A 133,130-nucleotide genomic window follows, 5' to 3' on the forward strand; every position below is an offset into this window, starting at 1 on the left:
CCACTTCCTGCTTTCTCTCCTTCTTCCTCTGAACAGGCTGGTTTAACAGAATCGCACTGACATCCTTAGTAAGCAGTGCTCCTTCCTCAGGGCTCAAACCGTTTGACACCATTCTCTTGACATAGCGCCTAAGTGGTGGTGAAAGCTTCACTGCATCAATCAAATGCATCTCAATCATCACCTTGTCCATCATTGCCTTGCATCTAGCTTCCTCCATCTCCTGCTTGGACTTTCTCGGCTTAGGAAAAGGCACCTTTGGTTTGTAAACCCTTTCAGCAGCTGGAATCGAAGATTTTGCAGTTTCTGGTTCCGACTGGGATGAGTGTCGATCGATGCCTAGGTGGTGTCGATCGACACCATCATCTGAAACCGAGAGATTTGTCGATTTCTCTTCTTCTTCTGCAGAAGCAATATCACCATCATCTTCATCTCTCACTGATATGGCATTGCAAGCATGTCTGGGGTTTGACTCAGTTCTTGCTGGAAGATAATTCTCTTGCCTTTTTACAGACCCAGCAGTCTGTGCAACTTGAACCTCGAGCTTTTTAACATGAACATTCAATGCCTCTATCTTCCCATTCAGCTCAGTGTAGACATTGTCAATCTTTCCATTGAATGTAACTGTCAAATTCTCTTGTCCTTGCAAAAGCTGCTCAAGCATGGCCTCCATTCTACTCTCAGAAGAAGTCTTAGGAAGGGGAGACTGATAAGATGAGTTCCCATAGGTCCTTGTATAGCCATTGTTCTGTTGCTGCTTCTGGTCACCATTGTTAGCTCTGTTGCCCGGCTGATTACCGAATCTCTGTCCTTGATACCCAGCTCCATACACATAGTTGACATTCTCTTCTGTATTCTCTGGCTCTGGCTCAAATGTCTCAACTTCAGCAGCAAATTGGACTGACTTCTTACCCATAAGAAGATTGTGCACTGAATCCAGCTTAGCGTTAACAGAAGCTAACTGGTTTGAATCAAATCCTCCATGCAATCTCTTCCTTTCAGCATCTGCTCCCTTAGTGCTATTGCTAGAAGCCAAGTTCTCAATCAACAATTCAGCATCTTCTGGCATTCTTGTCTTGAAATTCCCCTGACTTGCAGCATCTAAAGCCAACTGATACTTCCAGTCACACCCTCTAAAGAAGATACTCAACAGTTGTACCTTTGAAAAACCATGGTGTGGACAGTCCCTCTGGTAAGCTTTGAATCTCACCCAAGCTGCCTTGAAAGCTTCATCTGGTCTTTGCTTGAAAGTGGATAGCTTGACTCTCAATTCATCTGACATTGCATCATCATAGAAATGGTTGAGGAAAGCCACTTTGACTTGTTGCCAAGATGTCAAAGATCCAGCTGGCAGCTGTTTCAACCACTGAGATGCCTCTCCTGCAAGTGAGTAAGGAAAGAGTTTGCAGAAGATGTAGTCCTCAGTCGCCCCATTAGCCTTGATGCTAGTCACCAGATACTCGAAATGCTCAATGTGATCCAAGGGCTTCTCATTGGGCAAAGCAGAGAAAGGTCTCTACCCAACTAGTTGAAAGTACGCAGGTTTCAACTCAAAATCATTCCTCTGAAAAGGGGGAGGAACAATAGCAGACCGGTTCTCATACATCAGATCAGCCCGATTGTAGTCATCAATAGTCCTGATCAGATCCCGGTTGTTCTCCTGTCGTCGAACGGGGTTCTGTACGTGGTTGGCAGCTCCACGCACGTCTGCAGGTGGGTGTCGATCGATGCCACCTGGTTGGTGTCGATCGACACCAAGATCCAGATCATCAACGACACCAGCTTGCTGGTTCATGACAGCCTGCTCATTGACAACAGGTTCGGCAATCACGTTTCCTTCTGCATCCAGCTTTTGGCCGTGCTCATTGCGCAAGTGGCCCTCTTGATCCCTCAAAACACCAGCCTCATCACGCATCAGAATGATCGTATTAACCATCTTCAAAGATTTGGCTGCTTTTCTGTTCTCACGCTCAAGTTTTCCCAACTCTTGGTTTGATAACTTCAGAACTGGACCAGTCTTGTTGCTCCTTGTGTTAGGCTTATTAGGCATACACCTGAAACACACAAGAGAAAAGAAAACAAAAGCGTGTTAGTTTGAAAATAAAAAGAAAAATTTAGACAAAATCTAAAACTCAAATCTAATGGTAGAATCAGAGAGTCCCCGGCAACGACGCCAAAATTTGATAAGCTTAAATTTTAATACCCTAATGGTACTAACAGCCTTGCAGTTGTAATACTCTAGGGGTCGAATCCACAGAGACTCAAGTTCACACAATAGACTTATATTCTTTTAATTATGCTAAATCAAAAATATTAAATTAAAAACAATGCAGAAAGCAGAATTAAAAAGTGTTATAAATTCAAAAGATCAAAAAGCTAAGCCTAGGGAAATTCTCAGGAATTTATGGGATATTAAATCAATCAAATAATTAGGATTCAAGCAATTCAAATTCAGATCTAGAACTCTAAACACAATTGTAAAATAATTCAGTTCTCACTGCAATTATATTCTAAATTTAAAACCAGAAAATCCAAATCTCTTTGCTAAAATTCTAGGTAATAAATCAGCTTTTTAAAAACAAGTTTAGATTGTTCACAAAATTATTAATTCAAATCTCTTTGCAAGAAATAATTTTGTTCATCAAAAGGTTTAATCAGGAAAATCAATTATATTCTCATATCAATTTATTTTCCTAAGTATTAATTCTAGGTGATCAATCAAAAATTAATATGAAGATCATAAAAGATAATGAATCCTAAAATTATCAGATCTAATAAACCATAAAAACCCTATGAAAAACCCTAAGCCTAACAAGCAAACTACTCAGACATGTTTAATGAAGAACAAGACATCTTTTCTGAATAATAAGCAATTAAAATTAAAAAAGTAAGAAGGAGTTTAAGAATTCTTCTCTACAAAGCAGATATGAGCTCTCTCTCTCCAAAGCTCTCAAAATCTCACAGGGTTGCAGAAAAATAAAACTCTCTAGAAAAAGACTTAAGGGTTTGCAAATCCTAAAAATATTATATATATGTCCTAAAACAAGTCAGGGACTTGTGTTGCAAATATGGAAAACTTTGGGGCAGATTTGTAAAACTTCCAAATTTGAAGATTCTTCATCGACTGAATAGGGTGTCGATCGATGCTCAATTTCTTGGTGTCGATCGATGCTCATACTTTGATCCAATTCCAACTTCTCTTCCTTGATGAATTACTCCAAAATCATCCAAATTACTCCATTTTGCTCCTTTCATGCTAAAAACCTGTAAAGACTCAAAAACAATCTAGAAACAAATGAATAGACACTAAAAGACTCCTTATATCATGGTTAAAAACTATAAAAACCATGATATATCAGCTATGCGCCTAAGAAACCATACCAAGGCTCCTACAACCAACCACCAGGATTCCAACAACAACAAGGTCCACAGAACCAGTCACAAAAAGCCGAGTTACGAGGTCTTATTCAGCAAATGATTCAGAAACAGGCTACAGCTTCTATGGACATCGCAAAACGATTCACGGAAATGAGCAACAAAATTGACTCAGGATACAATGACCTCAACGCCAAGTACGAATCACTCAACCCAAAGGTTCGATACCTGGAAGGCCACCACAACAACCAACCCGCGCCAAAGATCAATCAACTGCCGGGTAAAGCTGTTCAAAACCCCAAGGATTATGCGACTGCTCAAGCCATTTTCCTAGATGATGATTATGAGGACTACCTCACTGGGGACAATGATCATCAAGATGGGGAGGATGTGGATGACTCAATGAAGAATGAGGCTGAATATTATATTTCCGAGTATGAACCCGAGCCTTCACCCGATGAGACTAATCGAGTTGATGATCGAGCACTGGTTCGAGATTCACAAACTGACAAACAACCCAAAGTGAAACCCGATGACCTACACTATGATGTTGATCGGATGATGCATCGAGTAGATGTTGAGAAAGAAGATCAGCCTCAACCACCTGCACTGGTAGGAGGGGAGTTGGAGGAAAGGTTCAATACTGCACTCTACATCCAGTTGGAAGCGCTTGCAGAGCGAATGGCTAAGCGCAAAGCTCCACCACCTAAGCTGCATCGAGTAGATGGTCAAGCATTTTCCACTAGGACCAAACAGAGAAAAAGGATACATCTTGAAGAGGTTAACACCACATTTTCCATGGAACCTGGACAAAATCTGGGAGATCTTTTGAACCAACCTACTGTAGTGGAGAGGATTCCAGAACCTTTTCCACATGGATCCCATGCTTAAGGAGCATGAAGAGTCAAGCTTAGTGACTCTAAACAAGCTCACTTGGGAGGAAGTCCCAAAGGTATCTTTTAGTTTGAGTCTATTTGCTTTATTTTGTTTTATTTAATTTTTCTATTTTTGCAATTTTATAAAAAAAAAGAATGGAAAATTGGGAAGAGGGAATTGATAAACCCGAGGGTCAACCCGACACCGTACTCGACGCGCCTGATCGTGTCCCTGCTTGGGTAGCGAGTGGAGTCCGAATTCCACAAGCCAAGCCCACTCTCGGCGAAGCCCACCAACTGAAACCCTAGCCTATTTAAGGAGGTCGAACCCTTCTCCCTCCTCATCACCGATAAGTCTCCCTCATTCTCTTAAGCTTTTCAATTTCCATAAGTTTCTATTCTTCTCTCTCGATTCCAAGCTCATACGATTTTCTTTGGAGACTAACCCTATTAATCCCAAGAACTAGCTTTTCTTTTTCTTCTCAAGGAATCGACATGGAGCCAACCGCTAGAACCTACCAAAGGATGGGAAGAAGATCCACCTCCGCCGCTGCTACAACCGGAGGAAACGTTCCACATTCCCGACCGTTAGGTAGACGTTTAGCCTCCCCAACCCGATGCACAACTCGATCCACCACCCGACCTGATGCTCGAGTAACCGATCGAGTAAGCCCCCGAGTTCGCTCACCGAGTTCAATGGCGAGTGCTGTCCGCCGTTCTCCTCGACGTAGGGACCTGTCTACGTCCGAAAAGACGCTTACCGACCCTATGGAGGTCGATTCTGATGCTGGAGGAGAAGAACAAGGTGAGATCCAAACCTCTCGATCAAGGAGTAGAGCCGCAATTTCAAGGAGGAAGAGACCGGCTTCGGAGAAGGCTGAGAAGGTGGTTGAGAGAGCAGTGGTTGAAGAGGATCAACACGCTGAGGAGGAGGAAAGAGAAAGAGAAGAGGAGCATAGAGAGAGGACCCGCCAAGCCTCGCGGAGGCTTAAGCAAAAGGAAGTCGACACTCCGGCGAGATTGTTCAAAGTCTTCTGGAAGATGAGCTTCATTGGTACCCGATACCCTCACCGTGAGACAATGAAGCAATTGGGCATCGCTAGAGATGTTGAGTTTTTTTTGATATGTGCCACCTGGGCAATATGATGCGATCCCATCTAGAAGCTTATGAAGAGGAGACGGTCCACTTCCTTTCAACCCTGAAGCTGCACTATTTCGAGGACCACCCGACCCTACTACCCAATGGGGGGATCAGGTTCATCACCTTCTCCGTTCGGAACACGGAATACCGGCTGACTTTCAAGGAGATGGAGACGCTGTATGGCTTCAAGGCTGGTAGTGGGGAAGGTATGGAGGTCAGCAAGGAAGAGATGAGGTCCCTATGGCTGACAATAGGAGACAAGCACCCCTACAAGTCCACGAGCTCCAAATCTGCTCAAATAAGGAGCTCTGTTTTGAGGTATTTTCACAAGTCCCTCGCATGCACTCTCTTTGCTAGAAAAGAGACTGGGAACGTGAACGACCATGAGCTTCAGTTATTGGATGTTGCATTGTGTGGAGTTTTGGATAGTGCTAGGGATAGAACACCGCTAGCAGGAGACATAGCTGATACTAGAATGTTGTTCGTGCTACTCGATCAATTCCTGTACTTGAAATCTTGGGCTGTGAAAAGGAGAGAAGGAGGCGGAGAGATCTCTATTGGGGGACTAGTAACACCAATCTTAGTGGCATGCGATGTGCCCTTAAAGGGAATTGTCCACGAACCAAGGTGGCTGGATACGGACTACCTCGTGCTGGCGAGATTCTTGGCTTATGAACGGCCTAATGACATGACATTTTTCAAGTTTGTCCATCCAACCGCCGGAGCTGCTCAAATGGTTTTACCCAATGTCGCATACACCAAGGTTCGGTTAGGGCACAACCTTGACTTCGCACCGCCGTTGGAAGAGCTGTACAACCCGGAGGAGGAGTCCGAGGCTGAGAAGAGAGAAGAGACCGGGCAGAGACATGGAGATAGCTCGGAGGAGTTTGATTTTGAGGAGTACGCATGCTCTCAAAAGCAACCAGTAAGAGTGAGGGAAGCTCACAAGAGAATTGGCTGGCTGAAGAAGATGAACAAGTTCCTGGTGAAAAAGGTGAAGGATCTTGCCGGTTCAGTGAAGGTAATGGGAGGTCAGATCAAGGAGTTGCCAGACAAGGCAAGCTGTGCCTCAGCTCCTACCTCGGCAAAAGCACCTACATGGATGGGGAGAAGCGGACCACTAGGAGGAACTCGAGGACTGCCACCTCCGGAGCCTCATAGAGCATCATCATACGAGCCCCAAGCTGAGGAGGATATCACCCGACCAGAAGCATCGAGGAAAAGCCACTCTGACGCTTACCCGTCACCCAATCCGATGGGGTACACGATGCACTATCCGATGCACCCATCGAGCACCCAATCGGGTGATTATGCTAGAATTTTTCCTCCACCGTACCAGATGCCATACACGATGCCTTACACGATGCACCCTGCGAGTGGATGCACCGGTGATCATTCTGGGCCTCTTCCGCCATTTCCATCCTACCACCCGATGCCCTACCCGATGAGCTACGCGATCCCACCCTCGATCAACACCTCGGATGCTGGTCCGAGCAAGTCGTCTGTACGCATATCTGAGCTCTCTGACGAGCAAACACCGGCACCTGCTGAAGACGGAGATGACCCTGGCTATACGTTGGCAAGCATGGAGGCTTCTGCAACCTCCTTCTTCACCAACCCATGAGGTACCTACTTCATCCAACACTTGTATATAACATTGCATTTAGTTTCATCTTATTTTGTGTGCTTCTTGGATTCTTTTCCAACTTTTATTTACACAGGGACTGTGTCATTTAAGTTTGGGGGAGGGTCCTAGAATGTATTTAACATTGTATTTTATTTTCTTATTTTTATTATTTCAAATTTTTGCATGCTAGTTTTATTCATTTGAGTTTGCATCTATGTGCATTAAAAAAACACAAAAAATTTGAAAAATTTCGAAAATAAAAATAAAAAAATAAAAGAGTGTTCATGTAGTTGCATTTACATATTAGGATTGAGTCTAGTATGTTTCATATAGGATTGTTGCATATGCATCTTAGGGGACAATGATTAAAACCACCTTGTTTAAAATCAAACCTTAGGATTGAAGCTATAGCCCTTAGTCACAGTTCATTGTTGCTAGATCAATCTTTGGAAAAAAATGAAAAATTTTTGCTTAGACCCTTTGTGCCGATTGAATGCTTCCTCCACTTGCTTGAACATTAGAACATCTCTATATTATTGGATTTAATTTGAACTTTAATTGTCTTGCTTATGGAACTTGAATACTTGCTCATGGTAACTCTAAAATTCGGGTAAGCACTCCATATTTTTACCAATCTTTTCGTTTAACCCGATTCATTTGTCCTACCCATGAACCCAAACTTTTCTTTCAAACCTCGTTGTGAATTGTTGAGTGAGGCCTTTTTCATTGTGCTATAGGTTGTGAAACCTTGAGAGCATTGAGAACGACAAAGAACTGCCTCTTGATTTAGCTAAGTTAGATTTGAACTAGCTAATAGATTCAGTTTTGAAAGATAGGTGGTTAGAATGTTTATTTGGGGTTGGGTTGTGGAATTAAAAAAAAAAAGAGAAGAAAAGAAAAGAAAGTCCCTAAGGTTAGAATTAATTAGCTCTAAGTCTCTAAGTAAAAAAAAAAAAAAAAAGAAAGAAAAAGTTCTTGCTATAGTCTCCTAGAAAGAAAGAAAAAGAATATATGTATATTAGGAGTTTAGCAAAGAAACAAAAAAAAATTTAAAAAAAAAAAGAGAGATTAAGAGCTAGAATTTCAAAGTCTAAAGTCTAAACCTTAGGGAGTAAAAAAAAGAGTTAAAATCAAGGTTGTGAATAGTTAAGTTCTAGGAGGTTTAAATAAAAATATATATATATATATATAATGAATGTATGAGAAAATGGTAGATCATCAAGAGTTAAGCTTTGTATGCCCAAATTGTTCTCAATCTTAGATAGTTTTCACGACTGTCTAGCATTCCACTTTTTGAGAGAAAACCATCTAAAGAATTTGCTTGAAACCACCTTATCAAAAAGCCTTACCCTTGAAACCGATTGAGCTTGATTCACCTTCTATTTGCAAGAATTCGCCAAACACTTAATTAAATGTGAAAGAGATGTTCCTTATCTTTAGTTGGAGGTTGAGCTAGATCGATGCATGGTAATAAGCATAGAAAAATATTTGTAAGTATGTTGATTGATCTTAGCACCATTAAACTATCATTAAGGACTATAGCTTGCATCCTTCGGTTAGCATCTTAAGGTTATGAGTCCCCACTTTCAAACCGTACCTTCTTACTTACTTGCTAGAGGACTAGCAAGATTTAAGTTTGAGGGTCTGATAACACTCTAATTTACATGTTTTTAGCATCCCTTTTTGTCCATATTTTGCATTGTTCATACCTCTAACTTAGCATTTTTAGATCATTTACTGTAGGAATCAAGTTTTAGAGCATTTAGGGTGTTGCATTTCTGCATTTGCATGTATTGGATGAAAACAGGTGCTAAAGAGCCAAAAATGGGGAAAAACAAGGACAACTCGAGCATGTACCCGAAGGAGCCATCGAGCTACAAGAACAAGTCCGAACCCCAACACGATCGAAGAGGATCCAAGAGCGCGAAGAGCAACCCGAAGATCCACCAAAGGAGTTACCCGACTCAAGCCTCGTGTACCCCATCGAGTAGACCATCGGGCAGGTCTGGGAAGCTAGGTCAAATGGGTTTCCATATATAAACCCCCTCTTCCCCTAGCTCACAAACGAGCACGCCGCAGACCCTCAAACCAGAGAGCGAGAGCTTCTGTGAGAGAACTGAGCGACTCAACATTTTCTTCTTGTTTTTTTACTTTTAATTTGTAGTTTTTCTTAGATCTTTTATCCCTACTCTTTTCTACTTTACTCTATCTTTTTAATAATGTCATTTTTGTTTATTTCTATGGTTTTATCATTCGTTTCTATGTCCGAGTAGTGTAGCAAAGTTTCTAGGGATAGGATAGATGATTAGGTGTTCTTGATCGGTTAGGATGATTTAGTTGATTGATATGATAGATAAATTTCCTTCTAGGTTGATGTTCTTAATGCGGTCAACAGACCGACAGGTTGAGACTAGATCTAGGGCGTTTACAATGCTACAGGCCGAAAGGAGTAGATAAAATGCTTGATTAGGTCAATGCTAGAGGTATACTTAACTTTGAGTGACAAAATCAGATAAGTCTAAGTGTACTGACAAAAATGAATTGTTCTTAATGCCTGCTTGTTCATATTGCTAGTGCGACAGTGTGGTAGTATGTTCAAGGTTGATTGTTACTAGTGCGACATTGTGGTGACAAGGTTTTAGAGGTTCATTGTCTAGGAAATAATTGCTTGAGGCATGTAAGGCATCCGTATTGGTCTAGAACACTTAGGATTCGATTACCCCCATCCTTAGGAAGTTTCGTATTTCATTCTTTGCATTTTCCTTACTTACTCGACCACTTACCCGATCAGGTACACGATAACCAGCATCGAGTAATACCTCGAGCTGTTCATAGTTCATTTGCATAGTCGATCACCCCACTCGATCCTGTACTCGATTGCTTGCATCGAGTGATTAGGTCGTGTGGTTCACTTGTTTATATTCTTTTACTCTGTTTATCTTAGGACTGTTACCAAACCCCCTATTGCTTGGCCTGACTTGCTTGATTCTGATTGCATCCTATCTGCTAGCATAACAACCATTTGGATTGATAACCCTTTGTACTACAACTGCATAGGGAATTGATACCCTAGGTGAAAACTAGTCTATCAGGAGCGTCGGTGTTCATCAAGAAGAAAGACGAGGTATGGGTTTATGAGTTTGTGGCGATGTCGTTCGGGTTGACTAACGCGCCAGCAGCATTTATGAGGTTGATGAACTGCGTGTTTCAGGAGTTTTTGGACGTGTCTGTCATCATTTTCATCGACGCTATCCTGGTATTTTTTAAGAGTCCTGAAAAGCATGCAGTGCATTTGAGAGCAGTTCTAGAGAAGCTGCGGGAGCAGAAGTTGTTTGCTAAGTTGAGCAAGTGCAGTTTTTGGCAGCATGAGATGGGTTTTTGGGTCATATTGTTTCTGCAGAGGGAATTTCTGTAGATCCGGAGAAGATTCAGGCTATCAGAGATTGGCCTAGACCGCAGAATGCCACAGAGATCAGGAGTTTCCTTGGGTTGGCAGGTTACTACAGGAGAGTTGTGAAGGGTTTTGTAAGCAAGGCACGTCCAATGACTAAGTTGATAGGGAAGGATGTTCCTTTTGTTTGGTCACAGGAGTGAGTGGAGGGTTTTGCAAGCCTGAAGGCGATGTTGACTACTACGCCAGTGTTGGATTTGCCTGAGCAGGAGATGGAGTCTCTGGCAGGAGAGATCAGTGCGTTGGGGTTGTGTGCTGTTTCACAGGAACCGTTGGGTTTGGAAGCAGTTGATAGAGCAGATCTTCTGAGTAGGGTGCGGTTGGCTCAGGAGAAGGATTTGGGGCTGGTGAATGCCTCTAAGGATGTGGATTCAAAGTATCAGGTCTCAGATAATGGTACTATCTTGGTGTACGGTCGGGTTTATGTGCCCAAGGATGAGGAGCTGAGACAGGAGATCCTGAGAGAGGCTCATACGAGCAGGTTTTCTATTCATCCAGGAGCGACTAAGATGTACCGTGATCTCAAGAGATACTATCAATGGGTCAGGATGAAGAAGGATGTGGCTAGTTGGGTTTCGAGGTGCGATGTGTGTCAGCTAGTGAAGGCTGAGCATCAGGTTCCTGGCGGGTTACTGAAGAGTCTACCCATTCCTGAGTGGAAGTGGGATATGATCACTATGGATTATGTGGGAGGATTGCCAGTGTCACGGACCTTTGATGCTATTTGGGTCATTGTGGACCGGTTGACTAAGTCAGCACATTTTCTCGCCATTAAGAAGACTGATGGAGCAGCGGTCTTGGCTAAGAAGTATGTGAGAGAGATAGTCAGATTGCATGGGGTTCCAGCGAGAATTGTGTCTAACAGAGATTCTAAGTTCACTTCGGTGTTCTGGAAGGCATTTCAAACAGAGATGGGCACTAAGGTGCATATCAGTACAGCTTATCATCCCAAGACTGATGGACAGTTAGAGAGGACGATCCAGACGCTGGAGGATTTGTTGAGGATGTGTGTGTTGGACTGAGGTGGCCATTGGGCAGATCACCTGAACCTGGTAGTGTTTGCTAACAACAACAGCTATCAGGCGAGTATTAATATGGCTCTTTATGAGGCTCATGGGAGACCATGTCGTGCACCATTATGCTGGACTCAGGTGGGGGAGAGGAGCATGTTTGGCGCTAGTTTTGTTCAGGAGACCTCAGAGAAGATTCGGGTTCTCAAGCTGAACATGAAGGAGGCTCAGGATAGGCAGAGGAGTTATGCTAATAGGAGGAGGAGAGATCTTGAGTTTCAAGTAGGAGACAGAGTGTACCTCAAGATGGCCATGTTGCAGGGTCCGAACAGGTCATTGTCTGAGACTAAGTTGAGTCCGAGGTATATGGGTCCGTTCAGAGTGATTGAGTGTGTTGGACAAGTGGCTTATAGACTGGAGTTACCTAAGGTTATGCGTGCATTCCATAAGGTTTTCCATGTTTCTATGTTGAGGAAGTGTCTCCGTGAGGATGATTAGCTAAGATTCCTGAGGATCTTCAGCTTAACATGACTTTGGAAGCGAGACCACTGAGGGTTCTCCAGAGGAGGATTAAGGAACTTTGGAAGAAGAAGAGTCCTTTTATGAGCGTCCATTGGGACTATGATGGTGTTGAGGAGCAGACTTGGGAGCCTGAGGTGAGGACGAAGGCAAGGGTTAAGAAGTGGTATGAGAAGCAAGCCGCGACTTGAGCTTGTCTAGCCTGGTCCCATCTGTAATCTGTGGCTAGAGCGAGAATGGAGTATTCCAGCCCATCTCTCTTGTTTACTTGGTCGCTTGGGGTGGTTGGTTGTGCGACTCAGTAACAAGATGAGGTGGTGCTCGGGGTACAAAGTTTCCGTGAGGCGGGGTTTCGGGAGGAAAGTTTCCTGAAATAGAAATTTCCAAAAGTGGAAAGTTTCCAAAAATGGAAAGTGTTAAATATGGAAAGTGTTATGGGAGTTGGAATTTGTCCATTTTAGCGGTGGAGAGCCTTGGAGGGGATTGTATGGGCTTAGTGGCGGACTTTTGAGTCAGTGTGCCCGTGTGTGGCGGTATTCTTTTGTTATTGTGTGGCCTTTGTGGCAGGCTGTTTAGCCAGAGTGCCTGTTTAGGCGGTCCTTCGGGACAGACGGTCCTTCGGGACTGATGGTCCTTCGGGACAGACGGTCTTTCGTGACTGATGGTCCTTCGGAACAGACGGTCCTTCGGGACTGATGATCCTTCGGGACAGACGGTCCTTCGGGACTGATGGTCCTTTGGGACAGACGGTCCTTCGGGACAGATGGCCTTTGTGGCGGGCAGTTTAGCCAGTGTGCCTGTTTAGCCAGTCCTCTTTAGGACATTTGTGTGGCCCTGGTGGCGGTCCTCTTTAGGAAATTTGTTTGGCCTTGGTGGCGGTCCTCTTTAGGACATTTGTTTGGCCTTGGTGGCGGTCCTCTTTAGGACATTTTGTTTGGCCTTTGTGGCAGCCCTTGTGGCTAATATATGATCCTTGTGTGGTCATGAGGTATTCCAGTGAGGGGATATGTGGTTGGTAGGACATCTAGAATGTTTTACGCGAGCCACGGGAAGGAAACCTGGATAGGGATAGGACTTAGATGTGCTCAGAATCGTTTGCTCGCAACTCTTGGAGGACTTTGGTTCTCCTAGTACTGCCATATTCGGAGACTTTGTGACTCAGGATTATGGTTGGTATATCGACTTCGGATGACGATCTGGAGGCGCGCTGTAGGGTGACGACCCGAGAGACAAACTTGGATTTTTCCTTATATATTATGGCATGCGGGTTTCGGCCCGATGAGGAGCCAACATTTGGCATGCAAACTTAGGTCTGATGAGGAGCCAATAAGAACTCAAGGTCTAGGCCTATGAGTAAAAGAAAGTCCAAAAGTCGAGAGCAAATGACGCCTGGAGCGTGAGTCAATTGCCTAGAGGTGACCTTCTATAGATCGGTCGCAGGAGTGGGGGCCGTGGAGACGGTTGCACGGGAGTCCTTGACTGATGGTTGTTCGAGATTCGAGGACGAATCTATGTTGGTGGGGGAGAATTGTAACATCCGTGTTCCAGGAATAGAGTTTGGATTATGTTGAGTAAACCAAAAAAGTGGATTTTAATTAATTTTGGTTTAATTAAATCCTGGTTTAATCTAATTAAACCAAAAAGCCCTAAACTCTTTCTCAACTCACGCCTCCTCTCATGCTTTTGTGCTTTGGTCGACATTTTCATCTGAGAGAGGGAGAGAAAGACTGTTAAGTGTTGGTTATTTGGTGCAAAGGAGAAAGAGAAGGAAATCAAGCTTTTTCCTTAGTGTTAAAAGAGAAACAGAACTGTCAGGGATTTGGGAGAAGGAAGATTCGACTTGTCAAATCGTTTTGAAAGGTACTGATATTTGGTATGGTTGTAGCGAAGAGATTTTTGTACACTCGCCTTTTTACAGAAGTGAATTTGGGTTAATATTCTAGGAGATATTGGCAGTTTCGTGGGGCGTTTCATCTCATTCACGGATTGAGACCAGCGGGTGTTACGGAGACGATTTCGGTTTCATCTATAATCTGATCGTGCTGAAATTTTGTGGGACGCTTCTGGACGTATATACTTTGCTTTTCACTGGAGGGATTAGAAAGTTAACGGTTAGTTTTGATTTCGTGGTTTCACTTGTGAGGTTGTTCTTTTCTGTTTTTCTCACAGTTTGTTTTCAATATTTGTTTGTTGTTGTGATTGGTTGTAGGAACAAGTTTGGTTGTTCTTGTTTATTGGAAAGCCTCTCATTTGGTTGTATTTAGTTTTGTGAATCACTTGTTAAGGTAAGTGCAGGACCATGGCTTAACTAAGCTGGAGATTTCTCTAATCTGCTTGTTTATGTGTTGTTTGGCTTGTTGATTGTTGATTGTTGATTGATGATTGTTGGTTGATGGTTAGAGATGTCTCTATTGCTTGTGTGTATAGCCCAGTAGATGGGAGGATTGCCTTACTGAGTGTTTATTAAATACTCATGCATTGCAATATGTGTTTGTGGTGCAGGTAAAGGCAAAGTGTGACTGTGGAATCAGGGCGATGAAGAGGAGGATGTTCTAGTGGTTCGCTTGGTTTTCTGGCTTATGTTAGGTTGCTAGAGTTGAGTCCTAGAATGTTTCTTAGGATTGCTGGTTCATTGGTTTATGTTGTTTGGATTATTAGTTATGATTGGAATTAATACTATATATTGTTGATGTTATGGTTATTGGTTATTATTGGAGTATTATTGGATATTTAATTGGTGATGTTATTTCCGCTGACGATTGTGATTGTGGTTAGGTGGCTAGTGGGTATGGGACCACTAGTTGTAGTTATTTATTATATTATATTTATTATTTATTATTAAAAAAAAAGGTCGATCGTTTCATTTTCAATTGGTGGCAACTTGTCTGTGGGAAGTTTGTTAAAGGGTGAGGGTCCAGGGTTCGAGGAACGCCTGATGCACCAATAACCTACTGGTGGATTTGGATATCCACAGTGATGGGTTAGGATCGATGCCCTGCAGGGCCAGCCTATGGGGGCAATTGGCAGTGAGGCTAGTGGGGTCCACAGACGGGTTGTCTCATTTTTTCTTGCAATCACAAGTTCCATTTCCATTACTTAACTCCATGGTTAAACTATAATATATGTTGTCCTATTTGTAGGAATAATAACATACTTATTTAATATATTTAAAAGAGCAAATGATTAATCGAAATAAACATTTCTCCAAATTTTATAATTCAATCAATGTGAGTGTACTTATTACTTTGAAAAACCTTTACATTGAAGTTCATAAAATCATATAAGAAAACTAAAAAACTATGTCACTTCAAATTTGGAAGGAAACACTTGGTATTCCTTTTAAAAAAAAGTCAAGGCATATATGAAAATTTAATAATATTAAACTCACTTTAAAGGCATAAAAGGTCATTTAACTCAAAAATAACTTCTATCCAATAATTCCATACATTCCTCCCATAAATTAAAAAAGATATATATATATATATATATATATATATATATATATATGTTCAATATTATATTTAAATATTACAAAATTTTTTAGTTAGCTAAACTTATAGTCACATATATACAATATATATACATAAGAATCTATATTACTTATTAACACCATAATTCAACCCATTATTTGCTTAACTCAAAATTGGTTTCAAAGCCAACTAAAGAAAAACAGAAACGATCTTATTGATATTAGACCAAAATATGGGCATACAAACATAATCACTTACACGGAAGATAATTACTTTTAAAAAATAACTTATTATTGCAACATCAACGTATGAAGGGTTTACATAAGCAGTTAATTAGAAATCTAAAATACAATAAATGTATTTGGAACAATATCAGTCAATGATAAAATTGGATCCTCAAAAGCAAGAAACAACATCCTCATAATTCATAAAAAAATAAACGCCACAATTGTACACATCTAAACGAAATGGTATAAACATATAGTGTATTAATACAAGTGACTGCGAAACCCATATATGTCTAATTAAAACGAAATAATACAAAAGAGAAAACGTAAAAGATCAAAAAAACAAAAAAGTGCCAACTACACCACAACACATGCGTTGCGTGGGGAAGCACCTAGTAAATAAAGTAAAGTAAAGAGAGTTAGGGAGTATGTTGTAATTTTACAAGTAAAAATTATAGGAGTAGCTAGAAGTGGGCGTAAGTATGAATAAAGTTGGGAAAAATGGGTGTAAGTGCTATTTTCTCTATAAATAATACACACTCGCTTAGGTTTTCCTTTATCAAAAAGATTGGGCTCCAAACTCCCGCTAGCGAGAGTTTGGAGGGTGGCGTGTCCACCAAAGATACAACACTTCATGTGGCAAGTATTATGAGGATGTATCTTGGTTTCGGCGAATTTGAGGAGACGGGGTATTGCATGTGATTCAGGATGTGCCCGCTGTGGGGCAGATAAGGAAACGGTAAACCATGCTATTTTTTGGTGTCCGCCAGCTCGACAAGCTTGGGCTTTAGCTCATGTCCCGGTCGGTCAGGTTTCGTTCCCCACAGACTCTTTGTATGCCAATGTGGATCATTTTTTGGGAACGGACAATCCGGGTGCTCAGATTGCGGCGTTCCCATGGCTTATGTGGTATATTTGGAAGGCCCAAAATGCTCGAGTCTTTGAGAATATTATAGACAAGCCCGAGGAGGTTGTTAGGATAGCCGTGGTGGAGTCTTCCACATGGTTGCAGGCTCAAACAGAGGAGGAAGAGGAGGGTCTATCTATGATGCCTTGTGCCACTGTTGATAGAGGGACAGGACGAGTAGGGTCGCTGCCTACCGTCTTCTCGGGTTACCAGTGTTGTGTTGATGAATCATGGAGGATGGGAGACAAATTTGCGGGTGCGGGTTGGGTGTGTTCAACCGCTACAGATGGCTCGACGATAAAAGGAGCCACCAATTTCCGTCAGAGTCTTTCCCCTTTGCATGCAGAAGTAGAGGCTTTTGTTTGGGCTTTGCGCTGCATGATTGGACATGATTTTCGAGACGTAGCTTTTTATTCAGATTGTTCAGACTTGGTGAAGATGGTGTCTTCCCCTCAAGACTTGCCGGCGTTCAAGACCTACCTCGATGACATAGAGTTGGACAGGGAGGAGTTCTCGTCTTTCTCTTTATCTTTTATTTCCAGAAGTGCTAATGTTAGTGCGGATTCTTTGGCACGCCAAGCGCGTACATCACCGCAGCATGTTTTGTTTGTAAATTATTTTCCTTCACATTGGCTCATATGAGCTGATCAATTGTTGTCAAAAAAAAACAAAAAAAAAAAGATTGGGCTTTTAATGGGTCCAAACGGTCTCACATCTTTTTTTTTTGTCGGCAATATATTTTTATTAGAAAAAGTAATTTATATTACATAACTTGGCTTACTAGTTCTTGCTTCCTTAGCTAACTTATCAGCAGCAGTTACGTTTACATTACGGAGAATCTTAGTAAAAGAAATCTAAACAAAAGATCGACTAAAATTCATAATATCATGCAGATAAGTGGCAAGGTTGGAGTGTTCATTCTGATAGTTCCGTTCTTTTTCCAAATTATGAAGGAGTTTTTGGAATAAGATAGATGGATCTCCACAAAACATCACATTGTTGTACCCGAGCCTTTTGACGTGGGAAACTGCTGACCTTAATGCTTCAGCTTCGACTTTAAGAGGTGTGTTCATTGGATTGATGGATGCCCTCCCTTTAAGAACAAGCTGATGATCTTTGTTATAAAGAACCCAACCAATTCCTGCACATTCAGAAGGAGAGACCCATGATCCATCAACAAAGCAGCAGTACTCATTGGCCTTCAGATTAATATCTCGTTTGCTTTCTGTTTTTGTCAAAACCTGTTTTTCTCTCTCTTGAGATTTTCCAACCTCTATCTTTTCTTGATTATAAGTTAAGCTATCTTTCCATTGTTATAAGTCCATAAACGCTCTATTGATAATGAGTGGGATTGACAGCGTTTTATTTCTTGAATAGAAGATCATTTCTTGCTTTCCAGATATGCCAACCAATGAAAGGGGAAACGCTTACATCATTCCTTTGGTTGTTATTTAAATTCAGCAAGAAGTCCACATTCTGATAAACAGAATTTTAAAAAGGAGATGTACCTGATGTGGTTCCAGATCTCCTTACTTACTCTACAATGAAAAAGAAGGTGGTTAATACTCTCTATAGCTTCACCACACCTGTGACAATTATCATCTTGTAGTATTTTTCTCTTCTTAAGATTTTCTGCAGTTGGTAAAGCATCATGAAGACACCACCACCAGAAATGCTTAACTTTTTGTGGAATATTTTGGCTCCATATATTTGAAAAAGTCTTAGAAGATGTATTATTTGAAACAAAATTTACCATGAGGGAAGCTTCATTGGAGAGCTTACGTTGAAGATGATAGCCAGATTTTACTGTGTATACACCATCGTTAGTGTGCATCCAATTTATTACATCAGCTGACCTTGTAATAGAAGGACAAATGATTTATGTGAGGAACATCTTCCTGATCCCTGATGCAATAAAGAAGCTCTTCATTCCAACCACCCTGTTCCAGCAAGTCGCTAACTTTCAAGTTAGGATACATACGTACTCCAGGACCAGACGATGGCCTAGGTGGATATACTTGGAGCCAATTGTCATTCCATACTTCAATATGTTCTCCATTTCCAACTATATATTTTAATCCATGAGAAATCAGCTTTGTACCTTGGATAATGCTTTTCCATGCATAGTTTGTATTTAATTTAACTGGTGCTTTGAAGAGGCTTGTCTTTGGAAAATATTTTGCTTTAAAGACTCTTGCCATAAGTGAAGATAGTTTCTGTAGGATCCTCCAGCTTTGCTTAGCCAATAGAGCGATATTAAATTCTTTCAAATCTCTTATCATTCAACCTCTAACATTCTTTGAATCAACAATTTTTTGCCATGCCACCCATGGGATCTTATGCTTTTCCTGGCTGCTTGACCACCAAAACTGTCTCATAGCTTTTGTAATCTAAATGATTATTCTTGAGGGTAAAAGGAAGCAAGACATGCTAGAGGTAGGGATGGCTGTAACAATTGATTTGAGAAGCACTTCCTTACTTGCAGGTGACAGGAGCTTAGTATACCAGTTATCCATTTTGACATATTCTTTGTGCTAAATAAGAAAAAGTTTGTTTTGTTTCTTCCAATAAACTCAGATAGTACAAGATATCTACCAAAACCTTGCGTTTTATAAATCTTCAGTAGTTGGCAGAGATGATGTTTTTTTATCCGAATCCAACCCTTTGCTAAATGTAATAGCTGATTTCTGAAAATTAATGGCCTGAAGCTTGTTCAAACGGTCTCACATCTATCCTTGTTGGTCATATAAACTTGTAATAACTTCTAAGTTGGTTAGGCGGCTATGAATTCTTTTTGCATTCAATTTGCCAAACTCAATAATGATTGTGTCAGACTCACGTGAACATTATTCGGACAATCCATATTCCATACTATATAAATCAATCAATAAATTACTTTAGTACGAGGTCAGTTAGCAGTTAGCCCATATTGGTGAAGGAACAAAATAGTGGGGTCGGAACTGAACTGCTTATTTTCTAGTAAAATACAAATAGTAATTCTAATAATTCCACGACACAGTATCGATTCGTGGGTCCATTATCTATATGCTATGTTACATACAAATATACAATTATTGCTACTCACCATCTCCCTTTCCACACAAGGATAGTGTCTTAACAAGAAAAAAATAATATGTAAAATAATTATTTTGGTCAATGTGAAACACTATAACTAAAATATTAAATATTTCTATCAAAATACTTTTCTTGAAATTTTCATTGTTTTTACGACATCTATAATATAATATTAGTATTTTATAATTAATTTTGTTGTTTAATAAAGCATTCCAAACAAAAAATACATATGCACAAAAATCTAAATATGGAGAAGAATAAACGAATTAAGATATCTTGCACTAACGAGTTGTGTAGTATTATTCTTTAAAAAAATCTCACCACAAGCTTTAACTCAAACCAAAGAAGAAACCATGCTTGAAGAAAGAGATGCTTGAAATGAGTGAGGCCAAGAATTGTGTAACAATGAAGAATAATATATATATTTAAAAGTCTTTTTTAAGTCTTTTAAAAGTCTTTCAATGCAAGTTCAAAAGTTTGCCTAGACTATATATATTACTACTGCACAAATGCACGAATTATTGTATAATAGAGTATATTAATTCATTTAAACGTCATTAACATATGTTTGCACTTTTATTTCTTCAAATCATATAATATATATATATAGTATAATTTAAATATAATTATACATATATACCTCTTGAATTTATTTGTTTTTTTATTGTTCAGCTTTGATAATAATTTTCATTAGTATTATTGAGCATTTGAGGTTAAAAATATTATTAATTATTTTAAATAAAATTTTGTTTTCTTTCTTATTTTATTCTTAATTAAAAATGCTAAATAAAATTGGATGTTGGGATTTGGGTAGTTAAATGGATAATTAGTCAAAATTTTGGGTGTTAAAAGGGTTATTGTCGAAATCCATTTCAGTGAAAAATGAAGAAAAATATAAGCACAAGTTTTCGGAGGATAGTGGAAAAACTATGGTAAATATATGGTTTTGTTTGGTTATCAAAATAAAATGAATTAAGTCTCTATTTATATGAAATGATGAATTTTTGTGTAATAATAAATGCAAAATGACCAAAATATTCTTGTTCTTCTTCCTCGGTGTTGGTCTATAAACCCTAATTTTTTTTTTTTGTCAACTAAACATTAAATTAAAAGATAACTCCAAGATTAGTTGTCCAAACAGGAGGGTAAGAGTTTATAAAAGAAATTTCAGAAACTAAAGTTCTCGAACAACGAGCAAGACAATCTGTCCTCACATTTGATGCACGCGTGATCTTGGTTAGAGTGAAGGAGGGAACGATTATACAACTAAACCCTAAACCCTAATTTGAAGCTGCCTATTTATTTCTTTTGCAACTATTAGTCGTTATACCTTGTTATTCTTATAGTTTCAACCCTAATATGACAGCTCTATGAAAGGAAATCATAGTTAGAAATTAAAAAGTTCTCAATTTTTTTTTTGCCGATTTATTGGCCGACTATAGTAAAATCGCGGCGGTAAGGAGCCGCCGAGCATGTAACCGGTGATTATACGGCCGCATAAGCCGATTTTTAAAATAGGGCATAAAATAAAGGAAAAATAAATGTAAGATATATAGTAAACAACAAATATAATCATCCATGTATAATTTATCGTCCATGTGGACTTAATTTTATGGATATGAAAGATTAAAATTGTTTGATAGTTGACCATGACTACTTTATCAAACCATAATTTTTTTAATTAATTAGGTATTCATATGTTTTTTTCTCTGATCATCCAAAAATAAGTATCCATCTATGCATGTTAACCATCCACATAATAGTGAACAACATCAATGAATTTGAAATTTATAAAGAATGTAAGGCAAGAATTCAAAAATTTGGCCTAATTTAAGGTTTAGGATTTACTGGTTGGGGTAGGTCAATTTCATGTTTTCTAGTAAAAGATCTTCAAATTTGGTTACATTTGTTAAAATTGATATAAAATTAAATTTGTGATCATGGTTTATGATCTAAGGTTGAGGTCTAAAGTTTAGGGTTTAGACTCTAGGGTTTATGATTTAAGATTTAGGGTTTAGGGTTTAAAGTTTAGGGTTTAGGGCTTAGGGTTTAGGGTTTAGGGTTTAGAGGTTTAGGGTTTAGGGTTTGAGGTTTAGTATAGGTTAAAATTGCTATGAAATTAAATTTATGATTATTATTATGATCTAAGGTTAAGGATTATAGTTTGGGATTTAGGCTTTAAGTTTTAGAGTTTAGGGGTTTAGAGTTTAGGGTTTAGGGTTTAGGGACGTGTATAACTCATCGTCCATGTGGACTTGATTTTAGAATAAGTATAGTATCCACATAATTAGACATTATTAGTGGACGTGTATAACTTTAGTTTATGGACATAAAATAAGTATCCACATAAATAACAAATAAGTATCTACATAAATAGTTTTTGGTGGACGTGTATAACTCATTGTCCATGTAGATTTGATTTTAGAATAAGTATAGTATCCACAAATAAGTATCCACATAATTAGATATTTTTAGCATCCACATACCAATCAACAAATATTTCATTATAATTGGATAATATATATTGTTTGATAGTTAACAATGATTATTTTACCAAAACACAAGTATAACTCATCTTCCATGTGAAATTTATTTTATGGACATAATATAATTTATAGATTTGTCACAAATAATAAAAACCATTCCATTGAAACTATTAGTATCCACATAATAAGACAGTTTTTACATCCACATAATTGTAGTATATGTATTATAATTAAGGGAAAAAACAAAGTATATGTATTATAATTATTCACTTTAAATATAGTAAAATGGATCTTAAAATGTAGAAAAAATAAAATTATAATGAATCATAAAAACAAAATCAAAAATATATGTCATAACAATTAGATAAAATGATTACAAAGAGAAAGAGGAAAAAAAAGTGAAGAAGGAAGAAGGAAGAATAAGAAGAAGAGAGAGATGCAATTTTTTTTGTTTTTTTTTTGCAACCATTCTAAGCCATTAGATCCAAATTAGTAATTGAAATCCAATAGTCTAGGATGCCACCAATTATACACTCATCTCTAGCCGTCGGATCAAATTCTTAGTTAGAATCGGACGGACCTTAATACAACTGCTTTTTTTATTATCTAGTTACACATATGTTTACATGATCAGGGCTAAAATAGTCTAAAAATCACGTGAACAGTATAAATGTTGGCCAAAAAGTGCCTCTTGGTCAGAAAGTGTGTCAAATGAACATACTTTTAGTAAAAGTGTGTCTCAGTGCAAATCTCCCTTTTTAATATATAAAATGACTAAATTCTAAATCCTAAACCCCAAATAATAAACCCTACCTCCTAAAAATTATACCCTAGATATAAAATAGAGAACCCAAACCTAAAAAAAAATTCTAAAAAGTAATTTAACATATTGCTATTGTGTAAAAGAGGATAAAAATGAAAATGTTCAAAAAAAAAAAAGATATTTTTGAAAAGGATTAACTCAAAAAGACATTTTTAACAAATTCTCTTTTTAATTATTATTATCTATTATTTATTTTAATATAATGATATACATAAATTTAGTTCAAATGGGTACTAGGTAATATCCCACGTAAATGTGTGGGTTGTTATATAATAAGGCATATTAATTAATTTAAATTTAATTAATAATCACAAAAATATAACAAATTAATTTAAATGTCATTAACATTTCTTCACACTTTTATTTATTCAAATCATACAATATCAAAATATATAATTTATTTAAATATAATCATACATACATATCTTTTGAATGTAACTAGGATTTCACCCGCGGTACACCGCGGGACTAAATTATAAATTATTATATTTTAAATAATATTTTTAATTTATTTAGTTTTCAAATTTTCAATTAATTAACTTTTTGTCTAATTAATTTAAAATTTTGTTTAGATTTTTTTCTTCTTCTTCTTCTTACGTTTTATAAAATTTATAACTTAATTACATTAAATTTGTTATTAGATAGAATATAAAATTCTAGATTTGTTTTGTTCTCTAGAACTAAACAGAGATATATGACTATATAGTATGTTTGTGTATATTTTTATGTTTATTTTTTTTGGAATATTAAGAATGTGTTATCGTATGTGTAATATTTTGTAGTTCTTTTACTAAATAATTTATAAGTTAATTTTCAAAAATATGATTACAAATCTATAGTATATATGAGATAAACTAATAGTTTTAGTGTTGGTTCTATATTCCAAACCCGCTATGCTAGGCGGATCAGGCAACATATTCAAAGATTTTTAATCCGCAAAAACTCATCATATGAAATCCGTGAAAGTAAAAGTTATTTTTAAATATGTAATACAAAATAAAAATAAATCTGTGAGCAAGCAATATCTTTTATATTTTATTATTATTCTTTGAATAAGATATCAAATTGAATGGTAAATATGTTTGCTACCTTTTAAAATCATACCGTTAATTTTTTTGAATTATATATTTTATATTTGATTTTGAACATATATTTTAGGGGGAAATCAATACGTTGAGATCAAAAATCTCGGCCACAAATCCTCCTCCAAAATCGAAAATCAATTCGTTTTTTGGTTAGACCGATTGTTTAAGAAATTTGTGTATGGAGAAAATATTGTTTTGTAAAATTGGAAAATTAATATTAATTACATCAATTATAAACTTAATACTTAATGTTAAAGCCAATTGTTTTGGAAATTTATTTAGAATATGAAATCTTGTTTTCAAAAATAGAAATTTAATATTAATTAATTAAATAAAAATTAAATTAATAATTAATACTAATGGCAGTCTTGTAAATAGGTGGCAACTTGAGGATTTATTTGCTAAATGTACTTGAAAAATATATATAGATTTGTTTTTTTTTATTGAACCAAGTATTAAAATTGACGTGTCAAATTGAAACTAATGAAAACGACATGATAAGTTTCGAAAAAAGGAGTAATGTAAGGATATCAAAACAAAATTGACGTGTTAAATTAAAATTAATAAAAACATAAAAATGCCAGTGTGAATAAGAATGATATTATGTTTTATTATATCATCGGCCCCTATACTGTAAGGAAAGTGATTTTTTTTTGGTTCACGAAAAACATAATTTTTTTTTTCTTTGACAACTCAATTTTGACCTAATCCTATTGAGAGACAGAGAGAGACAAGGAGGCCCTGTCCTGTATTTAAAGTGAGGACCGTATCCATTCCCATATCAATCGTTCCTTTTTCTCTCATTGTGCTGCCAAAAAAAAAAAAAAAAAAAAAAAACTTGTAAACAATGGAGGCTGATGCTGCATTGCCGTTGCCTCAAAACAACAATTTAAAGGTTGAGGTGAAAAAGCAGTTACGGCTCTCTGCGCCACTAATCGGCGTGAGCATACTGCAATATTCCCTCCAAGTCATCTCAGTCATGTTTGTCGGGCATCTTGGCTCACTCCGTCTCTCTGCGGCATCCATCGCTACCTCCTTCGCTTCTGTCACTGGTTTTACGTTTCTGGTCAGTAACCTAATCTCTCTTTAATTAGAAAAATCCTGAGAGAAGAAATTATGAAGGACTAGTGTTGTTGTTAGGTAGGAATAAGTGGCAAAACTCATATTAAATTCAATCTCTAAACAGCAGAGGGGCTCATAGGGTTGATATTTGCTATACCAAAATCATATTAAAAATAGTCTCATTCTCTGGCATATTTTACAGATGGGAACGGCAGGTGCGCTGGAAACACTTTGTGGGCAGTCATATGGGGCAAGGCGGTTCGGGAATCTAGGCATCCTCATGCAGAGAGCCATGTGTGTTCTATTGGTGCTCTCTGTTCCTCTGTCAATAATCTGGGCTAACACAGAGCACATTCTTGTAATAGCCCACCAAGACAAGTCCATCGCTAGGCTTGCAGGAACGTATGCACAGTACATGATCCCGAGCATCTTTGCGTACGGACTTCTTCAATGTCTTAACAGGTTTTTGCAAGCACAAAACAATGTGTTCCCTGTGTTTGTGAGCTCTGGAATTACAACTGCACTTCACGTGCTTCTATGTTGGGTCTTGGTATTGAAGTCTGGTCTAGGATACAAGGGAGCTGCTCTAGCGATTTCCATCTCCTATTGGACTAATGTTGTTCTCCTCTCCTGTTATGTCAAGTTCTCACCTTCTTGCTCTCACACCTGGACTGGCTTCTCTAAGGAAGCTCTGACCGATATTTATACTTTTGTCAAGCTTGGTTTTCCTTCTGCAGTTATGGTCTGGTGAGTGGCTTTTCTAATGTACATTTGCTTCAGTTTCATAAAATTTACTTCACATAGTATCATGATTATTAATTCATATATGCATATGACAGTTTTGAGATGTGGTCTTTCGAGCTATTGGTTCTACTGTCAGGCCTGCTCCCTAATCCAGTTTTGGAGACTTCAGTCCTTTCAATTTGGTAAGATGGATTACGTCTTAACCATTTGTCATTTTTACCTTGTTTTACTTAGTATAAAGGTCATCCAATCTCTGTCTATTTCCAGCCTAAATACTTCATTAACTGTCTGGATGATCCCGGTTGGCCTCGGTGGTACTGCAAGGTAGTAAGCACACAAACATAAACGAGCTAATGTTATATGTTTATAACTGCACAAAGTAATTTACCTCTGTTATCTACCTTGCAGCACAAGGGTCTCAAATGAGCTCGGAGCAGGGAATCCGGAGGTGGCAAAGCTGGCTGTACGCGTGGTTGTAACCATTGTCATCGTTGAGGGTCTGCTTATCGGATCTGTTTTGTTGCTTGTGCGGCATAAATTGGGATATGCTTTCAGCAGCGACCCAAAAGTCATCAAATATGTAGCATCAATGATACCAATTGTTGTTGCAGGCAACTTCCTCGATGGCTTTCAATGCGTTCTATCAGGTTCTTAACACATCTGTTTCAAAAAAAAAAAAAAAAAAAAAAAAAAAAAAAAAAAAACTTAAGTTACTTTCCTTGCAAGTGAAGCAAAAATTATTTCTGGTTAATGTTCACTTTGGTTTGGTACGTTGTCTCATTTTGGTTGTAGGGGTTGCTAGAGGATGTGGATGGCAAAAGATTGGAGCATGCGTGAATCTCGGTTCATATTATCTTGTTGGAGTGCCCTTGGGTTTGCTTCTTGGTTTCCATTTACATCTCGGTGGTCGGGTAAACACAGTGCTTGAATTCTCTTATTGCTTCTAGTCTATGTATGAGTTCAAGTGCAACAAGATAGTTTATCAATTACAGACCTGTATGATATAACCAACACACGTTCTTCAACATAGTAATATTGAGTACTGCTATATCGTTTCTTCAGGGGCTTTGGCTGGGAATTGTAACTGCCCTTGTTGTTCAAGTGATCTCTCTTTCCCTCATCACCATACTTACAAATTGGGATAAAGAGGTAAAACAGAAAACCTGTTATGATTTACTTTGGATTTCAAATTGCTGTGCCTGTATGCATGCATATTCATTGTTTACCCCCATACTAATACTCCCTCCGTTTCACAAAGAGTGTCATTTGAGAGAATTTTTTTTGTTTCACAAAGAGTGTCATTTTACATTCTAAGGAGTGTTTTAATGCTAATTTTTTTTTTACCCCTAAACCCAAAGCTATTTTCATTGAATTTAAATCATTAACTACTTATTAAATAGCGGTAAATATGTATAATTCTAACTTTTCTTAATTGTGTGAAATGTGTCAGAATGACACTCTTTATGAAACAGATGGAGTATTTTCTTACTAATTATTATTATTTGTTTTTAACTTGGTAGGCCAAGAAAGCATTAGCCAGGGTTAGGTCTTCAGATCAGGCAGATGGAGAAGCAGAGTGATCGTGCGTGTTTCTTCCATTACACTAGTTCCCGTTGGTAGACTTAACCTGTGCTTTTATAGTTTTATTAGCAAGCCCTAGTATAAACAAGAGATTCAAAATTGAGACTCCCAAGTGTCTTTTGAGAACGAAACCTGTTTTTTCTCTAAAATTATATAATATTTATTTGATCGGATCAAATTGATCCAGTAAGCAAATATGCTCAAGCCTAGCCCAACTAAAATTTCCCCACCAAGCTCAAATATCCCTCTTTATTAATTACATGTGTTATTATTTATTTATTATACCCAAAGGCTTCACAATATCCAATCAAACAAACAAACACAACAAAACCCAAAACGAAACAAATTCAAAGGATTCCTCCCCATACACTCACGAAAACATGAAAATGGGAATTGGTTTAGTTTCTCTTATAGTTTTTATGGCTGTGATGTCTTCGACAAGGGTCCCTGCTTAGTCAGGTAGCACAAACGTGTTGATTAGCTTGTCGCCATGTCTCAACTACCTTTAGCCGGAAACAGGAAACTCTACCTCTCCTCCGCAGCAATGATGTCGTCAGTTTGACTGTTTGGTAGCGTAGTCCAATCGTCTCCTGACTGTTTGTGTGAAGTCCTTAACGGTGGTGGCTCTCAGCTAGGTATCAGTGTTAACCAAACACAAGCTCTTGGTCCGCCAAAGGCTTTTGTAATGTCCCAAATCTAACGATATGTATTATGTTTTATTCCAGGTGGTGGTGGAGGTGGTTCAACTCTCCTGCAGAATCACCAAATTCTTCAGGTAACCGAATTAAAACAGATGTAAGGAAGAAACACCAGTCTCGAAAATGGTCTTTATGTTATCTAATGCATCCATATGGCAAATTTATGTTAGGACCAGGAAATGGATAGAAAACTGTGCCAACAGGGGAAGGAGGCGGACCATCGTCTGATGGGAGCTTTATCATGTTCTCATTTCCTCTTCTTACCTTCTTTTTTTTCCGCAGCTTCCTACATGGCTACATCGCAATATTTTGAGTAACTGATTTTTCATTTTTCCCATCCATGGTTTCTACTCAAACCGATGAAGCTACTCAGATTGTTTTCTTTATTTTTCCCTAGTTTCTAAAAATAAAACTTATTTTTGTGCTTGTGAGAAATTATTAACCTTTATATTTTTGGACCGAGTTATTCCGGTTTGGTACAGTTGATCATTTCCAGATTCATAAGAAAAAAACCGGCCTTTACTTACGTCTTCTACTCAAATCCCACAGACACACTTTTGATTGCTAGAGAGAAACCAAGATTCATGTTCAAACGACGATAATGGAATGAGACAATCATTTCTCAAGCTCGCTGGTGATCTCTCTTCTCTCACGGATTCTTCACCATTCGCAAAGCTTCTTGATTCATGCATCCGAGCCAAGTTATCAGCAACTGATGTCCGTTGTGTCCATGCTTCTATCTTCAAATCCGGTTTCTCAAACGAGGTCTTTATACAGAACCGTCTCATTGACGCGTATGCGAAATGTGGGTCACTTAACAATAGTCGCCAACTGTTCGACGAAATGCCTGAACGAAATGTTTACACTTGGAACTCTGTTGTGACGGGTTTGACCAAGTTAGGTTTTTTAGATGAAGCTGATTCTTTGTTCCGGTCAATGCCTGAACGCGACCAGTGTACTTGGAATTCCATGGTTTCGGGTTTTGCTCAGCATGATAGGTGTGAAGGTGCTTTGTTTTATTTCGGTATGATGCATAAGGAAGGGTTTGTGCTAAATGAATATACTTTTGCTAGTGGTCTTAGCGCTTGTTCAGGTCTGAATGATATGAATAAGGGTGTACAAATACATTCTTTGATTGCAAAGTCGCCTTGTTTGTCAGATGTGTATATAGGTTCTGCTCTTGTTGATATGTATTCCAAATGTGGTAACGTCAATGATGCTCAGCGGGTTTTTGATGAGATGGGTGATAGAAACGTTGTCTCTTGGAATAGTTTGATTACATGCTACGAACAAAATGGTCCTGCCCTGGAAGCTCTCAAGGTTTTCCAAGTGATGTTGGAGTCTAGGGTTGAGCCAGATGAGGTTACATTAGCAAGTGTGATTAGTGCCTGTGCAAGCTTGTCGGCGATTAAGGTTGGTCAGGAAATTCATGGCCGTGTTGTTAAAAACGATAAGTTAAGGAATGACATCATTCTAACCAATGCTTTTGTGGATATGTATGCAAAGTGCAGCAAATTAAGTGAAGCTAGGTTCATATTTGATAGCATGCCTATCAGGAATGTAATTGCAGAAACTTCCATGATCAGTGGGTACGCAATGGCTGCAAGCACTAAGGCAGCTAGACTCATGTTCACCAAAATGGCGGAGAGGAATATTGTTTCATGGAATGCGCTAATTGCTGGCTATACTCAAAATGGGGAAAACGAAGAAGCACTGAGTCTCTTTTGTCTCTTAAAGAGGGAATCAGTATCCCCGACCCACTATACTTTTGCAAATATCCTCAAGGCATGTGCAGATCTTGCAGAGTTACATGTCGGCATGCAGGCTCATGTCCATGTCTTGAAGCATGGGTTTAAGTTTCAATCTGGTGAAGAAGCTGATATATTTGTTGGCAATTCCTTGATAGATATGTATGTAAAATGTGGTTGTGTAGAAGATGGTTATCTTGTATTTAGGAAGATGATGGAAAGAGATCGTGTTTCCTGGAATGCGATGATTATTGGGTTTGCACAAAATGGTTATGGAAATGAGGCTCTTGAGTTGTTCAGAGAAATGCTTGATTCTGGAGAAAAACCAGATCACATTACCATGATTGGTGTCCTCTCTGCATGCGGACATGCTGGATTTGTTGAAGAAGGACGACATTACTTCTCTTCCATGACCAGAGATTTTGGTGTGGCTCCGCTTAGGGATCACTATACGTGCATGGTTGATTTGCTTGGTCGAGCTGGATTTCTCGAAGAAGCAAAGAGCATGGTCGAGGAGATGCCCATGCAACCAGATTCTGTTATATGGGGTTCACTGCTTGCTGCTTGTAAAGTACATAGGAACATCATGATAGGTAAATACGTTGCAGAGAAGCTTCTAGAAGTAGAAGCGTCAAATTCAGGACCATATGTTCTTCTGTCTAACATGTACGCTGAGGTTGGAAAATGGGAGGATGTGATAAGTGTACGGAAGTTGATGAGGAAAGAGGGAGTCACGAAGCAGCCAGGCTGTAGTTGGATAAAGATACTAGGACATCTTCATGTTTTCATGGTTAAAGACAAAAGGCATCCTCGAAAAAGGCAGATACACTCACTTCTTGATATTCTAATAGCAGAGATGAGACAGGAACCAGATCATGCCGAAACAGAATCACTTTCGTCTGAGGAAATGGATTGTCTTTGGGACAATGCCATGTAAGTGCTTTTTGCTGGATTTGTTTTCTTTTTGTTGTAAATCTATTCTCTTTACTTGAAAAAAACTTTAGGAAATAGAAACAGGTAGTAAGTGAGAGACGATAGAATCAATGGAAATTTCACTTTGCATAAACAACACCTTTCTTTAACATCTTTGGCTGCTGTACGAAGTAAATAATTAAACACATAAACAAACCTGTAACCCAATGTATTTCAGAGAATATATTATTGTTACCACATTTATTAAACAAGAGTGGTTTTGAAACTTCTTTGTGAACATCTACACCTCAGAATCGCATAAGAAATGAACCTGTAGAACAAGACAAAACATAGCATGATCACAACGTTTTTCCATCTATTTTCCTCTCCATACCTTTCTTCTTTTAGTAGATCCTCCTCTGTCATCAAGCATTTTCCAAATCCATACTCTAAACACTTGCTTGATTTGGAGAACTCATTAATCAGAAATCCTTCAAACGGGTACTTGAACAAGGAGATGTAGTGCATGAAAATCCAGTAATTAGGGATCTCATGGTTTGATATAAAGTAGCCAGAAAACAGAAAGAAGGAACCCATCACACCAGAAATCACTGAGTTTCCAACAATGAAATTAGGAACCAGTGCACTAAAGCACACAACCACTGAGTTTGCTGTGTAGAGGATCAACCAAATTAGGAGCAAAAAGTGCAGAAATGCCATGAAATTTGGGTTCAGTCCCACCAGCCAGTACACTGGGACTGAGAATAGAATAGCTAGGATGAGCAGAAATGGCAAGTAAACAAGTCCATTGGCGACGGCATATGAGGACACTCTGTAGCTTCCACTAGATGTTTCCTTCATCAGAATCTCTCTTTCTTGCAGAAATATAGGGAGTGCCTCTATTGTTGAAGTTAGCAGGAAGGTCAGTATGAATGCAAAGAGCCCAACTCTTTCTCGTGCACCTTTTAAATCTTCTTTGAGATTATGAAAAATTAGACCGAGGACAATCCCTGAACCTAACATCTGAACTGTCCTGCACGCGAAAAGCTCCTTGGTTCTGAGAATGTTCTTGGAGAACCTATGAGTGAGTATCATAGTTTCTTCAAGTCTTGAATTTGCAAAATCTCTGGTGAACTCCGTTGCTATGTTCATCGTTCCTACATCAGCAACCCTTGTTTGTTGAAACAGCTGTTGTAGTGTGAATTTTCCACTTCTGCTCTCCCCTTGATTATCTTCTGATCTCTTCTCTTGTAATGTTTTTTGTGATGTTAGGATATGAGCTTCTCTTCTGCTTTCCTGTAGCCGTTGCTGTTTTGTGATGGGTTCGATTGATTCAATGGCAAATTCGACGATGTTTTCATGGATAGGAGGGTGCAAACCGTTTGACCTTAAATACACTCCAAGCTGATCCACCGAGCCCTGCTTTAAGGTCGAGCCATTGGCCAACAAAAGAACAGAATTGAACTGTTTGACTATCCGAAACCCTGGTTGGTGGATACTCAAAATAATGGTCCGGCCTCGTGTTTCAGCCATGTGCTTGAGCATGTCTATGATCTGTAGAGCCGAAGTACTATCAAGACCAGAGGTCGGCTCATCAAGGATCAAAACTTTGGGGTCGTGAATAACTTCAACTCCTATGGAGACACGGCGTCTCTCTCCACCCGATATCCCTCTGACGGTATCATCGCCAACACGAGCTGTTGCAACAGCTTCAAGCCCAAGCTCATGGACCAACAACTTAACCCGTGATCTCAGCTCGTCAGCAGGGAGCTTTAAACGCAGCTTAGCACTGAACAGAAGGGTTTCCTCAACCGTAAGCAAAGGAAACAGAGTGTCCTTTTGGGTGACATAACCAGAAATTTTCTTGAAGTTGGCTCTATCCACCGGTCTCTTGTTGACCAAAACCGACCCGGTTTGAGGGATGAGTCTAGCAGCTAGAATTTCAAGCAAAGAAGACTTCCCTGCACCACTTGGGCCAACAATGGCAAGAATCTCCCATGGTTTGGCTCTGCAGGTCACTCCTTTTAGTACATGCTTGACTTTGTTGCCGGATTTATGCTCTAGCTTCCACGACTCTTCCTCTGTCTTAACAGTCTGGTCAGCTTCCGGCCGCGGTTTTTGAGTAAAGAAACCGAAAGGATTAACATTAATCTTCCGTTCAAAGATGTTATAATCAATATCTAAAGCTTCGATCTCACATCCTTCCTTCTCCATTGATGAAGAAGCTTTGCTCTCTCTCTCTTTCTCTCTTTCTCTCTTTCTTCAATGCTATAGTAGCTTAAGGAAAAGGACAAGTAATAGAACAATACCAATTATATATGATCTCTTTTGTGGTTTTTTCTACTGATGTGTATCATGATTATAATAAACTTTGATTAGTATTGGATTGGTCATAATGGTTCAAAAGACAGCTAGACTCCTGTAACTTGTAGTATTGGATTTAAGTGAAGAGAGTTGAAAATTTTAAGTCTGGTCACGGGCCATTGTTTTCTTATACCATATAAATAGAGAGAGTGGTTCACATGCCATTGTTCTTCTCTGTAACTTTTCCAAGAAATGAAGAGTCACGTGTTCCTTTGTGCCCATTATTTACTTCCATATCTGTAATCTATATACTACTTGTCAATTTGTCATGTCTTCACCAAATTTCAATTAAAAAATAAAAAAAATAACATTGTTAAAAAGTTGCCGACGTCTTCAAGAAAAGTGATTTTCAGAAATTTGTTTTGTTAATGGAATTATTACTTTCTTCCATGATTACATGTATTGACATTTGACACTAATCTAACTTTCCCCTAAGAAATGTTTCTGTAACTACAAATGAGGCGTTACGTCTTTACTGCAAGTTTCTCGGTTCAAGTTAATGGCGAGCTGGCAGGGTTTTTTGTCAGTGCACGAGGACTGAGACAGGGATGCTCCCTCTCTCCATACTTATTCGTCATTTGTATGAATGTTTTCTCCCATTTAATCAATCAAGCAGCTGTTGAGAATGGATATGGCTGTCACCCCCGCTGTCATAATCTCCTCCTTACCCACTTATGTTTTGCTGATGATCTTATGGTATTTGCTGACAGTACTCAACCATCCATTGAGGGTGTAATCCAAGTTTTTGACGAGTTTTCTAAATACTCAGTATTAAGGATTAGTCTTGAGAAGTCAACCCTCTACATGGCAGGAATTTCCCATGCAGTTCAAGAGGCACTTCAAACAAAATTTCCTTTTGAGGTTGGTACGCCTCCGGTCAGTTATCTTGGCTTGCCACTCCTCACTAAGACAATGACAAGTCAAGACTATGCTTCTTTGTTGGCAAAGATTCGACACCGAATAAATACATGGACAGGTCGGTTTTTTCCTATGGGGGACGGTTACAACTTATCAAGTCGGTTCTCATGAGTATCACACATTTTTGGTCCTCTGTTTTCAATCTACCAGGTAAATGCATGAAGGAGATCGAGAAACTATGCTCCGCTTTCTTATGGAGTGGACCTGAGCTAAAGACTCATTCTACAAAGGTAGCTTGGGTGGATATTTGCTTACCTCACTGTGAAGGGGGATTAGGATTAAGGCCATTGAAAGAGATAAACAATGTTTGTAGTCTCAAACTCATCTAGCATTTATTTTCAGCAAATTCACTATGGGGACAGTGGGTTCACACCTACCTCATCCGCAAAAGTTCTTTTTAGGAAGTGGTGAACTCGTCTTCGCAAGGTTCTTGGATGTGGAGAAAACTACTTAAGCTCAGAGACCTAACAAAAGACTTTCACCGCAAAGAAATAAACAACGGTCAATCCACTTCTTTTTGGTATGATCGCTGGTCTCCCATGGATCACTCTACGATTTGTTAGGCAGCAGAGGTTGTATTGATCTTGGTATTCTTAAGCATGCGACAGTCGAATCAGTAATGCTTACTCATAGAGCTCGAAGGCGTCGCGTGGATGTCCTAAATCAGGTGGAAGTAGTTATTGAAACGGTCAAAGCAAAGCAAAGCAAAAACCGAAGTTCTAGACTCGTGATACGTGGACTCAGCTGCGTATAGCGAAACCAGTGTGTCCATGGAGAAAGGGTGTATGGTTTTCACAGGCCACACCAACGTTTGCTTTCATAACATGGCTGGGTATGCTTAATCGCCTCTCTACCGAGGATCATATGCTGCGGTGGAATGGAAATGTTGACTCCTCCTACTCCTTCTGCAATAGAAACAAAAAATCACATCTTCTTCCAGTGTTCATATTCATTTCAGATTTAGAGTCAGCTAACCTATTGGTTCCTTGGCACCCACTCGACCGCAGACTGGGACACTCTCAAGACACTCATCTCTGACACAACTCTCGATAAGACTTCTCTGCTGTTTCTGCGTTACTCCTTCCAGGTAATGGTTCACTCCATCTGGCAGGAGCGTAACAACTGCAGACACGACGAAAATCCCCTTTCTGCCCAGCATCTTGGCAAACGGAACCATTCGCAACAAGCTTCTCCACCTTCTGAACTCAGGCCACAAAGACTACATAGATATCCTTGTAAGCTGGTTTTCTACCAGAAATTAAGTTTACTCTTTATGCATTAAACTAAAAGACTTGGCATTGTTGCACTTGTTGTAAAAAAACGGTTTTTTTGATGAATAAAATTTTACATTCATTTATAAAAAAAAAAAATTACGACAAATATCAAAAGAAAACTACTTGGTATAGCCACGAATTATTAAACGCCAAAGACGGAGCCACGTTAGAAATATTTTTGGCTAAATTGGAAAACACTAGAGCTATGACTATTCCATATCCAATATTTTTGCCACCAAGTATTCATGGCTATACTACTATATGTCGATGCCGAACCTATGATTACTTTTGCACTAGCTCATTTAGCCAGAGTGTTTATGTGGCTATAATTGGCCACATAAATATTGTTATCCTTCCTCTTATTTATAAATTTACATTTTCAGTTATTACTAATTTTTAATTTTATTTTAACATAAGTAAATAAATTAGAAGGTCATACTTGATTTCTTTTTATAAGTTTCTAATTTTATTTGGTATATGATTGGTGACTTAAGTATTCTGAGAATCACCTTTTCATTCACTTTTAGACAATAGGGTGGCGAGAATTTGTTTTTTTCTCTCTATTAATAGCTATAAAATTCTTTTTTTTACAACATAGTATAAGATTGGCTCAAACAAGTCAATACGAAAGAACATCGTTTATATAGGTAACTAAGTGCGGAACTGTGCGAACTCATCGCGCTAAATTATCCGCTTTACCATTCTGAGAGCGAGGAACGTAGACTAAGGAAAAAGAAGCAAACTCCTCTTTATCCGCCTGAATGTTCTCCAAATAAGGCGTAAAAGCTGGCCACTCGGAAGGCGAAGACACCATTTTCACTAAGTCGGAGCAGTCGGTTAGGAAGACAACAGATTGGTTATCCGCTCCAATCATACAGCGCATAGTCCAGACAAGGGCTTCAATCTCGGCATGAAGAGAGGAGAGACTACGACAAAGGTTGGCAGCTCCCATAGTAGGGGCGTCACCCTAGGGCGACGTGCAAAACCATCCTTTACCCGCATAGCGATCTGCTGCTTTCCAAGAACCATCTACAAAACAAGTATAACTCGACAAAGACCTAGGAACCCCTAATCCCCCACTTCCACCAGGAACAACCGCAATGTTAATATCTGATGGTAATACCATATCCTCTGTCTCAGCCAGAGCCCATGCTTTTGCCTCATCTTCCGCTAACCGCAAAATTGCAAGGGGGTTTGAATCAGATTACTGAAAAGTTTATCATTGCGCGCTTTCCAGATATACCACAGATTCCAGAAAAATAATTCATGTGTTGGAACATTCGTAAACCGCCAAAAGAGAAAATCCATGTTCGTGAAAACAGACTCCGAAGGGAAAACACCTAGGGCCGTCGGGAACTGCAACAAAGCCCAAACCTGTCTAGCTGGCGGACATTCGAAGAGGGGATGATTAATCGTCTCCTCCCAAAAACCACAAAGGCCACATGTGGCATCACAACTCATACCACGTTTCTGTAGATTAGATGTAACTGCCACACAACCAGAAAGCACTTGCCACATGAAATGACAAAGTTTCAGTGGACACCTAATTTTCCACACAAAGGCCTGAAGAGGTACAATGTCCGGTCCAAATACTTTTGGCTCAGCGGGAGCCGTCATATTTGAACGAATAATATGTTACCCTGATTTTACCGAATATTTACCAAACTTAGTAAAATGCCATCCCAGCAAATCCGGTTTATCCGGTTGTCGCAAAGGCAAGGCAGAAATTAAAGCAACATCTTCCGGTACAAACGTTGCTGTACGCTGAGCCATATCCCAGGAGTTAGAACTCCTGTCAATAAGATTTGTAACTCGGAGCAGAGAGTCAGAAGGCGACCCTGTGCTCAGTGCTGGTCTCGGGGTTGAGCAGGGATCCATGGGTCAGTCCATACAGAAATGGAATCACCAGATCCTACCCGTTTAATAAGTCCTTTGTTAACCAGAGAGCGAGCAGAAACTATACTCCGCCACCCATAAGACGGCGAGTAAGATTTAATTGGATCCAAAGGATCAGAATGTCGATAGTATCGGTCTTTAAAAACCCGTGCAAAAAGTGAATCCGGTACAGTGATCAAACGCAAGAGCTGCTTCGCTAGCAGAGCGGTATTATAATCATTCAAGCACTAGAATCCCAAACCCCCTGCATCTTTACTACTACACAGTTTATCCCACGCTACCCAGTGTAACCCTTGTGATTATCCAGACGAGCTCCACCAAAAATTAGAAATTGCACTAGTCAACTTCCTCGTAACCGTCTTAAGTATTCAAAAACATGACATCACAAAAGTAGGAACAGTCGTAGCAACGGACTTGATCATTATCTGGCCGGTCACCCACTTGCCCATGATTGCAACCTGTCCTGAACGAACGAAAAGATTTTCGTCTTAGCCCCACCCAGGCTTTCCGGAATACCTAAGTAAGATCCCATACCACCCAAATTTGTGATCCCTAGAACCTCTTTTAACTCTTCCCTGAAATCATTATCCACCGTATGTCCAAACTGGACCGAAGATTTTTGAAAATTGATTTGTTGGCCAGAAACTTGTTCATACTTCCTAAGGATCCTTAATACCACCTCGCATTGCTCCTTTGTGGCCCGACAGAAAAAAAGACTGTCATCCGCAAATAAGAGATGAGAGATGGCAGGAATGGCAGTCGAAACTTTGATACCAGTAAGAAGTTTCATCCATTCTGCTTTCCAAAAATGTGCAATAAGCACCTCCGTACAAAGGATAAAGAGATAAGACGACAAAGGATCTCCCTGACACAACTCCGACAAAGGATAATGGAACCATATGGTTGACCATTAATCAAGACCTTATATGTTTTATTAATGGCTATAAATGTGTTTTGTGAAAGAAAAAAAACTGCAAAACACATTTTCTTTAAAGATATCATAATTAATCATTCATGTAATATTTACTTTATTATGGGGAATTTTTTTAAAAAATCGGTTAGCAAAACACCTGAAATTTTTTTTTTTAAAGTTCTAATAAAAGAAAAGAAGACCAAAAATAGAGATTATCAATGATGATGCTTGACTCGTTGAGTAGAGAGGACGATACGGAACACCACCAACTTTGAATCCATTCCCTTTCCCTCATATGGCTTAACGTGTCCTGCAAAATTAACACACAACAAATCTTTTCAATCAAATTAGTTTTTTCTTAGGATCAAAATGGCGACAAGTGAAGAAAATAGTACGGAGGCTTCCATAATATGTTACGCACCAAGCATGATCACCACCAATGGAGTTTGGCAAGGCGATAACCCTCTTGATTTCTCGCTACCTCTCTTTGTTCTTCAGCTAACCTTGGTTGTTGTCGTCACTCGTTTCTTCGTCTTTATCCTCAAACCCTTTCGCCAACCTCGTGTTATCTCTGAGATCCTTGTGAGTAACCAACCACAAATTCTCTTCTTCTGACTTTTTTTTTTTTTTTTGACCCGTGGTTAAGAAGTTTCCAACTCATGAAGATTAAGTGAACTGACACATTCTTGATTTATTTCTCTAAGTTTTTAACATTTTAAAACATATTGTTTGATCTTAATCTTCAGGGTGGAATCGTGCTAGGGCCATCAGTGCTTGGGCGCTCCGAAAAATTCGCACACACCATCTTCCCTCAAAGAAGTGTGATGGTACTTGAAACAATGGCTAATGTGGGTTTACTTTACTTCCTTTTCCTGGTGGGTGTAGAGATGGACATCATGGTGGTTCGCAAGACAGGGAAGCGAGCTCTAACCATAGCTATTGGTGGTATGGTCTTACCATTCCTCATTGGTGCCGCCTTCTCTTTCTCTATGCACCGATCAGAAGATCACTTGGGGCAAGGCACCTACATACTCTTCCTCGGTGTTGCACTCTCCGTTACTGCATTCCCGGTACTTGCGAGGATTCTTGCTGAGCTCAAGCTCATCAATACCGAGATTGGACGGATATCAATGTCAGCAGCCTTGGTTAATGACATGTTTGCTTGGATTCTTCTTGCCTTGGCCATCGCCCTGGCCGAGAGTGACAAAACTTCATTTGCCTCCCTTTGGGTCATGATCTCTAGTGCAGTTTTCATCGCCGTTTGTGTCTTTATTGTCAGGCCAGGCATCACTTGGATCATACGTAAAACCCCTGAAGGAGAGAACTACAGTGAGTTCTATATATGCCTCATCTTGACAGGAGTTATGATATCTGGCTTTATTACCGATGCAATTGGAACACATTCAGTCTTTGGGGCCTTTGTCTTTGGTCTTGTTATTCCCAATGGGCCTCTTGGTCTCACACTCATTGAGAAGCTTGAAGATTTTGTCTCTGGCCTTCTTCTACCTCTTTTCTTTGCTATAAGTGGTCTCAAGACTAACGTAGCTGCCATCCAAGGTCCTGCCACTTGGGCCACTCTTTTCTTTGTTATATTCCTCGCTTGTGCTGGAAAAGTCATCGGTACCGTTATTGTCGCATTTTTCCATGGCATGCCAGTTCGTGAAGGAATCACTCTTGGCCTGCTCTTGAACACCAAAGGTCTTGTCGAAATGATTGTGCTCAATGTTGGAAAAGACCAAAAGGTTTTAGATGATGAGACCTTTGCTACCATGGTTCTTGTGGCCTTGGTTATGACTGGAGTCATCACCCCTATTGTTACGGTCCTTTATAGGCCAGTGAAGAAATCTGTTTCGTACAAGAGACGAACAATACAACAGACGAAGCCAGACAGCGAGCTTCGAGTCTTGGTTTGCGTTCACACGCCGCGTAATGTTCCTACTATTATCAACCTTCTTGAAGCTTCACATCCTACAAAGAGATCTCCCATATGCATTTACGTTCTCCACCTTGTTGAGCTCACGGGACGAGCATCCGCAATGCTAATTGTCCACAACACTCGTAAGTCAGGACGACCAGCGCTTAACAGAACTCAAGCTCAATCAGATCACATCATCAACGCCTTTGAGAACTATGAACAACATGCTGCCTTTGTAGCTGTTCAACCCTTGACAGCTATTTCCCCTTACTCAACAATGCACGAAGATGTTTGTAGCTTAGCAGAGGACAAACGTGTCTCCTTCATAATCATACCATTTCACAAACAACAAACAGTTGATGGAGGAATGGAAGCAACCAACCCGGCCTACCGTTTGGTCAACCAAAACCTACTAGAAAACTCGCCTTGTTCAGTTGGAATACTCGTAGACAGAGGACTCAATGGAGCCACAAGACTAAACTCAAACACTGTGTCTCTCCAAGTTGCTGTTCTGTTTTTCGGTGGTCCGGACGACAGAGAAGCCTTGGCCTATGCCTGGAGAATGGCTCAACATCCTGGCATCTCTTTAACCGTTTTGCGGTTCATTCATGACGAAGATGAAATTGACACAGCTTCAACACGAGCGACCAATGAGACAGACCTAAAGGCACCCAAGATGAACATGGACCATAAAAAGCAAAGACAGCTTGATGATGAGTACATCAATGCATTCAGGACGTCAAATGCAGATTTTGAGTCAATTGTGTATATAGAAAAACTAGTGAGCAATGGGGAAGATACGGTTGCAGCAGTGAGATCAATGGACAGTTCTCATGATCTGTTTATTGTTGGAAGAGGAGAAGGAATGTTGTCTCCTCTCACCGCAGGTTTAACGGATTGGAGCGAGTGTCCTGAGCTGGGTGCCATCGGAGATTTGCTTGCCTCATCAGACTTTGCAGCTACTGTGTCGGTTCTTGTGGTTCAACAGTACTGTGGATCATGGACACAAGAAGATGATATGGATTTGCCTGAGAGTCCAGTAATTTCACATGAAACAAAGTCCACATATGTTTTAGAGAACCCACGTTAGCCAAAATATTCAGATTTTGTGTATCTATACAAACACCCTTCATTTTCTTTTTTTATGTCGTTTCTTACAAAATGTATTTTAGAAAACTATAAGTTGGTTTGGTTGACACCCCCAAATTTGGGTGTTTACCAAAAGTGATTAATTTTCACATTAATTTTGTTTTAGATCTTTCCATGTATTGTATGTCCAAGTGACATTCAAACCACATTGTTATATGAAAATAGTTTAAGAATGCATGGGTAATTAACTCACACCCTTGACTTGAATTGTGTCATGAGTGGAATATTTTGTAAAGTACGTATTTTATTGAAAAACACAAGAAACTCATCTAAACTTCTAACAAGTCAAGGGTGTGAGTTAATTACCCATGCATTCTTAAACTATTTTCATATAACAACAACCAGATGAACTCGAGATTTGATTTCTTATATGAGAATATATTATCTGTTGTGACCATCTTCATAAATAATATAAGGACGTTAGTGTTACAAAATTCGTTTTTGGTGATAGAAGTAATATGGTTTCTTAGGGTATGTGCAGCGGTGTGGGACAAATTTTGGTTCTTCAAATATATTAATCTTATTTTCAGAGTTTCTTAAGTTTGGTATGAGCATTGGTGTCCTTCACAGGTGGTCTCGTAGAAAAAATAATAGTATTTTAAATTAAAAAAATAATTATAAACACTAAACACAAACAAATTAATAGGGAAATCAATACACTCTAACAATAAATACAGAACAAAACGAATCAAGATTGCTCCACAAGCAGAAGCATAAACACTAAACACAAACAAATCAATAGGGAAATGATCACTAATTAATCATCAATGAGAGTTTTGAACCTTTATGAGTTTACTTAGCCCAAAGTCTCCAACTTTCAAGTGGTCTGCAATGGAATTAACCAGAAGAACGTTCCTGAAATACAAAATACAAGAAGCAGTTTTTACAAACAGCAAATTTGAAGTAAGAAACTGAGGAGCTATGACGCAATTTTGATTACCTTGGTTTAAGATCTCGGTGAATGATAACATTTGGCTCATTGTGAAGATACGTCATTCCTCTGTAACAACAATTTTTAGAAACCACAACTATGTTGAACAAACTTTCACATGATATCTCGAATGTTAAAACTTCAAGTACCTCGCGATATCCAACGCAAAGTTGACAGCAGTTGCTGGAGTAAGACCGCCCTTTTCCTTGAGGTATTGATGAAGATTTCCCTGTGAAAATTAGATGGATCATTTAGTTAGCCAAGAAAAGAATTTGCAGAGATAAAAGACAGTTGATACTTGATAGCGAGAACCTACCCCGCGCAAGTATTCAGTGATTAACATAAGAGGCTTTCTCTCGGTTACAGCTCCTAAGAATTGCACTATGTTAGGATGACTGTTAGGGGTGGATCCAACCCCAACAAAAGGGCCCGGCCCAGGAAAAAGCTCAAAATATCCCTTTCAAGAGAAGAGGGTATTATGGTATTTTTCCTAGACGAACCGACACGATTCCCTATAAATACGGGCGTACGGCCTGTAGAAAGGGGGATCGGAGAAAAAGCAGGAGAATTCGTGCAGCAAGTACAAAAAGCTTAGCTCGTCCAAGCAAAAGTCAACGGTTCCAAACTCATAGCTTGGAGAATCGACGAGATATCAGCTCGTCTATTATCCTCGTCTACTTTTGTAACCCGTTCAAGTCGCGTTGTAGCCCGTCTTTTGTGTTCCGACACCAATATAATAAAAGAGAACTTCGACCCTCTTTGACCGAACTAAACATATTAATTGTGACCAAAAGGGACATCAACAATTTGGCGCGCCAGGTAGGGGGAGCCAAGTCAAAGTTTTCTGAAAAATTGAAGAACGGACCTACACCGACTGGATAGGATGACAATAATTGACAAGGAAAGAAGCAAAGAAGCAAGCTCGTCGGGGGGAACAATCACCCCGGCGACGGATCAAGCGGAGCAGATAGTCCTTCCCACGCCAGACGCTCCAAGAAAAGTTGTGACGGTAGAAAGCCCAGAAACGTTCATCATAGCTACAAATTTGACGACCCCAGCGACCGCAGAGGCACCACAGGCGCCGACACAACTCTCTCTGCTCAACAACCAGCCCGTCTCTAGCATAGACGAGCTGTTCCGAGGAATCTTAACGCGCCTCGACCAGCAGGAAGAGCGAACAAACAACCGTTTGGATGCGCTCACTGCGGCGCAGTTCAATTCGCAAGATGAAATCAATCATCTCCACAACGCTCGGCTCAACTCAATGAACTTCACCTCAGCAAGGACAACGCCAGGGCCGTATGTGCAGACCGGCGGATTAGAGCGTAATCCCGTCCAGCGCCTTGCCGAGCAGGATACCGAAGTGGCAGATCGAACGAAGGATGCCGAGCTAATAGCAATGAAACAACAAATGAAAGAAATGGCCGCAATGATCCGGAAAGCGACGGATAAGGCACCCGAAGTCGGACTCATGCTCGAGGCAACACAGCGAACTCCATTCTCTCGACGACTCGCTACAACAGCGGTCAAACGAGCGGTCAAGCCAAGGTTGGGCCATTACGACGGAACGGTCGACCCACGAGACTTCTTGCTCACCTTCGGCGTGGCCCTCGGCCCATTGCAGTTCAGCCCGGCAGAATACGACGCAGGAGCTTGTCAAGTTTTCGCCGAACATTTGACGGGAACCGCCTTGAGTTGGTTCTCGAGGCTACCACCAGGATCAATCGACAGCATCAGGGAGCTGATAACTGAGTTTCTGAAGCAGTTCTCTGTTTTAATTGAGGACAAGAATTCCCACGCCGACTTATATGCCTTAACTCAGCACAAGGGGGAATCGCTTCGGTCCTTTATTGGACGATTCAAGGAGATTTATGTCAACATCTCAATCCCCGATGCGGCCGCAATCGTTGCGCTATGAAACGCACTATGGTATGAATCTCGATTCAAGGAGGAATTATCTTTGACACATGTCGAGACCGTAGCCGAGGCATTACTCCGAGCTGCAAAACACATTGGGCTCGAAGAAGAGAAAGCTATCAACGCCAAGAAGCATTCCTCGGAGGCAAGTGCAATAACCAGACAGCCTATAGCCGCAGCTCCAAAAGTCAATTATGTCGAGCCACGGCAGCACTTCACCAAGAACCAAGATCGAACTCGCCGAACCTTTGCGATCGGCGAAAACAAGTATATCCGGAAAGAAGGAGCTGAAAATAGCGCAACCTCGTATTGCGACTACCATCAGAGTAATACCCACTCGACAGACGAATGTCATTACCTCCAGAGGATTCTGATGGAACGATACAAGAAAGGCGCAATAGTCGTCGAGCCGGACAGAAGCAAGACAGCCCGACCTGGACGAAATGATGCCAAGCGCGCTGAAAATATCGCTCGAAAGTTTGTCAAAGATTCAAAGATATTAGCCGACCAAAGTGAAGACGAGATGAAAATTCCAAACCTACTAGCTGAACGACGTGAAGACAGCGGTCACGAAAAACGACCGCATACAGACCGCAAGCCTGATCATCGTCCCCCGACTATAAGACGAATCAACATGATAATGGGTGGACTAGCCGGATGTAACGATTCGGTCAGAGCAATCAGAGATTATACTAAGAAAGCCGAAATGACGAAGTCTTGGCCGTCGCGGTTCGAGGCTGAAAGTATGCCAATCACCTTTGACGGAAAAGACCTGGAAGGTTTGGATTTACCGCACAACGACCCGTTGGTCGTCGAGCTCTTGATCGGTGAAAGCGAGGTGACGAGAATATTGATCGACACTGGAAGCTCGGTCAACGTCATCTTCAGAGACGTCTTGGCGAAAATGGAAATCGGCGAGCGGGACATTATGCCAGAGTGTCACTCTTTGACGGGTTTCGACGGGGATCACCTTATGTCCGTCGGCACAATTACTTTGCCGATCTTCGTTGGGGGATAGCCAGGTATTTCCGTTTCGCGGTTATCGACAAGCCGACAATCTACAACGTCATCCTCGGCACCCCGTGGATCCACAAGATGAAAGCCGTCCCATCAACGTACCATCAGTGCGTTAAATTCCCAACTTCAAAAGGGGTGTACACGTTGCGCGGCAACCAGCAAACCGCACGAGCCTGTTTCCTGATCGAGCATAAGCTTCGCACCGGAAAGAAATTATAGCAATCAAAGCCGCGAGTCGGCGACAACAGCACGTCACCGACAGACGGAAAGCCGACTGCCGTCCAACAAGGCGTTGCCGCGGTCGAGGAGGTGAGCTTAGACGAGAACGACAAGAAACGATGCGTGAATATCGGCACAGAAATAACGTCCGCCATGCGAGACGAGTTAATACTTTTCCTCAAAACCAACATCTCAACGTTCGCATGGAGCGTGACTGATATGAAAGGAATCGACCCAAGCGTCACGACCCACGAGCTCAATGCCGACCCAACGCATAAGCCGGTCAAACAGAAACGGCGCAAGTTAGGCCTTGAACGGTCGCAAGCAGTAAACGATGAAGTTGACAAACTCCTCGGTGCCGGGTCAATCGTGGAAGTAAAATATCCAGAGTGGCTAGCCAATCCGGTAGTCGTCAAAAAGAAGAATGGAAAGTGGCGGATTTGCGTTGATTCTACCGATCTTAACAAGGCTTGCCCAAAGGATAGCTTCCCATTGCCAAGAATCGATCAGCTCGTCGAAGCAACTGCGGGCAACGAGCTGTTAACCTTTATGGACGCATTCTCCGGTTACAACCAGATTCTGATGCACAAGGACGACCAGGAAAAAACATCATTTATCACGGATAGAGGGACATACTGCTACAAGGTCATGCCTTTTGGTCTGAAAAACGCGGTAGCGACGTATCAACGGCTAGTCAACAAGATGTTTGCCGAGCAGCTCGGCCGGACTATGGAGGTCTATATTGACGATATGCTCGTCAAATCACAGCACGCCAAGGATCATATTACTCACCTGCGACAATGCTTCGACACCCTCAACAAGTATGGGATGAAGCTAAACCCGGCCAAATGCACATTTGCAGTGAAATCCGGCGAATTCCTTGGGTACCTGGTAACCAGACGAGGCATCGAGGCGAACCCGAAGCAAATTAAGGCGATCATCGATCTACCACAACCAAAGAACGCCAGAGAAGTACAACGATTAACTGGACGAATCGCTGCTCTAAACCGTTTTATATCCAGATCGACCGACAAGTGCCTACCATTTTACCAGCTTCTCAAAACAAAGGGCAAGTTCGAGTGGACCGACGCCTGTCACAGCGCGTTCAACGAGCTAAAAAATTATTTATCGACCCCACCAATCTTAGCAAAGCCGGAGCTCGGCGAAATCTTATTTCTCTATATCGCGGTCTCGGAGTCGGCCGTCAGTGGTGTACTCGTTAAAGACGACCGAGGAGAGCAACGACCCATCTTTTATATAAGCAAATCACTTGACGACGCGGAAACTCGCTACCCAACAGTTGAAAAGGTCGCCCTGGCAGTAGTCACGTCGGCAAGAAAGCTCCAGTCACATACTGTCGCTGTCCTGTCCAACTAACATTTACGATCTATATTGCACAGCCCGAACCAATCGGGTCGACTAACAAAGTGGGCAATTGAACTTAGTGAGTACGACATCGAGTATCGAACTCGGCCGGCTGCAAAGTCCCAAGTACTCGCCGATTTCTTGATTGAGCTGCCGTTTGGGGAGGCCGAATCAACACCTGTCGACCCGTCAGATGACCGATGGACCTTGCATCTGGACGGAGCGTCCTCTCATCTTGGATCGGGCATAGGGATTCGACTAACTTCGCCGACCGGGGAAATTCTGGAGCAGTCCTTCCGCCTTCGATTCCAAGCAACCAACAACGTCGCCGAGTACGAAGCACTCATCGCCGGTCTTAAGCTCGCTAACGGAATGCAGATTAAGCGGATACGGGCTTTTTTGCGATTCCCAGCTTGTCGCCAACCAGTTCAGCGGCGAGTACGACACCAAGAGCGAACCTATGGCCGCCTACCTTAGTGTCGTTAAGATTTTGTCAAAGCGCTTTGACGAATTCGAACTCGTCAAAATTCCCAGAGGAGACAATGCTCCGGCCGACGCTTTGGCAGCACTCGCCTCAACATCGGATCCCGATCTTCGGCGAATCATCCCGGTAGAAAGCATAGATACGCCGAGCATAAGTGAAAATTACGCCGAGACGTGCCTCACACTCCACCAACCCAATGAAATAAGGACGACTTATCGAACGATGAGGTCAGGCCGAGGGTGCGAACCCGCATCTGGCAGCGACGCGACGGATTGGCGGGTCGAAATCCGAGCATACCTAGCCGACGGTGACGTGCCAACAGATAAATGGGCTAGACGAAGATTAAAAGCCAAGGCCGCCCACTACACTTTGATGAAAGACCATTTGCTCCGGTGGACGGCGGCAGGAGCCTTGTTGCTTTGCATACACGGCGACGACACCGAGCGTGTCATGATGGAAATGCACGAGGGAGCTGGAGGAAATCACTCAGGTGGCCGAGCCCTAGCACTACGAATCAGGAAGCATGGCCATTACTGGCCTACGATGATATCTGATTGTGAAAAGTTCGTCGCCAAGTGTGAAAAATGCCAGCGACACGCCCCCATTATTCATCAGCCGACCGAACTGCTACGAGCTGGAGTAGCCCCTTACCCTTTCATGCGCTGGGCGATGGACATCATCGGCCCATTACCAACTTCCAGACAAAAGCGATATATACTCGTCCTAACCGATTATTTCACTAAATGGGTCGAGGCCAAATCCTACGCAAATATCAAAGCGAGGGACGTCTAACTCTTCATCTGGAAATAAGTAATCTGTCGCCACGGCCTCCCATACGAGATAATCACCGACAACGGCTCACAGTTCATCTCCCTGCAGTTCGAAAATTTTTGTGCAAGATGGCGAATCAAACTAAGCAAGTCGACGCCGAGGTATCCACAAGGGAACGGCCAGGCAGAAGCTACCAACAAAACCATACTCGATGGTCTTAAGAAAAGACTAGACGCCAAGAAGGGTGCTTGGGCCGACGAGCTTGATGGAGTACTTTGGTCCTACCGGACGACCCCAAGGACGTCCACTAACCAAACCCCATTCTCCCTAGCTTACGGAATGGAAGCAATGGCACCAGCAGAGGTCGGCAGTTCGAGCCTCCGGCAGACAATGCTCGTTCAGAACACCGCGCTCAACAGTCAGATGCTCTTGGATAGGCTCGACGAGTTGGAAGAAGAACGAGACAAAGCACTCCTACGAATCCAGAACAATCAGCTCGCCGCAGCCAAGTACTATAACAAAAAGGTCCATAATCGGCATTTTGACGAAGGTGATCTCGTCCTTCGCAAGGTCTTTGAGAATACCGCCGAACCGGATGCCGGGAAAATGGGGGCTAATTGGGAAGGTCCATATATAGTGTCTAAGGTCGTCCATCCCGGCGTGTACGAACTCTTAACAATGGGCGGCAAACCAGTGCCGAGGTCTTGGAATTCAATGCATCTCAAGCATTACTACTACTGAAAATCACCAAGCGAGCTCGGCTATGTGTAGCTCGTCCTTTCTATAAGTATGAATAAGCATGTAAATGTGAACTACGATCGGCTTGATCCCCCCTGATCGGGGGGTACGTAGGCAGTCCCATTCTACGGGACCCAGCCGCCAGTAATATAAAATTTCTTTTTCAAAAAATATATCTCGTCATTTGCGAATCATTTTAGTTATTACCCTGGCCCGGTAATGACCCGACGTTCCGACGTATTATTCTAAGCCGAGTCGCACTCGCACAAAAAGGGTAAGCCGACTATTAACGGTCGCCCCCGGTTATTTTAAGCCGAGTCCTAACTCGCACTAAAAGGGTAAGCCGACCATCACGAGTCGCACTTTTTCAAAAAAAAAAAAAAAAAAAAAAGAGTGAAAGTAGAATTCTCGAAAGTAACATGAAATTTTAACTTGTTAAAAAAAAAAAAAAAGAGAGGCGAAACAGTCTGATACGGGTGCCGACCCCATTACGGCACAACCCAAAAAAAAAAAAAAAAAAAAAAAAAAAAAAAAAAAAAAAAACAAAAGCAACAACAAACCAAAGACAAGTCATTCAATTCCTAGATCGGCGTTGGAAGGCACGTTAAATCCCAACCCGCCAATTGTCGTCTGCCAATAGCGGCACGACTCTTTCACATCCTTCAGCAGGTCCATCGGAATAGCCACACCTCGTCCAACCATGTCCTCGAGGTACGTACAGACCCCATCGACGCGACTACTTTCGCTAAAGTAGTGACTTGTGCTCTCCAACTGCCTCACATAACGGCGAAGCACGTCGATACGATCGCGACAAGCTTCGATCTCCTCCCGCTCCTCGAACGGCCTCCGACCAAGGGTGTCAAGGTCGCCCTGTTCAAGTGTGGGAACTACCACTTCCGCACATAGATCTTCGCGCCGGGTACGCTCTTCCACCAACCGATCCCATCGCCACTTTGGGAAGAAGAGCCCTTCGTCGATCAGCGGTTCAAGACATTCCACAACCCCGTCAATACGACATAAGTCGTAGTAACGCTCGAACGAACGACGGGTGGCAATGATGTAAGCCCTTAGCCGTTGAATGCGAGCGTTGTAATAGGCGAGTTCCGATTGAATCACCTCGTCAGACCTAACGCCGAGCTGTTCCCGCGCCCTGCGTAACCACGCTGACCTAGTTGTCACCGGCATCAGAGCAACTTTCTTCTTCCTACAAAAAAAAAAAAAACAACAAACACAACAAACTCACCAAGACAGGAGTGAAGGAAAACACAGACTATTTATAGAACGGGGGCACAAGTCCCAACAGCCACAAGTCTCCAAACGGAAAAAGCATTAAATGAGACCAATAAATCCAATAAACAACGCTTCGAAAATAAAGCATTAAATGAGACCCTCAATTAATGCCCCCAAAAGGACGAATAAAGTTTTCAAGGGAGCCGACCCCTATACACGGCGCATAAAGTACGAGGGAGCCGACCCCAAAACACGGCAAAAGAAAGATAGTACGAGGGAGCCAACCCCTCAACACGGCGACAACACTGATCACGAGACTAGACCAGCAACCGGAGACTCGCGCCCAGGAGTGGAAGGACGAGGTAACCCGTCGGCAGAACAGTCCGGAACCTGCTCCTCGACTCCATGAGAAGGTTGGTCGGTGACTTGCGCCTCAACCCCGTCTGAAGGACGGTCGTCAACCTGCTCCTGCTCGTCCAGTTCTTCGCCCCCGATCTCCCCACTCTCCGACCTTTCATCCCCGCCCTCATCAGTATGACCCTCCGTATTCCCGCTGATTGGGGAAGCGATCCAAGTCGGAATTGGGGGGAGAGGCCCGGCGAAAATCTGAGACAAGTCAAAATCAGCCTCGGAGATGTCTGGCAGATCAAACTCTTCAACCTCGTCCTTCAGCTGATTCATCACGGCCACGACCTGGCCCTTAAGCTCCTCATCAAGCAAGGAAATTCGACCCTCGGCGGCGAGCGTTTCCAGCATTTGAACGTTCCCAACAACTTGGTTGTATTCGAGGAATTTCTCCCGCGACGCTTCAACCGCTTCGGCGTGGCTTTTATGCTTCGCTAGGAGCCTCTGCACATGACCGGCCACCTCGTGAAAGGCATTGATTCGCTCATGGTGCCCATATTCATCACGCCGATCCCTGAGCCTTCTCGTCTCCGAGCTAAGGGTTAGCTTCAGACCATTGCAGGAAGCTTCGGACTCCTTAAGCTTCGTCGAAAGAGAATCCCGTTCTTTGATAAGCCCACTCCGGTGATGTTCGAGCTTGGCCACAAGGTCGCTAAGCCTCTGGTTGGACCGAACTGCCTCCCCCAATTGAGCCTCGAGGAGCTCAATCCTCTCATTCGACGCCCCTGAACGTTCCAGGTCTCGAACACGACGTTCGTAGCGGGTAGCCATGCGGTTAATACGCGCAATAAACTGTTTAAAAAAAAAAAAAGGGGAGAGGTTTTAAAATACACTCAAGGAAGATCTGCGAAGCGAATTGATTTAACCGACGAACCTCAAAAGATGCTTGAGCAACTTCGGTGACAGCATCGGACTCTTTCATCCTTTCAACAGAAGAGAGACGAGCTCCAGATGAATGAGCAAAGTCCCAGCTGAAGTCGACCGACTTCGACTTCTTCAGCGGGACAGATGGCTCTTGTTCAGGGCCATCTTTCCTTTTCTGTGACCTTTGTGGAGGGTCGGCAATGCGACCAGGAGTCCCGTCCACCTTCCTCCTTGGGAGCGTCTCTTCAGGGCCGGTATGGCGGTTAGGCGGGGGAGACCTTTGACGCGTCCGCGAAGGATCATCCACAGCTCGACGAGGGGAAGCGGGGACCTTTTTGGACGATCCTGCAGCTGGGGGATCGGAACCTCGACGAACATCCTGACGGGGAGCCGACCGAGACGACGGCTCTGGAGCTTGGCGATAGCGAGCGGATGCATTAGGGACGTTCAAATTCAGTTTCTCCATAGTCTCAGCTAAAATAAAAAAATATATATAATGGGGACAATATCAAAACAAAGCTCGCAACGTATATATGTACTACCAAAAAAAAAAAAAAAAAAAAAAGGAAATAGTACCCCTTGGTCTTCGGCTAGATGCTGACTTCCGCGGAAGATCCTTTCTACCCTCGGTTCCCGGCCAAACAAAGGGGCAACGGAGATTAATCGCGTCTATTTCAGCTCGGAAAGAAGAAGGGTATGGAAGCAAACACCTCGGAATAACAACTGAAAAAAAAGAAAAAAGGGGAGAGGTTTTTAAAAAAAAAAAAACAAAGAAAACAAGTGAAGATAACTAATCAAGAAGGATCGGCTACCGGGTGAAGGGTTCCACCCAGAAAACCAAGGGATCGACGGATCCTCCATAACCCCCGCGGCAACTTCCAAAAAGAAATATGAGCCTTTCCAGTTATACGTTTTACCCTTGGCACCCTCGACGAGCGTCGTCTTCTTTCCCGAGGCTACGTAATAAAGCCCGGGAGTCTTCTCCCGACTCGACGGATTCAGACACGTCAACTCTTCAAAGTGATCACAAGTGAGCTTGACCCTTGCAGCCTCGGCCATGATCGAAAGACCGACAGCATTTCGAAAGGTCGCCGGGGCAAATTGGGAAATAGCCGCCTTTCGACGAGCAAAATACGTCATCAAAAAAGATGGAAGAGGAAAGGTGAGTCCGCACTCGGTGAAGTATTTCTCTGAAAGACAAATAAAACCGGAAGGTGCATCCCAGGGACGTTGAAAGGCGTTCGGAATCAAGATCTTCGGTTTCGTGTTCAGTTTCCTGGGACGATCCGCAACAACTGTCACATCAACTTTTAATTTCCCGATACGAACTGCGTCAACTGCCGCATCAATTTTTATCGACGTCGCCGGCATATGATTGAAGAGATTCACGGTTGGCAAAGGGACATCGTCCAAATTAGGAGAAGACAAGCCATCGTTCAAAGGCTCGTCTATCAAGGAGGGAATCTTGAAAGTAAGCCCTGAGGAGCTAGGGACTGCAGATCCGGGAGCAAGACGACGCTTTATCTCTTCGAATCGAGCCGCATCCGAATCCGTCGAAGACGAGTCAGAGGGTCTTAGAGAACGAGTTCGACGACGAACAGATCTGGTAGAGCCGCTAGATTCAGAAGTCGTCGCTCGTCGAAGGTGACTTCCGGCAGAGGGATTGGACGACGCGGATCGAGGGGAATTCATAATAAAGAAAAAACGACGACACACTAAAAGCAATATAACGACGAGATAGAAGAATGGAAAAATACCTGAACGACGGAAGCACCAAAAACACGAGAAGAAGATAACAAGATTAGAGAGGAAGCGATATTTATAGGGGGGGAAAGAAGAATCCAGAAACGCCATCATTGCAGCACGCGCTCCATGACGATCCAACTTCCGGATTTCACGCGCTCCAAGCACCGAACGCGACGATTCGACCCTAAACGTTGGAAACTGCACCTTCACGCGCTATTCTATATCTTCCCACGCGCAGTCCTTCGCCTAAAGACTACGAACTAGAGGCGAGGGGGGGGACTATTGTTAGGGGTGGATCCAACCCCAACAAAAGGGCCCGGCCCAGGAAAAAGCCCAAAATATCCCTTTTAAGAGAAGAGGGTATTATGGTATTTTTCCTAGACGAACCGACACGATTCCCTATAAATACGGGCGTACGGCCTGTAGAAAGGGGGATCGGAGAAAAAGCAGGAGAATTCGTGCAGCAAGTACAAAAAGCTTAGCTCGTCCAAGCAAAAGTCAACGGTTCCAAACTCATAGCTTGGAGAATCGACGAGATATCAGCTCGTCTATTATCCTCGTCTACTTTTGTAACCCGTTCAAGTCGCGTTGTAGCCCGTCTTTTGTGTTCCGACACCAATATAATAAAAGAGAACTTCGACCCTCTTTGACCGAACTAAACATATTAATTGTGACCAAAAGGGACATCAACAATGACGAAGCTTAACTAGCAAATCAACCTCATGCCTGAAGGCCTGACTGCATCAATATGGAACGTATGAAACACAAGAAACTTAGGAAAAAGCAATTGAAATATAAAAGAGAGAGAAATAAGAACTTACATAACAAGTCTATCATCTGAAAGAGATGGAAGAATACGTTTCACAGCTACTGGTGTTCCTCTCCAATAGGCTTTCACAATCTCACCAAAGGAACCCTAAAACATGCGATCAGCCTCCAATCAGCCAAAAGAAGCTCACTACACAAACTCCATCGTACTGAACTAAACACAGAGAATGCTTAAAATACAAACCTTTCCAATCATTGCGGCATTTGAGAAATCCAGCTCAGCAGGTTCAATTTCCCAGTCACATTTCTTTGGAATCGGTGGGTGGCATAGACTTTGGTTCAAAGTGACTTCCATTTTGACCCTGCATCAAGAATTTACTCAGCAAGATACAAAAAGGGACGAGTAATTGAAATACTTAAACGTCTCTTTGAATCTCTGAAAACAAGTATAACGAACAACACTATAGTAAGCAGCTACTTCAGAGAGAAGATGAAAGTTCCTAAAATTTTTGAGCTTTTTCATCTTCAATAGCAATCACACTACCTACCCTAAAGAATGAAACAAAACGGACAATGTCTAATCTAAAGCAATACACATTAGTACATTACAAAGATCAGAAGGAAATTCAAAAAAACTCACATAAGATAAACCGCCATGAGATTTCAGCAGCTCAATCATCTTTTGTTTCCTAGCTCCTTCTGCATCAGCCAAAGGCTTCATACCCAAAAAAACAATTTTCAGATTCAGAATCATAACAAAGTTGAGAGATTTGAAGGGAGGAACACAAAATCAGATTTGAAGATATTCTCCTTTTGTTTGTCGTATGATTTGACGGTGAAGGCACGCTCGTTCCCGCAGCATCGGCTTGTTCGCCACCGTCACCAGCCGCCGGTGGATCAGAGTTCATCTCAACCCGATTCAGGTAAATTGAGAGAACAGAAAAGAAAAAAAAAAAATGAGATTTTTTAAACGCCGCCACGTGTTGTGAAGGACAGACGAAAATACGTCCCGTTTGTAAATACGTCCCATTCATAATTCATTCATTTCAATTTAAATTTAACATTTTAATTATGTGGGATGGAAGTAAAATACGCTGATGCACATGGTCTTAGAACGTTAGTGTTAACTATAAATTCGTTTTTGGTGATAAAACTTTTAATAGTCTCTCAATTTATCAAGCTTTAGAAAACTCTTTTGCTATTTTCTCTTATTGGTTACTTCAAGCTTATTCATCAAAAACTGAGAGAAGAAGAGGCAAAATTTGGATATAAATATACATTAATTTGCTAAAAAATGATGATGGGTCTGTTAAGCTTTGTTATTCAATGGGATTTAATACTATTAATCTAATCTTGATTTGGTAGTTTCAATTCTTCAACTATTTTGTGTTGCCCACGTCTTTAAAGATTTGTATTAGAGTATGGAAGTTTGAGTGGACAATAATGGTGGTGGTACACTCAACATTTCAACATTTATTTGATATATGGTTTGCAACAATTGACTCCAATGTGCTCATCAGAGACAACCCTGAACCAAGATTTTCATTCGCGATGAGAGAGAAAACGCTCTCGAGCTCGTCCTCCAAGAATTCAAATTCTCACCTCTTTCGATCCTCTTAGATCTTCCTCTCCTTCAGTGGATCATGTTGATTGATATGCTCTGCTTTCCCAATTTCAATCTCTTCGTGTATTCTCCTTCTTTGGATGGTTCTCTTCATACTCTAGGAGCTCCTCCTATTGCTTTTCTCGACTTGGTCACATACCAATCGAAGCTCTTTCTCACGTTTGTGAAGATTTGGTTATGTGTAAAGTTAAATAAACATAATTCATTCTCGGTTCTTGTACCGACGTCGGCAGTGCGACGGTGGTCCGCTCTAATTCATACGACGCTGGTCTCTTACTCACCGATGGCCATTTCTTCCAGTCCTCCTTCTCAATCTGAGGTGCTTAACCTTGCCTGGATCTCAACTGAAGTATTGGATACCGCCCTAGAAGTAGATCTGGGTTCTACTTTGGTTTACTTCTCTCTCTTTATCGTTGGAAGTCCAGTCTCCGATGTCGGAACCTCTGACGAACTTTTTCGTTTTTCTAACTGTACTCTCACAGACGGTGATGGTGTGCCTTTTGAATCTGATGACCTACCTCCCATCCATCCTGTCACCAGTGAAGGCTCACCCACATGTGTCGCTGCCCCTGGAGACGGCTCCCTTGGATCTACTCCAGCTTTGGCCGAGGATACTATTGTTGATTTTGATGGCTCCTATGCTAGAGCAGTTTCTCCCTTTGTTCTAGTCGAGACAGATCTACTAATCCCAGTGACGCCCCGGCGAAATTCCAATGAAATTCTCTCCATTGCAGCCGCCACATCCCTTTCACAACGGAGAGGATCCATGGCTCTGCTTGATCTTTCTTAATTAAAGATGAAGCAACGGGTTTCTCTCTCTCTCTCCGACGACAATCCAGAACTACCCGACAAGCTCTCCAAACCTTTCTCACAAGTATGATGAATTCTAGATCTTGTTCCACCCTTCCTGACAAAATGATCGCCGGCGCAGAGATAGCTCCAGTTGACCTAGCCGCCGACATAACATCATCGTACCTCTTCGTCTCTTGTGGTCGATTCTTATGGCATATATGGGCTTTGTTCATGTTTCTTTTTAGGGAATCTGGTCCATTAACAATTTCAAATATCAGCCCAATTTATGAGTTTTAGAAGATGAACCAATTTCTGTTAAAAATGAAGGTTGAACTGGTGTGTTCTTGGTTGATGGGCCAATGTGTTGTCCCCTTGATAATGGGCGTGTTAAAATTAAAAGGATCATCTTATTGCTGTTTATTTGAAAATACAAATAAATGTGATTACTATCATCAGTTCCTTCTTAGTGAAGTGTTTACATCTAAGGACAAATTTACTAAAGACATTGTTAGTACGGTGGGGTATCAATCTCCCTCCAGAACTAAATTATGAGGACATTAGCATGGAATTGTCAAGGGGCGAGAGCTAAAGAGACTTTTTGTCGACTGCGAGAGATGTGTCGCATGTACTTTCCAGGTTTTCTGTTTCTATCTGAGACCAAGAATGATAAGACGTATCTGCAAACTTTGCAAGGTTAATTAGGATTTGACTATCTCCAAACTGTTGAGCCTGATGGCACTAGTGGAGGTCTAGCTCTTTTCTATTTAAAGGACTATCCGGTTAAGTTTTTGTTGGTAGATGACCGATTAATCGACATTGAAACCATCATTAATGGAAACCGAGTTTTTATGAATTTTATCTACGGTGATCCTGTCTCTGCAAACCGTGAATACGTGTGGGAAAGATTAATGCGTATCGGAGTTGCAAGATCAGAACTCTGGTTTATTATTGGAGACTTCAATAAAATAATAGGGAACCATGAAAAGAGAGGAGGAAAAAAAAGATCGGAAGCCTCCTTTCTACCTTTTTGGGCTATGATTGATTCATGTGGTGTCATTGATTTCCCTTACCAAGGAAACCAATTTTCATGGATTGGTTAGCGGTCAAATGGTAAGATTCGGTGTCGCTTAGATAGAGCCATGGGAAATGAAGAGTGGCACAATTTATTTTCCCACACTAATGTGGAGTATATGAAGATGTGGGGTTCGGACCATCGTCCCCTCCTTGCATCTATTCTTACACGTCCAAAAAAGTTTTTGAGCAGGTTTATGTTTGACAAGCGTTGGATAGACAAGCCAGGCCTCAAAGAGGCGGTGATAGATTGATATGATCGTGGCTAGCAAGGAGTCAGAAGCTGCAGAGGAACCGGAGATTGTGTGAAGGATCACTCGCTCAAGAGCTAAGGAGATGGCTAAGGAAGCTCATTCACTCATAGCTGACGGGTCATTCAACCTACCGAGGATCCAGGTCTTCAACATCTCCACCTTGAAGACTTCACCCGGTAATGATAACTAGATAACTTAGGTGTGAAGTTTGTACTCTTTTTCCCATAGCTGAGTTTTGTCCCACTGGGTTTTCTTGACATGGTTTTTAATGAGGCAAATGGATCACTACGTTGAGTTATCTAAAAGTCATTGCCAATGGGAAATAATGTACTAAGACACCCGACTTCAGTATTAAGTCACCAGACTTCAGAATTAAGTCACCAGACTTCTACTACAAGTACCTGACGTTTTGCTGTTTTCTTTTTTTTCTTAAAAACGTCTTGTTGTTTTATTTTGAACTTCCTGTTGTTTGGAGTGTCGAGCCTAGAGTTAATTATAAAACCCCATAGCTACGCCTCTTTGTTCTTTAGCGAAGAAGTATGTTGAACAAGTATTGTTAAACTTTTTCTCTCCATTCGAAATTCTTGAATGCGTTCTTGATTTCTGGGTTTCTATACACTTTGTAATTCAGAAACTCTTCACTTTATTTCATTCCATACAACCACCTAAATATCTTTCTCCATCGTATCATTGTTCCATCACTCGATTATCTCCAAATCCACCTGCAATCTCGTTCACGCGACTTCACCATCGAGTCTCATCACTAATCACTTATCAGCAGCCTTTCAACGGAGTTCCATCCTAGGGAGATCGTATCATGTGGTATCAGAGCCAACTCTGTGCCGAAGGCTGAGCGATTCTAAAACCCTAATCTCGATTTGTGTTGTTTAATTTCTGTTTGTTTGTTTATTTCCTTGTTTTGTTGTCTCTGCGTTTTCGTTGTGAGTCTTGTTTAGTTTTAGGCTTTGATTTTTGTTATTGATTGGAGTCTAGATCGAGTTTTGTGAGTTTAGGATTTAGTTTTGTGTTGTTTCGAAACTAGACTGCAACTAGGGTTTAGTCATTTCGAAGTTTGTTCATTATAGGGTTGGTATTGATAGATTCTCTTGTAGTGTTGCTCAATATTAGGTCTAAATTCGTGAGTCTATTGTTTAAAATTCCGAGTCTCAGAGTTTATTTTCGTTTCTCTCATTAAAGGAACATTTTACTGCGAGTTTCTTCTTTAATTTGCAGGCACAATGGAGCTTTCTACAGAAGCTATGGAAGCCTTGAACCAAGCCATGTCCAAGCAAATTGCAGAAGCAAATAAGACAATGTCTACTCAGTTTCAACAACAGATGGAGCAGCTCAGTAACAAGTTTGAGAAACAGATAAAAGACATCGCTCAAGCAACCAATGCTTCAGATCTAAGTTCGTCAGAACCACCTAGTCCTAATGAGGCGATCCGCCTAGCTAAAGGAAAAGCACATGTGGGAGCTTCTTCAAAGCATCCACGGATCAAATCAGCTAAGTCACCTACTGGGGGGAGAGAGACTTGTTTCAATCAGAGAAGAAACACCCAAAGTATAGAAAGAGAGCATCGCAGAACTGGCAGGGATCATACACGTCCACATCGAACTGAACAAGTAGCTGGGCATCGGATATACTTTGATACAGATAGAAAGTATTCAGAAGAAGATGAAGCTTCAGATCATAGCCAAGAGACAATGAGGAGAAACAAAAACAGAGATCATGGCAGGGATTATGATCCTTTGAGGCAGCAGTTGAGTCATCTCAAGATTCAGTATCCTTCTTTCCATGGTACCAATGATCCAGAGACTTATCTAGACTAGGAAAGGAAGATGGAGTCGAATTTTCAGGTTCAAGGAACCTATGAGTTGAACAAGGTGAAGATAGCCATATCCGAATTCAATGGTTATGCTTTGTTGTGGTAATATCTGTTGGGGCTCACTAGACATCGACAGAGAGAGCCTGCTATCACTACATGGGAACAGTTAGTCACGCAGATGAGAAAGAAGTTTGTTCCTACACACTACCAGAGAGAGATCCTTAACAAGCTTAGGCGTCTCATTCAAGGTACCAAGTCTGTTAGAGACTACTATCAAGAGCTGGAAACGCTTATGATCATGGCTGATCTAAGAGAAAGTGAAGACATGGTTATGTCTAGATTTCTTGGGGGTTTAAACAGAGAGATTCAAGACAAGATAGAGCTGCAGAATTATGAAAATGTGCTAGAAATGGTACATAAGGCAGAGTTAATTGAATCGCAGATCAAGAGAAAGGGAGTGAGGTCAGCTTTTGCGCCTAACATTTCCAAGCCAAGAGAGTTCAGTAAACCCGCCTTCACCAAGGACAGCAAACCCACGACAGCTACAGTCAAAGAGGAGGTTAAGATTGATTTCAAGCCCAAGAGTAGCGCTTCTACAAGTCATATCAGGTGTTTCAAATGCCAAGGAATGGGGCATTATTCTAGAGACTGTCCTAACAAGAAGATGTTTCTTCTGCAAGAAGGAGGAGAGATTGTGCCTGTAGACAGTTCAGAGAGTGAACCAGAGTCAGATTTCGGTGAAGAAGGTGAACCAGTAGTAATGGGAGAGATGTTGGTAGCACGCAGGGCTTTAAGTGTTCAGATTCATCCAGATGATAGAGGACAGCGTGAGAACCTATGTCACACACGGTGTATGGTTCAAGACAAGGTCTGCACCTTGATCGTTGATGGTGGAAGCTGTACTAATGCAGCTAGTGAAGAGATGGTACAGAAGCTTAATCTCAAGACCACTTCACATCCAAGACCTTACCAGCTGCAGTGGTTCAACAACAAGGGAGCTTTGACAGTTTCGCAGCAAGTGATGGTGAAACTAACAATTGGGAAGTATGAGGATGAGCTGCTATGTGATGTGATTCCAATGAAATCAAGTCATATTCTGTTGGGAAGACCATGGCAGTTCGACAGAAAAGTGTTTCATGATGGCTACACCAACAAGCAATCGTTTGAGTTCAAGGGACGTAAGGTTACTCTTCTACCACTTCCACCCAGCGAAATCTACAAGGACCAGCTTCACATGAACCGCAAAGATACAAAGAAAGTGTATCACAGCCTGAATATCAATCACAGCGAGTTCAACAAGCTATTTGATCCAGAGATGACCACATTTATGTTTGTGTATAAGGAGACACTCACCAGTACTAAGTCAGCAGAAGAGCTTCCACGCGAGATGATAGAGATTATAGAGGAGTACAAGGATGTGTTCCCAGAAGAGATACCTCCAGGCTTGCCTCTAATACGTGGGATAGAGCATCAGATCGATTTGGTACCAGGTTCGGCTCTACCGAACAGACCAGCTTACAAAACCAATCCAGTAGAAACTAAAGAGCTTCAGAAGCAAGTAGAAGAGCTGATGAGCAAGGGACACATCAGAGAGAGTCTCAGTCCATGTGCAGTACCAGTTTTGCTTGTACCCAAGAGAGATGGTTCATGGAGGATGTGTGTTGATTGTAGAGCTATTAACAATATCACAGTGAAGTACAGACACCCGATTCCGAGATTGGATGATATGCTGGATGAGTTATGTGGGTCAACCATCTTTTCAAAGATCGATTTAAAGAGTGGGTATCATCAGATCAGAATGAAGGAAGTAATGAATGGAAAACAGCTTTCAAAACCAAGCAAGGGCTCTACGAATGGCTAGTCATGCCGTTTGGTCTCACTGATGCTCCTAGCACCTTCATGCGTTTAATGAATTATGCTCTCAAACCTTTCATAGGCATCTTCGTGGTTGTGTACTTCGATGACATTCTCATCTACAGCAAAGGTCTAGAAGAACACTTAGAACACATCCGCCAAGTTCTAAATGTTCTTCGTTCTCAATCCCTCTTTGCTAATTTTTTTAAATGTTCATTCTGTACTACTGAGGTTGTCTTTCTAGGCTTTGTTGTCATTGCAGAAGGAGTTAGAGTGGATGATGAGAAGATCAAAGCTATTAAGGAGTGGCCAACACCCAAAAACATGGCAGAAGTCAGGAGCTTTCATGGATTAGCCGGATTCTACAGGCGATTTGTCCAAGACTTCAGTACTATTGCAGCGCCACTTACAGAAGTTATCAAGAAGGATGTAGGATTCAGATGGGAGGAAGCACAAGAGAGGGCATTTTCAACCTTAAAAGAGAAGCTTATCACTGCCCCTATTCTTTTACTTCCTGATTTTATGAAAACTTTTGAGATTGAATGTGATGCTTCCGGAGTGGGTATAGGTGCTGTTTTGATGAAAACCAGTAGCTTACTTCAGTGAGAAGCTAGGAGGATCGATGCTAAACTATCCTACATATGACAAGGAGCTGTACGCCTTGGTTCGAGCTCTTCAAACATGGCAGCATTACCTGTGGCCCAAGGAGTTCGTTATTCATACTGATCATGAGTCCTTGAAGCATCATAAAGGACAACAAAAGCTCAACAAGAGACATGCCAGATGGATGGAGTTCATAGAGACTTTTTCCTACACGGTTAAGTACAAGAAAGGTAAAGATAATGTAGTCGCAGATGCATTATCCAGGAGGTACACTCTCGTTTCTACAATGTCTTCTAAGCTTGAAGGTTTTGATAACATTGTAGAACTTTATGAGACTGATATCGATTTTGCTGAGAGCTATGGCAAATGCCATAAGTTTGCTTTTGAAAACTATTATAGGCAGGATGGATATTTGTTTTATAAGGACCGATTGTGTATACCAAGAGGATCCATAAGAGAATTGCTGACTAGAGAAGCTCACGGAGGTGGACTAGCTAGACATTTTGGAGTGTCAAAGACTCTACTTGGACTGCAAGAACACTTCTATTGGCCTCAAATGAAGAAAGACGTTGAGAAGGTTTGTTCTAGGTGCCATATCTGCAAAATGGCGAAGGGTAAGGTACAGCCCCACGGCTTGTACACTCCTCTCCCTATTCCTTCTCAACCCTAGACTCATATTTCTATGGATTTTGTTCTTGGCTTACCTCGAACCAGAAATGGTAGAGATTCGATTTTTGTTGTGGTTGACAGGTTTAGCAAGATGGCTCATTTTATTGCTAGTCACAAGACGGACGATGCTGTTATTGTAGCTAACTTGTTTTTCAGGGAAGTAGTACGCCTGCATGGAATGCCTCAAGTAATCGTTTCAGACCGAGATACAAAGTTTCTAGGACACTTCTCGAGGACACTATGGGCTAAGCTAGGAACCAAGCTATCATTTTCAACCACATGTCACCCGCAAACAGATGGGCAAACCGAAGTGGTGAACAGAATGCTATCTACACTCCTAAGGACCTTAGTGAAAAGCAATCTCAAGTCATGGGAAGAATGTCTACCACACGTTGAGTTTGCATATAATCACGCTAAGCATTCTGCTACCTTATTTTCTCCTTTTGAAATTGTTTATGGTTTTAATCCACAATCACCTCTAGACTTGATTCCTTTACCTTTAAGCGTGAAGTGTAGCTTTGATGGCAAAGAAAAGGCTGAACAGGTGAGGAGGATACATGCTAACGCTAAGGAGAACATAGAGAAAAGGACCAAGCAATACGAGAAGCATGCAAACAAGGGCAGGAAGGAGCTCGTTTTCGAAGAAGGAGACTTAGTGTGGATTCACTTACGCAAGGATAAGTTCCCAGAAGAGAGGAAGAGCAAGCTTCTACCACGAGCTGATGGCCCATTTAAAGTCATACAATCTACAACGAGATTGATCTTCAAGGTAAGTATAAGATATCTTCAACATTCAATGTTTCTGACTTGCTTCCTTATTATGCAGATTCCGATTTGAGGACAAATCCTTTTGAAGAGGGGGAGGATGATATGATCGTGGCTAGCAAGGAGTCAGAAGCTGCAGAGGAACCGGAGATTGTGGGAAGGATCACTCGCTCAAGAGCTAAGGAGATGGCTAAGGAAGCTCATTCACTCATAGCTGACGGGTCGTTCAACCTACCGAGGATCCAGGTCTTCAACATCTCCACCTTGAAGACTTCATCCGGTAATGATAACTAGACAACTTAGGTGTGAATTTTGTACTCTTTTTCCCATAGCTGAGTTTTGTCCCACTGGGTTTTCTTGGCATGGTTTTTAATGAGGCAAATGGATCACTACGTCGAGTTATCTAGAAGTCATTGCCAATGGGAAATAATGTACTAAGTCACCAGACTTCAGTATTAAGTCACCAGACTTCAGAATTAAGTCACCATATGTCTGTACTAAGTCACCAGACTTCTACTACAAGTACCTGACGTTTTGCTGTTTTCTTTTTTTTCTTCAAAACGTCTTGTTGTTTTATTTTGAACTTCCTGTTGTTTGGAGTGTCGAGCCTAGGGTTAATTATAAAACCCCATAGCTACGCCTCTTTGTTCTTTAGCGAAGAAGTATGTTGAACAAGTATTGTTAAACTTTTTCTCTCCATTCAAAATTCTTGAATGTGTTCTTGATTTCTGGGTTTCTATACACTTTGTGATTCAGAAACTCTTCACTTTATTTCATTCCATACAACCACCTAAATATCTTTCTCCATCGTATCATTGTTCCATCACTCGATTATCTCCATCCACCTGCAATCTCGTTTGCGCGACTGCACCAGAGAGTCTCATCACTAATCACTTATCAGCAGCCTTTCAACGGAGTTCCATCCTAGGGAGATCGTATCATAGATGGATGGGGAGGGGACGACAATTCTGTCGAACGATCCATCTTGAAAAAAATGCAAAACAGTAAAAGAGCAATCTCCATTTGGAAGAAAAATAATCAAACAAACTCCGAAAAGCTTATTAAGGAACTTCAAGAAAAAATTGATGAGACCTATGGAGATGATCAAGCATCGTCGGAAACTCTCCTCAATCTAAAATGGCGGCTCTGCGAAGCTTATAGGGAAGAAGAGGCATATTGGTACCAAAAAAGAAGAGAACTTTGGCTTGCAGACAGAGATAAAAATACAATTCTTCCACGCTTCCACTAAACAAAGGAAGGCAAGGAACAAGATCACTGGCATCCTTAATCAACTTGGGGTCTGGGTTGATACACAAGAAGGGATAGAAAAAGTAGCGGTGGAGTATTTTGACAATCTCTTTCAATCCTCGAATGCGAGCGACCCTACTTTGGCCATTAAGGACGTACCAACTCTGGTCACACCTGCTATGAACGAGCATCTTATGAAAGATATCTCAGAAGAGGAGGTCAAACGAGCTTTGTTCTCCCTGAATCCGGGAAAGGCTCCAGGACCATATGGGATGACTGCTTTATTTTTCCAAAAGTTTTGGGAAACCATAAAAGGCGATCTCACTAAGATGGTGAAGAACTTTTTTAGTTCTGGAATTTTTTATGGCAAGTTAAATGAAACAAATATATGTTTGATCCCGAAAGGAGAACGACCTCGTGAAATGTCAAAATTTCGCCCTATTAGCTTGTGTAACGTGAGCTATAAGGTGATCTCAAAAATTCTGAGCTTACGTCTCAAGAAGTTTTTACCGGAACTTATATCCGAGACTCAATCTGCCTTTGTGTCAGGAAGATTAATCACAGATAATATCCTCATTGCTCAAGAAAACTTCCATGCCCTCCGTTCTAATCAGGCCAACCGGAAAAAATTTATGGCAATAAAAATGGACATGAGTAAAGCTTATGATAGGGTGGATTTGATCAAAAATGGGTGGGTTGGATAATGCAATGCATTACTTCCGTCTCCTACCGTATTTTGATCAATGGAGATCCCAAGGGACGAATTAGGCCAACACGTGGGATTCGTCAGGGGGACCCAATTTCTCCATACCTATTTATACTTTGCACTGAGGCCTTAATTGCTCAGATTAGGAACTCAGAAAGAGATGGAAAGATCCAGGGTTTACGTATTTCGAACGCAAGCCCACGTGTTTCCTACTTACTTTTTGCAGACGACAGTTTATTCTTCTACAGAGCTGATCCTCAGCAATTCAAGGAAATTATCGATATAATATGCTTTTATGGTGAAGCGTCTGGACAAGAAATTAACTTCTCCAAATCTTCCATTTGGAACCGAGGTTCCGTCCCATATACGTCAAGAGATCAAATCTATTGTTGGGATATCACAAGAAGGAGGCATGGGGGTACATACTTGGGTCTCCCTGAGAAGATTCATGGGTCAAAGGCACAAGTCTTTGCATTCGTGAGGGATAGACTCCATAAGAAGGTAAACTTATGGACTTCGAAATCTCTATCCAAGGGAGGGAATGAAGTCTTGATCAAATCAGTGGCGCAAGCAATTCCGACATATGTAATGTCGTGTTTTCTCTTACTAAAAGCTATATGCTCAAAATTAACTAGTGCGATAGCCAATTTCTGGTGGAGCAATAAAGCAGACAGTAAAGGATTGCATTGGATATCATGGGAACAAATGTGTATTCAACTTTCGGAAGGTGGGCTAGGCTTTAGAACACTAGAAGAATTTAATCTTGCCCTTTTGGCAAAGCAACTATGGAGATTGCTGAGATATTCAGATTCTCTTCTTAGCCGAGTTCTAAAAGGGAGATACTTTCGATATTGTAGTCCATTAGAGATACAAGTATCAAATCGACCTTCATATGGCTGGAGGAGCATGTTGGCAGCAAAGTGTGTTCTTTCGTACGGAATTCATAAGACCATAAGCTTGGGTTTTAATATGTGCATCTGGACTGAACCATGGATCCCAAATACGCCAGCACGACCACCCCAAAGTTTAACTAATGAGAGAAATCCCTTGATTTGTGTTAACACCTTGATAGATTTTAACACAAAAAAATGGAAAATTGAACGTCTTCGGGAACTATTCCCCCCCAAAAGAAATTACCCTTATTTTGGGGATTAAACCAAGCTTGAATGCCTCGAGGGACGGCTATTCTTGGACTCTAACAAAGTCTGGAACTTATACCGTTAAATCAGGATACGAAGCCGCGAGAGCTATCTCTCGCCTTTCTTGCGACCTCCCTTCTTAGGGACCTAGTGTTACGACACTTAAGGCGCAAACATGGAAGTTAAAAACATCACGGAAGCTTAAGCATTTTGTTTGGCAATGTGTGACTGGGTGCTTGGCAACATGCCAACGCCTGCATTATCGCCATATTGGTAGAGATAAAGATTGTCCTAGATGTGGAGCGGAGGAGGAAACTATAAACCATATGCTATTTGAATGCCCCCAGCACGTCAAGTATGGGCTTTATCGACAATCCCTTCCTATCCTATGGTGTTCCCTTCATCTTCCCTACATAGCAACCTCGATTTTCTATATTGGCGTGGTAGAGACTCTGGTGCAACTGATCAAAACTTGAGAATGTTCCCCTGAATGAGGTGGTACATTTGGAAGGTAAGAAATAAGAAAGTGTTTGAAAATATCTCTGAATCTCCGCAAGATACACTGGAGAAAGCTATCCAAGAAGAAGAAGTCTGGAGAAGAGCAAATAACAGAGACTTAGCACCGGCGGTAGTAGACGCATGCATACCTTCGATCCCAATTCCTCAAGAATCTCTTGTATGCTTTATAGATGGATCTTGGCATACAGAGGTGGATAGGAGTGGGCATGGCTGGATTGCTTCTATCGGTGAAATAATCCTGCACATGGGGCTAAAAGGATCGCGCAGAAGCTTATCCCCATTACATGCGGAGTTAGATACCCTTATTTGGGCTATGGAGTGCTTATTAGCATTGGACTTGGATAAAACTCTTTTTGCTATGGATTGTTCAGACCTCCTAAGGATGACGTCTAATATCGAGGATTGGCCGACCTTTTCATCAGAATTGAAGGATTTTATTCATTTCAGAGATAGATTTGCTAATTTTAGTATTAGATATATTCCCCGAGAGGAAAATATTCGTGCCGATAAACTTGCGAAAAATGTGCAAGAGCACGAGGTTTCTGTTTTTCTCATGTAAGCTCGTCGGCACCTAATTGGCTCTCTCTCGGAGAAAGTCATCTCCGATAACTTAATAGATGGGGTTTGATTGAAAAAAAAAAAAATGGTTTGCAACAATTTTAAATATGGCTCTACTTTAGTATTTCATATCCTAAACAATTTATGGTACTACCAAAAAAAAAAAAAAAACAAAAATTTTGAAACGGATCTAGTAGTAAAGTCGCTTTGCAAAGTAAGAATTTATCGTGTGTGCTAATAGTTCCAAATGCATTTGGCAAACAAATCACCAAATAATTCCAAATTTGCAATGCATTCAAAAAAAAAAAGTTGTTCAAATCTGTTTTAGAATTTTATTTATTTATTTGAAAGCATGAAATAATTGGAGACACTTGTTGCAAATCTTTTACAAACTTAACACTTGTTTTAATTTTTGCAATGAGTCATTACAAGTTTACTTTGTTATAATGCATGTATTCAAATAATTTTCATTTTGTTTCAATTGTTCGTGATATGAGAAAAGTCAAAAGAAAACAAAACCAGTGTTGGGTATAAGTCAGTAAATGAAAAATCGGATAAGATCAGTTTACAATTTGTTCACTTTAGTTTTGTTAGTTAAACCCCTTCTGAATTGGCTTAACTTGTTCTCTGAATTGGCTTAACTTGATCTTTCTTGATTGTTAGTGAAGTTCCCATTTGGTTTGACACCCTTTGTATTACGATTGTACAAGGTTAATTGAATCTGCTGAAATAAAATTCTAGATGCTCTCACAACACAACAACAACAACAACAAAAACAAAAACGAAACCCACTCTCTGAGCAAGATTAACTAGAAGCATGATAACAAATCTTCAAGTGTTGCTAATACGTCTACATCAGATAAATATCAAAAGAAGAAGAAGAATTAGAGAAAAAGTCAAGGAATTGGTGATGTGGAGGCCTAGCTTCCACAGTGAATAAAGATTAGGAATGAACTAAAGGGTTTGTTGTTCGAGCTCATTGTCCTTAAAAGCAGCTGAGAATCGGTTTTTACTCTTTACCCGACACAATCACTTCTTGGTAGGTCCTCACACATACTAAAATTGTTCGAGCTCAAAGATAAACATAGGTGGTGGTGATATCAAATAATTTTTTAAAAAAGAATTTCTGCATGCACCACCAAAAATTGGGGTGTTACATATCAATTATTTAACGGTTGCAAACTTGGAAAAGCAAAACAGCCCTTCATTAAATAGAGATTAAACTCTGAAAATAGCAAACACGATATCCAATGTAATATTCGTCGTTGAAAGCAACATGATCTGATTCGGTTTCGAGATCATGTGTCCACAATGTTCTACTTCGCGTAGGATCATGAAACAACAAATTCTTCTTCTTCTTCTTATTATTATTATTCTTCCCACTCCCAGCCAAAAGTGCTAGTGGATGGAATGCGGCTTGTGTTGGGCAACCATACAGTGCCCGAGTTAGGCGGAGATCTATGGAACAAATTTTTTCCCATGTTTTGTTGACTGAATCGAACGACCATATCACTTGGTTGGACCAATAAATCTTCTCCGATACGCACAAGCGGTTGTCGAGGTTGCACAAGACTATCTAGTAATGATCAAAATGCACATAGGCCAAGGGAGCTTTAGAGATGATTTGAAAAGTTTCAGTGTGAAGATCGAAAGATACAACTTTGGTTTCTTGCCAGCAGTCTGTGAACCAATGAAGCGAGCCATTTGCAAACACAGGATGGGCGGCACCAACAATCCTATAAGGAGCTGAGGGAGTGACATACCTCCAAGCGTTGGTGCTAAAGTCGAAAACTTCGCATGTAGTAACGCCTATTTCTTTTGAAGAGTTGTTGTTGTTGTTGTATAGCCAAACGGCCTTGTATTTGCCAGTGAATATGTCTTTACCGAATCCAAGATTATAGGTTTGGTTTACAAGCTTGAAGTGACGGTCTCCTAAATCGATCATGCGTCGTTGGAATTGGCAGAGAGGAAGATGTCGATACCATCTAGTGGCGGGGTTGAGCACAATACCAGATTTGAGGGGATGGTAGAGACAAACGAGACCGTCACAGCTATGATAGCTGACAAAGTAGTGCTTGTACTCCTTGTCCTTGTCCTTGTCCTTGTCCCAATGAATAGGGAATTTAACCGATGAGGATGAACCCAATACCAGTGTTCTAAGACTCTCTCTGTCCGGCAGGTAAACCATGAGAACATCTGGATCTCGTAATTGTTGACGCTGCTTCAAGTGTTTTGCTTGGAACAATGGTGATTCGATCGTTGATTTCCATTGCTTCGACACAGCCTTGAATCTCACCAGAGATTTCACCTCAAGTGTCTCCAAGATGATCTCTACCACATCGTGGGGAACCCATTCCATTTCCAAGCCACGTTTTTTCGACATTCGAAATCAGATCAACAAAATACTATATTCTCTCTCTCTTTCTCTCTCCCAACAGACCTATTCTCCTAACCTACCAAAAACTCCGGAACAACTTCAACATGGTTTGAGATTTTGGCTTCTCATTTAAATCAATTCCAGTCAAAAAGTATAACAGATATCAAAAAAAACTAGATTAGGATCCGTGCTAGAGTATGGGTTGAATTTTTTTTATTTATATTGTAATTTTTATATACAATCTAATTTATGTGATTTATTTTAAAAATTGTTGTGAATAAAATATTATGCAATAAAATCATCTACTAAAACTGATGGATCCGTACTGTAGCACAAATTTTTGTAATTTTTACTTAAAGCACTACAAATGTGATTGTTTTATTTGTTTTAAAAGTTATTTTTTTTAGAAAACACTATGCCATTAAATCATATGTTGAATATGACTTATGGAAATAATGTATATTTTGTATAGATTTTGATCTGTGGTACACCGCGAATTAAGTTATTTGATAAAAAATAATAATTTGTTTGTTAATTTTTGTTACAGTATTAATTTAATCAACTTAATTAGATATGTCTATTAATTTAATATTCATATTATTAACAAAATAATGAAATGATATTTTACCCGTGTAGCACCGAATTAACAAAAATTTAAATTTATATTAGTATCTACTCAAACACTTCGTGTCATATAACCCCGTCGTGTAATATTTTAACTTGCAGTCCACCATGAATTGTAATGTACTAATGTGTATAAACATAATAAGCATCGTTATAAGTATGATAAAATTGAAAGACATGAACCGAAAGATGATACCTTATCAAAAGGTAACGATAGATTATTGATCGGTTTATTTTATAATATAATCGGAAATCACTCTCAATCCGTGGAAGAGTGAATTTTTTTTAGATTTGTTTGCCAATATATATGGTTAACTAAATATTTTTTGGAGATTTTATTTTATTCTTTCGATAACTTGTTTTAGAAGATCTTAAATCAAGATTAAATATTTGAAGGATATATTTTGGTGTAAAAGAGAATTAAGATTATTCTCCTAAAATCTTGCGAAAATGAAGAGTTACATATTAAGACTTTCAATGTGATGTAACATATATCTAATACAAATTAATATTAACTTTTTTTATAACCCATTTGTAACCTACTATTAAAATTATATAGTCTACAAATTTGAAGTTGTGTACTTCCGTTTTATTAAATAGGGGATTCCAATAAATCATATTTTACATTTTCACAAAAATTAAAATCTATAATAATATAGAAATTGTGGAGATATTCCAACTACCTACACTGGTGAAATTTATGAAGTCGCAATATTGAAAAATACAAACCAACTAGGTTCGGATGCGACGTACGTGCGGAGTTATGTTTGCGTAAACTTTTTAAAATTAGAAATACCAAGACCATCATGAGTGATATAAGAAAAAAATTAAGATATAATTTAGTAAGTGATATTACATGTATATTATTCTAAACTAATCCAAACATTTCCAACAGTTTGTTAAGGAGTGTTAAATCAATTTTGGATTCGGTTGTATATTCATTTATTTCACGTATTTAACCTAGATATATATATTTGGGACAGGATACTCGTCTTGTCTTGTATGCGTCACAAAATTTCATCCCATAACCGTTTTCTTAAAAAATAATTATATTTTTGACTATATTATTAGGGTGAATTACTCAAATGTTACTCATTTTAGGTAATATTACCAGAATCTACAAAAAACTTTTTTATTACTAGAATATTTCGGGTATTTTCAAAATACCCAGCGTGCTCCTGTTTTATGTTACCGGAAAAAACGTAATTACAAAAATGTCATTGCCACGTCAGACGCCACGTCAGAAATTGCTGAGGTGTAATCATAACTCAGCCGTAACGTGTTACAGAGATATGTTGCGGCTGAGTTATAGGTATGTTGCGGCTGAGTTATTGAAAAAACATTTGAGTAAGAGCGGACGGCTGAGTTATAGCATAACTCAGCCAAGCGTTACGGCTGACTTATTAAAATCTGGCTGAATTATGCTCTAACTCAGCCGTCCTTACGGCTGAGTTTTCACCCGATGGTTGAGTTGTCAAAATTTTGGCTGATTTATCACTACGACACGACTGAGTTACCATTTTCCGACTGGCTGAGTTATGAAAAATGGCTCACTTATAAGATGTTGTTATGGCTGAGTTATGGTAAAAAACTATAACTCAGCCGTGATAGGCTGACTTATCGTACAACTCAGCCATTTGACGGCTGACTTAGTAGCAAAAGATTAATTACTAGAATGTTATTCAGTTACGGCTGACTTATTAAACGATACGGCTGAGTTATATATTTTCAGTTGATGAAGCGGCTGAACTTGGGAGCAATTTTTTGCTTTTTAATTACTGTAATGTTTTTCATGTTGTGACTGAGTTATAATTTGTTTGATGGCTGAGTTTTATTTAGGCTGAGTTATTAATTGTTTGATGGCTGACTTGCCACGTCGGATGCAACATCCATGTCAGAATTCCTTGTCATCATTTTTTTTCTCCGGAAATACGAAACATCGTTCGATTCTTGTTCTTCAACTGGTTAATAAGTGAACTATTTACCTTCTTATTCTACTTGTTCTTCTACTTCTTCTTCACTTTATTCTTCACATTGTTCTTCTACTTCTTCTTCACCTTGTTCTTCATTATCTTTCATGGATCCAGTTGCGGTACTAGTTGTGTCCTATAATTGGATAAAGACACAGAGATATGTATTTAACACCAACGATAGAGGGTGTACAGTTGTGCAGATAGATGGAGGCACAACACACGACAAGCTTGTGGAGCTTGTTCTTGAAGACTACAGATTGGACGCGTTTAGCCATGAGCTAAAGCTGAGCTACATGTTCTCGAACAAGGCACTGAAACATATGGCGCATGATACTCCACCAGTTTTTGTCTCCAATGATCGACAGTTGCAATATTTTTTGGGGCTATGGAAAACCAATCAGCTACGTCTCTATGTAGAATTTTCGGCGAAAGAGTCTACAGAAACTAGTGGAGCTAGAGGAAGTATGATTCGGCCAAGCAGTGACTCGAAAATAGAATCTACATATGAAGTGTACGGTGGGAGATTTGAAGGCACTTGTTTCTATTATGGTAAGATCGTTGACAAAGAAAACCAAGAAGAAGAAGAAGCTGTCGAAGTAGCATCTGACGAAGAAGAAGACGATAAATTTTCAACCCGATTTAATGTTTTCGATGACTCTGATATATCAGCCGTTAAAGATTTATAAATCACTATAACTCAGACGTCACATGAATCGACGAGACCTTTCGTTTTCCCTTAAATGTTATAACTGAGCCGTAAAGTAATATATTTCAGCCATTTACTTTCATATTGTTTCTTGTGATAACTCAGCCATAAAACACTATAACTCAGCCGTAACATGAATCGACAAGACCTTTCATTTTCCTGTAAATATTATAACTCAGCCGTCAAGTCATATATATCATTCATTTACTTTCAAATTTTTTCTTGTGATAACTCAGCCATAACTCACTATAACTCAACCGTCACATGACATTTTATTTTCCCGTAAATATTATAACTCAGCCGTAAAGTCATATATATCATCCATTTACTTTCAGATTGTTTCTTGTGATAACTTAGTCATAACTCACTACAACTCAGCCGTCACATGACCTTTCGTTTTCCCGTAATGATTATAACTCAACCGTAAAGCAATATTTTGGCGTGAAACCATCAGTAAACCTAATAATAGACATATTTCCATTCTAAATTTAAATTTTGAGTTATAATAATTTTAATATTCAATTGTTGGAGAAATACTTTTAGAAAAATAAAATTCTAAATTCGAATAATAATTATTTAATTATTTGCAATAATATCTTGTGATAAAAGAGGCGTACCACGATGAGGAAATCTATTGGCAACAAAAAAGCATGAAATTCTGGCTTAGGGTGGGAGATAAAAATACTAAATATTTTCACGCTTCCACTAAGCAACGGCGGGCGAGAAACAAGATTGTGGGTTTGTTCGACATTGATAATGTCTGGACAGATTCGCCCTCGGGTATGGAGCATATTGCTACCAAGTACTTTGAAGATCTCTTTAAGAAGTCGGCTGGCAATTGGATTTCGGAGATGGTACAAGAGATTAATCCACTAATCACAGAGAGTATGAATAGGGATCTTACTCGGGATATTTCTGAAGCGGAAGTCTGCAAAGCTCTCTTTGCGATGCACCCGGAGAAAACACCAGGTCCTGATGGCATGAATGCTTTATTCTTTCAACGATTTTGGTCCTCTTTAAAAGGGGATTTGGTGGCTTTAGTTCGGAATTTTTTCAGGACGGATCGGTTTGATCCTCGTTTAAACGAGACAAATATTTGTCTTATTCCTAAGGTTGACAGACCGCAGCGGATGGCGGAGTTCAGACCCATTAGTCTTTGTAATGTCAGTTATAGAATTATTTCTAAAGTATAATGTTTCCGGTTAAAAAGGTTATTACCTCTAAAGTCGGCCTTTGTCTCTGGACGCTTAATAACAGATAATATTCTTGTCGCTCAGGAGATGTTCCATGGTCTAAATACCAATCAACTGTGTCAGACGGGGTTTCTGGCTTTCAAAACGGATCTGTTCATTCTTTGTACGGAGGTCTTGATAGCAAACATTAAGAAAGCCGAACGGGAAGAGAAAATAACGGGTATCACGATTGCCCGTGATAGTCCTACCATTTCACATTTGTTGTTTGCTGATGATAGTCTGTTTTTCTGTAAAGCAGAGGCAACTGATTGTAGGAAAGTAATAGATATAATAGGAGATTATGGGAAAGCCTCAGGACAAGAGGTTAACTTGGATAAATCTTCCATTATGTTTGGTAAAAAAGTCCCATCTGACTTACGTCCTCAGTTAAAATCGGTTATTGGTATTTCTAAAGAAGGCGGTATGGGTTCGTATTTGGGTATCCCGGAAAGTCTCCAGGGTTCGAAAACCAATGTTTTTAGTTATGTTAAGGATCGGCTGGATGACCGAGTTAACGGTTGGTCTGCAAAGCTTTTGTCGAAGGGGGGTAAGGAGGTTATGATTAAATCGGTGGCAACTGCACTTCCTACCCATGTTATGTCGTGTTACAAATTACCGCAGGAGTTGACTTCCAAATTAACAAGTGCTATTTCTACTTTCTGGTGGAAGTTGAATGATAAAGCTCGGGGTATGCATTGGGTTGCATGGGATAAAATGTGTCAAGATAAGTGTGAAGGGGGCCTCGGATTCCGGGCTTTACAACATTTTAATGATGCTATGTTAGCAAAACAGTATTGGCATCTTATCCATTATCCGAATTCCTTAATGACTCGGGTAATGCGCAGATGTTACTTTAGGAATAAACACCCTCTTTTGGCAATGAAACCATATTCTCCTTCCTTTGCATGGAGAAGCATTTACTCAACTAAGGCACTAGTAGAGCAAGGTGCGAGATGGGCAGTAGGTTCGGGCTGCTCTATCTCGGTGTGGCGTGATCCGTGGCTAATGGATATTCGTCCAAGACCAGCTAATGGTCGAGGTCGATTATTGCTTCCAAGTTTGATGGTTAATCACTTAATTAATCCATCTACGAAGGATTGGCACTTACCAATTCTAGAGGAATTTTTTGATCCGGAGGATATACCGATTATTCGGAGCATTGCGGTCAGTAAATTTAACAAACCAGACTCCTTAGTTTGGCATCATACCAAGTCCGGCAAGTATTCGGTGAAGTCCGGTTATCGGTTAGCAAGGGAGTTGATAAGGGAAGTGGAAATCGGACCTACGTGTACGGCTCTTCGAGCCCAGGCGTGGAAGCTTGAGGTTCCTTCCAAAGTCCAACATTTCTTTTGGCAGGTTGCTTCTGGAACTCTTCATGTATTGGAACGGCTAGCATATCGCGGTGTCCGATGTGATATTCTGTGTAAGCGGTGTGGTCTGGAACCGGAAACCATCAATCACGCTCTTTTTGAGTGTCCGCGGTCACAGAGGGTTTGGGAGTTGTCTCCTATATCACTGGAAGCAGAAGGTTTCCCATATGCATCAATCTATGTGAATCTGGATTTTATTTATTGGAGGGCGGCAGCGCAGCCCGGGATGTCAGCTATTTCTGGTCGACTTCCTTGGATCCTGTGGTCGGTATGGAAAGATATGAATAAAAAAGTTTTCCAGGGTCTGGAGGCAGATCCGACAGAAATTATAAATCAGGCGATAAATGACAAATTATTATGGGATGATGCCAAATCTTTTTCCGATAATTATTTAAATCCTCCGGATTCTGTGGAAGTTAGGGAGCCATTTATCCGTTGTCAGATTGATGGTTCATGGAAATACTCGGATGTTCTACAGGGATTGGGGTGGTGGTTTTGCAATGGGGACGATGTGACGATTCTATTGGGAGCCCGGAGCCAGAGACGTGGTCTTAGTCCCTTACATGCAGAACTGCAAGCCTTGATCTGGGCCATGGAGTCGTTGTTGGCGGCGAGAGTGGATTGTCAAGCTTTTCAGACGGATTGTGCAGAGTTGATCGCAATGGTGCAGAAGCCCGAAGATTGGCCCGCCTTCTCGATTTTACTGGAGGACTTTTCCATTCTCCGATCATCATTTCCATCCTTCACGCTGGACAGGATCCCTCGTGAGTCTAACGTGAGAGCAGACTGTTTAGCTCGGTCTTCAAGGACCTTAGTTTCAGAAATTTCTTTTGTAAACTCTTTCCCTCCGGTTTGGGCAACCAATCTCGGAGTTATCTTCTAATTCATTAATGTTTGGTTGAAAAAAAAAAAAAAAAAATCTCACTTTATGATTTTATTATGCATGTGGATTTGAGCAGGCACAGAATTAGTGATTTTTCGTGCTTTCCTAACAATACTTTTTGTGACATCGAGAGACGTTTTAATACTTATTAGGAATCTGATAGAACAAAAGACCGAGGAAAGAAAGAAGAATACGTTTTCATATTATTGAGAAGACCTTAAACGATAACTCAGCCATAACTTTACCATAACTCAGCCAACTCTCAAATTAGAATGACTAAATAACAGACCAAACCGAACAAAACCGGAAACTATTTTTCCATTATTTTCGGTTAATTACGGTTATATTCGGTTTGTTATCGGTTATATTAAGTTAATCGACCTAATTTGGATAACACTTGGATTATTTATGGTTATATATTCATCTAACTGACCCATAACCGGAAATAACCAAAAAATAATTTCAAAAAAAAAAATTTCAAATGGTTATCATATTAGGGTCCGAATGGTAATCGCGGTTTTGGTTGTGCGAGGAAAGCGGTATTACAGTGCGGTACGGTTCAACTGCGGTACTTGCGGGAGAAATATATTTGTGGGACAAGTGCGGTTTGTATAAAATAAGCGGTACAGAATAATGTTTGATTGGTGAAAAAAACTACTTGCGGTGCGGATTGTATATATATTAATAATTAATTAAATTTTTCATATTAATAAATAAACAATAACAGATATTTATAAACCACTAATACAAAAATTGATCAAAATATAAATTTAATTTTAACATACATATTTTTAAATGTATTGAATAGTTATATCATAAAAAAAAGTACAACACATAAAAAAGTATTATCTATTACTTTGATTTTTCCATAACATATTTGCAATATTATCTCTTATTTACGTCATATGATCTTCATCTGTTATTTCTGTTGAAAAGAAAAATAATGTTTGATTGGTGCAGTTACTCCAAAATAAGCGATACAAAATAGTGTTTGATTGGTGAAAAACAATTTAGGGTACGAAATTCATATTATTTTAGAGAATTTGTTAGAAATACCCCTTTTGGCCTACCTCTTTTCAAAAATGCCCTCTTTTTTGAACATTTTCATTTTTGCCCTTTTTTACACAATTACCCTATGTTAAATTAATTTTTAGAATTTGTTTTTTTAGGTTTGGGTTCTCAATTTACATTTAGGCTATAGTTTTAAAAGGATAGGGTTTAGTATTTGGGGTTTAGGGTTTATAATTTTTTCATTTTATATATTAAAAAGGGGTATTTTTAAAAATAGACACCATCAAAGGGTATTTTTGAAAAGTGACATAGAAAAAGGGGTATTTTTGAAAATCCCCCATTATTTTATTAATAACTAGTATAAATATATATTTTCATTTTTCTATCAATAAATAAAAAATTTAATTTCAAAAATTGTTATTAAAAGTTTCAAAAAGAAATCTATGGTTATTAGAAAAACTGGATTTATTATGTTGACAAAAAAAAACTGGTTTTATTAATAATTATATATGCCTATATATACTACTAAAATTACTATTATTTATTATTAGAATGATTTTGTTTTTAGTACATTCTAAAAGGAGAGAGAAAACAGAAAAGTTATTTTTTATTTGTTATTTGTATATATATGTATGTGTATATGTGTATGTAGATAAAAGATTTATAATTATTATAATAAAAATAAAAAAAGTATATACATTGGCGGTTTTTCTTAAAATCCGCTGGGTAAATGGTGCTTCAGTTTGAGAAAGCGGTACAAGGCTTTATCCTTTGGATAAAACCGCATCTGCTGTTTTTTTTTTCAAAAATACAAATAGTAAAAAAGATTTATGATTGGTGTAATGCAAGCGTTTTTTGGGAAAAACGCTCTAAAATCCGCTCTTACTGGTTGCCAATCACAGCCTTAGTATATCCAAATTACCACCTTAAACCAAACACAATACATGACATGTATAATCAAAACCAAATTGTTATATTAAAACCCATAATGTTGGAAATATGAACCCTAAACCTCAAACTCTAACCCTAACCCTAACCTTAAACCCTAAACCCTAAATGTCATGTTTTGAATGTTTTACACATTTTGATCAGACTGTGTAAAAATCAGTCTTTGTCTATAATTATTACTTTTTATTGCTTATAATGATTGTAATATTTATTTTTTCATTCTATATTTTAATTTTGAGTTATAATAATTCTAATTTACAAATATTTCATAAGTCAGCCGTTTATGTCGATAACTCAGCCATATCAGTCAATTGTTTGAGAAAACTTTTATTAAAAAAAAATTAAAAATTCAAATTCAAATTTTGAATTCCTTTTAAATAAAAATTAAAATCGCTAAAATCTCATTTATTACGCGTGTGGTTCTTAACAATAAACATAATTATTGTTTGCGTCTCCCCAACAACACTTTTTGTATTCTCGAGAAGGTATATAATAAATTAATATATTTGTTGCATAACTCAGCCATAACTTTACTATAACTCAGCTAACCCTCAAATTAGAATGACTAAATAACCGACCAAACCGAACCGAACCGAAAAAATAATTTTTCCAATTTGGTATTTTTGAATTGGTATGTTTGGTTACTTTCGGTTATATTAGGCTTACTTTCGGTTATATTAGGCTAATCTACTTAATTATAATATATTTTGAGTTATTTATGGTTATATATTAATCTAACCGACCTATAACCAGAAATAACCAAAAAAAAAGATTGATTTTTAAAAAAAAATATTCAAATGGTAATAATATTAGTATATCCATATTACCACCTTAAACCAAACACATTAAAACACATTAGAACCAAAACCAAAAAACAAATAATGTTACTCATTTGAACCCTACATCTCAAACCCTAAACCCCAACTCTAACCCTAACCCCCAAACGTCATGTGTTGTATGTTTAACACATTCTCGTGAGAATGTGTAAAATCAATTTTCTCTATAATTATTACTTTTATTGGTTATAATAATTGTAATATTTATATTTCAATTGTACATTTAAATATTGAGTTATAGTAATATAAATTTACAAATATTTCATAAGTCAACCGTGTAAGTCAATAACTCAGCCATCACTTAGTCACTTCATCGGAGTCTTTTTATTTTTTATTCGAATTTTGAGTTTAGTTTTTTTAATTATTTTGTATAATATATTGTGAAAAACTAACTTTATAAATTTATTACGGGTGTGGATCTGAGCAGGTACATAATTATTGTTTGGGTTTCCCCAACAACACTTTTTGTAATATCGAGACACGACACAAAAGACCAAACGAAGCCATACCAAGTACATAACTCAGGCATAACACAGCCGTACGAAGTACATAACTCAGCCGTACGAAGTACATAACTCATAACACAGCCGTACGAAGTACATAACTCAGCCATAACATATATGTTTATTTAATATTTATCAATATTAAATACATAAAAATATGTATCATATGGCCTCAATTCAATGTATATCATATGGCCTCAGTTCACAGAGATATGTATCATATGGCCTCAATTCAATGTTATATAGAAAGATGGCAATTTGTATAAATTGCGTTTCTTAATTAATTTATAGTTTTATACATACTCTATACAATCACAACTAGCATGTTCCTCTTATCCTCCAGCTTTACTCTTCTTTTTCTTCTTCTCTGATTTTTCATTCTCCTCTGCTATCTCCATCTTCCTCTTTTCTTTCTTCTTCTTTTTCTCTCACTTGTCCTCTTCCATTGCCACCACCTCTTCTTCTTCTTCTTCTTGCTTTTCTTTGCTGAGACATCCTTCCATTTCTCCAATCAAAGCTGTCAAATTAGGTCTGTACGTTAGCTTCTTCCTATAGCTTCTTCCTGTAGTCAGCAAGATCCATAACTCTCTGAGCAAAGGTCTGTACGTTGATCAGGTCAACTGGTGATAAATCATGGCCTGTCAACAAGTAAGAAAATAACCGTCCCAGAACAATTGATACTAAAAACACATTTATTCATTGCTATAAAAAAAACATGGGCGTAAAGATAGTTGTCGTTAACTATCTTCACTAGCTCGGGGAAGTGCCACGAATACCATTCCCTGTAAGAACATTGTAAACAGTTCATCTACCAATATTTCTCAAAGGTAAATTGCAACACATAATCTGAAAGGAAAAGCACAAAACAAGCCTGACTCTCATGGCAAAGGAATTGATATCCTCGTCAAGGAGGAAAATAGCTTGAATAACCATGTTATCCACTCGGTTAACATTGAACTTCACCTTGGCTCTGCTGTAGCTATGAGCTAATCCAAGCTGAGATTTTTCAAGATCACCAGGCTACATAAATAGAAAACGTTTATGAGAACACAAACCAGAGGTTACAAACAAAAAAGACAAGAGAAGGCCTTTAAATACAATGATCATGTTCCTCAGGTGGGTTCTCACTGGTTCTGGCTTCTCACCTTGTGGTACCTCCCTTTTCTGTTAATTAACCAAACAAAACAAGCTTGTAATCAGACACTTGACCAATGTTTTAGCTGATCGTGTCAAGGGTATATACAGAATGTAAGACTCATAACAAGAGAGATAAGGCTAGACACTCATAATTAATGCAGAAACTAAGCATAAGAATAAAACATACATTAGTCATGCTATACAGAAACTAACTCAACAGGAACTAAGTTATGAATTTCACTAAAGACATAGACATTAGCAGTTCACTTCAAACAAGCCTTGAGTACAGTATGAGAACCTATGAAAATGAGTTTTACATTTTGTATGAAAATGAACACAACTGCAAACAGAAAATGAATGAGTTGCCAAAAGAAGACCATGGAGAGAAAGAGATACTTACAAGTCTTAACACATGCCAACTTTTTCGTTCATAAACGAATATCAATATTACCATAATTGCTACCTGAAACAAAAACCTAGAATAAAAATCGAAACCATGTAAAAATAAGAGAGAGTTATCACTTATACAAAAAAATAAAAATCGGGTTAAGGGATTAAGGATTGAAGAAAGAAGGGACAAAAACCCAACAGAGGAAACAGGTGAAAACGGTCAATCAAACCTTTACCGATAGATCATAATATCCTCTTCCACAATGAATCACCGATAGAGATCTAAGTAACCTCCTCCATAACCTATAATCAAGACAATAGAAGGAGAAGTGAATAATATAGGATAGATAAAAAGTGAAAATTCAGTATCGAATACAAAGTCCAATACATCACAACTACCATGAAATCTGACCTGATTCCACAAAGAGATAGCAAGCTAGCCTCGAACCTGAAGGCTTAATCTTATTAGTATCCCCTCCTTAACCACTGTGACACAACAAATAACTGAGATAAACTGTACAACAATTGAATCTATAGTCTTTTCTCTTTTCTTTTCTGTTCTCTTCCCTCCTACATTGAAGAAAGTTGTGAATGGGAAACAAATCCAGATAATTTAGCTAAAACCTGGTGATGCACACATATAATACACAAAAATTACTAAACAAAATTCACACAACTCATGAACCAATAGCAAAAGCAGATTTTCGAGGGTTCATCAATGAAGAACAAATATTAACTAAGGGAAGCTAATTAATAATTGAATTTGAACAGAAAAACATAAGGATCTTGTTTGATCAAATGATAATAAAAAATTCTACTTTTTTAAATCAAATCGATTTCGAGATTGAGATCAAAATCATTAAAGAATATATATGGTCATAGGAGTCAGATCTCCACAATGCATATTGTAAAAAGTAAAAACCCAGAATCCAACTTAAAACAGCCCAGAATTCAGTAAGTCTCAAATCGATCAAAGATCATCATCATCAAGATAAGAAGACAAAGAAGCTAAGGTTTATAAAAAACCAGAACGAGATTCAACGCAGAGAGAAGAAGAGAGAGAAAACTATATATCCAATTGTTGTTCAACATATATCAATAATGTGTTGTGTTCCAGTGGTTATGGAGAGGATTGTAGGATAAGGAGTGTCCAGGTTTGAGCCTAATGTGCTACCTCTTTTTTCCTCTTTTTTTAACACAACTAAAACGACGTCGTTTCACTCTGTCTGCACACGTGGATTCCACATTATCATCGCTTAACGGAGATATTAACAGAGTTAAGCATTAAACACGTTTTTGTATGTTTACGCACAAAATCAGAAGTCCAGGTATGGAATTCAAAACTTTTAAAAGTACATGTATGTTTGAGCACAGCCAATAGTCCGATGTATGAATCGAACATATTGTAATTGTCTCAGGAATAAAAAAGCCATTTTGTAGAATTTTCTACAAAGTCCTATAAAGTCCAATACATCATAATTATATAGAATCTCCTACAAAGTCCTACCTCTTTTTTCCTCTTTTTTTAACACAACTAAAACGACGTCGTTTCACTCTGTCTGCACACATGGATTCCACATCATCATCTCTTAACGGAGATATTAACAGAGTTAATCATTAAACACGTTTTTGTATGTTTACGCACAAAATCAGAAGTCCAAGTATGGAATTCAAAACTTTTAAAAGTACATGTATGTTTGAGCACAGCCAATAGTCCGATATATGAATCGAACATATTGTAATTGTCCAGGAATGAAAAAGCCGTTTTGTAGAATTTTCTACTAAGTCCTACAAAGTCCAATACATCATAATTATGTAGAATTTCCTAAATATTTTTAACAATACTCAAAAACTCAAAAATCCGTCAAAAATGGATCCTTAGATGTCCTGACTCCTATAGCCAAACTATTATCCAAATTAGTGAAAATTTGAAAAAGGAATATATCTACCCAAAATCCCCTATATATTAAAAGAGAAGCATTCGTGAAAAAAAAAGCTGACGTATCGTCGCCAGAAAGCTCGATGCACAATTTATTATTTATCCTTAATATTCTATAATATTATATAAAACTATAATTGCTATTTAGTATATTTCTATACATAATATTTTGTTTCTATAAATTCTAAAATTGGTAAATATTATTTAAATATTAATAAATATTATCCCCTACATGTTCTCGAAATTATTTTCAAAACTTATGTATTATAATATAATTAAAAAATATAACATGAGACGTAAAATATATATTTTTAAATGATATTTTCAACAATATAAATAACATTATTACTTATTTTTAAAAAATTTTGACGAAAAAAATGAAAAATAATTTTGAACAATAGATATTAGAAAATCTTTTAAAAAACAATTTGATGGCATCTTAAATTTATTTTAAACTATAAAATATTTAAACTAATGCAAATCTTAATTTTTCAGTTTTCCATATAGAAAATTTCTAGTATATATGACTATCGTATACTAAAGATTACTTAATTTCAAAATTAAAATATTAAAAAATATAAAATCTTATATATATATATTAATATTATTTCTTAAAGATTTCAAGGACGGGTTTTTATAGATAAAAAAGTATTATACCTCTTATGGAGTATAGGTATCGGGACATGTTTGACCTGATTAAGAATTTAGGTCATTCGTTTCGAGAAGTTTTAATTTTTTTGATGGTTTTTATCTGTTTCATAATTTACAAGTTTTAAACAATTCTGATTAATCACTAATTCGGTAAACATTAGATTTGGGTATGTTGTTTTGTGAATCTTAATTTTATGCTCAAACCTTTATTATTTCAAAAATCACAAACTCAATGGAACCAAACTAATATAAGTTTGAACTGTAAATGATTTAACTCTATGTGTATATAATATATCACAAACCTTATAGTAAACATAGTTTTTGAAATCAATCACACACGTACATGCGGGTCCGTACCTAGTTTTAGATTATTTACTGTTATCTCAAAAGTCAAGACCTCTTTGTTTATATGATTTGATCAAAAATCAAAAGGTACACCTTTTGGCTATATGTTTGATCGAGTAAGTTGCCATGGGATGATAGCTCTAAATTATAATGTCATTGAAGATTAATATTTCTTAAGCTGAAGTGATTAAACCGATGATTTTCTTTGATACCTGTAGAGCATAATTTTATTAGAAAATGTGACAAAAAAATAGAGATTATTGGCATTTTAGTAAATTTTTCAAACTTAATTAGAAATGTACACTACAATAAAAAGTGAATATTGTTACCAATTCAATGGTCATAATATATTAATTTTTGGTCACAAATACTTTATTGTGACGAAAATGAAACGGATTGAAGAAGGTCACAATAAAATGGTCACAAATGGGTGTAAGTCACAAAAAAGTCATAAACAGTTGTGACGTTTTTGAAGTAACAATTCGTCACAAGTTGTGACGATAATTGAATAGTCACAAAAAAGTTGCAATTTATGACGGTTAATAGAGTCACAAATATGACACAAAACATGACCCAAAAAATGTCATATATTTGTTACAAATTAGTACTATTTTAAGTCACTACGTTGTGACTTTTTGCCACCAAAATACAATCACAAACTAGACACAATTAGTGACTCAATTAGAGACACACAACCGTCACTATTTTTATTTTTATTCTATTTTATTTTTATTTTTTAATTACCATATTTGTATTTATTTGTGACATTTCACGTTCTTAGATTTTTTTTTAAATATTAAATCCATTCACCATATTTCAACAAATATATAATTTTAGAATAAAACATGAAAACTAAAAATAATATGCAAACGATAATATATAGATAACAAACTAACATCCAAATACAAAGTTGATACATAAACACAACTGAAAGGAAATATAAACCAAGCACAAAGTTAATCCATAAACATAAGGAAATACAAACAAACCATAGTAGTTAGATAAAGGTGGATGGTCTTGGTAGTGGTGTTGGATTTAGACATTTTGACTTGCAAAAGATTCAACAAGTTTCTCCATAGCTTCAAGTCTTTTCTGGATTTGCTGATTTTCTTCAAGGTTTTTTTTCAGATCAGTTTCCATCTCCTGCATCCGATGTGTTATGTCTCTATTTCTTCACCAGATTGTGGTACACTTGAAGAGGCACCAACAGATGGTAAAAACTCACCAAGTGCTCCAAGTCCAAAGATATGACCATGTTTCGATGATCCAGCAGCCTAGAAATAAAAAATAAATACATAAAGCTATCATACACCAAACCAATACAACACACACAACTCACGACCAAACAATAACATATATGGTGACTAACAAATTTGCTCACGACCAAACACACAACTCACGACCAAACAACTCAAGCCCAATACACCACCCGTACGTAACTCAAACCAAACAATAAAACACGACAGTTCCATGGTGACTAACAAATTTGCTCCACCCTAATAACATATATGGCTAAACCTCAATATACTAATCACAAATATATAATCTCAAAAAATCTTAAAGAATATAAGGTTTAGAAATGTTACCTTGATATAAATCTCATTTTTCTCAGCTTTGTCAAGATTTTCAGCTGTCACATTCTCTTCACCAGAAGATTCAAGTTTTTCCAAGCGTTCTTGTACATGCTTTTCATAAGTTTCTGCAACCAATCTTGCTCGTTGATCAACATAGGTTCCGTCAGGCTTTTGATGTGTTTTCTTCATCACAGAAATAAATGAGTAATCTTCATTGTTTGCTTCCTATAAACAAACAATAAAACTAAGTGAACTAATACAAAAATGATCACAAATTTATATGGAAATTGATAGAAAATGTGAACATTACCAAAGCAGCTTGAACTTTGACATACGAACTTGAACCTGCTAGATGAGAATGTGGGCCTAAACCATTGCGATCAGACATTCGGGAAGCACGAGCCTTCTCACTTGTTGCTTTTGCTTTTGCTGTTGCCCAATGTGCCTGCATAATCGTCCAATAATCAGACAAAATCCAATCTGGTTTTTCTCCTCCCTTCTTAGCATGGCTTATCATTCCTTTGAGGCGATATGCAGCAAGCTTTTTGAACTCTCGTTCAACTTGATAGTTGATAGAAGCATCCCAGTTAAACTTTTTCTAAGAAAACAGAGTAATCACACATGATGAGTAATACTGTAAATCATTTATGAAATAGCTTAATGAAATATAATAGACAACAGTACTACCATAAACAGTGTAAACCAGGTTCTTTTGTAGAAGGGAGGCACTTTTCTCCAAGAGTACCATGGTCCCTTAAAACAACTTTGAATGACCTTTCGTACACCAGTTGATACTTGGGTGTGGTATTTAAACCTGCTCCATTGAAATACATTACTTTAGTTTGAGTTATAACTATGTGAAAGTAATCAACAGTATGTTGAAATAAATCCATACCATTTAGCTCCATTTAACCGAGATGGATGCAGCACAGGTAAACTTGAACGATCCACAAATGGCTCTTCCATTGTTACACTATAAACACATAAACATTCAAAAGTTATCAACCCCAAATTTTACAAAGTGAAAAATTAAACGACTCTAATCTAAATTAATAGAGATTAACAAGTAAGCAAAGATTGTGTAAAACCACAACAACAACGATTACCAAAGATTTGTAAAACTTGGAAGCGAGTAAATATTAGTAATTAAACATCAAGATTAACTTCTAAAAATAAATAAAATTATAGAAATACCTTTCAATGAGATCTGTGAAATGGAGACCTGAGAAGTAGAGGGAGGTGGTTAAATAGTTTTGAGGCAGTTTTAGGGGTTTTAAGAGTGGGGGGAATTTCACAAAAAATTAAAGCGCTAATGAAAATTTTAGGTTCTATTAGGAAAAATTAAGGCGCTATTTTGGTATTAAAAACAAAATTTTAAGGATCTAGAAAATTCTAATATGGTTAATTTGTTTTCTCAATTAACTTGTTTGCATATATCTTTAAGTACAAATATCTAAAAAATTAGAGACAATATTATTCCAACCGGTTAAATTACACCCTAAATAAAACAATCATTAATAAAACAAAAATTAAACATCTGATTCTAATTAATTAATAATAAATTAAAAACGATTACTAAACATACCTTACTCTCTGTAAATTGCTTCTCAAAGATCATTCGCTGTTTTGCATATTCAGGATCGTCCTTGTTTCCTTTCCAGAGATTTCACGTTGTGGGGATTTCGATATCCTCTTCCTCCACATCAGTCGGACAAACCAACTCCATCGCATCCGGATCTGTCTTCGTCTTCTTCAGCGGCGGAGAAACCAACTCTCTCTGATCTCTAGCCTCGATCAACATATATATTTTTTTTTTCCAATTAAGAAGATGAGAAGATTATCTTCTTTTTTTCACCAGCTATGTATATATATATAATCGGATCAAATAATAATGGGTTTGACTAGTGAGGAGGAAGAGGAGATCGATCGCTTCTCTCTCTTTTCTCTGCTCCATAAGCATAAATAAAGAAGAATAAAAGAAGAACAAGACAAGAGAAATAAAAAAAACAACAAGAAGCTGCGTGAAGTAGAACAAGCTCATCTCTTCTCACTTATGCAGCTGCGTGAAGTAGAGGTGTCTCCGTGTCGTCTCTTCTTCTTTTGTGACCTAAACTGTTTCCAACTGGGCCTAAAACAATTCATCTAAAGCCCATTCTGATATCGAATTAACTAGTGTGATTAATAATTTTCAGATTATTTTATGTCATTTGAACTCTTATGGAAAAATTGTATTTTCAGCTCTCTTTTTTCCATTATTAAAACTATTTTATTATTTAATTGGAGTAACAAAAGTGGTAATAACTATGTCACAATTTATGACTAAACACAAAGGTAACTAAAATAGTGACTAATTTTGACTAGGTATTTACAAAATATTTGTAACTAAAAGTGACGTAAATATAGTCACAAAAACCGTATAATTTAGTTACCTTATTTAGTTACAAATCCGTAATTATAATTGTGACTAAATATTTTGTAACAAATTCGACACAAATAGTGACAAAAATTAGTTACCTTTAAGTCGGTCACAATATTATAACTAAACAGTGACATATATATGACCGTTTTAAATACGTCACATTTTCGTATCTAAATCGTCATAATATCATGACAGACAAACAGTCACAATTTTTCCGTCACAATATTCACTTTTTCTTGTAGTGGTAATACATGTACTATTGATAATTGGAGAAATAGTCAGGGTCCCACTTATGAGATAAAATGTTTGTAAGATAAAATTGTGAAAAAGAAAGAGAAATGAGATGGTGTGTTTGTTTGTCTGAGAGAGAAAAATAGAGAAAAAGATATATCTATTTTTTTTTCTTTTGTCATCACACCCTATCATATATATTTATTCAAAATTTTGGTAATATGACATTTCAAAAAAAATTTCAGATATATAAAAATTTATATTTTTTCTTTATAATTTGATATGTATTTTTTTGATGATTTTATTTGATAATGTTAAATATTTTTTTCCAAATTTTGTATTCGTACACATTATTAAGTGTACGGATGTCTGCACACCTTATTAAATATACAGATATCTGCACACCTTATTAAATGTATGTCTCTACGTAGAATAGTATGATATACTCTTTATAATTAAATACGAAACATGAACCATATAATAGAGTGATATTATATATATATATATATATATACCCTCAGTTCTTCTTGCCATGACCACAGTTGCTTGTACAGCTCGTATCTTTACAACTACAAAGGAGAATTACATTAAGTTTAAATCCCAAAACTAAAGTTATAATTTAATGAGAGCAACTGAGCAAGAAAATAATTTTACTTACATTCATTGTGTGAAGATTAAATCAAAGTTGATTCTCCTTCATTCCATGTTTTTTTCTTCCATTCAATATGTTTATAGATTAACACCAAATCGTTAATATTTTTTTTTTAGCAATTATGAAGAACAAAATGACACCATTGTCGGGGAACGAAAGAACGAACTAAATCGTTAATATATATCTTATATTAAAAGTATTGTACACTATATTCAATAGATTGGTTCAATGAATTTGGGTTGAAGAGATCATCTTTCATTTGAAATATTAAAAATCAATTTATAACACTTGGGAGAGAGTACACATAACGTAACAAATATTATTAGATAATAAGAATCACCATATAAAAGAAGTAGCTTACCTCCATAAACCATAAAAATTTCGGCTCAAGACCATGACGATTCAGGTATGCTTCGGTGTCGTTTGTATGACTGCACATAAACATTAGTCAACATTAGTCATTATCAACAAATAAATATATGAAAAATATAATAATTATATAGACAAAATGAACAACACAATCATGGAGAAAATTTTGTTTTTAGAATGCTATAGTAATAGTAAAGAAAATCGTTGAATGGTTTGGTGAATAGTAAATATTCATTTCCACTACTATATTTATAGTAGAATTTAGATGGTTAGAAATTGTCAGATAATACATTGCATTCAAATCACAAAATATTTTCAAGACAATGATGAATCTAAAATCAAAAATTTATTCGCAAAATAAGCTATATTTGAAAGTACTAAATATTTTATTTAGATTATATTTGAACAATATTATAACTATTTTTAAATATTTTGGTAACAATCTATATTTTTTTAAAAAATTCTTCCATCTAATACTAACCATAATTACTTAGTATAATCTTTTTTTTGTGTCAAATTTGTATGATTTTGTTATGAAAGTTTTTGAAAATCAAAAATAAATGATGATTTGTTTTGATTGAATTATATTAAATTGGATTGTTATTTTCGGAAATAACTATTAATATATGATCAAATAAAATCAAATTCAAAAGGTTAAATATATAAACTATCGTAACTTTAGGTGCAAATTTAAGAGTTGTTGACTTGTTAATTGTGTATAGCCTTTAACGACAGATATTGAATGATTCGTTTTATTAAATCATATCCATTTTCTTTGATTTTTTCAAAAACTTGCATTAGAATTAAGAGAGAATATTAGGGGATTGATATTTTTAGTATTTATGGTATGTTATACAATTACGAAAATCAAATTTAAATATAAATTAGCTAAAATTATTCTAACGAATAATTTATGGAAGGCGCGTAATGCAAAGGTTTTCGAAAATATTACAGAACGTCCAGAGGAAACGGTCCGGATAGCTGAAGGTGAGGCTGTATCCTGGCACAAGGCTCAGGAGGGAGGTGAAGATGGGGTTAACTCTAACCACCCTACGGTAGCCGAACCCCGCCCACAGAGGCCCAACGGCTCTCTACCTTTGTTCTTTACAGGTTACCGATGTTTTGTGGATGGTTCTTGGAAATCCAATGATCGGTTCGCAGGAGCAGGATGGTTATGTACCCAGTCCCATGACCCAAGGCCAGGAAGGGGAGCTACTAATTTCCGGCGAAGTCTTTCCCCCCTACACGCTGAAGTGGAAGTTTTCATTTGGTCAATGCGATGCATGATCGGACACGATTACCGCGATGTGGCTTTCTACTCGGACTGCGCTGATTTGGTGAAGATGGTGTCTTCACCGCAGGACTGGCTGGCTTTCTCAACTTACCTAGAAGATATAAGAACGGACAGGGAGGAGTTCTCTTCTTTTTCCTTATCTTATATTCCCAGAGATGCAAATTCAAAAGCGGATCTTCTTGCACGCTATGCGTGCACTTCTCCGCAAAGTGTTTTGTATGTAAACAAGTTCCCTACGCATTGGCTCGTTTGAGCTAATCTTTTATTGTCAAAAAAAAAAAAAGAATAATTCTTTGCCCCATATTATTGGCAAACTTAGAGTGTTTATATGTTTGACTCCGCGTTTATTTGTTCATATGACAATTAATCATGACTAAGAGGTTTCAAATTTCTAGGATCTGAATATAATAAACCCGAGTCTTCTAGGATTCGTGTGTCAAGGCAATGGATACATACTAAATTGCCCTTTCGTTTTTCTTTTTTTCAAATTTTTTTTTCTGGAAGTATGGTATACTCGTTTTTTTTGTTTTTTATTTTCCTAAGTGTGATCCCCAATTAATAGTATATATATAATCAATTAAATTTGGTTACATATATAAAAATTTCGATTTTTAATTCTTTCCATTTATATTAATCATGATTAATTATTTAAATATTGTTAAGAAAATATAGCAAAATATAAATTAAATGATTATTTATTTTTATCTAACTGTATTAAATAGATTTGTTATTTCTGTAAATATCTCCTACAATATAAAACCAAATCAAATATGTTTACATAGATGTATATATATATATATAATTTTCGGTTTTAATTCTTTAAATATTATGGAAGCAAACTTTAAACATCTTCCAAAGCTATTGAATGATTATCGGTTCTATTTATATTGCGATTTTCTTATATATCAAGCAAAATTGATTAAATTCATTTTCTGACAAATTTGTTTGGATATGCATTTATAATTAATCTTTTTAATCACATGATACACGATCTGAATATAAATATTCCGGGTTAACCCGAGATCCGTGCGTTTTTAAGACTTAATCTAACGATATTACATGTAATAATCTCTAACTCTATGTCTACTTAATTAAAAATGTTTCCCTTTTAATAGTATAAATATATAATAAAGATATACTAAGGTTTTCATATATATATATATATGTATATATTTTCCATAATATGTATTAAGCCAAATTAATTATTATTGTTTTGTTAAAAAAATTAAAAAATCTAAAATAAAAGATAATAAATCTAACCAAAATAAATATGTTGACGTTATATATACAATTTCAAATTTAATAATTTTTCTTTTATGGTAACAACTTTAAACCATTTCCAAATATATCAGATCATTTTAGTTTTATAATTAATTTTGTAATTATTGTTGATTTGTTTCCATAAATATTAGATTTTCGACTAACAATTTTTATTTCCATATGTTGTTTATTATTTTTTTTTTATATAAGCAATTGGACCTGTTTGGTAACATGGATATATGACATTGTTTTTTTTTAGAATCTCTGATTTATACTCCACAATTAATAGTATAGATTTTTACATAATTGTTTACCTTTAGAAAATATCATATGTATATGTACATTTACATAATAAATAACTTAACTTGGTTGAAACTTTTGAGGATATAGTAAGCTTATTTTTTCTAGTATAGTAATTATTAATACTTATATTTTATCCTAAGGAAGCTACTCAACTCATTGTGTCTTATGTTATATTCTATCTTTACTGGTATTTCGTCTTCTATTAAATTCCTCAAACCTTACTTATATCTTTTGGTTGTCTACTTTGTCTTCACCTAATCATTGTGTCTTCATGTTCAGTTTCATTTCTAGTTAGCTGCTTTTTCTATTCATTATCTTCAGCCTATTAAAAAGGGAATATTGTAACAAAAAAAAATTGTGACAGTTTTGCCGGTCAAAATGTTGTAACGATTTACATACAAAACTGTGACATATTTAATTAACCATAAATATGTTACCTTTTAGTCATAATACCCTTTTTTGTCATCATAGAAATTTTACTGAAATTGAGAATGCAAACATAGCTCTTTATGTTAAAAATAAATATTAAAAATCATATACTGTAGATTGATATAATAAGATACAGTATATATTTATAAATGAAAAAATAAGAGACATAAAGATGTATGGTTCCCTATACATTTTACACAAAAAACAATTCAAAAGAAAATAATTTTTGACAGGATTATAATGCTAGTTTATATATATGCATTTTTGCATATTCAAAGCCAACAATAACATTCAATTATTAGCAAAGACTTAAAAATAATTATGGATCTCATAGGCAATATGTTGAGTTATGATGAATTATCCAATTCTCCTACAACACAAAGCTTATTACCTTTTTGGATCATGTGGAGGATATGGAAAACAAAGAACAACTATCTTTTAAACAAGTTTTGGGAAAGTCCATCCAAAATAACTTTAAAAGCAATCACTGAGGTGAAAGAATGGATAAACAATACAATTTTATTTTTGATGGATACAACTATACAACAAACTACACCATCTGAATAACTTCGATGGACTACCCCAATTTATCCTTACGCAAAATATAATTTTGATGCAAGTTTTAATCAACAAACATTAGAAACAAGAGGATGCTGGATTATGAGAGATCATCAAAGCGTTAGTAAGGTTTGGGGTTCATCAAGCTTATCTACTACATCTTCTCCTTTGAGAGCAGAAACTAAAGCTCTCCTAGCAACTATTCAACAAGTTTGTATTTGTAGTTATACTCAGTAATATTTGAAGGAGAATGTGAGGTATTAATTAAAGTGATCGATGGAATTTATAACAGGTGCGAGATCGAGAGTATGGTGCAAGACATTCGCTTATGGGCTATAAAGTTTACGTGTGATTTCTTTACTTTTGTGAATATCGTTTTTGTAACTGTGTTGTAGACTATCTCGCTAAAGATTGTTTATATAATGGTGATTTCTCTGACATTGTAAATCCACCTTTAAGGGTAGAACAATTGATGTGTTTTGATTTAAGAAATTAATACAATAATTTGTTGATGAAAAAGAAAAACCATGGGTCTCATATGAAAAGGGCCATACATATACAAAAAGCATGAAATCAGAAATATATATATATATATATATATATATATAAATTTAATGTTATGGGAACATGAAAAAAAATTGTGTGATGCTCATTGGTATAAGTCATGGAATTGCGTGTTATTCTTCCTAAATCAAGCAGAGTGGTAATTAAAGTGTTTCAAAAATTGAAAATTCGTTTAAAATATTTCACAATAGGGAAGAGATAGATGAATTAGTGGCTTTTGATTAAAGAGTTTTTTAACAGATCTAGCACACTGCAAAACTTTTCTTTTCCTTTCTACCACATTTGATAACTCCTTTCATCCGATACCACAACCTCAAATGAAAAAAAAAAAATACCCTTTGTTTAATATAGAAATATATAATATAATATATATTGTATTCTTCATGCTTATCTCTCTCTCACTCTCTCTCTCTCTCTCTTTCTCTATCTTTTCTTTTGTTTTTCTTACAAATGTTTACATTCACTTCATTATCTTTTAGATCTACAAGCTTAATTAATTAAAATTCTTCATAATTTATCTTTCTCAGTTACATTCGTTTTCAGACTTCATATTCTATAAGATTCGTTTGTAGACAAATCAAAACTTATTTTTTGGATAACTATTTTTTCACAGTATTTAATTGGTCCACGGCATTATGTTTTTGGTCCATCATATTTTTTTTCCACCGTTATAATTTTGTCTATAATTTGAAATCTTGTCATAGCCGTCAATATTTCTTTCCTAAATTCTTATCATAGAAAGTTACCAAATTTTGTGTTCGTGGACAAGCGTCATCCACTTAGATCTTTTGAACTATGATTCTTTTACTTGTAACTGTGGACAGTTTATTTTTACTAATACTTATGGATAAGTTACTTAAATTATGTTGGCAGACAAAAATTTGAAACAAAACAAATTTCGTAAATTTGATAGACAATAACTATTGTCCACCACGTTTGTTTATTCTTTGGTCCACAAAAAAACATAAAGATAATTAATAATTAATATTCTATTATGGGTTACACGTCATAAAAGACAATTTTATCTCTTTAAATCTGTCACTTTTTGCAGGGATAATTTTGTCTTTTTATATGTGATAAAAGTTTTTTTTTTTTGACAACAAAAGATCAGCTCATATGAGCCAATGCGAAGGAAAGAAATTTACAAATAAAACATGCTTCGGTGAAGTACGCGCTTGGCGTGCCAAAGAATCCGCACTAACATTAGCACTTCTGGGAATGAAAGATAAGGAGAAAGACGTGAACTCCTCCCTATCTGAATCTATGTCATTGAGATAAGTCTTGAACGCCGGCCAGTCTTGAGGGGAAGACACCATCTTCACCAAGTCTGAGCAATCTGTAAAAAAGCTACTTCTCGAAAATCATGTCCAATCATGCAGCGCAAAGCCCAAACAAAAGTATCTACTTATGCATGCTAAGGGGAAAGACTATGACAAAAATTGGTGGCTCCTTTTATCGTCGAACCATCCGAAGCAGTTGAACACACCCAACCTGCACCCGCGTAATAGCCTCCCATTTTCCATGATCCATCAACAAAACACCGGTAGCCCAAAATGATAGTGGGAAGCGACCCTACTCGTCTTGTCCCTCTATCATTAGTGGCACAAGGAATCAATGATAGTTCCTCTACTTCCTCCTCTGTTTGAGCCTGTAACCATGTGGTAGACTCCCATACCGCTATCCTAACAAGATCCTCGAGCTTGTCGATAATATTCTCAAAGACACGAGCATTTCGCGCCTTCCAAATATACCACATAATCTAAGGGAAAGCCGCAATCTAAGCACCCGGATTGTCAGTACCCCAAAAGTGATCCACATTGGCATACAGAGAGTCTGTGGGGAAAGAAACTTGACCGACCGGTACCTGAGCTAACGCCCAAGCCTGTCGAGCTGGCGGACACCGAAGAATAGCATGATTTACTGTTTCCTCATCCACCCCACAGCGGGCACACCCTGAGTCACAAGCAATGCCCCGCCTCCTCATATTTTCCGAAACCGAGATACATCCGGATAATACTTGCCACAAGAAGTGTTGTATCTTTGGTGGACACGCCACCCGCCAAACTTCCGCTAGAAGCGGAGTAATGTCAGGCCCAAGGCAAGGCACGAGCGACCCTTGTTTTACCGAACGTTCCGAATTATACCCTGATTTTACCGAATACTTTCTGGATTTTGTAAAGTGCCAACCCAACGAGTCAACCGTCTGAGGACTACCCAAAGGTATAGCCCTGATTAAAACAGCCTCCTCCGGGGGAAAATGCTCAAGGAGCATATCGAAACGCCAAGAATTAGTTTGACGGTCAATAAGATGTGAAATTTTCAGAGAGGGGTCCTAGAAAGGTCCCTTACTCACAGCTGGTCTTGGGGATTGAGCTGGTATCCATGGGTCAGTCCATATAGAAATGGAATCACCAGAGCCAACCCGTATAATCAGTCCTTTGTTGACCAAAGATCTAGCTGAAACAATACTCTGCCACCCATAGGATGGAGAATAAGAACGAATAGGATCCATAGGATTTGAGTTCCTGTAATACCTGTCCTTAAAAACCCATGCAAAAAGGGACTCAGGAGCCTCAATCAGTCGCCACAACTGTTTTGCCAATAAGGCAGTGTTAAAGTCATCCACATTCCTAAAACCCAGACCCCCCAACTGCTTACTCCCACATAACTTCTCCCAGGCTAACCAATGCATGCCCCCCAGACTGCCCCGAACTCCACCAAAAATTTGCCACCGCACTAGTTAGTTTCGATGCGACTGTTTTTGGCAGACGGAAACAGGACATAACAAAAGTAGGTACCGTAGTGGCGACAGACTTTATCATAACCTCTTTCCCTCCTCTAGACAGTTGTTTCGCTGTCCACCCATTTGTACGGCTTTGTAAACAATCTCGAACGTAAGAGAAAACTTTCGTCTTGGACCCTCCCAGACTCTCCGGTACCCCTAAATACGACCCCATCCCACCCAGCTTCGATAGGCAGTGTTAAGACTATCGTATATTAAAGATTCCTTAATTTCAAAATTAACATATTAAAAAATATAAAATCTTTTATATATATATATATATATATATTAATATTATTTCTTGAAGATTTCAAGGACGGGTTTTTATAGATAAAAAAAATATTATACCTCTTATGGAGTATAGGTACCGGGACATGTTTGACCTGGTTAAGAATTTAGGTCATTCGTTTCGAGAATTTTTAATTTTTTTGATGGTTTTTATCTGTTTCATAATTTACAAGTTTTAAACAATTCTGATTAATCACTAATTCGGTAAACATTAGATTTGGGTATGTTGTTTTGTGAATCTTAATTTTATACTCAAACCTTTATTATTTCAAAAATCACAAACTCAATGGAACCAAAGTAATATAAGTTTGAACTGTAAATGATTTAACTCTATGTGTACATAATATATTACAAACCTTATAGTAAACATAGCTTTTGAAATCAATCACGCACGTACGTGCGGGTCCGTACCTAGTTTTAGATTATTTACTGTTATATCAAAAGTCAAGACCTCTTTGTTTATATGATTTGATCAAAAACCAAAAGGTACACCTTTGGCTATATGTTTGATCGAGTAAGTTGCCATGGGATGATAGCTCTAAATTGTAATGTCATTGAAGATTAATATTTCTTAAGCTGAAGTGATTAAACCGATTATTTTCTTTGATACCTATAGAGCATAATTTTATTAGAAAATGTGACAAAAAAATAGAGATTATTGGCATTTTAGTAAATTTTTCAAATTTAATTAAAAATGTAATACATGTACTGTTGATAATTGGAGAAATAGTCAAGATCCCACTTATGAGATAGAATGTTTGTAAGATAAAATTGTGAAAGAGAAAGAGAAATGAGATGGTGTGTATGCCTGAGAGAGAGAAATAGAGAAAAAGATATATATATTTTTTTCTTTTGTCATCACACCCTATCATATCTATTTATTCAAATATTTTGGTAATATGACATTTCAAAAAAAAAATCAGATATATAAAAATTTATATTTTATTTTTATAATTTGATATGTATTTTGTTTTATGATTTTATTTGATAATGTTAAATATTTTTAACAAATTTTGTATTCGTACACATTATTAAGTGTACAGATGTCTGCACACCTTATTAAATGTACAGATATCTGCACACCTTATTAAATGTACATATGTCTCTACGTAGAATAGTATGATATACACTTATTAATTAAACATGAAATATGAACCATAAAATAGAGTGATATATTATATATATATACCCTCAGTTCTTCTTGTCATAACCACAGTTGCTTGTATCTTTGCAACTACAAAGAAGAATTACATTAAGTTTAATCCCAAAACTAAAGTTATAATTTAATGAGAGCAAGAAAATAATTTACTTACATTCATTGTGTGAAGATTAAATCAAAGTCGTTTCTCCTTCATTCCATGTTTTTTTCTTCCATTCAATATTTTTATATATTAACACCAAATCGTTAATATTTTTTTTTTTAGCATTATGAAGAACAAAATGACACCGTTACTGGGGAACGAAAGAACGAACTAAATCATTAATATATCAAATATTAAAAGTATTGTACACTATATTCAATAGATTGGTTCAATGAATTTGGGTTGAAGAGATCATCTTTCATTTGAAATATTAAAAATCAATTTATAACACTTGGGAGAGAGGACACATAACGTAACAAATATTATTAGATAATAAGAATCACCATATAAAATAAGTAGCTTACCTCCATAAACCATAAAAATTTCCGCTCAAGACCATGACGATTCAGGTATGCTTTGGTGTTGTTTGTATGACTGCACATAAACATTAGTCAACATTAGTCATTATCAACAAATAAATATATGAAAAATATAATAATTATATAGACAAAATGAACAACACAATCATGGAGAAAATTTTGTTTTTAGAATGCTATAGTAATAGTAAAGAAAATCGTTGAATGGTTTGGTGAATAGTAAATATTCATTTCCACTACTATATTTATAGTAGAATTTAGATGGTTAGAAATTTTCAGATAATGCATTGCATTCAAATCACAAAATATTTTCAAGACAATGATGAATCTAAAATGTAAAATTTATTCGCAAATATGCTATATTTGAAAGTACTAAATATTTTATTTAGATTATATTTGACCAAAATTATAACTATTTTTAAATATTTTGGTAACAATCTATATTTTTATAAAAAAATTATTCCATCTAATACTAACCATAATTACTTAGTATAATCTTTTTTTTTGTCAAATTCGTATGATTTTGTTGTGGAAGTTTTTGAAAATCAAAAATAAATGATGATTTGTTTTGATTGAATTATATTAAATTGGATTGTTATTTTCGGAAATAACTATTAATATATGATCAAATAAAATCAAATTCAAAAGGTTAAATATATAAACTATCGTAACTTTAGGTGCAAATTTAAGAGTTGTTCACTTGTTAATTGCGTATAGCCTTTAACGACAGATATTGAAAGATTCGTTTTATTAAATCGTATCCATTTTCTTTGATTTTTTCAAAAACATGCATTAGAATTAAGAGAGAATATTAGGGTATTGATATTTTTAGTATTTATGGTATGTTATACAATTACGAAAATCAAATTTAATTATAAATTAGCTAATATTATTCTAACGAATATTTCTTTGCCCCATCTATCTATACATTTTTGGTGTACAAATTTGTCTCTTTCTTTTTCACATCCGGGTCGGGTTTTTTTTTAAGAATTTAAACCGATTCAATAAATCGGATCTTTCCTAATTTTGTCACACGGGTCGGATTATTTTAAAACAATATTTGAAGTACAAATTTGTGACATCCTATATTTGTAAACGGGTCGGTTTAATTTTAAGACTTTAGAACCCGAAATCAACAATTCGGATCCAACTCAATAATTCAGTCGTCTCAAGTCTCAACTATATATATGGAAGTATATTATTGTGGACGAATCTTTACAGGACAATTTGTTTTTAGAAACTGAAATTAAAGCCAATAACAATTACGCATGGAATACGGGTTGTTAGTAAATCTACGCCTATAAATAAGGTATGTTAATCTCATCGTTCTATTATAATATATACGTTTCTTGATTGTAAAGATGTTTTTAACATAGTTTTAAAAAGTTACGAGCATATAATAAGCATATGCCTAATTCCCAAAATCTTCAACATGAATATCTTCCGATATCTTTTAAACTTGATCATCAAGAATTTATAGGAAACCTAATTAAGAGAAACCCTACCAATTTAGTCGAGTACTATATATAATATCCAATCACACTACCAAAATGCATCAACATCGACACACCTCCTTTTAAAAACTCTTATCAAAGAAAAAATTGTTTTTACTTACCAAGAGTTATGTTGACATTTGACAACAAAAGCACTCCATGTTCTCACACTCTAATGACATCAAAAGAAAAATACAAATCAATAAACTATTTGGCAAGTGGCAATGTACCGGAAAGGCTTCCTTCGTAGCTACCTATGTGAGTTCCTCATCTGTATAAATGAGACATCATATCAATTCTACATCAAAATTCTCCCAGTTACATATCTTTATGTATTGTTCGCATGAACCAGGTTTTCAAAGAAAATATCCAGTTCATGAAAGAATACTTGCGAGACATCGGATTGCTGAGAAGATAAATGAGTATCTAAATCCTAGAGTAGATTGAGAAAAGAAGACCAGATTTCAGGGACGGTAGAAATATTTGTCCACCAGTTTTGGCAGATAAAAGGGGCATCCTCTTGGTACGACTGAAGTGGTTTGGGGGCTATGTTCACTTCTCTCGATCGCTCACACTATCGCTCTCCATTTTTGCTATGTGCTTCTTGACTATCTCTCTCTCCCTCATAGCACCAAATGTAACGTCTGATAACAAAAGTACCGAACAAAAGTCAATAGTTTTCCTAAAAATATTGCATTAAGAGATAAGAAATATGTATTCTAAAGCATGACTTTACAAAGTGTTCTTAACCATGCACATGAGAATAGATAAGAAAATGTACAAGTACGGTATTCCAACTCAGTCCAATAAACTATGATTAAATCAGTAATGCAAATGATAAAGAGATATACGATATATTTATGTTCCAATACTCAAAAACAACCATTAGCATAATTCACAAATTCAAGTCACCCCAATATATTATTTAAAGAGATGATAAACACACGTCAATTCGAATCCGAAGTATGTAATAACTCTTCTTATGAGCTTGACCCAAATATATTCAATAACACATATTATAAATTAATACAAAAACATCAATCAAATATATATATAAAACACTATAACATATGACAATTAATCATGACTAAGAGGTTTCAAATTTCTAGGATCCGAATATGATAAACCCGGGTCTTCCAGGATTCGTGTGTCAAGGCAATTGATACATACTAAATTGCCCTTTCGTATTTTTTTTTGTTTTTTTTGCAAATTTTTTTATCTGGAAGCAATATATGGTATACTAGTTTTTTTGTTTTTTTTTTAATTCCTAAGTGTTATCCCCAATTAATAGTATATATATAATCAATTAAATTTGGTTACATATATAAAATTTTGATTTTTAATTCTTTCCATCTATATTAATCATGATTAATTATTTGTATATTGTTAAGGAAATATTGCAAAATATAAATTAAATGATTATTTATTTTTATCTAACTGTATTAAATAGATTTGTTATTTCTGTAAATATCTCCTACAATATAAAATCAAATCAAATATATTTACATAGATATATATAATTTTCGGTTTTAATTCTTTGATTATTATGTAAGCAAACTTTAAACATCTTCCAAAGATATTGAATGATTATCGGTTCTATTTATATTGCGATTTTCTTATATATCAAACAAAATTGATTAAATTCATTTTCTGACAAATTTGTTTGGATATGCATTTATAATTAATCCTTTTAATCACATGATACACGATCCGAATATAAATATTCCGGGTTAACCCGAGATCCGCGCGTTTTTAAGACTTAATCTAATGATATTACATGCAATAATCTCTAACTCTATGTCTACTTAATTAAAAATGTTTCCCTTTTAATAGTATAGATATATAGTACAGATATACTAAGGTTTTCATATATATATATATATATATGTATGTATATATTTTCCATAATATGTATTAAGCTAAATTAATTATTATTGTTTTGTTAAGAAAATTAAAAAAATCTAAAATAAAAGATAATAAATCTAAACAAAATAAATATGTTTACGTTATATATACAATTTCAAATTTAATAATTTTTCTTTTATGGTAACAACTTTAAACCATTTCCAAAAATATCGGATAATTTTAGTTTTATAATTAATTTTGTAATTATTGTTGATTTGTTTCCATAAATATTAGATTTTCGACTAACCATTTTTATTTCCATATGTTGTTTATTTTTTTATTTTTATTTATATAAGCAATTGGATCTTTTTGGTAACATGGATATATGACATGGTTTTTTATTTAGAATCTCTGATTTGTACTCCCCAATTAATAGTATAGATTTTTGCATAATTGTTTACCTTTAGAAAAGATCATATGTATATGTACATTAACATAATTGTAACATCTGTGAACCGGAATTCCAGTTTGGGATGTGCATCGATCGATGCAGTAGGAGCATCGGTCGATGCTGGCTCAATTCTGTGCGTTTTGACTTAAGTCAAACGCTGCGTTTTGAGTTAGGAAAAACCCTTAAACGCAAGTTTTTGTCTCATTCGAGGGATTGGCCGATTTTTGGAGAGAAAGAAAGAGACAAAACTGTTCTTGAGCGTTCCTGAGATTTCTGGAGATTTGGGGCGTTTCTTTGTGAGATCTGTAGCTGGGATTGTTGTAGGAGCTTCCTAGAAGCGTGTTCTTGCTTGTTTGTTGTTCAGATTCGTCTTGGCACAGGTAAGTGCATGACCATGGCTTATCTAAGCTAGAGGAACCTTTAACTTGCTTGTTTTGTGTTATTAGGCTTGTTAGATTGTTGGTATGGACGTTAGGAAGCTTTCTTGTGGCTTGGGAATGAGTTTCTGTGGTTGTAGGAACGAAATCCGGCGAGAAGCTTCGTGGAAATCACGGTGCTCGACGTTGCGTCGATCGATGCATAGCTTTCATCGGTCGATGCAAGTGCGAGGACGGCGCGATAAATTTTAGGGTTTTCGTGTTGCGTCGAGCATGCGTCGGTCGATGCAGATTGGGTATTGGTCGATGCAAGTTGCACTTGCATCGGTCGATGCAGCTTCTGCGTCGGTCGATGCTTCCTCAACTGGCATCGGTCGATGCATGTTGGCATCGGTCGATGCAGTGTCCTGGTCCTTTGTTTGTTGCGTGATGATTGTTACTTGTTGGTTATTGGTACTCTATTGCTTGTGTGTATAGCCCAGTAGATGGGAGGATTGCCTTACTGAGTGTTTATAAAATACTCATGCATTGCAATATGTGTTTGTGGTGCAGGTAAAGGCAAAGTGTGATCGTGGAATCCAGGCAATGAAGAGGAGGATGTTCTAGGGACTCGGATTTTATGTTGTCTAGCATTGCTAGGTTGCTAGAGTTGGGTCATTAGAACATTGCTAGGTTGCTGGTTCTATGATTTATGTTGTTTTGAATATTGGATCATGTGGAATAATGTTATATTTTTATTATTGGATTCTTATTTGGATATTAGTATTGATTTCCCCTGTTGTATGTGTTTGTGGTTAAGTGGCTAGTGGGTATGGGACCACTAGTTGTAGTTTATATTGTTATTATTAATTATTATTATTATTTTTTTTTAAAAAAAAGGTCGGTCCTTTCATTTTGGTATCAGAGCCCTTACAGTTCTAGGTTTGGGTTCACTAGGCTTTGTGCTGTAGATGTTTTGGATTGCATGTCTTGATTGATTATGTGAGTTAGTCAATTGTGTGTGGCATGGAGTCCTAGAACATCCTCTTCGAGCCTACTTGTGATTCCACGGTGAGTTTTATTTCTGAGTTAATTAGAAATTGTGTGCTTAGCCTTCTGTTCATGGTAGTGTAGATGGTTAGAGAGGATGCTGTTGCTGGTCGAGGTCGTGGACGCGGACGTGGTCGCGGACGTGGTCGTGGTAGGGGCAGAGTCCCAGTGGTTAGTGAGACCGAGGACCAGAGTGTGACAGCTGAGGGTGTTGGCAAGTCGCAGGGAGTTCTGGGGGATTCAGTGAGTGTGGCCGGAGGGGGCGGTGTGGATGCTCCAGTGGCCGGTGATGCTAGGGTCCCGGGTGTGGGAGCCCCAGCGGGTGGAGTCCCTGGTGTGGACATTGCGGCTTTGCTAGCACAGGTGTTAGAGCGGTTACCACCAGTGGTACCAGCTCAGACTCAGGTAGTGCCACCAGTGGTGGCGGAGGAGCGGTAGCCAGCGGCTGCGGATGTGGGGGTCCATGCTCGTTATCTCAACATGTTGACAGAGATGGGTCGGTTGCGCACTGAGCAGTTTTCAGGAGGTGTAGATCCTACTGCTGCGGATGCGTGGGGGACGAGAGTGGAACGTAATTTCCATACTCTGAGATGTCCTGAGGAGTTCTGGGTGGACATAGGGGTCTACTTTTTGAGTGGTGATGCTGAGTTGTGGTGGAGATCTGTGGCTGCTAGGAGGGCACAGCGGGAGATGACTTGGGCTGACTTCGTTTTGGAGTTCAACCACAAGTATTTTCCTAGAGAGGCATTGGATCGTTTGGAGGTGCAGTTCCTTCAGTTGTCTCAGGGGACACGGTCAGTGCGGGAGCTGGATTTGGAGTTCAGTTGACTTCTTTGTTATGGGGGTCGGGCTATGGAGTCTGAGGAGGCTCAGATCAGGAGGTTTTTGAGGGCTCTACGTGATGATTTGAGAGTTCTTTGTAGAGGGAGGTCTTATGCTACGCGTGCAGAGCTGGTTGAGACAGCAGCAGAGATTGAGGAGGATATCTGGGCACAGTCAGTGTCGGTTACTCCAGTGGGAGGCTACGCAGAAGCCGAGTGGTGCGGGTTGCTTCGGTTGTGAGAACAAGGATCACAAGGTTGCTAGTTGTCCTAAGAGGAGTGTTCCGACGGCAGGGCCTCGGGTATGTTATCATTGTAGGGAGGCAGGGCACATCAGGCCTTTCTGTCCCAAGTTGCAGCCGGTAGCAGTGGCAGCGTTGCAGCAGGTGCAGCCTGGAGGTCAGCGGGTGGCACGGATTGAGCAGACGCCATGTACTTACACGACAGCAGAGACTGGTGGAACCAGTGCCGGGGCGATCATAGGTATAATTTCTGGTACTTGAACTTTGTGAGTTTGTAGTAGGTACAGATTTTATGTTTTACTGTGATAAAGTGTTAGGTTCTCAACACATGAGGTTTGTGTAGGGACCTTGTTGGTGGGCGGGTTTAAGTCCCACGTTATGTTTGATTTTGGAGCTTCTCATAGCTTCATTATTCCGGAGTGTGCAGAGTGTGCGGGAATCTTAGGGGATCCCGGGGAGCGTACAGGAGTTGTCAGAGTTGCTGGGGGCAAGTTCCTGAGAGTTATTGGATGAGCTAGAGGGGTTGATATTCAGATCGCGGGGGAATCATGGCCAGCGGATTTGCTTATCAGTCCAGTGGAGTTATATGATGTTATTCTCGGGATGGATTGGTTGCATCGGCATATGGTGCATTTGGATTGCCATCGGGGTAGAGTGGAGTTTGAGCGTCCATGAGAGAAGTTGGTTTTCCAGGGTATTAGACCGACTTCAGGGAGTCTCGTGATCTCAGCCATTCAGGCTAGGAAGATGATCGAGAAGGGCCGTGAGGCTTATTTGGTTACTATATCTATGCCAGAGTCAGTGGGGAAGTCTACGGTTAGCGGTATTCCAATAGTGGAGTTTGAGGACGTGTTTCAGTCTTTGCAGGGATTACCACCATCTCGGTCGGATCCTTTCACCATTGAACTGGAACCGGGGACGACACCGTTATCCAAGGCTCCTTACAGAATGGCTCCAGCAGAGATGGCAGAGCTGAAGAAGCAGCTAGAGGATTTGTTGAGTAAGGGATTCATCCGTCCTAGTGTATTACCATGGGGAGCGCCGGTGTTGTTTGTGAAGAAGAAGGATGGGAGTTTCAGGTTATGTATCGATTATCGGGGTTTGAACCGGGTCACTGTGAAGAACAAGTATCCTCTTCCTAGGATCGATGAGTTGTTGGATCAGTTGAGGGGTGCTACCTGGTTCTCTAAGATGGATCTGGCGTCGGGTTATCATCAGATACCAATAGATGAGGCAGATGTGAGGAAGACTGCTTTCAGGACAAGGTATCGGCATTATGAGTTTGTGGTGATGCCTTTCGGGTTGACTAACGCACCAGCAGCGTTTATGAGATTGATGAACAGTGTGTTTCAGAAGTTTCTGGATGTATCTGTCATCATTTTCATCGACGATATCCTGGTTTATTCTAAGAGTCCTGAGGAGCATGCAGTGCATTTGAGGGCAGTTATGGAGAAACTGCGGGAGCAGAAGTTGTTTGCTAAGCTGAGCAAGTGTAGTTTTTGGCAGCGTGAGATGGGCTTTCTGGGTCACATTGTTTCTACAGAGGGGGTTTCTGTAGATCCAGAGAAGATTCAGGCTATTAGGGATTGGCCTAGACCGCAGAATGCCACAGAGATCAGGAGTTTCCTTGGATTGGCAGGATACTACAGGAGATTTGTACAGGGGTTTGCAAGCAGAGCACGTCCTATGACTAAGTTGACAGGGAAGGATGTTCCTTTTGTCTGGTTAGAGGAGTGTGAGGAAGGCTTTGCAAGCCTGAAGGAGATGTTGACTACTGCGCCAGTATTGGCTTTGCCTGAGCAGGGAGAACCCTATGTGGTTTACACATATGTATCTAGAATTGGTTTGGGGTGTGTTCTGATGCAGCATGGGAAGGTGATAGCCTATGCATCGCGGCAGTTGCGGGTGCATGAAGGCAACTATCCTACTCATGATTTGGAGATGGGTGCTGTAGTTTTTGCCCTGAAGATTTGGAGATCTTATCTTTATGGTGCAAAGGTACAGGTGTTTACAGATCATAAGAGCCTGAAGTATATATTCACTCAGCCTGAGCTGAATTTGAGACAGAGGCGGTGGATGGAGCTGGTGGCGGATTATGATTTGGAGATAGCCTATCACCCTGGTAAGGCTAACACGGTTGCAGATGCTCTGAGTCGGAAGAGGGTAGCTTCGGCTCAGGAGCAGGAGATGGAGTCCCTGGTAGGGGAGATCATTGCCTTGAGTTTGTGTGCTGTTTCACTGAAACCGTTGGGTTTGGAAGCAGTTGACAGAGCAGATCTTCTGAGTAGGGTGAGGTTGGCACAGGAGAAGGATTTGGGGCTGGTGAATGCCTCAAAAGATGTTGATTCTGAATAGCAGGTCTCAGATAATGGTACTATCTTGGTGCATGGTCGGGTTTGTGTGCCCAAGGATGAGGAGTTGAGGCAGGAGATTCTGAGAAAGGCTCATGCGAGCAAGTTGTCTATTCATCCAGGAGCGACTAAGATGTACCGTGACCTTAAGAGGTACTATCATTGGGTCGGGATGAAGAAGGATGTAGCTAGTTGGGTCGCGAGGTGCGATGTATGCCAGCTAGTGAAAGCTGAGCATCAGGTTCCTGGTGGTTTACTGAAGAGTTTACCCATTCCTGAGTGGAAGTGGGATATGATTACCATGGATTTTGTGGTAGGATTGCCAGTGTCACGAACCTTTGATGCTATTTGGGTCATTGTGGACCGGTTGACTAAGTCAGCACATTTTCTGGCCATTAAGAAGACTGATGGAGCAGCGGTCTTGGCTAAGAAGTATGTGAGAGAAGTAGTCAGATTGCATGGGGTGCCAGCGAGCATTGTGTCTGACAGAGATTCTAAGTTCACTTCGGTGTTCTGGCAGGCTTTTCAGGCAGAGATGGGCACTAAGGTGCATATGAGTACAGCTTATCATCCTCAGACAGATGGACAGTCTGAGAGGACGATCCAGACGTTGGAGGATTTGCTGAGGATGTGTGTTTTGGATTGGGGTGGCCATTGGGCAGATCACCTGAACCTGGTAGAATTTGCTTACAACAACAGCTATCAGGCGAGTATTGGTATGGCTCCTTATGAGGCTTTGTATGGGAGGCCGTGTCATACACCGTTATGCTGGACTCAGGTGGGGGAGAGGAGCATGTACGGGGTAGATTTTGTTCAGGAGACCTCAGAGAAGATTCGGGTTCTCAAGCTGAACATGAAAGAGGCTCAGGATAGGCAGAGGAGTTATGCTGATAGGAGGAGGAAAGATATTGAGTTTCAGGTAGGAGACAGAGTGTACCTCAAGATGGCTATGTTGCGGGGTCCGAACAGGTCATTGACTGAGACTAAGTTGAGTCCAAGGTATATGGGTCCGTTCAGAGTGATCGAGCGAGTTGGACCAGTGACATATAGACTGGAGTTACCTGAGGTTATGCGAGCTTTCCACAAGGTATTCCATGTGTCTATGTTGCTTAAGTGTCTCCGTGAGGATGATCAGTTGGTGGCTAAGATTCCTGAAGATCTTCAGCCTAACAAGACTTTGGAGGCGAGACCAGTGAGGGTTCTCGAGAGGAGGATAAAGGAACTTCGGAAGAAGAAGATTCCTTTGATGAGAGTCCTTTGGGACTGTAATGGTGTGGAGGAGCAGACTTGGGAGCCTGAGGCGAGGATGAAGGCAAGGTTTAAGAAGTGGTATGAGAAGCAACCGCGACTTGAACTTGCCTAGTCTGGTTCCGTCTGTAATCTGTGGCTGGAGCGGGAATGGAGTATTCCAGCCCATCTCTCTTGTTACTCGGCCGCTTGGGGTGGTTGGTTGTGCGACTCAGTAACAAGATGAGGTGGTGCTCGGGATACAAAGTTTTCCGTGAGGCGGGATTTGGGAAAGGTTTCCCGAATTAGAAGTTTCCTAAAGTGGAAAGGTTCCAGAAATGGAAAGTGCTATTTATGGAAAGTTTTTCGGGAGAGAGAATTTGTCCATTGTAGCGGTGGGAAGCCTTGGAGGGGGCTTTTCTGGCCTTTGTGGCGGACTTTCGAGTCAGTGTGCCCGTGTGTGGCGGTCTTTTTGGACAATGTGTGATCTTTGTGACGGGCTTTTTAGCCAGAGTGTCTTTGTGACGGTCCTCTTTAGGACATTTGTGTGGCCTTGGTGGCGGTCCTTTTTAGGACATTTGTTTGGCCTTTGTGGCAGGCTGTTTAGCCAGAGTGTCTTTGTGACGGTCCTTCGGGACAGATGGCCTTTGTGGCGGGCTGTTTAGCCAGAGCGTCTTTGTGACGGTCCTTCGGGACAGATGGCCTATGTGGCGGGCTGTTTAGCCAGAGTGTCTTTGTGACGGTCCTTTGGGATAGATGGCCTTTATGGCGGGCTGTTTAGCCAGAGTGTCTTCGTGACGGTCCTTCGGGACAGATGGCCTTTGTGGCGGGCTGTTTAGCCAGAGTGTCTTCGTGACGGTCCTTCGGGACAGATGGCCTTTGTGGCGGGCTTTGTTTGGCCTTGGTGGCGGTCCTCTTTAGGACATTTTGTTTGGCCTTGGTGGCAGTCCTCTTTAGGACATTTTGTTTGGCCTTTGTGGCGGCCCTTGTGGCGTGTATATGATCCTTGTGTGGTCATGAGGTATTCCAGTGAGGGGATATGTGGTTGGTAGGACATTGAGATGTTTTACGCGAGCCACGGGAGGGAAACCTGGATAGGGATAGGACTCAGACGTGTTCAGAATTGTTTGCTCGCGACCCTTGGAGGACTTTGGTTCTCCTAGTACTGCCATATTCGGAGACTTTGTGACTTTAGAGTATGGTTGGTATATCGACTTCGGACGACGGTCCGGAGGCGCGCTGTAGGGTGACGACCCGAGAGACGAGTTTGGATTTTTCCTTATATATATATTATGGCATGCGGGCTTAGGCCCGATGAGGAGCCAACATTGGCATGCAGACTTAGGTCTGATGAGGAGCCAATGAAACTCAAGGTTTAGGCCTATGAGAAAAAGGAAAGTCCAAAAGTCGAGAGCAAATGTCGCCTGGAGCGTGAGTCTATCGCCTAGAGGTGACCTTCTGTAGAACAGTCGGAGGAGTGCGGGCCGTGGAGACGGTTGCACGGGAGTCCTTGGCTGATGGTTGATCAGGTTTCGAGGACGAATCCAGTTTGGTGGGGGAGAATTGTAACATCCATGAACCGGAATTCCGGTTTGGGATGTGCATCGATCGATGCAGTAGGAGCATCGGTCGATGCTGGCTCAATTCTGTGCGTTTTGACTTAAGTCAAACACTCGTTTTGAGTTAGGGAAAACCCTTAAACGCAAGTTTTTGTCTCATTCGAGGGATTGGCCGATTTTTGGAGAGAAAGAAAGAGACAAAACTGTTCTTGAGCGTTCACGAGATTTCTGGAGATTTGGGGCGTTTCTAGGTGAGATCTGTAGCTGGGATTGTTGTAGGAGCTTCCTAGAAGCGTGTTCTTGCTTGTTTGTTGTTCAGATTCGTCTTGGCACAGGTAAGTGCATGACCATGGCTTATCTAAGCTAGAGGAACCTTTAACTTGCTTGTTTTGTGTTGTTAGGCTTGTTAGATTGTTGGTATGGACGTTAGGAAGCTTTCTTGTGGCTTGGGAATGAGTTTCTGTGGTTGTAGGAACGAAATCCGGCGAGAAGCTTCGGGGAAATCACGGTGCTCGACGTTGCGTCGATCGATGCATAGCTTGCATCGGTCGATGCAAGTGCGAGGACAGCGCGATAAACTTTAGGGTTTTCGTGTTGCGTCGAGCATGCGTCGGTCGATGCAGATTGGGTATTGGTCGATGCAAGTTGCACTTGCATTGGTCGATGCAGCTTCTGCGTCGGTCGATGCTTCCTTAACTGGCATTGGTCGATGCATGTTGGCATTGGTCGATGCAGTGTCCTGGTCCTTTGTTTGTTGCGTGATGATTGTTACTTGTTGGTTATTGGTACTCTATTGCTTGTGTGTATAGCCCAGTAGATGGGAGGATTGCATTACTGAGTGTTTATAAAATACTCATGCATTGCAATATGTGTTTGTGGTGCAGGGAAAGGCAAAGTGTGATCGTGGAATCTAGGCAATGAAGAGGAGGATGTTCTAGGGACTTGGATTTTATGTTGTCTGGCATTGCTAGGTTGCTAGAGTTGGGTCATTAGAACATTGCTAGGTTGCTGGTTCTATGATTTATGTTGTTTTGAATATTGGATCATGTGGAATAATGTTATATTTTTATTATTGGATTCTTATTTGGGTATTAGTATTGATTTCCGCTGTTGGATGTGTTTGTGGTTAGGTGGCTAGTGGGTATAGGACCACTAGTTGTAGTTTATATTATTATATTACTAGGCGGTGTCCCGTGCGTTGCACGAGTTTGTTTTCTTGCATTTGAAATTGAGATTTTATGTAATATGTGAGTTTTTGATGTATCTTTTGTTTGTTTATTTTTTTTATTACTTTGAGAATGAATCCATTTTAGTTTTTTGTTCTTTCTATATATTACTATATTTTGTATTGTGTTTTGTGAAATTTAGAAAGTGTTTAATTTTTCTTAGCTTGTGTTTAAAATATCAGCTAAGTTTTTTTACAAATTATTGAAGAATTAAAAACATGTCCAATAAGTTAATGAAACAAATTTTATTTATCATATTTTACTGAATTTATAAATGTAGTAAAGCTTATAGTACTAATTTTGTTTTACAATTATGTTATGTGATGTAAGGTCTCAAAATATCTAGGTCCGGCTACAGCAGTCAACATCGTTGAAGCTTCGGTAGTAAGCGCTGAATGGAGTGGTGGTCCAATCGGCCTTGACTCGTCGGCCTTGTGTGGCCCAATCATCAGCTTCCCAAAGACTTGATCAGTTTATCTTCATCGGCTGACTCTTTGGGTAAGCCACACCATTAGCCTCGTTGTTCTTGAACACTCAGATTGAAATTCCATCCACAAGAAAACTTTTGAGATCCCAAGGAAAACAATTAAAAAAAAAAACAAATTCAAGAACAGTGATTTTGGCAACTGAAAACGGTTTAAAAAATAGAACTAATCAAGAAAATTAAGATATGTTGATTAGTCTAAATATAATTCTAAAAACTTATGTTAACAATCAAACAGCATCGTGACAGTTCTGAACGTCTCGTTAACGCTCAATAAGATTTAGAACATTGAGTTGAAGCTGTTGATATTGCTTACTTGATGTTCAAAGGGTTCCAAAGGACAGTGTAGGTGTGGAGATCCGTAGTGGAATTGAACCACAGATAGAACTGCATTTCGCAGTTACCTTTGCCTCCTGTGAACACATTCGTATGAAGAACTTAAGGCTGTCTGATAACATTACTACCCAAGAACTTGAAATCGATTTCATCCCATGTCTCGCCTTTTGAAGAAAGCTATAAAAGACATTCTAAATGTTAGATCGAAAATTAAACAAACGATGCCACAAAGTTTAATAGGAACGAAGACATATGAAGTTTTTACATATGTAGTAAGCAGTGACGGTTCCGGCTGAGTTTCCTGCGATAAGTTTCATCTTCATGTCGATCTTTCCGAACAAGTACTCCTTCTTTGATTGAAAACCTGAATCGGAGGTCTTGTCTAGAGTACAGTAAGGAGTTTTCATTTTTACAAAAGTGACAAGAAAATTAAAAGAAATTGAGACCTTACAAATGAAAGATGATAGTTAGTGGAAAGTGTACGTACCTTTACTAATTTACAGGAAATCAGAAATTAATTTTGTTCTTACTATGTAATGAAAGTAGATTTATAATATTCACAATTAATTATGTCTTAATGTCATTTAAAAAAATAAATTTAATTGTATTAATATCATACGAATGACAGTTATATTTTTAAGAATCCATTGTTATTAGTCTTATTACTCTAAAGATATGTAGTTTAGTGTGGGATTTTAGTAGCCTTACGTTACAAAATTGTGATTTTTTCGGGCTCATTTTTGCTTTTAATACACTTTACTTTCATATACAGTTTTGTTTCTAATTTACATTGCTCTAGATTGAGGCTAAGTTACAACACATTAAAAGATAAGAGCTGAGTACAATTGGTTTTTGTAACGTTTAGATTAAAGCCAAAATTAGTTGCATGCATTTATTTAACCATACGTGTAGTTTAAATAGTCGAATATACAAATAAAACCGTGTAGTCAAATTTGCTCTATATACAAATAGAACCGTGTAGTCTAAATAGTCGACTATGACGCTGTACGTAGTCTAACATATATGTACTGTATTTTAGAACATTGCTTAGGATACCTAAAATACATAATGTATATGTCGTCAACTCATTACGTTTTTTATAGATACAGCCCCAATAGTTGTGTTGTGATCACAATTCACATATGTACACTTAACTACGAAATGAATGCCAAAAGTGTAAATTAACGTTACAAACTTAACCATTAGTTGGATCTTAAATACCATTTAGTTAGTAAAAATCAACAGACTCATGTAATACACCAATGAAGTTAAAATAACGAAAACTCATCAGTTTATTATACTCAAAATTATTGAAATATAATAAAATAAATAATTAAAATATACGAAAACAAAACAAAAAAATCCCGTCCAACGTGTTACGCCGTAATTTGTTTTTTTTTTCTGGTTAAATCCATGACGACAAAATTCTTTGGCCCGTTAACCATTTACGTTCCATTCTCCATTTTCAGCCTATTCTTCAATATGATGTTTGTTTAGTCGACGATGTAATTTTGTCGGCAACTTCAAATTGGCGGTGAGCAACTTTCGGTGTTCCGGCAGTTTTCTCATCTGCAACATGAACCTAGGACTGTCATCTTAAAACGTGTGTCTTTTTATATATAATTGGGTTCATATTTGTGCTTCAATAAGGCTTTGTATTACATTCTTGTAATATACCATTTTGGATTTTGTTATATAAAAAACGAATTAGCCTTTTATTATTTAAAAAAATATGGGCTTTAATAAGGCTTTGTATCACATCTTTGTAATATATTCTTTTGGTTTTGTTATAGAAAAAATGAATGGGCCTTTAGAAAGAAAAAAACCTAAAAAAATAAATTAGAGGATTCAGAGATGACACGTGGCAGATAGATAGAGCTTCTTAGAGGGTGTAACCCTACTTTATTATATTAGATATTGTTATTATTTATTATTATTTATTTTATTTTTTTTTTAAAAAAAAGGTCGGTCCTTTCAATAATAAATAACTTAACTTTGTTGAAACTTTTGAGGATATAGTAAGCTTATTTTTTCTATTATAGTAACTAGATGAGTACCCGCACACTGCGCGGGTTATCTTTTGGTGATATGAACAATTATATTTTCACTGTCAATATGAGATCTTGTATTGAGTAGTCAAAAACTAAAGCACAAACCATGGTTAACAATATCATGTGACTGAAAATTTGGAGTAGTCACCGCAAATGATTGAATCTTCTTTTTCTCTCGCACTATAGCAGTTAAAAAAACTATAGTAAATTTGGCCAATTCCCAAGTCACATAATCTATTCTACCTCTTAAGAATCAAACACAAAATGACCAGTTTTTCTTATGAGAGTTAGGCAACTTTCATAATATAGATTATTAATACTTGTAATTTATCCTAAGGAAGCTACTCAACTCATTGTGTCTTATGTTATATTCAATCTTTACTGGTATTTCGTCTTCTATTGAATACCTCAAACCTTACTTATGTCTTTTGGTTGTCTACTTTGTCTTCACCTAATCAGTGTGTCTTCATGTTCAGTTTCATTTCTAGTTAGCTGCTTTTTCTATTCATTATCTTCAGCCTATTAAAAAGGGAATATTGTGACAAAAAAAAATTGTGACAGTTTGGCTGGTCAAAATGTTGTAACGATTTACATACAAAACTATGACATATTTAATTAACCATAAATATGTTACCTTTTAGTCATAATACCCTTTTTGTCATCATAGAAATTTTACTGAAATTGAGAATGCAAACATAGCTCTTTATGTTAAAAATAAATATTAAAAATCATATAGATTGATATAGTAAGATTTAGTATATATTTATAAATAAAAAAAATAAGAGACATAAAGATAGATGGTTCCCTATACATTTTACACAAAAAAAATCCAAAAGAAAATAATTTTTGACAGGATTATATTGCTAGTTTATATATATGCATTCTTGCATATTCAAAGCCAACAATAACATTCAATTATTAGCAAAGACTTAAAAATAATTATGGATCTCATAGGCAATATGTTGAGTTATTATGAATTATCCAATTCTCCTACAACACAAAGCTTATTACCTTTTTACATCATGTGGAGGATTTGGAAAACAAAGAACAACTATCTTTTTAACAAGTTTTGGGAAAGTCCATCCAAAATAACTTTAAAAGCAATCGCTGAGGTGAAAGAATGGATAAACAATACAATTTTATTTTTGATGGATACAACTATACAACAAACTACACCATCTGAATAACTTCGATGGACTACCCCAATTTATCCTTACCCAAAATGTAATTTTGATGCAAGTTTTAATCAACAAACATTAGAAACAAGAGGAGGCTGGATTATGAGAGATCATCAAAGCGTTAGTAAGGTTTGGGGTTCATCAAGCTTATCTACTACATCTTCTCCTTTGAGAACCGAAACTAAAGCTCTCCTAGCAACTATTCAACAAGTTTGTATTTGTAGTTATACATCAGTAATATTTGAAGGAGAATGTGAGGTATTAATTAAAGTGATCAATGGAATTTATAACAGGTGCGAGATCGAGAGTATGGTGCAAGACATTCGCTTATGGGCTATAAAGTTTACGTCTAATTTCTTTACTTTTGTGAATATCATTCTTGTAATAGTGTTGTAGACTATCTCGCTAAAGATTGTTTATATAATGGTGATTTCTCTGACACTGTAAATCCACCTTTAAGGGTAGAACAATTGATGTGTATTGATTTAAGAAATTAATACAATAATTTGTTGGTGAAAAAGAAAAACCATGGGTCTCATATGAAAAGGGCCATACATATACAAAAAGCATGAAATCAGAAATATATATATATATATATATATATATATATATAAATTTAATGTTATGGAGACATTAAAAAAAAAATTGTGTGATGCTCGTTGGTATTAGTCATGGAATTGCGTGTTATTCTTCCTAAACCAAGCAGAGTGTTAATTAAAGTGTTTCAAAAATTGAAAATTCGTTTAAAATATTTCACAACAGGGAAGAAATAGAAGAATTAGTGGCTTTTGATTAAATAGTTTTTTAACAGATCTACCACACTGCAAAACTTTTCTTTTTCTTTCTACCACATTTGATAAATCCTTTCATCCGATACCACAATCAAATGAAAAAGAAGAAAATACCCTTTGTTTAATATAGAAATATATAATATAATATATATTTTATTCTTCATGCTTATCTCTCACACACTCTCTCTCTCTGTTTCTCTCTCTTTTCTTTTGTTTTTCTTACAAATATTTACATTCACTTCATTATCTTTTAGATCTACAAGCTTAATTAATTAAAATTCTTCATAAATTATCTTTCTCAGTTACATTCGTATCCATACTTCATATTCTCTAAGATTCGTTCATTATCTTTTAGATCTACAAGCTTAATTAATTAAAATTCTTCATAAATTATCTTTCTCAGTTACATTCGTATCCATACTTCATATTCTATAAGATTCGTTTGTAGACAAATCGAAACTTATTTTTTGGATACCTATTTTTTCACAGTATTTAATTGGTCCACGGCATTATGTTTTTGGTCTATCATATTTCGTTTCCACCATTATAATTTTTTCTATAATTTGAAATCTTTTCGTAGCCGTCAATATTTCTTTCCTAAATTCTTATCATAGAAAAGTTACCAAATTTTTTGTTCGTGGACAAGCGTCATCCACTTTGATCTTTTGAACTATGATTCTTTTACTTGTAACTGTGGACAGTTTATTTTTACTAATACTTATGGATAAGTTACTTAAATTATGTTGGCAGACAAAAATTTGAAACAAAACAAATTTCGTAAATTTGATAGACAATAACTATTGTCCACCACGTTTGTTTATTCTTTGGTCCACAAAAAAACATAAAGATAATTAATAATTAATATTCTATTATGGGTTACACGTCATAAAAAACAATTTTATCTCTTTAAATCTGTCACTTTTTGCAGGGATAATTTTGTCTTTTTATAAGTGATAAAAATTTTTTTTTTTTGACAACAAAAGATCAGCTCATATGAGCCAATACGAAGGAAAGAAATTTACAAATAAAATATGTTGCGGTGAAGTATGCGCTTGGCGTGCCAAAGAATCCGCACTAACATTAGCACTTATGGGAATGAAAGATAAGGAGAAAGACGTGAACTCCTCCCTATCTGACTCTATGTCATCGAGATAAGTCTTGAACGCCGGCCAGTCTTGAGGGGAAGACACCATCTTCACCAAGTCTAAGCAATCTGTAAAAAAAGTTACTTCTCGAAAATCATGTCCAATCATGCAGCACAAAGCCCAAACAAAAGCTTCTACTTCTGAATGCAAAGGGGAAAGACTCTGACGGAAATTGGTGGCTCCTTTTATCGTCGAACCATCTGAAGCAGTTGAACACACCCAACCTGCACCCGCGTAATCGCCTCCCATTTTCCATGATCCATCAACAAAACACCGGTAGCCCGAAAAGACAGTGGGAAGCGACCCTACTCGTCTTGTCCCTCTATCATTAGTGGCACAAGGAATCAATGATAGTTCCTCTACTTCCTCCTCTGTTTGAGCCTGTAACCATGTGGTAGACTCCCCTACCGCTATCCTAACAACATCCTCGAGCTTGTCGATAATATTCTCAAAGACACAAGCATTTCGCACCTTCCAAATATACCACATAATCCAAGGGAAAGCCGCAATCTGAGTACCCGGATTGTCAGTACCCAAAAAGTGATCCACATTGGCATACAGAGAGTCTGTGGGGAAAGAAACCTGACCGACCGGTACCTGAGCTAACACCCAAGCCTGTCGAGCTGGCGGACACCAAAAAATAGCATGATTAACCGTTTCCTCATCCGCCCCACAGCGGGCACACCCTGAGTCACAAGAAATGCCCCGCCTCCTCAAATTCGCCGAAACTGAGATACATCCGGATAATACTTGCCACAAGAAGTGTTGTATCTTTGGTGGACACGCCACCCGCCAAACTCCTGCTAGAAGCAGAGTAATGTCCGGCCCAAGGCGAGGCACGAGCGACCCTTGTTTTGCCGAATGTTCCGAATTATACCCTGATTTTACTGAATACTTTCTGATTTTGTAAAGTGCCAACCCAACGAGTCAACCGTCTGAGGACTACCCAAAGGTATAGCCCGATTAAAACAGCCTCCTCCCGGGGAAAATGCTCAAGGAGCATATCAAAACGCCAAGAATTAGTTTGACGGTCAATAAGATGTGAAATTTTCAGAGAGGGGTCCTGGAAAGGTCCCTTACTCACAGCTGGTCTTGGGGCTTGAGCTGGTATCCATGGGTCAGTCCATATAGAAATGGAATCACCAGAGCCAACCCGTATAATCAGTCCTTTGTTGACCAAAGATCTAGCTGAAACAATACTCCGCCACCCATAGGATGGAGAATAAGAACGAATAGGATCCATAGGATTTGAGTTCCTGTAATACATGTCCTTAAAAACTCGTGCAAAAAGGGAATCAGGAGCCTCAATCAGTCGCCACAACTGTTTTGCCAATAAGGCAATGTTAAAGTCATCTACATTCCTAAAACCCAGACCCCTCAACTGCTTGCTCCCACATAACTTCTCCCAGGCTAACCAATGCATCCCCCGAGACTGCCCTGAACTCCACCAAAAATTCGTCACCGCACTAGTTAGTTTCAATGTGACTGTTTTTGGCAGACGGAAACAGGACATAACAAAAGTAGGTACCGCAGTGGCGACAGATTTTATCATAACCTCTTTCCCTCCTCTAAACAGTTGTTTCGCTGTCCACCCATTTGCACGGCTCTGTAAACAATTCCGAACGTAAGAGAAAACTTTCGCCTTGGACCCTCCCAGACTTTCCGGTATCCCTAAATACGACCCCATCCCACCCAGCTTTGAAATACCCAGCACCTCCTGCACCTCACGCTTGACTCCTTCATCTACCTTGTGATAAAAGTTGATTTATAGTAGTTTTGAAAAACGGTTTTCACATGTGATAGTTTAGAAAAGTTTTTTTTTAGGAAATGTGTGTAGTTTCCACTAAATTCCCTTGATTAAACATCTTTCACTCTATGTCATCTCTTATGTGGCCCACCTAAAATCGTAAGATGATAATGAACTTTATGAGAATAATGTGACATAAAAAATAAGGTTTTATAGATGAGATAGAAGAAAGCAGAGAAGACTGAAAAATTACACATGGGATAGAAGTTTGATTTGATACGGGCTTCTCACACTCGAGAAAGTCATTTGGGGATCTCCCTGTGTTGCATCGGCACCTTCGTCATAAGAATCGTTGAAAGATCTGATAATGGCTTAACAACAACCTTTTCCAAGACAATATGGTTAAGAAAATATTAGCCTTAACAATCTCCCATCTCCAGTGGCTGTACTTGCATTCGTATGTCAGCGATGTGTGACATAATGCCAACGTTGCTCTATAGCAATCGGTTGGCGAGAATTTAAAGATTCAAAATTTTGGAAAAGTAGAGAGAAATGAGTCTCCAGTTTGGTGACTTGAATTTGTAGAAGATGTAAACTGTTTCTATGATCTAGTGATCGTGATAAGGTGGTGTCGTGGTGATAGTGTGGAAAAACTTTAGGGAATTTTGTCTTTGTTTTTTTGATGATACAAATTTCTTAACTAATAACGATGATAAGGAGAAGGGAAAAAAAGGTTTTGTGTTATCCTTTTCTTCTTACTCATATAATATTGATGTGTGTAATTAGAAAAATGGTTACTGATGTTTAAAATACATACACAACTTAAGTGATTATTAATGTTTATATAAGCATACAAAATTGGAAGTGAAAATTAAAAAAAAAACGCATACAAAATATTAACAAAAGAAATCATAATAATTCCCTCTGTTCTCTCGCTTATAAATATCCATCCGTGCAGTTGAAGAAAAGTTGTTGTGCGTACTAAAAGAAGAAGCTCTATCTTTCTTTACGTCGTTGAAGATGATGAGTCGTCGTCAGGATCCCCTCATGGATACTCGAAGCTGGGTGAACTCGAAGTTGACTACCACGGCCAAGAATTTAGGTTCCCCAAGGATGAGATCAGAATTCATCACCTATCACCAGCCAGTGACGCAAAATTAAATACCCACCTCTTGCGATTCTGAAAACAATCGAGTCGTCGGCCTTGCACTGCAAGCTTGGGCCTTCTTCTCAAATCAATTCCCCAGATTTGGTGGAGCTCCACCAAGTATGTTGCAACGAACTCAAGGTAAGAAACTCTGCTTGTCTTTTAAGACTTTCACCCAACTTATTGATTCAGATCGATGGTGATTCTTGGGTTTCTTTACATTCTCAGACTGCCGTACGTGGTTTTGCTCGGAAACGATGAGGAAGTTCATTTAGTTGCAATGCGGAGTAGGGATCATAACTTTCCATGTTTCTGGGTCTTCTCAGTCGCGTCAGGTCTTTACGATTCATAGCAATCGTGTTAGATCTTGATGAAACTTTAATTGCTGCAAATTCTATGGCATTGTTTCGAGAGAAAATAAAGAATCTTGAAGCGAGCATTCGACAAGAGACTGATCCAGCCAAGAGATTGAATTCGACAGAGGCGTTGAAGGGATATAAATTTTACATGAATCTTCTTGAGCAGTATATTGCTGATGACGCCGTGGTCGTTAACGGAGAAACGTTTAGGGCTGAACCTGAGGAAGTCTTTGATGGCCAAGAGAAATTTCATAGACCCGTGATTAGATGTGCCCAGAGGAACGTTATACTGACTCGTATTGATCCAAAGGTTAGAATATCTAATTTTGTGTTTGTCTTGATTTACTACCTACTTTTTGTTGGAACTCAAAAAACTAGTGTATGCTTGTGAAAGTCAGACCAGATTGGGAAGATTTAAGAAACTCTTTAACAGGAGTAACAGCAAAATATTTTGAAGTTTATACCCATAACGTCATGCGAGTAATTAATGTGTCTTCTCTTCTATTTATAGGGCTTAGCCAATAGGCCTCTGAGTCAAGCAAGACAACTCGCCATCGGTTTCAGAACATACTTTTTCAGGTGACTTGTCTTTGCTTCTCTGGAGGTTTGAATGACTTATGCTTGTGAATACTGTTTCTGAAAATGTTTCTTTCAGGCAGTTTGATAGTTTCCTGCGTACAAGACCTGTTTGCTACGAAGATGGTGTGGATACTTTACCTCCATCACCCTCAGTGAATTACATAAATGCTCTGTAAATAGGTAGGACAAGAAATGTTTTGAGGGATACCAACTTGACAGTCTAATTTCGTTTCGACATGAGTATCTCGATATTAATTTTACGTAAAAACCAGATTGGTCAATCACCAAAAAAAAAACACTTCTTTTACCACTAAGAATCGATACATTCATTAATATTTTACTGTCTTCTTCTACAAACAGAGTGGCGGATGGTTTAGTAGTTACAGAAACACAGATAATGTGAATAGAAATTCTGAGGTTGTAAACTCATTGCTCTACTTTAGTCATCTTTTTTGCCATGTCCTATACTGATTGATGTAGGAAAATGTGTTGGAACTGTTAAGGGTATTAGGACTTCTCCCTCATTTTGGCTCTGGCAAATACAACCCCAGCCACAAGACCTGCATTTCAGGCGCCTCAGGTTAATGCACAAAACAACTGATATGTGTTCCTCCAAAATGTTGGACAACGGAACTGATCAAGATATCGCTTACCAAAGAGTATGCTTGCTGAGTTCTGTAAACTGGTTGGTACATTGAAAAGAACGATCCCCGCGATGGATAAAGGTATCTTGTTTAGCGATCCCACCAGGCTGAATTTTGAATAAAACGAAAGATGTATATATTCAGAAGGAACAAACCACCAAAGAAGCAAGTATAGAAAAGGGATATGTGGAAAACACTGGGCACAGCAACACTCTCCAAACTATAGTTTTGAAATTGCATGTTTCTCTATCGCTTTCTCTAATTTGGTACCTGTAAGTTGTTGCTCCCGTTTGATGAAGAAACCACATTGAAGTGAAGCTAATGGCAAGCCCTAAAAGTCCACTAAGTGTCATGACCATCCAGAAACCTGGCAATCGCAGAAGTGGCCTGCACAATTATAACACAACAACCATTTTGTTTTCAGATGACACAAACCATTTTCCATTGACAGGAAAAAAACGGCAGGAACTCACGTTTGATACAGATAATCCATCTCGTTGAAGGAAAAAGAAAGAAGAAGCCCAAGTGGTAATGAAAGTGTGTTATTAAGCAAGACCATGGAGAACTCGTTCAAGTTTCCAGATTGAGTAACCTGCTTGGCCGTATCCATGGTCTTTCTCAAAGTTAGCTGCAAAACAACAATATATAAGCAAGTCAAAAGTGGTGGCAGAATTTTCAAGAGTAGTAGCCTAGCTAACAACGTAATGGTTATAGTGAAGAAGAACCATTTAGTTTATTGGCTTAGTCTTAACTCAAACAACATGAAAGTATGGTTTTTAAGTGAGCTCCTTTTCAAATTTGTGTCTATTGTTTCAAAAGACTCCAACATTTTGAGAAAAGAAAGCACAAATGATCAAATGTTTACTCACAGAGTACGATGCAGTTAAGAAGCAATTGGCAATCTGCCAAGCATAGCCAACAGCATTGAATGATAGGTCCGTTATCCCTCCAGAAACTGCGGAAATTATCTGCAAATGAGGGCCGAAAGAAGCGCAGGCTAATTAAACTTTAGCTTCTAATTATTCTATAAGAAATAGAATATACATCATAACAATGAGTGGCCATGACAAAGAAAACATGATTACATTTCCCTGGCAGACTAATTATGGAAGCAGTAGAAAAAAACATATTTCTCCAACAGTTTGAAAGGTTAGGCTATGCCACATCACTGAAGGCCTCTAGGAGCAGTATAACTGTGTAAGCACACAAATAGGGTGGGTCACTTATCCATAAGAAGATATGCTTTAGATTTTCTTGATTAAGGTTGATGATCAGAAAGTGCTTTGAGAAAACAAGAGCAAATGAATATTTTGTTTAAAACAAATCTAAATCAGTAATCGTTGTTTGACAAGGATATCTTTCAGAAAACTCTAATTTAAATGCTTTCTATATGCATCTTGAAATAGGGTCCTTGGGAATAGTTCTCTCAGGTCAATATACAAAATCAGTTTGAAATGCTTTGGACAAACATACCATTAAGAAGAGAGCAGCCCACACTCTGTTGTCATGTTGCTTGTTGAATAGATACATCTCACCAACTCCAGTTATCACATTAGTGACATTCTTCAGGACAGTGACCATTGCTACATTGATGTATTTCAAACTGTCAAAGAAAAATGTAATTGAAGTTGACAATCAAGTTCAATCTGCGCTTCAAACGTCGTCTGCATACTCATATAAGATACTGTCTTCATACTGATATATCTCATCCCTACTGTGGAGTAAACCCAGAATATCTCAGTTTAGAATGGAAATGCTATCTGTTCCAGCTCAGAATCTACAGGTTATGCAATCCTCGATCTACTGTAAAGGTTAACTATAGAGCTCAAAAAAATGAGGTACAGATTTGTATAACTACCTCTAGTACTCAAAAAGTTGTGGCTCTCCAACCAACTTTACTAATTTAGTAATCTTTCAATGGGCTTGAGAATTAAGAAACCAGAAAGAGCGCATCAATAGTTTATCGCAAACAAAATAGTAGGCAGTTAATATATATCTAGAAGTCCTTCCCATATTTCACACAAGAATATGAAATCTATAAACCAACAGAAATAAAGATGTAGAACATATTCTTACCTAAACATGCTTGTGATAAGCATGCCAACAAATATCACGTTCACTGGAAACCAGACCTTCATTAATCTCAAGGTCAGCGGTTCTGTTGTTATTAGACCCATTAAGCTCAAAGTCACCACAATGATCACTGAGACTAAGTTCTGCACCATCACAAAGAGGAAAGTTTATGAAAAATCAGACCACAAAACAAATTGCTGACATATTTTCGTTAGAAACATCACTACGGAAGGGAAACCAAACGAGTCCTACCTGGTATAACATTAAAAATATCCCAGCATTGAAGTTGTAGCTGGAAAGGACAAACTTGTTCACAAGAATCATGCTGCATGATGAAATGCAATAAGCTAAACCCGATAGCAAAGCCCGATTATGTAGCTTTCTTTGCATTGGCTTATCTCCGGATTTTCCCGTCTTCCCATCTTCTAAATCAACTGCATCGTGTGATTTCATTGCGAGCTAGGACCTACCAGAGAAAGAATAATATCTACCAAGCATAAGACCATGTGAACTATATGAAATAAAGGCAACTGAGAAGATCATCTTAGAAAGCTTGCAATATAAGACGAGAAATAGGAAATATAGAATCAGTTGGACATCAGTGATAGTCATCATCACATCAATAACTCATCGAAAAATGGTGGTCGTTATATTACTTCAACAAACAGAAATAAGATAGATCTATCATTCTTAACAATACAAAGAAATCAACACAAAGAGTAACATTTTTTCATTAACCAATATCAAAACCCTCTCTATACAACTTTACTGGGAAAGAAAGACTCATATGCCTATTTTAGCCTCATAAACCAATTCAGTTCCAGTTCGAAAGGCCAGCAGCTAAAAAGTGGCACCTTGATCTAAAATATTCGAAAACGTAACCAAATGATAGCCAAGCAGTGTTGGGACTTGGGACTCTAAATGGACTTGGATGACTGATTAAGAAGCCATTTTCATGAAACTTACTGCTTAAATCTCCAGTGGGTTGAAACTACAAGTAAGATAACAACTCCAGATCAACGGGCTGTCCCAAGGAAACCAAGAGACTCGAATACAACCCTAGAATGAAGAAGACAGTAAGTATCATCAGTTCCAAACTTGCAGATCAAAAGAGGGTCAAACCAAGGCAAAGAATCAACAAAGACTACTCTTTTACTCCAGTTTCTAATTTTGTGAACATATAAAGGCAAAACGGAGGTAAGATGCAAATGGAAGAAGTCGCTACAATCAAAAGATACACACACACACGGACATATAGAATCTGGAGGAGGTCAAAGTTTAGAAACTTCGAATAAACCCACCAAGTTCAGAGTAGTAAGCTATACACAAGCACAACAAAAATCAAGACTTTCGAAATACCCAAAAGATTCAGTAGAAGAAAGTAACGAAATTTACCTCCACGCTGCTCAAAAGCTCGCCAAGTAGAAAGGTTCAGCTTCGGATCAGAAGCAACCAAGGACGAGATCTGATTGAACCCAAGTCACAGTAATAAGAAAATACAAATCAGAAGAAGAAGATGAAATTTGCTCGGGGGGGGGGGGGGGGGGGGAGAATCACGTCAGAGTAAAATGGGACTGTGAAGATGTTTGATGAAAACAATATGGAAGAAATTGAAGAAACTGAAATTAAACGAGGGAGAGAGAAGGGCATTGACCCAGAGACCAAACTAAAATTATGGATTCAGACCACTTTTGTTTATTTATTTATATATTAAATTAGAAAGTTTTATATGTTAGAGGAAATTCCATTATTGAAACAAAAATATGTATTCTCAGTGGGAATTTCAAATTCGACAACTACTTTTTTTTTTAACATTACTACTTTTAAAAATTTATTTTATTGAAAATTATTTCCACAAAAAAATTAACCTTTTATCTGTAAAAACGAAATAAAAGTGATCATTAGCAATTCAATGTCAAAAATTATTTTTTTCGACTCAGTCGACATAAAAATTTGAGAATAATCGATACAGTTTATAATATTAATTTAATTAAACTAAAAACAAAAGAAAATTTCTTATATTGTGGTTTGGTAACATATGGTTAAAGCTTATTTAGAAGAAAAAAAAAAAAAAAAAAAAAACCTTTATAGTTTGGCACTTTACATGGGTCAGAAACCTTTGTCCATGTATATTGTATGCAAATTTTACAAACAAAAAGGAAGAAAAAGTGATACAAGTGGGTTCTGAATTTTGATTCGTATTAAGGTTTGACCACAATGAATACATTATACATACCACTTGTTACTTTGTTAGTGGACGAAATGGCAAAAGAGAGATTCACTGTTTTGCGTGTCTCTCTCTCTCTCTCTCTAATTTGGCAATTTGACACTAAAACAAAGTTGAATGAAACAATTTTTTTTTTGCAATAATAATGGTCTTTTGCCTTGTACCATACCGTTGACATTTTTGGCTTAATTTTATCCACCCACAAATGTAGGCTCTCTGTTTTGACTCTTTGACGCAGTCCACTAGCCATATCTGCCCAAGTTTACGGGAGCACAAGAATATTTAAGATAAAAAAAAAAAAAAATCAAATCTTTAGGCCCAAATGAACTCTTACAAACTTTATGCAATGTAGAGACAAAATCAAACGCATGACCATCTTTATAACAAAGACATATTCACACTGTAAAGCCAACGACACTCATGTTGATCTTGAGAACAAAATGGTTGAATATCATCTTTGTATAAGAACAAAATCTGGCGTGTATAGTTTGTGATAAGAGGTTCATTGAAAAAACAATATATCTACGTAGTATACCTGTATATGGGACTGAACCACCTAACACATATACTCCAAGTAGACGGACAAGTTTTCTTCACTCTACGGGCATAACAAATGTCCATACACATGTACGAGTACGACCATATATACCACGCTTCAATATTGGTTTTCATGTGTAACGATCTTCTTTACCTGAAGTTTAAAGATATTGACTACTACCAATTCTCTTCCATAATACGTACTGAAAAAAAAATTGGGTGATAAAAACTGTCTAAGCAGGCTTATCTCTTCCAAATACAATAATGTGCTTAGAAGTGTGCCAAATATATATATTTTAAAAAAAAATAAGAGATAAAATGTATGACATATCCAAAAAAGATGATACGAAATAGTTAGAATGATTCATGTTAATAGTAGTGGATTAAAAAATTTAATGACTTTTTCTATCTAAAGATTTTCATATTTTCTAATGTTTTTTTTTTTAATCTAATGTTAAATTATATTTAAAGAAAAATATACTGTTTTACAACTTGTGGAACATTTTTTGAAAAATTAACTTAGCTGAAGACCATACACTTAGTCAACCGCTCTTACACCTATAGTCTAGCATGTAGCCATAGTTGAAATGCTTCATCATAACACCGATCCCCCAACAGAACAACAGCAAGGATCTGATCCTTATCTTGGCGATCTATCCACTCAATGAGGCGTGCAGGAGTGTTTGGTTTATTGCCATGACGCTGACCATTACGTTCCCTCCATATTGTGTAAATCACAGCCTGGAAGACGTACCTGCTGAGAAACCCAATCACCAGAGGGAGTTGAGAGTTGGATAAGTGGTTCAGGATAGTAGACCAATCAGTGGAGTAGCTTGCTTGCAACAACTCTTTGGCAAGAGTTTCCCACACAGTAGAGACAAAATCACAAGCAAAGAAGAGATGGTCTCGGGTCTCTAGAGCGAGTTGACATAGCACACAGGTCCCTGCCGTATTCCCATTCCATGCAACCATGCGAGCACCAGTCGAAAGTCTATCCAGAGCAGCCAACCCCACGCAGAAAGAGTACTTTGGTGTGGCATGGCGAAACCATATTTCCCTATGCCATGCCACCATGGTAGCCGTAACACGTATGTGATTCCAAGTATCTCGAGTGAAGAACTTTGGTCGGTACACATCATTTTTTCCTCTCCATAGAACCCGATCCTCACATTGTTTTCGCTGTTGCCACTGCAAAACCAAAGCATTCTCAATAGCATTGAAGTGATCGGCCATGTGATGTCTGCAACGTCGTGCCCACGCCTCGGCAACAGAGCTGCTCCAACTGATCCCCATATCCAGAACCCCTCGATCACCCACGACTTCCGACAACGTACCCATGTTCGACCAGCGATCAAACCAAAAAGAGGCAAGTTCACCATTTCCAGCTTCAACCTTACAAAAAGTTTGGGCCACCGCACGACACTTGAGGAGCTTAGTCCAGATCCACGAACCTACGGTTGTTGAAGTTTTCACTGACCAAAAAGAAGCCTGTTTTAATAAGTTCGCATGTACCCATCTCACCCAAAAAGAGACTTGTTTTTTTTCAGGTCTCTTAAAGCTAAAGATAATGTTTGTGTTCTTAAAGTACTAATAAAACATTTTGTAAGATGTGTTTTGAGAGAACTCGACATAAATTATATATATTTACTGAGTAGTGTTTTAATTGTAGGGATCAAAATTTTACACGAATTTGTGATATAGTACACACATCTCTAAAATCACCATGCAATTCACTTAGGTAGACTTAGACACATTGTTCTCCAAGCATGGTGGTTCACAGAAAAAATCATATGAGTTGAGAAATATAGGTTACCAAGTCCCAATGTAAGCCAAGAAACTCGAACAGCATTATTTTTCTTGTTCTTTGTGGGAGTAGTCGAGTAGTTATGTTGGTGCAATAAAAATCCTTAATTAATCCTAACATAGACGATGAAATTGAAACGGTAGAAACTTAATGATTTTGTTTTAAACTTTTAGAGAAAGAAAAACAATTTAAAAGGAGAAAAACTCAGATACAATTTTACATTCTACTAGGTTATTACCCGCGCTACGCCGCGGGTTGTTTTTAGATATTTTTTTTTGTATAATATTTTTGTTTTGTATTTTTTGAAATCAAAATTTAATATAAATTGTTTGGAATTAGAATTTACTATTAAGTTATTTAGAATTTTATATAATCTTCTCAAGTGTATGCACTGCCTATTCAAAGTCTATTTCCATAATATAAATATTAATGTAAAACATTACCAAACAGCAACAACAAACATAAATTTACAAAGCGATATATAATACCAATGTACCTCAAATACTTTATGAGCAGTCTTGCAAATAATTAATATTTGTTAGTACATCTGCTGTTTTTTGGATCCATGAATAAAGAGTACGCATTTAGATCATCTCCATTGGTGGTATTTAGATGGAGATGGCAAAGTTGCTTAACCATAAAAGGAAATAATTATATGCAAATGTGAGTTAAATAATGGTCGATGCTTTACAGAACGATTTTTAGAACCGTTTAGGACCCTGTACGTGTCACTTTCTGATTGGGTGAGGGAAACATAATTTTTTTTTTTGCACTCTCTTTCTATTTGGCGAAGAGTGAACTCAAAACCATCGGATGATCAAATCGTACTCCACTGGCAGCATCGGTTCATCAAATCCGTCGTTATCAAGTTCGGTGCTCTCATGGTCACCGTCGATGAACGCCTCATCAAATTTCAAATTTGGGACACCGTACGCTTATGCTCTCTCTTTCTCTCTCTCGTCCTTTATCCTTTCTTCGTCTAATTAGGTCCACTTAAGAACTTAATCACGTTTTTATCGATTAGGATTGTTTTTGAGCCTTTTTGACCTAAGCTAGATTTTGATTATTATGAAGATTAATTGTCATGATCAGTAACAATTTTTCTCATTCTTTATAGAAACAATGCCTTATTATAATTTGCTAACAAGTAACAATTATATTTTTAAAATCGTTGCCAGAGACTCAAAGTTGGGTTTATTGATTAAGTTTCATCATAGGCTTCTTATTGAAATAGAAGCTGAGTTCACATGTCTCCTTGTTTCTCGTCAATAGTCTTTGATTCGTTTTTTTCACTCAGCTGTATGACTTGTTAATCTTTTCCGTTGGATGATGTATGGGCTGGACTTGTTTTATGTCTTTTTTTTGGTGCCTTCTGGTTTTAGTTTGCTATGATACGTTTATGATTTAACCAATTGTATGATGTTTAGGCTGGATAAGAGTCTTTTAGATCCATCACCAGATCATATTAAAGAGGAGCAGCTGGAGCTTTACTGGTTTATGACATCACCAGGTTAGTATTTCCTTGCAACAGTATATGATCAGCTCCAATTTTCTGAATTCCTCCATCAGCAAAGGTTTTGGCAAGTTATTCGTTCTTTATTTCGTGAACTAATAAATTTAGAACTGCTGTTAAGGTTTTGGAAATTGGTACTTTCATCATAAATACAAGTTCTGGGAATTTACGTTTGATCTTGCATAAAGTTTTGGCTATATGATTGATACTGGCAATGCTCTTTTGGGAGTTTGTTAAGTTAACCATACATCTTAGCATTGTACTTAAAATGATCTTCTTACTCTGTTTCTTTTTTCTGGAATTTTTTACAAGTAAGAACGATATATATAAGAAGGATTGCAAGAGTTTTATCATGTGTTGATCTTTCTGCCCTCAAAGCTCAAAAGTCTGGTTCTTTTGGTTGCAGGAGAGAGACATTTAACCATCTGGCAAGTTGGTTGGAGGATGCTCGGCAACATGCAAATCCTAATATGAGTATTATGCTAATTGGGAACAAATGCGATCTTGCTCACAAGAGAGCTGTTAGCAAATAGGAAGGAGAACAGTTTGCCAAGGAACACGGCCTGCTATTCTTAGAAGCATCTGCATTTAACCATCTGTGTTACAATGTGATCTAATTCCCTTAATCTCTCTGGATTTTGCAGTCATCGGGCATTAAGGTTGGCTACATGCGTACTCAAGGTGCAGCAGGAGGCAGGGATGGTGCAATTTCTCAGGGAGGTGGCTGTTGTGGTTAAAAAGTCCTTAGGACACATATCTGCTATAATCTGGTGATCCAGAAACTACTATTGTTTTTATACCATAGTGTCTTGAGCAATCTTCATTCCATTCTCGGTGTATAATGTCATAGCCCCCTCTATAAGTGTATGTACAAGCAAAAAGAAATATATTGACATCTTTAGCATATACAGGTCGCATAGATATGTTGAACCAAGTATCTTTAGCATATACAGATCGCATAGAATCATAATTCTGTTTGCCTACTGGATCAATTGATAAATTATTATACTATTTCCAAAATAAAATTTTTAAATTTGAGCTGCGAGAGTTTCTCGGTTGCGGCGGCCATGGATAAATTTTCTGATGAGAGATATACAACCAAAAAAAAAAACAAAGATTCATCTTAAGAAAATGAACACTCTCTATTTCATATAAAACTACGACGATGAAGCAGAAGAAATCCAGGAGAAGATAAAACACTCTCTCCTTCGGTTCTCTTCTATTTAGTCCACATAGGAATAAAATCAGTGAGCTGTATTAATGTTATAATTTGATAGGGTAGAGATTTTTACTGAGGTGTCAACACCTGCTTCAATATTAAGGCTGAGGTGTCATGCTCTGGAGAGAATCACCTTCTTCTTTTATTGTATTGATTCAAAAAAAAAACTCAGATACAATTTTACATTCAATTCAAAAAAACTCCGGTACCCTGCCATCTCCTCAATTAGTGACTTGATGGAATGGTGGAGAGTTCACATTTTTTTTTCATATATATGAAATCACATTCAATTTCAAACTCGTTTATAAACACTATATATATGGACATGTACAAACATTAATTGTTAATATGGTTTGTTCATGTAAATGCAGTTAGTGTAGAATCTACTAATATATCCACTAGGAAAGTAACATATTAAGAATATATATGTATGTAGAGAAAATGTTTTTTTTTTTTTTTTTTTGAATTTATTATTAATGGGCCATCCCTAAATGGCTTATGCGTGCAGTTACAAAAATGACAACAGTTACAAAACGGAAAATTTCTCCGGCGAACAGAAACAGAGAATCAAGGTTGGTTCCGGGCGGTTAAACGGAGGCAAAGGATCAGACCTACTAATACCGAAGAAAACAAGCTCCACAGTTTTGTGACTTCGACGCCGGATCCAGTTCTTTGGCCGGAGTTTTCGGATCCTGTCGCAGAACCATATCCAAACGACGATTCAAACCCATCACAAAGCTTTCGGAATAGGCCAATCTTTCGACTCTCCGCCACCCAATGAACATCGACTCCCCTATCTAGCAAATCGACGTACTCGGGCCCAAGCCCTTGGACTCCGAATCTGTGCAACCGGAAAAACTTTCCTGAGGCAAACTGACTTCAATCCGGTCCGGTGGATACTAAACATGGACGCTAGAGAGAGGAGGTGGCTCAAACAACCTCTCAACAACCAGAACCCATGCAAGCCATCTAAGATCCAAAAGGATCTACCGTTAACCACCTAAACTCTCACCGGGAAACCCACCTATCCGCATGCGCCTTCCGCCGCTGTCGCAACCACTAATCCAGACGGTTGAGCCGTGAAAGGCTTCTCTGCATCTCCTATGGCGTCTTCAAACCAGGAGGAACCATATCCGAAACCTTTTGACCGCCGAGACAAGGCCACAACCGCAGCGCATGCCGGAGAAACCACACCACTCCGGTGAAGGAGAAAAAAGCTTACCTCTCTCATGTTGCATCTTGAAACTCGGTCCTTCAATGAAGCGCAGCCCCTCCTTACTTGACAAACAACCACAAACCAACCGCAAAGCACCGCCTCGACTGGAGTGAGAGACAGCTATTTCGATGCAGAAACATCAAACCAGCACCGGAGATCCTTAAGAAATCTCCAGACCCTCACTTCTCCTCCAAGCCAACGAACCCACCAGTGAAGCAAATCGACACACGCAGTCGCGAAACCCAGATATGCCAGATTCAGCCCCAAAATCGACGCCCTCCTCAAGCCTCTTCATCAGGTTATCACCAGCGACCACCACCATCCGCTACTTCGCTTCACGCGCCGAGAACTAGAAAGGAAGAAAAAAGAGAGTCCTCTCCGGCGCTGGAATGGCAACCGGAGAGGCAAGCGGCGCAGATCTAGGTTTTGGTTTTAGAGAGAAGGGAGAGAAAAAATTAGAGAGAAAAAAAGAATTCTCTTTTCTTTTTCAATTGTGTATCTTATGTTTAATAGTTACCAATATGTAGAGATAATGTTGTTCTCTTGTTTTTTTTTAATAATAAAGAAACATAATGTTCAAATATGGATAAGGGAATTTGGCACTAATAACCCAAAAAAAAACTATAATTCACTCTATGACCACTCTAACCATCCATCTCTTATATTCTCTGTATTTTGTATATAATGTCCAAATTAACCCTTGTATATGACTAACAGTTACAATGTTTTTCACTCTCACTTGATGGCTGCATAACAAAAAGTGAAGCAACGAAAACTGAACATGACAACCTCTATATTGATTATTA

At 38.3% G+C, this 133,130-nt stretch overlaps 11 protein-coding genes, 2 long non-coding RNA genes, 1 other non-coding gene and 6 pseudogenes across 26 annotated transcripts; 10 read left to right on the plus strand and 10 right to left on the minus strand.

Annotated features, from left to right (window-relative positions):
- The first annotated feature begins 1,163 nt into the window (after positions 1-1,163).
- On the plus strand, positions 1,164-1,270 carry LOC147927047 (small nucleolar RNA R71). Its single transcript, XR_015583227.1, has one exon. It is a non-coding gene; the product is annotated as a small nucleolar RNA R71 (small nucleolar RNA).
- A 23,401-nt stretch (positions 1,271-24,671) lies between these two features.
- Positions 24,672-27,650, plus strand: LOC104748658 (protein DETOXIFICATION 17). Its single transcript, XM_087488898.1, has 8 exons — positions 24,672-25,134; positions 25,333-25,877; positions 25,970-26,056; positions 26,142-26,198; positions 26,283-26,521; positions 26,667-26,785; positions 26,937-27,023; positions 27,395-27,650. Exons 1-8 carry the CDS (start codon positions 24,916-24,918, stop codon positions 27,452-27,454), a joined length of 1,413 nt encoding a protein of 470 aa, XP_087345024.1. The 5' UTR covers positions 24,672-24,915; the 3' UTR covers positions 27,455-27,650.
- Positions 27,651-27,715: 65 nt separating this feature from the next.
- Positions 27,716-28,588, plus strand: LOC104747276 (non-specific lipid transfer protein GPI-anchored 5-like; annotated as a pseudogene). The gene is made up of 2 exons (XR_015582460.1): positions 27,716-28,230; positions 28,324-28,588. The product of XR_015582460.1 is annotated as a non-specific lipid transfer protein GPI-anchored 5-like (transcript).
- Positions 28,589-28,759: 171 nt separating this feature from the next.
- LOC104747275 (pentatricopeptide repeat-containing protein At2g13600) lies at positions 28,760-30,967 on the plus strand. The gene has a single exon (XM_010468886.3). It carries the CDS (start codon positions 28,760-28,762, stop codon positions 30,836-30,838), a length of 2,079 nt encoding a protein of 692 aa, XP_010467188.1. The 3' UTR covers positions 30,839-30,967.
- LOC104747274 (ABC transporter G family member 5 pseudogene) lies at positions 30,942-33,271 on the minus strand (annotated as a pseudogene). Its single transcript, XR_015582459.1, has one exon. The product of XR_015582459.1 is annotated as an ABC transporter G family member 5 pseudogene (transcript).
- A 4,427-nt stretch (positions 33,272-37,698) lies between these two features.
- Positions 37,699-38,055, minus strand: LOC147927048 (uncharacterized). The gene has a single exon (XM_087487277.1). It carries the CDS (start codon positions 38,053-38,055, stop codon positions 37,699-37,701), a length of 357 nt encoding a protein of 118 aa, XP_087343403.1.
- Positions 38,056-38,480: 425 nt separating this feature from the next.
- Positions 38,481-41,434, plus strand: LOC104748659 (cation/H(+) antiporter 15-like). The gene is made up of 2 exons (XM_010470266.2): positions 38,481-38,760; positions 38,925-41,434. Exons 1-2 carry the CDS (start codon positions 38,548-38,550, stop codon positions 41,181-41,183), a joined length of 2,472 nt encoding a protein of 823 aa, XP_010468568.2. The 5' UTR covers positions 38,481-38,547; the 3' UTR covers positions 41,184-41,434.
- A 572-nt stretch (positions 41,435-42,006) lies between these two features.
- On the minus strand, positions 42,007-54,605 carry LOC104747277 (serine/threonine-protein kinase VIK-like; annotated as a pseudogene).
- A 272-nt stretch (positions 54,606-54,877) lies between these two features.
- LOC147927049 (uncharacterized) lies at positions 54,878-56,565 on the plus strand. Of its 2 annotated transcripts, none has more exons than XR_015582506.1 (2): positions 54,878-55,640; positions 55,804-56,565. It is a non-coding gene; the product is annotated as an uncharacterized LOC147927049 (long non-coding RNA). The 2 variants fall into 2 exon arrangements; XR_015582507.1 differs by having other exon boundaries at positions 55,033-55,712.
- A 96-nt stretch (positions 56,566-56,661) lies between these two features.
- Positions 56,662-67,328, plus strand: LOC147927050 (uncharacterized; annotated as a pseudogene).
- A 1,189-nt stretch (positions 67,329-68,517) lies between these two features.
- LOC104747279 (F-box/LRR-repeat/kelch-repeat protein At1g09650 pseudogene) lies at positions 68,518-69,888 on the minus strand (annotated as a pseudogene). Its single transcript, XR_015582902.1, has one exon. The product of XR_015582902.1 is annotated as an F-box/LRR-repeat/kelch-repeat protein At1g09650 pseudogene (transcript).
- Positions 69,889-73,657: 3,769 nt separating this feature from the next.
- Positions 73,658-76,580, plus strand: LOC147927051 (uncharacterized). Its single transcript, XM_087487278.1, has 3 exons — positions 73,658-74,170; positions 74,285-76,384; positions 76,569-76,580. Exons 1-3 carry the CDS (start codon positions 73,658-73,660, stop codon positions 76,578-76,580), a joined length of 2,625 nt encoding a protein of 874 aa, XP_087343404.1.
- Positions 76,581-80,047: 3,467 nt separating this feature from the next.
- On the minus strand, positions 80,048-82,481 carry LOC104747280 (nucleolar protein 56-like). Of its 6 annotated transcripts, none has more exons than XR_015582821.1 (6): positions 81,730-82,481; positions 81,548-81,620; positions 81,328-81,390; positions 80,936-80,954; positions 80,662-80,810; positions 80,048-80,572 (listed from the first exon to the last, which is right to left on the minus strand). XR_015582821.1 is itself a non-coding variant. In XM_087489544.1 (6 exons), the coding sequence occupies exons 3-6, from the start codon at positions 81,379-81,381 to the stop codon at positions 80,422-80,424; spliced, it is 420 nt and encodes a 139-aa protein (XP_087345670.1). In that variant the 5' UTR covers positions 81,382-81,390; positions 81,554-81,620; positions 81,730-82,481; the 3' UTR covers positions 80,048-80,421. The 6 variants fall into 6 exon arrangements, 5 of the variants coding, with proteins under 5 accessions (XP_087345670.1, XP_087345669.1, XP_010467189.2 ...); XM_087489544.1 differs by having other exon boundaries at positions 80,889-80,954; positions 81,554-81,620; XM_087489543.1 differs by having other exon boundaries at positions 80,889-80,954.
- A 2,630-nt stretch (positions 82,482-85,111) lies between these two features.
- On the minus strand, positions 85,112-87,896 carry LOC104747281 (putative transposase-like protein At4g04430). Its single transcript, XM_010468892.3, is given in 8 exon segments — positions 85,112-85,415; positions 85,418-85,526; positions 85,839-86,051; positions 86,137-86,424; positions 86,514-86,640; positions 86,722-86,799; positions 87,021-87,048; positions 87,412-87,896. Coding segments are annotated over 6 exon segments (936 nt in total). The 5' UTR covers positions 86,793-86,799; positions 87,021-87,048; positions 87,412-87,896; the 3' UTR covers positions 85,112-85,287.
- Positions 87,897-89,522: 1,626 nt separating this feature from the next.
- Positions 89,523-91,044, plus strand: LOC147927052 (uncharacterized). Its single transcript, XM_087487279.1, has 2 exons — positions 89,523-89,534; positions 90,418-91,044. Exons 1-2 carry the CDS (start codon positions 89,523-89,525, stop codon positions 91,042-91,044), a joined length of 639 nt encoding a protein of 212 aa, XP_087343405.1.
- Positions 91,045-95,319: 4,275 nt separating this feature from the next.
- Positions 95,320-96,177, minus strand: LOC147927053 (uncharacterized). Its single transcript, XM_087487280.1, has 2 exons — positions 95,770-96,177; positions 95,320-95,643 (listed from the first exon to the last, which is right to left on the minus strand). Exons 1-2 carry the CDS (start codon positions 96,175-96,177, stop codon positions 95,320-95,322), a joined length of 732 nt encoding a protein of 243 aa, XP_087343406.1.
- A 15,323-nt stretch (positions 96,178-111,500) lies between these two features.
- LOC104728078 (uncharacterized) lies at positions 111,501-112,513 on the minus strand. Its single transcript, XR_015581682.1, has 3 exons — positions 112,360-112,513; positions 112,075-112,271; positions 111,501-111,836 (listed from the first exon to the last, which is right to left on the minus strand). It is a non-coding gene; the product is annotated as an uncharacterized LOC104728078 (long non-coding RNA).
- An 8,880-nt stretch (positions 112,514-121,393) lies between these two features.
- LOC104747282 (GDP-mannose transporter GONST1-like) lies at positions 121,394-125,505 on the minus strand. Of its 3 annotated transcripts, none has more exons than XM_087489616.1 (10): positions 125,204-125,505; positions 124,775-124,867; positions 124,061-124,274; positions 123,812-123,951; positions 123,209-123,338; positions 122,605-122,703; positions 122,209-122,363; positions 122,006-122,122; positions 121,745-121,842; positions 121,394-121,651 (listed from the first exon to the last, which is right to left on the minus strand). In XM_087489616.1, the coding sequence occupies exons 3-10, from the start codon at positions 124,259-124,261 to the stop codon at positions 121,599-121,601; spliced, it is 993 nt and encodes a 330-aa protein (XP_087345742.1). In that variant the 5' UTR covers positions 124,262-124,274; positions 124,775-124,867; positions 125,204-125,505; the 3' UTR covers positions 121,394-121,598. The 3 variants fall into 3 exon arrangements, with proteins under 3 accessions (XP_087345742.1, XP_087345743.1, XP_087345744.1); XM_087489617.1 differs by having other exon boundaries at positions 124,061-124,295; positions 125,204-125,488; XM_087489618.1 differs by lacking the exon at positions 124,775-124,867 and having other exon boundaries at positions 125,204-125,490.
- A 1,625-nt stretch (positions 125,506-127,130) lies between these two features.
- On the minus strand, positions 127,131-127,910 carry LOC147927054 (uncharacterized). Its single transcript, XM_087487281.1, has one exon. The coding sequence runs from the start codon at positions 127,908-127,910 to the stop codon at positions 127,131-127,133; it is 780 nt and encodes a 259-aa protein (XP_087343407.1).
- Positions 127,911-129,109: 1,199 nt separating this feature from the next.
- Positions 129,110-130,793, plus strand: LOC104747284 (ras-related protein RABB1b-like; annotated as a pseudogene). Its single transcript, XR_761120.3, has 3 exons — positions 129,110-129,305; positions 129,804-129,886; positions 130,296-130,793. The product of XR_761120.3 is annotated as a ras-related protein RABB1b-like (transcript).
- The last annotated feature ends 2,337 nt before the right edge of the window (positions 130,794-133,130 follow it).

Source organism: Camelina sativa, chromosome 15 (genome assembly GCF_030686135.1).
Source record: "Camelina sativa cultivar CO46 ecotype springtype chromosome 15, ASM3068613v1".
Lineage (NCBI taxonomy): Eukaryota > Viridiplantae > Streptophyta > Magnoliopsida > Brassicales > Brassicaceae > Camelina > Camelina sativa.

What these genes read in the sequence shown, in the direction of transcription:
- LOC104748658 (XM_087488898.1), top strand. Translation starts at nt 24,916, where the DNA reads ATGGAGGCTGATGCTGCATTGCCGTTGCCTCAAAACAACAATTTAAAG. An exon ending in ACTTCAGTCCTTTCAATTTG is followed by an intron (nt 26,057 to 26,141) that starts GTAAGATGGATT and finishes GTCTATTTCCAG; the next exon opens with CCTAAATACTTCATTAACTG. An exon ending in ATTTACATCTCGGTGGTCGG is followed by an intron (nt 26,786 to 26,936) that starts GTAAACACAGTG and finishes TCGTTTCTTCAG; the next exon opens with GGGCTTTGGCTGGGAATTGT.
- LOC147927051 (XM_087487278.1), top strand. Translation starts at nt 73,658, where the DNA reads ATGAAATTCTGGCTTAGGGTGGGAGATAAAAATACTAAATATTTTCAC. An exon ending in GACCCATTAGTCTTTGTAAT is followed by an intron (nt 74,171 to 74,284) that starts GTCAGTTATAGA and finishes CTTGTCGCTCAG; the next exon opens with GAGATGTTCCATGGTCTAAA.
- LOC147927053 (XM_087487280.1), bottom strand. Translation starts at nt 96,177, where the DNA reads ATGCTCCTTGAGCATTTTCCCCCGGAGGAGGCTGTTTTAATCAGGGCT. An exon ending in AGGCTTGGGCGTTAGCTCAG is followed by an intron (nt 95,644 to 95,769) that starts GTACCGGTCGGT and finishes TATATTTGGAAG; the next exon opens with GCGCGAAATGCTCGTGTCTT.
- LOC104747275 (XM_010468886.3), top strand. Translation starts at nt 28,760, where the DNA reads ATGAGACAATCATTTCTCAAGCTCGCTGGTGATCTCTCTTCTCTCACG.
- LOC104748659 (XM_010470266.2), top strand. Translation starts at nt 38,548, where the DNA reads ATGGCGACAAGTGAAGAAAATAGTACGGAGGCTTCCATAATATGTTAC. An exon ending in GTGTTATCTCTGAGATCCTT is followed by an intron (nt 38,761 to 38,924) that starts GTGAGTAACCAA and finishes CTTAATCTTCAG; the next exon opens with GGTGGAATCGTGCTAGGGCC.
- LOC147927054 (XM_087487281.1), bottom strand. Translation starts at nt 127,910, where the DNA reads ATGGGTACGTTGTCGGAAGTCGTGGGTGATCGAGGGGTTCTGGATATG.
- LOC104747282 (XM_087489616.1), bottom strand. Translation starts at nt 124,261, where the DNA reads ATGAAATCACACGATGCAGTTGATTTAGAAGATGGGAAGACGGGAAAA. An exon ending in GGGCTGCTCTCTTCTTAATG is followed by an intron (nt 122,704 to 123,208) that starts GTATGTTTGTCC and finishes CCTCATTTGCAG; the next exon opens with ATAATTTCCGCAGTTTCTGG. An exon ending in TCTTAACTGCATCGTACTCT is followed by an intron (nt 122,364 to 122,604) that starts GTGAGTAAACAT and finishes GTTGTTTTGCAG; the next exon opens with CTAACTTTGAGAAAGACCAT.
- LOC147927048 (XM_087487277.1), bottom strand. Translation starts at nt 38,055, where the DNA reads ATGAAACTTCTTACTGGTATCAAAGTTTCGACTGCCATTCCTGCCATC.
- LOC104747280 (XM_087489544.1), bottom strand. Translation starts at nt 81,381, where the DNA reads ATGGTAATATTGATATTCGTTTATGAACGAAAAAGTTGGCATGTGTTA. An exon ending in GTTGGCATGTGTTAAGACTT is followed by an intron (nt 80,955 to 81,327) that starts GTAAGTATCTCT and finishes GTTAATTAACAG; the next exon opens with AAAAGGGAGGTACCACAAGG. An exon ending in ACCTGAGGAACATGATCATT is followed by an intron (nt 80,811 to 80,888) that starts GTATTTAAAGGC and finishes CTATTTATGTAG; the next exon opens with CCTGGTGATCTTGAAAAATC.